This window comes from Saccopteryx bilineata, chromosome 5, assembly GCF_036850765.1.
Source record: "Saccopteryx bilineata isolate mSacBil1 chromosome 5, mSacBil1_pri_phased_curated, whole genome shotgun sequence".
Taxonomy (NCBI): Eukaryota; Metazoa; Chordata; class Mammalia; order Chiroptera; family Emballonuridae; genus Saccopteryx; species Saccopteryx bilineata.
In genome coordinates, this window is record NC_089494.1 from 1153194 (window position 1) to 1290919 (window position 137726).

The following is a 137726-nucleotide window of genomic DNA, read 5'->3' on the forward strand; positions in this document are numbered from 1 at the left end:
GGAGAATGGCGATACCAGTAGTTTGTGCCCTGGGGTTGTTGGGAGGGTGAAGTGGGGTGGAGTGGGGTTCTTGACACACAGTCACTCTCAAGACCCCTGGCCAGTTGGCTCTTCCCTCCCACTACCCTACATCCCCCCTCAGGAGCATGCCAGAGGATCTGGAGGAGAAGGAGGAGGAGGAGGAGGAGGAGGAGGAGGAGGAGGAGGAGTCTGAGGACCCTCTTAGGGAGCAGGACCTGAAGGAGGCGTACGTGCAGCTGGTCCAAGGTGTGCAGGAATGGCAGGATGGCTGTGTCTACCAAGGGCAGTTCGGGCTGGACATGAAGCTGGGGTATGGAGAATTCTCGTGGCCCACCGGCGAGGTAACTGGCTTCTGATGCTTCCTTCCCTCCTTGCCCAGGGCTTGGCCAACTAGGGACTCTCTCTCGCCTTCTGAGCGGGGTGTGATATGAACTCATAGGTCCAGCAATAGTGAGACCTGGAACTTGCCCTGAGCTGGAAAGAGCCTCCAGACCTCATGTGACCAGGGCAGAGGCAGGAGGCAGGGACCTGAGCCGGTGCTGGGCCTCTGTCAGTGACTGTTGGTCACCAGGACATTCATGACTCCAGCACTGACTCCTGTTCAGATTTGTTTCTTAGTTCTCTTCTACCTGACATTGTGGTGTCTCGGTCGCACCGCCCTCTCATGGTCGTGGGTGTGTGTGGATACATCCTGTTTCTTCCTGTCAAGGGAGAGCATGCAGAGGGCCTGGCAGGGATCTGTGGGTCCACCAAACAGATGCTTATGCAGCTGTGGATGCCTGTGAATCAGAGAGGCTGGAAGGCAGAGGGTGTGCCACTCTCCAGCAGTGACCTTGAACATGTTAACTGTTTTGAAGAACAGGACCAAGCACGTCCACTCCTCTTTTGTCTGTGTGGAGGCCGAAGGAGGGGTGGATGGAAGCTTGGGGGCATCACCCAGTGCTGGGCGTGGGCAGATGGCTCTCATGCTGAGGGTTAAGTCATCACCTACAGTTCTACACAGTTTGCAGTGTAGACTTGTCTATTTTAGTTGCATAGACGCTGATACTTTCCACGTCACTGTACACATCGAATGTTGGTGGAAGGTGGCTGTCCCTAGCTTATGGCCTCTCTGCTTGCCAGTGTCCGGCACTGCCAGACTCTCAGGAGAGAGTTCCAGAAGGACCGGAATTAGACCTGGTTGAAATGAAAAGGGCCTTGTTGTAAACCCATCACAGGGCTCCATAGCCCTCTGCATGACTGGGTTTAGGGTTCTAATGACCTACCCTTTCTCTCCTCACCTTCATGGGTGAAGCAGGGCAAAACTGACCTCCTGCCATCTGGCAAACCCATGGGGGTGGCATCACACACTCTTGGAAGAGAGAAAAGGCCCCAGCAGGACCCTAGTCTGACTTGGGGATGGGTCCTGTGACCTAACCCAAATCACATCTGGGGCTAGGGATCAGGAGTCCTCTGGTTGTCCAGGCTTGGTCACATGTGCAGGGGATAGCATGGTCAGTGCACTGAAAAACCGGTGGCGGAGTCATCACAATTGCCAGAAGAAAGAGAAGGGACACTAAGCAGGCAACAGTAGGTGCCCTTCCTGCAGAACAAGGACAGTGGACTGAGTGCTGACCAGCCTGCCTCTGGTGCGGAAGGCAGCCAGGGTCTCAGTGGAGGGGCAGGTTCCAATAAGCCCACCCCTGACCCAGATGGAGGCCCACATCCACAGCCTTAAGAATGAGAAGTTTTGAGTCAAAGCCACATCTATGTTCCTAGGCCGAGTGCACAGGCCATGCGGATGACCCGGAGGCTGGCTCCCTCTCCACTCCCTGGGCTAGCCTGCTGTCCATGAATCTGAGTGGAGGCTGGGCAGGATGAGAGCTGAGCCCAGCCCACAGCTGAATTTACAACCCCAACTGTCCCCATTTATGCTGGCCTGGAGTGGTGGCTCAGCTGGCAGCCTGTCCTGTAGGGTTCTGGGTGGTGAGGGACAGCTTCTCAGACATGCTCATCACAGAGTTCTCTATCCACAGTCCTACCGGGGGCAGTTCTACCGGGACCACCGCCATGGCTTTGGCACCTACACATGGCCAGATGGCTCCTCTTTTACTGGCATGTTTTATCTCAGCTACCGAGAAGGCTACGGCACCTTGTACTTGAAGACAAGCCTCTTCCAGGTGAGGGGTGTGGCCCCCGTTTGGAAGGATGGGGCTTCCACTCACAGCTGTGGTGCTGCGTCTGCCTACGTTTCTCTGAGTTCCAACAATGCCGGTTTTAACTATTAACAAATTTTTTCATTTGTGCTGTCTCATAAAATATAATAGTTTCAGAATAACAAGACAGTCTCATTGCCACCATTATGGTTTCCAGGGACAGTTCAAGACTTCTGGGCCATTCCTTTGTCGACTGGCCTGTCCCAGCAGGGATGTGGGTTTAAATCACACAAAGTGATTCCCCTTTGGGACTAACCCACCCCCCAAACATAGAGCCACCTTCACTTGTGTTAGTTTGCTTTCATGTTTTGGAATTCTGTTGTTAAAATCTTGCTCTCGTTTAGTTTTGGAACTATAGGCAAAAGTGATATTTTCCTGGTCAAATCTAGCAAACAAGTCCGCCCAGAGGAGTCCCCTCTTTTCTTTACCATCTTCAGCCCTCCCTCGTCACTGTTGATGTTGTACAGCTCGATCTATATATCTACCAACTTTGAGCACATATGCACACATATTCCTTCCCCCCTCCCCGGGGCCGCACACTCTCCCTCCTTTCCTGTGGTTCCGCGGGAGGGCTGGCGACAGGCGGATAGCCCGCAGACAGTGCTATAATCACGGCCTGCTCACGGATCCTGCCATGTTTGCCGGTGACCTCTGGGATGCTTTCCTAGGAATGAGGTTGTTTGCTCAAAAGTAAACACTGCAGGCCCTGGCCGGTTGGCTCAGTGGTAGAGCGTCGGCCTGGCGTGCAGAACTCCCGGGTTCGATTCCCGGCCAGGGCACACAGGAGAAGCGCCCATCTGCTTCTCCACCCCTCCCCCTCTCCTTCCTCTCTGTCTCTCTCTTCCCCTCCCGCAGCCGAGGCTCCAGTGGAGCAAAGATGGCCCGGGCGCTGGGGATGGCTCCTTGGCCTCTGCCCCAGGCGCTGGAGTGGCTCCGGTCGCGACAGAGCGACGCCCCAGATGGGCAGAGCGTCGCCCCCTGGTGGGCAGAGCGTCGCCCCCTGGTGGGCGTGCCGGCATGCGGGAGTCTCTGTCTATCCCCGTTTCCAGCTTCGGAAAAATACAAAAAAAAAAATAAAAAAAAATTAAAAAGTAAACACTGCAGACCCTGCGAAAGAAGATGTCTACTAAGAAGGGCTTTTGGTGGCTAACTGGGTTCCAGTTAAAACAAACAAACAAAACCAGGGCCTAGCAGCCATTTCCACACAGGGGCCTCATACAAATTTGCAGGCAGAAGCCTACACTCAACCACCTTCCTCGGCTCTGAACTGGCTGCCCGCACTGTTTCTGCCCCTGAGCCCGCCTTTATAAAGGAGTCCCTGGAATCTTATCTCAACCAATAGGACTGAGGCTCTCCCCATTCAATTGGAGCCCTGCAGCTATAGCCCTCGTCAACATCTTCACTGGCCAATCAGAGCAGCTCCATTTTGACCAATCAGGACAGTGTCTTTTGGACCAATCAAACTACAAGAATTTGCAATCCTCATTTGCATGAGGATGGACCAATCAGGGACAAGGGGCAGGGACTTCTAGTTATATCAGCCAACGCCCCTTGGGGACTGGGAGCATGCTTTCCACCAGAGAATGAGTTTCCATAGGTGAGGTTAAACGCCCATATCTGATGCTATATCTTGCCTTTTGCCCTTTAGAGCAGGGAGGTGCTGTCTAGCCAGAGAGGGACCTGGCCCCAGGGCTGCCCCAGAGTTGTGCTGTATCGCAGTTGAGCTATTTCACATCAAATAAAGTTTTCTTCTTGACTGTACCTTAAATTGGGGACTGGCACCATTTCTGTTCAAGTTGAATTGGTGCCAGTGACCATCTGTTGATAACACAGACTAAAACAGAAAATTAAACACCTGCAGGCGGTTGTCTGTGGACCCACCCTCCCTATTTAACCACTGGGTGAGGATGATTAGCACTGTGTGCTGCTGTGTGACCACATTTGCGATTATAGCTCTGTGAGAGGTTATTTCCTCACTAAAGTGACTAGACCTGGTGCCCCTAGGTCTGGGGTCCAAGCAGCTCGGACCCTGCATAGATCTTCAGCCACTGCCTGTCCCTCGACCCACTTTTCTTGCCCTGCCTCCAGTCTTTCTGCCAAGTACATAAATCGTAGTGGCCTTGCATCTACTCAGCAAGCCAGCGCTATGTGCTACGCCACCCATCTCACCTCTGTCCACACCTCGTCCTCCCTCTCACCTCACCTGGCCACCGTCACAGAGTTTGTCTGGTGGCACTTGTGTCCATTGTAATTCTAGATTCTTCCAGAAATACCCCAATCCCTTCGTGTAATTCATTCCGTCTTCTGCCACCCGTTGTGGACTGGGGTCTTCTTCATTGGCGGCACCTGTGCCCCGAGCCTACCGGCAGAGCTGCTCAGATGTGTGTGTTGAACGGTTGGAGAACGGACATAGGAGCTGGTGATTCTAGTTCACCGATGAGGCTGTGCTCAGGGAGTGACCCGTGGGTCCCGCTGTTTCAGCTGGGGATGGTTTCTCCTGCCTTCCCATGACCTCCAGGCGTCCTTCAACACCCTTGCAGGGAAGATCCCGTGCAGGGAACTCTGGTCTCAAGTTCCCTTGTCCGGGGGGCTGCATTGTTGCCCATTGTTTCTCATCTCTTCCTCCTGGCTCTTCTGTCTCCGTACCTGGTGGAAGCATCCAGAAAGGAGCAGGAATTGCTGCTTTTTTTCTTTTTCATTTTTCAGAAGCTGGAAACGGGGAGGCAGTCAGACTCCCGCATGCGCCCGACCGGGATCCACTGGGCACGCCCACCAGGGGGCGATGCTCTGCCCCTCCGGGGTGTCCCTCTGCTGCATCCAGAGCCATTCTAGTGCCTGAGGCAGAGGCCACGGAGCCATCCCCAGCGCCCGGGCCATCTTTGCTCCAATGGAGCCTCGGCTGCGGGAGGGGAAGAGAGAGACAGAGGGGAAGGAGAGGGGGAGGGGTGGAGAAGCAGATGGGTGCTTCTCCTGTGTGCCCTGGCCGGGAATCGAACCCAGGACTCCTGCACGCCAGGCCGACGCTCTACCGCTGAGCAAACAGGCCAGGGCCGAATTGCTGCATTTTTCCAGGTTCATGGGCAGCAAGGCTGGGCTCCTCCTCCTCCTCCTCCTCCTCCTTCTTGGCCAAACCTGCTGGGGTCTGTCTGACCCAGAGCTCGATGCCTCCGCCCACACACTGCTGGGGCACCTGAGCTGGGTGCCCCGTGTTAGAGCTGAAATGAGCCTATCATGGCATCCCCAACACACCTCCACCCGAGAACCTGGTCCTGTCTGCACCCTCTCAGAAAGGCCACCTCTGACCACGCTGGGTCCGCAGTACATCCTCCCTGGAAGCGTCCGGTTCTGCATGGGCGTCCCTGTGCCTGGGACATCCAAAGCCTCAACGACTCTTTGTTGAGGGGATGAGTACATTTCTTAGGAATAAGTCCTCTTCTTTTAATTTTGAGAAACTGGCCGCAAAGCCTACCACCCTGCTGAGTCCCCCTCCGTCCCACCGGCTCCTGTTTCGCAGGGGCTGTACAAAGCAGACACGCGGTTCGGGCCGGGCATCGAGACCCACCACGACAGCAGCCAGGACGTGGGGCTCTGGTTCCGGGAGCACTTGGTCAAGCTGTGCACGGAGACACCCAGTGGCTTCTCCATCCGCAGTCGCCCCGAGTTCGCGGGCTTCCTGGCCCACTCTCCTGCGAGAAGCCGCCTTTCCGAGGAGGAGGAGGCCATGCGGTGGGACCTGCACGAGGAGCAGGACCCGTTTTTCTATGACTACAAGAGGCTCCTGCTGAACGATGACCTCACTCTGCCTCCGGACGTGTCTGTCTACTCGACCGACAACACCCACATGCCCGTGACCCGCTCCTTCCTCAGGGACCTGGACGCCCGGATCTTCCTGCGTGATGTCCCTCCAAGTGCGGAGGACGACGAGCCCTGGCTCATCAAGAACGAGACCCCTTTGATGGTGAAAATGCAGAAGCAAGCTTACAAGTTCAGGTGATTGGGGCTGCTATTCTTCCCGGCGTTGGACGGTCCCCTCTCCTGGCTGAGTGGCTCTTGGGGTCTTTGTCACGTTGACATCAATAGGCTTTTCTTTTTAACTGACGAATGCAACCAGTGATGAGGGGGCTGGAGAGCTGATGCTGGGGCTTGTAGGCTGAGATACACACACACGCAGGAGGGCTGTGGGCGTCATGGGAACCGCTAGCCTGACGCTGGGGGAGGAGTGGTCAGGAGGCGGCTCGGTGAGGGTGCAGTCCCAGCCTGGAAGGGGGTGTGGAGTGAGGTCAACCCCCGAGACCACGGCGTCGAGATCACATCCTGGGGCTGGGGGCGCGGACCTGGTCCACATTTCCTCCGTGGAGGTCAGAGCCACTGCCCCCGACGTGTGCAGGGTCATGTCTGTGATTACATGGCCCAGTCCCTGCACAAGGTTTACACAAAGAGGAGGAATTGTTACTGCCATAATGTCTTTTTTTTTTTTTTACACGGACAGAGAGAGAGTCAGAGAGAGGGATAGACAGGGACAGACAGACAGAAACAGAGAGAGATGAGAAGCATCAATCATCAGTTTTTCGTTGTGAGACCTTAATTGTTCATCGATTGCTTTCTCATATGTGCCTTGACCGTGGGCCTTCAGCAGACCGAGTAACCCCTTGCTCTAGCCAGCAACCTTGGGTCCAAGCTGGTGAGCTTTTGCTCAAGCCAGATGAGCCCGCACTTAAGCTGGCGACCTTGGGGTCTCGAACCTGGGTCCTCTGCATCCCAGGCCGATGCTCTATCCACTGTGCCACCACCTGGTCAGGCCTGCCATAATGTCTTAATATTGATCTGGCCAGAGACCCAAGCATTGAGGAACAGGGCAGGAGTGGGCTGGGGGCTGGCTGGGCCTCTGGCTTCTCCAAAGATGGCTGGGAAAGATGGCACTGCTCTGCTGGTCTTCAAAGACACCCCCATCTCACAGCCCTCGGAGAGTTAGCAGCACCAAAGAGGAACTGAGTTCTTAAATAAAAATTTCAAGAATATGTTCATCCCTTAAACATTGTCTTCAGATAGCACTAAATTCTTTTAGGTGCATATTTGGTGAGCACAAGTGGTTACTTATGATCCACTCATATACCCACCCACCCATCCACCCACTTATTCATCCATTGAGTCTTCAGTGCATCACTCCATCCGTCATGCAAACACCAGCTGAGCCTTTAGTTGTTGGCAACTACTGGGTACAGAAGCTCCATGAAACCACAGGTTCCTGGCCGTGAGGGAGGCCGTGTGTTCCCGGCCGTGAGGGAGGTTGTGTGTTCCTGGCTGTGAAGGAAATTGTGTGTAACAGGAGGTTTGGTGTGTGTGGTGAATGGGCCGTGGGACTTGCACGTTCTCCACTCAGACAGGAAAGTGAACGAGCAGAGGTGGGTTGTGGTTGCTTGGTGCCGGCTGCCAGACCCGTGTGTGTGTGTGTGGGGGGGTGCGTGTGTGCCTGGCTCCCCCCCACCCACCCGGGACCCCTGCTGTGAGAGCCCTTTCCCAGGCACACACAGAGGGCCTGAATAAATCAGGGATGTGGGTCTGCTCGCAGCCATTGCTGCCCAGGGCAGACAGACGCTGACCCTGAGCACCTTCCCCTGCAGGCAGTGTGTCCCCCACTGCCCCACACCCAGGCTGACTGTGGCTGGCCAGCGAGGCAGCCCCCAGGGCTGAGGGCGAGGGGAGGGACGCGGGCTGGGCAGTGCAAGGGCCGAGGAAGGGGAGAAGGTGTGGGAGGGTGGATGCAGGGTGCCCCCTTTGGTGGCAGATGGCAGGTCCACCGAAGCTCCCCGTGTTGCCAGGAACAAGAGGGCACACTCCCTCTGGAAGATGGACGCCATCCTGGAGGGGGACCGGAGGGGCTTTGCGCGCCGTGGCCCCAAGGAGCAGCTTGCCGAGGAGCTGTTTCTGAAGGTGGAGGAAGGGGACCACGACTGGACATACAGGACCCTGAGGGACAACCTGGCCAGTCCCAACGTGGCCGATGCGCGGGGCTACACTGTGCTCGCGGCGGCTGCAGTGAGTGCCCCTCCCCCCCACGCTGTGTCTGCTGCGGGGTCGTCCTGCAGGGGCCCTGACCCTTGAGGTTCCAGGTAATGGTACCCTTGGGTGGGTAGGGGACGTCCCCTCTCCCCTCGGCGAAGCCGCAGCCCCCCCAGTGTCCACGTGGGATGCGCAGTCTCGTGGAAAGGCTGAGGGCGTGTCCCCTTCCCACGCCTCGGTCACGTGTCCGACGTCCCCGCGCCGAGAGCGTGCGTCGTGGTCTTTGAGCTCAGGCCGGCACGGGGCCTCGCTCGGGGAAGCCGTTTTCCACGTGCGCGTCACCTGCCCGTCTGACCCCTTGCTGAGGGTGTCTGCTGTCCGCGTCAGGCTGGCCTTCTCCCTCCAGGCTCAGGGCCACGCGAACATTGTCAGCCTGCTGCTGGACCACGGGGCCGACGTCAACAAGTGCACGGACGAGGGCCTCACGCCCCTGGGCACGTGCTTCGTCCTGTACTACCTCTCCGGGTCCTTCAAGCCCAACATCGCGGAGAGGACGGTGCCCAAGTGCCAGGTCAGCCCGTGGGCCCCCGCAGTGTGGCTCAGAGCCTGCTGTCCACCTGTCCACTTGCCCCCACCCCCACCGTCCGTCCCTGTGTCTGTCTTCCCAGCCTCCCTTCCTTGCATGGACCAGGTTCACATGGAGCGAACTAAGGCTTGTGGCCGCGAGGCCAGAAGCAGGGCGGAACCTGCACACTCACTGTGGTGTCCTGAGCTCATTGCCAGGACGCCAAGGGACCTATGTCCTTGTGAGCCACGTGCCCAGCAGCTGGTGCCCTGAGACCCTCCCTGTGGCCCTCAGGAAAGGGGACACTCAGGGAGAGAGGAGGGAGGGCCGCCTCCGCCTGAATGTCCCAGGGTGAGCGCTGGTTTGGACCGCTTCTGGTTTTCGTGGGCGACGTTTCGGTCAACAACAATGTGCACACGATGGTGACAGCCCAGGTGTGAGTGCGCTGTCCCACCCTTACTAGACTCATGGAAGTGCCCCTGTGATGTTGGTGTGACGATGAAATCACCTAACGACACATTACTTAGGATGTGTCCCCATTGTTAAGTGGCCCATGACAGATACGCAGAAGTGGAATTGTGGTTCATAGGACAGTCCTATGCTTAATATATCTGTTGGGGAACCTTCAAACTCTTCTCTGCTTGGTGACATTCCTGCCCCCATTTCAGTCCAGACTCAAGGACAAGTCACCGTGCAGGGGCCAGGTCTCTGCAGCGTGGGCAGAGCTGCTGTCCACATCTCCTGAGCGCGGGCAGAGGGGCCACACCTGCAGTGGGGGGGGTGCTCCCACCTCTCAGAAGCAGACCCTGGACCCTGAGTGTCAGCCACGTGAGGTGCAGCTGATGTCCACTAGAAAAGCCTGAATGGACTTACACGGACCCGGATCCGAACCAGGTCGCATGCTCCGTGCGGCTGGTGAAGTTCTGTGCCTCTTTCGGTCATTAAAGTCTACATCCCTCTCTCCCCACATCCTGCCCACTATTTGTTAGAGAAACTGGGCTGTCTTTCCTCTCTGTGGGGATAAGCCTCTCCTCTGACCCCTGCACTGCCGCGCAGTGAGAGCGACTCACAAATGTGAGCTAGTGTGGGGTCCCCTGAAGCAGGGCTGTCCTTGCAGGTGAGACCATGAGAACCTGGCTGCATCAGTCATTATGTACCATGGTGGCTGGTTTGTGTTGCAGGGCTGAAGTCCCCAAAACCTCAACTATTCACAGGAAAAGAAAACCCCCAAAACAATCACAGATGGCTGGACCCCACCCCCAGTATGTCTGCTTCAGTGCGTCTGGGGTGGGGCCCAGGAGTGTGCATTGCTGGCAGTGCTGATGCTGTCTGGGGTCCGTCCCCACTTGGAGAAGGGAGGCTGTGGAGCCCAGACAAGGAGCGGTGTCGCCCAGCAGAAACATGCTGTAAGCTGCAGCGTGGGGTGCCCCGTGTAGGTTTTAAATCTTTCTAGGAGCCACATGGAAAAGTTAAAAAGGTGGACTTAATTTTGTTGATATACCTTTTTTTTATTTTTTATTTTATTTATTTATTCATTATAGAGAGGGGAGAGTGAGAGAGAGAGAGAGAAGGGGGGAGGAGCAGGAAGCATCAACTCCCATATGTGCCTTGACCAGGCGAGCCCAGGGTTTTGAACTGGCAACCTCAGCGTTTCCAGGTTGACGCTTTATCCACTGCGCCACCACAGGTCAGGCTTTATTGATATACTTTACTTAACCTGGGATGTCCACCATCTATCACTCCTATGAATCCTGAAAAAGAAGATTCCTACTAAGAAGGGCTCCTAGTGGCTAACCGGGCTCAGACAAACAAAAACAAGCAAGCAAGCAAACAAACAAAATGGCTTAGCAGCCATTCTGCACAGGGGACTTGCATGCAAACAGCCCTTCAGGGGGAAGCCTGCACTGAACTACCCGCCTGCACTGTGGTTCTGCAACCTGAGCCAGCCCTTATAGAGCAGTTCCCGGAATCCTATTCCAACCAATAGGAATGAGGCTTTTCCCTTTCCAATTGGAGCTGTGCAGCCGTATCATAGACAGCTTCACCAATCACTCAGAGCAGCTCATTTCTGACCAATCAGGACAGTGTCTTTTGGACCAATCAAAACTGCAAGGATTTTGAGTCCTTATTTGCATGAAGACGGACCAATCAGGACCAGGGGTGGGAACTTCTGTCTATATAAGCCAGCTCCTCTCTGGCTTGGCACTTTCCATTTCCATTAGAGAATGACTGTTTTTGTTTGTTTGGTTTTTTTGGCCTCTGCTGACACACAGATGATGTCTTGCCAGGAGTAGAGCAGAGCTGTCTAGCTGAGAGAGGTCTGGCCCAAGGGCTGCCTCCTAACAGCGCTATTTTCGCAGCCTTGCTGTATCACTGTTGAGTTGAAAAACCACTGATACAAAGATTCCTTCACTCCATCCCAAACTGGGGATGCCAGTTGTAGTTGAATTGGTGCCAACGGCCATCAGTTGACACTTCGGTATGTAGCCAGTGGGGAGACACTTCATGGTTTTACTCTGGTGTCTTCACACTTCCATGTGCCCCGTACTGGAGCTGTCAACACACGTGGCTGCCGTCTCTCAGGTCCCTGTGTGGTGCCTCCAAGTCATTCGCTCCCTTTCTGTGGGTTGTTTTTTGTTTTTTATTTTTACAGTGACAGTGAGTCAGAGAGAGGGATAGACAGGGACAGATAGACAGGAATGGAGAGAGATCAGAAGCATCAATCATCAGTTTTTCGTTGCGACACCTTAGTTGTTCATTGATTGCTTTTTCATATGTGTCCTGACCGCGAGCCTTCAGTAGACCGAGTAACCCCTTGCTCAAGCCACCGACCTTGGGACCAAGCTGGTGAGCTTTGCTCAGACCAGATGAGCCTGTGCTCAAGCTGGCAACCTCATGATCTGGAACCTGGGTCCTCCGCATCCCAGTCCAATGCTCTATCCACTGCGCCACCGCCTGGTCAGCCTTCTCTGGGTTTTTGAGAAGGTACACGGGCACTCCTACATCAGCCCTGTTAGGCCAGGTCCTGTGAGGGCCACTCTCGTCATGAGCGCTGGTCCTTGCTGAAGATTGTTGTTGAATGGGGCTGCTGCTCTAATCTAATCATGTTTTCCTGTGCTTTCCAAAGGGAGCTACAAAATTCCCCGTGACTCCAAACCGCTCCCTCGCATTCTGCTCTTCGGGCTCAATCTACGACAAGTCTGACAAGCTGGTGCTCACTCCAAACCACCAGAAGTCTAGTGACGTGGGGGACAGCCCCCGGAAGTGGGCGTCTGCGTCCCCCAGGAGCAGCGCCAGCAACCCGGACAAGGGGCCGGACAGCGTGCCGGGGACCCGGGACAGCGGCACGCCGTGCAGCAACGGGACCAACTTCGAGTCCAACCGCGGCGTGCGGGACTTCTCCATCGAGCCGTCGCAGGACATGCTGGAGAGGAGCGCCAGGGCCCACAGCGTGCTCCAGAGGCCCTCCGGCGAGACCGGCGCCGACCCAGGGACCATGAGGCAGCTGGCGCTGTCCATGGCCAAGTAGGCGGCTGCTGCGTGGGTGGCGGGCCAAGGGTCACGCTGAGGGTGAGCTGCAGGCTCAACATCGCTTCCCTGCTCCCGGGGGAGGTGGTGTTTTTAGTGCCTGCGTCTTATTTCTATGGGGTTTTGGGGTCCTTGTCTGGTGGCTTGGTGCTGGGGGCCTGGCTATGGCTCCTAAGGGACCAGCAGGGGAAAGTCCAGGAGTGGGTCCTAGACTGGCACATGGGCAGTGGGCACCACATGCTTGTCCGTGCACACACACACAGCCACAGTCTAGACCAGCGGTTCTCAAAGTGTGTCCCATGTTCCCTGGTGTGTCTCAGACCCTTTCAGGGAATCTGGGAGGTTGACACAATTCTCATAATGATCCTGAGACTGGTGTGACAGTCATGTGACGGTTGTGACAGTCTTATGACTATTGTGTGACATTTCCCTTTTTTTGGTGACAGAGACAGAGAGAGGGACAGCTAGGGATAGACAGCCAGGAAGGGGAGAGAGATGAAAAAGCATCAGTTCTTCATTGTAGCACCTTAGTGGTTCACTGATTGCCTTGATTGGGGGGGGGTACAGCTGAGCAAGTAACCCCTTGCCCAAGTCAGCGACCTGTGAGCTCAAGCCGGTGACCCCACGCTCAAGCTGGTGAGCCCAAGTTCAAGCCGGATGAACCCGCTCTCAAGCCGGTGACCTCGGGGTCTCGAACCTGGGTCCTCCGCATCCCAGTCCGACGCTCCATCCACTGCGCCACCGCCTGGTCAGGTAGCGTCTCCTCAAACAGTCACACATGCCCAAGACAGCGCCAGCTTCACTTGGAATCGCACATGCTGATGCCATAGGAACCACTAATTTATTACATCCTGACTGCGGAGGACTTGCCCCATGACGTCCTGTGTGACAAGAGGGTGAGGACCCCCGGAGCCCGTCTGTCTGCTGCAAACCACCGCTGGCAGGTTTCGGAGGAAGCACTTCAAGGGCTTGAGCTGCATGTGGAGCTGCCATCCTCTCCTCACTGGCCGCTGACCGCAGGTAGCTTCCACTTTAAGGACTATGGACATGGCGCTTTGACAGTAATGACATCCCAGCGTTCAAGTGACAACGAAGAGTTTTGGAGCATTTGCACGCACCACACATTGTGTAGGACACGTGTCCACCGGGGGCGGGGGGGTGTCTCAGGCAGTCTGTCCATGTGACAAAGTCCTGATGTCACATGGGTAAGAGCGATCTTCCACAAAATCCAGAGGGCGATTTTCCACAAAAATATTTTATGTTGCTGTGCCATGGGGTGGTTCTTGTTCCTTTTAAATGTATTAGTAAGCTTTTAAAAAATTCTGTTTTAATTTATAATACAGCAGAAATGGATGGATAGAACCCTGTCAAAAAAAAAAAAGCTTTTCAAGGTCCTCAAAGAATTTTAAGAGTGGAAGGGCGTCCCGAGAGCAGGGAGTTTGAGAACCGCTGACCTGGGGTCCCTCCACCACCCTCCTGTCTGCCCCTCCTTGGTTCTGTGCTGCTGGTGGGCCAGTGGGATCGGCAGACCCGCTACCTGCCCGCCCCCCCGCTGTCCTCACCACGGGCTCAGCTCCTCAGTGCGGCCACTCTCCTCCCTGACCGTCCCCCTGCCCAGCGGGGCCGCCAGCCCAGCCCACGCGGCCTGGCCTCTTCAGCCCAGGTCTCAGCCCAGCCTCCCTCCAGCCATGTACGTCTATCTCATGTAGAGATGAGCGTGTGGGGGCCTGTGCGTGTTGTGTACATGCCTGCATGCGCGTGTGTGTGTGTGGTGTGGTGTGTACTTGTGTACGTGTGTGTGAGGGTGTGTGTGTGCATTGCTAGTGTGCATGGCACTACCTCACACTGCTCTGTGTCATAACCTTACCGCCACCCCAAGAGGGAGCTGGTCCCCACCCCACACTCCACATAGCAGGGGACCTCAATGAGGCTAAGTGACCGGGGTGCCGTCCAGGCAGCCGCCGGTGCCTCCCCTCCGGCCTGTGACCGTGTCACGCTGCTTCTTCCAGACAGAGAAACAGGTGGCTGACCATCAACCTCCTGCTGCGCAGAGGCGCTGACCCCAACCTGTGCCGCGTGCCCTTGCAGGCCCTGTTCCTCGCCGTGAAGGCGGGGGACGTGGACGGGGTGAAGCTGCTGCTGGGACACGGCGCCAGGACGGACATCCGGTTCCCCCCGCAGGTAGGGCCCCGCGGCAGGGCCGGACCGAGGGGTAGACAGGCAGGGGCAGGGTGGGAGGGGCCCCGCGGCAGGGCCGGACCGAGGGGCAGACAGGCAGGGGCAGGGTGGGAGGGGCCCCGCGGCAGTGCAGGACCGAAGGGGTAGACAGGCAGGGGCAGAGTGGGAGGGGCCCCGCGGCAGGGCAGGACCGAAGGGGCAGACAGGCAGGGGCAGGGTGGGAGGGGCCCCGCGGCAGGGCAGGACCGAGGGGCAGACAGGCAGGGGCAGAGTGGGAGGGGCCCCGCGGCAGGGCCGGACCGAGGGGCAGACAGGCAGGGGCAGGGTGGGAGGGGCCCCGCGGCAGGGCAGGACCGAAGGGGTAGACAGGCAGGGGCAGAGTGGGAGGGGCCCCGCGGCAGGGCAGGACCGAAGGGGCAGACAGGCAGGGGCAGGGTGGGAGGGGCAGGGCAGGACCGAAGGGGCAGACAGGCAGGGGCAGGGTGGGAGGGGCCCCGCGGCAGGGCAGGACCGAAGGGGTAGACAGGCAGGGGCAGGGTGGGAGGGGCCCCGCGGCAGGGCCGGACCGAGGGGTAGACAGGCAGGGGCAGGGTGGGAGGGGCAGGGCAGGACCGAAGGGGCAGACAGGCAGGGGCAGGGTGGGAGGGGCCCCGCGGCAGGGCAGGACCGAAGGGGCAGACAGACAGGGGCAGGGTGGGAGGGGCCCCGCGGCAGGGCAGGACCGAAGGGGCAGACAGGCAGGGGCAGGGTGGGAGGGGCAGGGCAGGACCGAAGGGGCAGACAGGCAGGGGCAGGGTGGGAGGGGCGGGCTGCAGGGGGCCCCCGCGCAGCGTGAGGTCGGAGCATTGGGTTCTGGAGCTCCGGGGTCGGTCTGTTTTCCTGCGCTGGTCCCGGAGCGCTAGGCCCACAGTCACGCAGGCCCCTGCTGTGTCTGGAGGGCGTCCAGGGTACACAGGCTGGTGCTTTTGTTTGGCCTCAGGCGTTACTCTTAGGGGCAGGCGGCTCTCACCGTGCAGGCCCCTTGGCTGGGCCGTTTCTTCCCTTCTGTTCCGAGAATAAGGTCAAGGGGTGCAGGAGAGAAAAGTAAAATTTGTGTAAGACCCAAGATGATTCATGACAGCTTTTTTTAAATTTATTTTTACAGAGACAGTGAGTCAGAGAGAGGGATAGACAGGGACAGACAGACAGGAACGGAGAGATGAGAAGCATCAATCATTAGGTTTTCGTTGCGCGTTGCAACACCTTAGTTGTTCATTGATTGCTTTCTCATATGTGCCTTGGCCGCAGGCCTTCAGCAGACCGAGTAACCCCTTGCTTGAGCCAGGGGTTCAAGCAAGTGGGCTTTTGCTCAAACCAGATGAGCCTGCGCTCAATCTGGCGACCTCGGGGTCTCGAACCTGGGTCCTCTGCATCCCAGTCCGACGCTCTATCCACTGTGCCACCGCCTGGTCAGGCTGATGACACCTTTTTAAGTTGACGGACTGGGCTCCAGCTTTGGGAAACTAAGGTCACGGCCTTTAAACTCGGCACAGACATCCCTCGTCCGCCCGCGCACCCGCCCACCCACTGTCTCCCCATCGAGAATCGATGCAAATGGAAGTTGTGCTTCATTAATGTGTCTGAGTGGGTGGCATTCCAGCAGCAGGAGACCGCCCAGTCCCCTTGTGCACAGGCCGCTGAGGTCAGGGTCTCCGGGGCCCCTCCTGCTCCTGCAGGGTCCTGCTTGGAGGGTCGGTGAGTCCTCCTCCTCCTCCGGCCGGGGGCGCCGTGTGCTCCTGGTCGGGGTCTCTCTCTGAGCTGGCTGTGCCCCCTCCAGGACCAGCCCCCTGGCTGAGCGTCCTAGAGGCAGTCCTCCAGGGGCTCTCAGCCGATGGTCAGAGGGCTGCCGTAGGTGGACGACAGGCCCGGGGTAGGGACAGGCGTCAGGAGCTGCGTGGCTGTCTTTGCTGTGGCGCCTGAACCGGGGCCTCGCAGGAGGGCAGGGACTCTTCCTGCATGGCCGTCCTGGGCCTGGCAGACGGAAGCACCTTGGGGATTGGAAAGGACATGTCCATGGTCCGCTGTGGGTGGTCCTTGTTGTCCTGAATGTCGGGACACGGCTGACGGGACCACAGTGCTATGGGTGGGGTCCCAGGACCGGCACGGGGCTCTCACCCTGGACAGGCCCTCTCCGCCTGTGCACCACGGGGAGACACCGGGCACTGTGCCCTCACCCTGGACAGGCCCTCACCGCCTGTGCACCATGGGGAGACACTCACCGGGCACTGTGCCCTCACCCTGGACAGGCCCTCTCCGCCTGTGCACATGGGGAGATGCTCACCGGGCACTGTGCCCTCACCCTGGACGGGCCCTCTCCGCCTGTGCACCATGGGATGACGCTCACCGGGCACTGTGCCCTCACCCTGGACAGGCCCTCTCCACCTGTGCACCATGGGGAGATGCTCACCGGGCACTGTGCCCTCACCCTGGACAGGCCCTCTCCGCCTGTGCACCACGGGGAGACACTCACCGGGCACTGTGCCCTCACCCTGGACAGGCCCTCTCCACCTGTGCACCACGGGGAGACACTCACCGGGCACTGTGCCCTCACCCTGGACAGGCCCTCACCGCCTGTGCACCATGGGGTGATGCTCACCGGGCACTGTGCCCTCACCCTGGACAGGCCCTCTCCACCTGTGCACCACGGGGAGACACTCACCGGGCACTGTGCCCTCACCCTGGACAGGCCCTCACCGCCTGTGCACCATGGGGTGATGCTCACCGGGCACTGTGCCCTCACCCTGGACAGGCCCTCTCCACCTGTGCACCATGGGGAGACGCTCACCGGGCACTGTGCCCTCACCCTGGACAGGCCCTCTCCGCCTGTGCACCACGGGGAGATGCTCACCGGGCACTGTGCCCTCACCCTGGACAGGCCCTCTCCGCCTGTGCACCATGGGATGATGCTCACCGGGCACTGTGCCCTCACCCTGGACAGGCCCTCACCGCCTGTGCACCATGGGGAGACACACACCGGGCACTGTGCCCTCACCCTGGACAGGCCCTCACCGCCTGTGCACATGGGGAGATGCTCACCGGGCACTGTGCCCTCACCCTGGACAGGCCCTCACCGCCTGTGCACCATGGGGTGACGCTCACCGGGCACTGTGCCCTCAGCCTGGACGGGCCCTCTCCGCCTGTGCACTATGGGGATATGCTCACCGGGCACTGTGCCCTCACCCTGGACAGGCCCTCACCGCCTGTGCACCATGGGGTGACGCTCACCGGGCACTGTGCCCTCACCCTGGACAGGCCCTCTCCGCCTGTGCACCATGGGGAGATGCTCACCGGGCACTGTGCCCTCACCCTGGACAGGCCCTCACCGCCTGTGCACATGGGGAGATGCTCACCGGGCACTGTGCCCTCACCCTGGACGGGCCCTCACCGCCTGTGCACCATGGGGAGATGCTCACTGGGCACTGTGCCCTCACCCTGGACAGGCCCTCTCCGCCTGTGCACCATGGGGAGACGCTCACCGGGCACTGTGCCCTCACCCTGGACAGGCCCTCTCTGCCTGTGCACCATGGGGAGATGCTCACCGGGCACTGTGCCCTCACCCTGGACGGGCCCTCACCGCCTGTGCACCATGGGGAGATGCTCACCGGGCACTGTGCCCTCAGCCTGGATGGGCCCTCACCGCCTGTGCACCATGGGGAGACGCTCACCGGGCACTGTGCCCTCACCCTGGACGGGCCCTCTCCGCCTGTGCACCACAGGGAGATGCTCACCGGGCACTGTGCCCTCACCCTGGACGGGCCCTCTCCGCCTGTGCACCATGGGGAGACACACACCGGGCACTGTGCCCTCACCCTGGACAGGCCCTCACCGCCTGTGCACATGGGGAGATGCTCACCGGGCACTGTGCCCTCACCCTGGACAGGCCCTCACCGCCTGTGCACCATGGGGTGACGCTCACCGGGCACTGTGCCCTCACCCTGGACAGGCCCTCTCTGCCTGTGCACCATGGGGTGACGCTCACTGGGCACTGTGCCTTCACCCTGGACAGGCCCTCTCCACCTGTGCACCATGGGGAGATGCTCACCGGGCACTGTGCCCTCACCCTGGACAGGCCCTCTCCACCTGTGCACCATGGGGAGATGCTCACCGGGCACTGTGCCCTCACCCTGGACGGGCCCTCTCCGCCTGTGCACATGGGGAGACACTCACCGGGCACTGTGCCCTCACCCTGGACAGGCCCTCTCCGCCTGTGCACCATGGGGAGATGCTCACCGGGCACTGTGCCCTCACCCTGGACAGGCCCTCTCCACCTGTGCACCATGGGGAGATGCTCAGCGGGCACTGTGCCCTCACCCTGGACGGGCCCTCTCCGCCTGTGCACCACGGGGAGATGCTCACCGGGCACTGTGCCCTCACCCTGGACAGGCCCTCTCCGCCTGTGCACATGGGGAGATGCTCACCGGGCACTGTGCCCTCGCCCTGGACAGGCCCTCTCCGCCTGTGCACATGGGGAGACACTCACCGGGCACTGTGCCCTCACCCTGGACAGGCCCTCTCCGCCTGTGCACATGGGGAGACACTCACCGGGCACTGTGCCCTCACCCTGGACAGGCCCTCTCCGCCTGTGCACCATGGGGAGATGCTCACCGGGCACTGTGCCCTCACCCTGGACAGGCCCTCTCCACCTGTGCACCATGGGGAGATGCTCACCGGGCACTGTGCCCTCACCCTGGACGGGCCCTCTCCGCCTGTGCACCACGGGGAGATGCTCACCGGGCACTGTGCCCTCACCCTGGACAGGCCCTCTCCGCCTGTGCACCATGGGGAGATGCTCACCGGGCACTGTGCCCTCGCCCTGGACAGGCCCTCTCAGCCTGTGCACCATGGGGAGACGCTCACCGGGCACTGTGCCCTCACCCTGGACGGGCCCTCTCCGCCTGTGCACCACGGGGAGATGCTCACCGGGCACTGTGCCCTCACCCCTCCCGTGTCCCCCCCTGCAGCTGGGGGCCCTGACCCCGCTCCACATTGCCGCTGCCCTGCCCGGGGAGGAGGGCGTCCAGATAACAGAGCTGCTACTCCATGCCATCACGGACGTGGACGCCAGGGCCACCGACCAGGACGACGTGCACAGACAGGGCAAGGTGGGCCGTCGGCCACGCGGAAGCGGGACGCTGGGGGACCCGGGGGTCACTCTGTAGACAGTGTCATCGTTTAGTTCAGAATTTCACTTGTCCTTAAAGAGGCTGAGTGACGCTTTGTGCGCCCGGGACAAGCCCGGCTCAGCAGAGCATGGTGGGGGGGGGGTGGTGCACGCACACTCCACGCTGGAGGGGGTCACGGGAGGCCGCCTCAGACCCACGGTCGGGGAGCACATCTGTGTGTGAGCTTGCACCCGAGGGACCCGTGGCCCCACCCAGTGGGGCAGGTGGCAGGCCTCTGGGCACTTGGGGGAGGGGCTTGGGTCCAGGGCCTGAGCCCTCCATCTGCACACAGCTGGACCTGCTGCCTTCAAGCCTGAAGCTCAGCAACGAGGTGGGCCCACCCCCCGCCTACTACGGCATGCACACGTCTGTCCCCGACGAGGGGGGCAGGACGGCCCTGCACGTGGCCTGCGAGCGGGAGGACAACCACAGGGTGAGCGGGCCTCCCCCGGCGGGCGCTGCGTGTGCTGGGGTGCGTGTGCCCTGGGTGTGCACGCCCGAGTGCATTTACACGAGTGTGCACGTGTGTTTTCCCATGTGTGCACACATAACTATGTATGTGAGCATGTCTGTGTGAGTTGTACTTATAGTTCAGTACACATGTGGATATGTGTGCATGTGTGTGCACGTGCTTGGACGGCTTGTGCGCACCTGTGTGTCTCTGGGTGTGTCGAGGGCAGGGCTGAGAGCCAGCAACCATGTGGGGGCCGGGACAGCTAGGGAGACAGCTAAGGGGACAGCTGGAGGGACAGCTAGGGGGACAGCTAGGGGGACAGCTAAGGGGACAGCTAGGGGGACAGCTAGGGGGACAGCTAAGGGGACAGCTAGGGGGACAGCTAAGGGGACAGCTAGGGGGACAGCTAGGGGGACAGCTAAGGGGACAGCTAGGGGGACAGCTAAGGGGACAGCTAAGGGGACAGCTGGGGGACAGCTAGGGGGACAGCTAGGGGGAGAGTGAGGGGGACAGCTAAGGGGACAGCTAGGGGGACAGCTAAGGGGACAGCTAGGGGGACAGCTAAGGAGACGGGTGTCGGCCGCCGGCCATCCTGCCCGAGTGGGTTCAGAACAGACAGGATGGGTCACACCCACAGTGACATCGAGTCTACTAAGTTAAAACACAGCAGAGAATGTCCAGGGCGTTGCCTGTGACGCATGTGAGGAAGTATGGTTTTGGAACGTGTTTCAGGGAAACCCAACCACACACATGCCTGCGTCCACTTGGGTTGCAGTGTGACGTCACTTTCTCTATGTGGGTCTGCTCAGACACCGCTGAGCGTGGCTGTCCTGTGCTGAGGCTGTCCTGTGCTCCTCACGGCACTTGGGCTCCGTTCTCAGCAGTGTTGGGGTCCTGCAGGGCCCTGGGCAGTGGTCTAGGACTCCGTTCTCAGCAGTGTGCACACCCTGCAGGGCCCGGGCAGTGGTCTAGGGCTCTGTTCTCAGCAGTGAGCACACCCTGCAGGCCCCGGGCAGTGGTCTAGGACTCTGTTCTCAGCAGTGCACACCCTGCAGGCCCCGGGCAGTGGTCTAGGGCTCTGTTCTCAGCAGTGTACACACCCTGCAGGGCCCGGGCAGTGGTCTAGGACTCTGTTCTCAGCAGTGTACACACCCTGCAGGGCCCGGGCAGTGGTCTAGGGCTCTGTTCTCAGCAGTGTACACACCCTGCAGGGCCCGGGCAGTGGTCTAGGGCTCTGTTCTCAGCAGTGTACACACCCTGCAGGGCCCGGGCAGTGGTCCTCGGACTCTGTTCTCAGCAGTGTACACACCCTGCAGGCCCCGGGCAGTGGTCTAGGACTCTGTTCTCAGCAGTGTGCACACCCTGCAGGGCCCGGGCAGTGGTCCTCGAACTCTGTTCTCAGCAGTGCACACACCCTGCAGGGCCCGGGCAGTGGTCTAGGGCTCTGTTCTCAGCAGTGTGCACACCCTGCAGGCCCCGGGCAGTGGTCCTCGGACTCTGTTCTCAGCAGTGTACACACCCTGCAGGGCCCGGGCAGTGGTCTAGGGCTCTGTTCTCAACAGTGTGCACACCCTGCAGGGCCCGGGCAGTGGTCTAGGACTCTGTTCTCAGCAGTGCGCACACCCTGCAGGCCCCGGGCAGTGGTCTAGGACTCTGTTCTCAGCAGTGTGCACACCCTGCAGGGCCCGGGCAGTGGTCCTCGGACTCTGTTCCCAGCAGTGTGCACACCCTGCAGGGCCCAGGCAGTGGTCCTTGGACTCTGTTCTCAGCAGTGTGCACACCCTGCAGGGCCCGGGCAGTGGTCTAGGGCTTCGTTCTCAGCAGTGTGCACACCCTGCAGGGCTTGGGCAGTGGTCTAGGACTCTGTTCTCAGCAGTGCGCACACCCTGCAGGGCCCGGGCAGTGGTCTAGGACTCTGTTCTCAGCAGTGCACACACCCTGCAGGCCCCGGGCAGTGGTCTAGGACTCTGTTCTCAGCAGTGTGCACACCCTGCAGGGCCCGGGCAGTGGTCCTCGGACTCTGTTCCCAGCAGTGTGCACACCCTGCAGGGCCCGGGCAGTGGTCCTTGGACTCTGTTCTCAGCAGTGCACACCCTGCAGGGCCCGGGCAGTGGTCTAGGACTCTGTTCTCAGCAGTGTGCACACCCTGCAGGGCCCGGGCAGTGGTCTAGGACTCTGTTCTCAGCAGTGTGCACACCCTGCAGGGCCCGGGCAGTGGTCTAGGACTCTGTTCTCAGCAGTGTGCACACCCTGCAGGGCCCGGGCAGTGGTCCTTGGACTCTGTTCTCAGCAGTGTGCACACCCTGCAGGGCCCGGGCAGTGGTCTAGGACTCTGTTCTCAGCAGTGTGCACACCCTGCAGGGCCCGGGCAGTGGTCTAGGGCTTCGTTCTCAGCAGTGTGCACACCCTGCAGGGCTTGGGCAGTGGTCTAGGACTCTGTTCTCAGCAGTGTGCACACCCTGCAGGGCCCGGGCAGTGGTCTAGGACTCTGTTCTCAGCAGTGTGCACACCCTGCAGGGCCCGGGCAGTGGTCTAGGGCTTCGTTCTCAGCAGTGTGCACACCCTGCAGGGCTTGGGCAGTGGTCTAGGACTCTGTTCTCAGCAGTGTGCACACCCTGCAGGGCCCGGGCAGTGGTCTAGGGCTTCGTTCTCAGCAGTGTGCACACCCTGCAGGGCCCGGGCAGTGGTCTAGGACTCTGTTCTCAGCAGTGCGCACACCCTGCAGGGCCCGGGCAGTGGTCTAGGACTCTGTTCTCAGCAGTGCACACACCCTGCAGGCCCCGGGCAGCGGTCTAGGACTCTGTTCTCAGCAGTGTGCACACCCTGCAGGCCCCGGGCAGTGGTCTAGGACTCTGTTCTCAGCAGTGTGCACACCCTGCAGGGCCCGGGCAGTGGTCCTTGGACTCTGTTCTCAGCAGTGTGCACACCCTGCAGGGCCCGGGCAGTGGTCTAGGGCTTCGTTCTCAGCAGTGTGCACACCCTGCAGGGCCTGGGCAGTGGTCCTCGGACTCTGTTCCCAGCAGTGTGCACACCCTGCAGGGCCCGGGCAGTGGTCTAGGGCTCTGTTCTCAGCAGTGTACACACCCTGCAGGGCCCGGGCAGTAGTCCTCGGACTCTGTTCCCAGCAGTGTGCACACCCTGCAGGGCCCAGGCAGTGGTCTAGGGCTCTGTTCTCAGCAGTGCACACACCCTGCAGGGCCCCGGCAGTGGTCTAGGGCTCTGTTCTCAGCAGTGTGCACACCCTGCAGGCCCCGGGCAGTGGTCTAGGGCTCTGTTCTCAGCAGTGTGCACACCCTGCAGGGCCCGGGCAGTGGTCTAGGACTTTGTTCTTAGCAGTGTGCACACCCTGCAGGGCCCGGGCAGTGGTCTAGGACTCTGTTCTCAGCAGTGTGCACACCCTGCAGGGCCCGGGCAGTGGTCTAGGACTTTGTTCTCAGCAGTGTGTACACCCTGCAGGCCCCGGGCAGTGGTCTAGGACTCTGTTCTCAGCAGTGTGCACACCCTGCAGGGCCCGGGCAGTGGTCTAGGACTCTGTTCTCAGCAGTGTGCACACCCTGCAGGGCCTGGGCAGTGGTCTAGGACTCTGTTCTCAGCAGTGTGCACACCCTGCAGGGCCCGGGCAGTGGTCCTTGGACCCTGTTCTCAGCAGTGTGCACACCCTGCAGGGCCCGGGCAGTGGTCTAGGACTCTGTTCTCAGCAGTGTGCACACCCTGCAGGGCCCGGGCAGTGGTCTAGGACTTTGTTCTCAGCAGTGTGTACACCCTGCAGGCCCCGGGCAGTGGTCTAGGACTCTGTTCTCAGCAGTGTGCATACCCTGCAGGGCCCGGGCAGTGGTCCTTGGACCCTGTTCTCAGCAGTGTGCACACCCTGCAGGGCCCGGGCAGTGGTCTAGGACTTTGTTCTCAGCAGTGTACACACCCTGCAGGGCCCGGGCAGTGGTCTAGGGCTCCGTTCACAGCAGTGCGCACACTCTGCAGGGCCCGGGCAGTGGTCTAGGGCTCCGTTCTCAGCAGTGATCACACCTGCAGGGCCCGGGCAGTGGTCAAGGGCTCTGCAGAACCATGTCCTTCAGCGTTGGCATTGATTCCCAGCAAGAGGAAGCCGAATGACCACGGTGGGTGTGGGGGTAACTGGCTTTGTGTCAGAATGACCAGTGTAGCCCAGGCCAGAAAGGTGCTAAACCCATGGTAAACTGAGCCTCAGTTCACCGTCCTGTAGAATGACAGTGACCTCCGGCCTCCGCGGCTGTGGCACAGGCGGTCTGCTACTGCTCAGGGTGATGGTCATGCGTGCTGCTTGGACACGAGACTGTGAGGACCTGTGTGAGGCTGGTGCCCAGCGAAGCCGGCCGGGCGGAGGTGGGCGGCACCCCCAGGCCTCCCTGCTTCAGGGCAGCCCTCTTGTGAGGGCCTCCTTGGGCCCGGGGCTCCGCCCTGACCGGATCCTGCTGAGGGTGCCCTGCGGCCTTGTTAGCCGCGGGGACAAGCAGGGCTCCAAGAGGCTGGCCGGCCAGGCCCCCAGCCAGCAAGTACGAGGCCCGGGCTTTGAACACAGCACTTTGCAGCTCACACACCTGTGTCTATTGTACAGATCTCAGATTCGGAAAAGCTGTGGGGCAGCGAAGTTAAGAGAAGCAGCAGCCACATCATCATTAGGTGGAGGAGGGGAGGCTAGTGTGACTCCCAGGGCTGCCGTGGTCCAGCCATCCCGTCTGCATTCCCCTGGGAAGCTTTCCCGGGAGCCCCTCCGCGGACGTCACCTGGCACTGTGTTGGCCTGGCCAGTGAGGCTGGGGCAGGGGAGTGGGCGGGGAGGGCAGCTGCCTGGGCCTGAGAGCTCTCCTGGGAGAAACGGGAGGGGAAATCGCGGTGCCCCAGGGGGGGAGGGCAGGGCGGGCGTGACAGCCCTTCCTGCGCAGACGCCATAGCCCTTCCTGCGCAGAACGCCCCCTCTCAGCCTGGTTGGGCTCCCTCCTCTCGCCGTGTCCTGGGGGACCCTGTGCAGAACGCCCCCTCTCAGCCTGGTTGGGCTCCCTCCTCTCGCCGTGTCCTGGGGGACCCTGTGCAGAACGCCCCCTCTCAGCCTGGCTGGGCCTCCTCCTCTCGCCGTGTCCTGGGGGACCCTGTGCAGAACGCCCCCTCTCAGCCTGGCTGGGCCTCCTCCTCTCGCCGTGTCCTGGGGGACCCTGTGCAGAACGCCCCCTCTCAGCCTGGCTGGGCTCCCTCCTCTCGTCGTGTCCTGGGGGACCCTGAGCAGCACGCCCCCTCTCAGCCTGGCTGGGCTCCCTCCTCTCGTCGTGTCCTGGGGGACCCTGTGCAGAACGCCCCCTCTCAGCCTGGCTGGGCTCCCTCCTCTCGCCGTGTCCTGGGGGACCCTGTGCAGCATGCCCCCTCTCAGCCTGGCTGGGCTCCCTCCTCTCGCCGTGTCCTGGGGGACCCTGTGCAGAACGCCCCCTCTCAGCCTGGCTGGGCTCCCTCCTCTCGTCGTGTCCTGGGGGACCCTGAGCAGCACGCCCCCTCTCAGCCTGGCTGGGCTCCCCCCTCTCGCCGTGTCCTGGGGGACCCTGTCCCTGAGCAGAAAGCCCCCTCTCAGCCTGGCTGGGCTTCCTCCTCTCGCGGTGTCCTGGGGGACCCTGAGCCCCGATGAAGTTCCCGTCTCCCCGGCCGTTCTCCCTCACGCCTGCTGCGACAGTCGTAGGGTCCTGCCTCTCCCTTTCCCTATGACAACAAGTTCTCGATCAACTCACACATCACTTGTCCTTCCTGGCTGTCATCGGAAATGATGAAGGTTTAGAAAACAGCTCTGTTTGAAGATCGAGCTACTCACCCGCCCACCCACCATTCTTCTACCCAGAGCTCGGAGCTCTCTGTGCCCGGCAAGGTGCTGGGTGGGGGGACAGCAGTGGATGTCAGGGCCTCTGAAGTCATGTCCACGCCGGGCGCTCCAGGGACGTGGGCCCCTAACCTGCCGTCCTCCTGCCTTTCCCCATCCAGTGTGCCAGGGACATTGTCCAGCTCCTCCTCTCCCACCAAGCGAACACCAGCCTGCTGTGGAGTGGCCACTCCCCGCTCTCCCTGTCCATCGTGAGTGGGAACGACCTGGTGAGCACGTGCTGAACCCCGGGTGGGGCACCTGTGCTGTTTCTCCCCCAGGGCCCCTCCCGGTCACTGGTCGGGCTCTGCTGTTGTTGGCAGTGGCCCAGAGGCAGCATGTTGTGAAGGGTGTGGATCCCCTCCCATGGGGATGGTGCCCCTTAGGGAGAGAAGTGAGCAGGGAGGTGAGGGTTCAACTGGGTGGATGCTCCCTCACAGGGTACGGATCAGAGCCCTGCCCCTCCCAGGATGCTTTCCTCAGTGCTGCGGGGGAGGGACATCGGCTGGGTCCCACCCCCTGCTGCCGCCAAGGGTGTTTATCCATCATCCATCCATCCACCCATCTACCCACCCATTTACCCACCCACCCAGCTACCCACCTACCCACCTCTTTACCCACCTATTCATCCATCCACCCATTCATCTATCCATCATCCATCCATTCACCTATTCATCCATCCACCCACCATTTATCCATCATCCATCCATCCATCCATCCACCTACCCACTCATCCATCCATCCACCTACCCACTCATACATCCATCATCCATCCACCATCCATCCATCCATCTATCCATCATTCATCCATCTTCCATTCACCATCTATCCATCCATCCATCCATCCACCTACCCACCACACATTTATTCACTCACTCCTGCACCCACTCAAGCACACATCTGACCATCTGTCCACCCATCTATCCATTCATCAACCCACTTATTCACTCATCCATTCTTCATCCATCATCAACCCATCTTCCTTCCTTCCTTCCGTCCGTCCGTCTGTCCGTCCATCCATCGATCCATCCATCATCTGTATTCCATCCACCTGTTCATCCTTGTAGTTAACTGTTACTTTCAGAGCATCTACCCTACGCCAGGCAGGCACTGTCTCAGGCATCCGGTGACGAGTAACACAGCGTCCCTGCTCTCCAGGGCGTTACATTCTAGTCAGGGAAGACAGACCGTAATCCAGTGTGCGAGACATGTTTAGGCCGTGATGAGTGTTAGGAGGAAGATGAAGGTTAATGGCAGGTGGAGAAGGAAGGAGGTGGGCGACCTGAGCAGGGCACCCAGGAGGGCATCTCTGGCGAGGGGGCATTTCAGCAGAGGCCCAACGGAGCAGCAGGCATTGTCGCCACAGGAGGGGCTTCTGCAGAGGCCCGACTCCCCTCCCTCCTGCCCTCAGCAAGCTGTGTGGGCATCTGCTCCTGCCGGGCCGTTACATGGTGAGCGTAGCATAGCAGGAAAGAGCTGGTTCCGAGGACGGAGCCCTTGGGAGAGCCACACACCAGCGTGTCTGGTACCTGGTGCAGCTGCTTTTACTCCTGGTTCCCTGGGCGGCACCTGGGCCAGCAGTTGGGGACACAGCAGGGAATGAAGGACATGTGGCCCACTTCGTGTCTGGTCAGGCAGTCACAGGGCCCCAGGTGCCTCGGGGCAGAGGCAGACTGATTCCAGGGATGAGGGCCGACAGGACGAGCAGCCGGCCCTGTGCTGGCTCAGCGGTGCCCCTGGGATAGACAACAGGACTGGAGAGTGTGCAGACACAGGGCCATCCCGGCGCCCGGGCAGTGTGGCAGCCCTCCCTAAAGAACCATGTGCCCCACCCCCCTGCTCATTCTGTGAGCTGGGCAGCAAGGGAGACGGTGGGTGGGAGCCATGGAGAGTGCCCACCCAGGGGGTGGCCCCCTCGAGCCCCAGCTGTGGTCAACACTGCACTCAGCACTGCAGTGGCCTTGCTACAGGGACTTCCTCCAGCGGACGGGAGGGGACTTGGTGGGCGCTGACCAGACTGTCTGCCTCCAGATTGTGAAGGAGCTTCTGTCCCACGGAGCTGACCCCAACCTGCCCCTGACCAGAGGCTTGGGAAGTGCCCTGTGTGTTGCCTGTGACATCACCTACGAGCCCCAGAGGAGCCTGAGCAGCAAGATGGCCCTGGTGAGGGGGTGGGCATGCAGGGGGCGGGTGGGCATGCAGGGGGCAAGGGGAGGCAGGGGCGCGGCCCTGGTGAAGGGGTGGGCATGCAGGGGGTGGGGGTGGGCAGGGGTGCGGCCCTGGTGAGGGGGTGGGCATGCAGGGGGTGGGGGGGCAGGGGCGTGGCCCTGGTGAGGGGGTGGGCATGCAGGGGGCGGGTGGGCATGCAGGGGGCAAGGGGAGGCAGGGGCGCGGCCCTGGTGAAGGGGTGGGCATGCAGGGGGTGGGGGTGGGCAGGGGTGCGGCCCTGGTGAGGGGGTGGGCATGCAGGGGGCGGGTGGGCATGCAGGGGGCAAGGGGAGGCAGGGGCGCGGCCCTGGTGAAGGGGTGGGCATGCAGGGGGTGGGGGTGGGCAGGGGTGCGGCCCTGGTGAGGGGGTGGGCATGCAGGGGGTGGGGGGGGGCAGGGGCGCAGCCCTGGTGAGGGGGTGGGCATGCAGGGGGTGGGGGGGCAGGGGCGTGGCCCTGGTGAGGGGGTGGGCATGCAGGGGGTGGGGGAAGGGCAGGGGGCGGGTGGGCATGCAGGGGGCAAGGGGGGCAGGGGCGCGGCCCTGGGCCGAGGGGCCTGGGGCTGTCCCCTCCTCTGGCCCTCCTTCCCAGCGGGTGAAGCTTCGTGGGATCTTGCTCTGTGCTCTCCAAACCTTGAGGCTCCAAATACTTGAGAACAGATGAACAATTTCTTGCCCTTTAAAACTTATGGGTCTAAAATATGTGAAGAAGCAAAGCCACTCAATAGGCCGGACAAAAGTCCCCTGGTTTGTGTCAGGAAAGACAGGTTTTGGTCTGGTTGCAGTGTTCTAGATTTTTCTATGTCAGGTGGACACCAGCCAGGGATCCTGATCAAGGGACCTGCTGGGCGAGGGGGGGGCGGGGCGCTGCATCCAGGCAGGGCGGGAGCCGTCCTTGCTGGTGCTGTCCCCACCCTCTGCCCGCCGAGAAGCAAAGGTTGTGATGGTCACTCGGCCACGGGCACCAAAGTGGATGCTCTGAGATTGGAACATGGATCTCACCCTCATTCATCCCCAACTCCAGTACGTGTTTGTTTAAACGTCGTCGCAAGATAATGTATCCAATTCTCCTCCAACACTTGTAACAGTTAAAACACTTTTATTCACAGTATATCATAAACCACCATAAACCGGTTGTAAAACAGTTAACGCTGCAGAATCAGATCAGCTCTTGTTACCTCTAGAGTACGCATATGCATCCCTTCCCTTAGGATCCCCGGCCACCATCAGGGTTCAGGAGTCTGGTCAGCAGTAGACCGGTAGCTGTTGACCACCAACCTCAACTCCTGTCAGCCTAAGAGTTTCCTGTCCTGGGGAGAGACATATATTGTCGGCATAGCATGGCATTTTCCTCTTGTCTTCTGCCCTGTGTGTAATCTGTTTGATCTTGCTTCTGGCCTCAGCAGATTCAGTCTGAGCGGGCGGACCTCGTCTGGTTCTGTGGGGCTTCTGTCCACTCTGGTCACTCGACTTCGTTCCTTTACCGTGGAAGGGATGGTCCTCCAACCTGCAGCTGCCAGGATTGGTATCAGGATCTTTCTGGAAGGTTTTTTGTGTGTATGTTTGTTAAAATGAGGTTTTACTGTGCACATTTCTTTTTTTTTTTGAATTGTGGTAAAAGGCACAGAACTGACCACCTTACCAACGTCAGGCTCAGTGGCATCACGCCCATTCATGCTGCTCTGCCACCACCACCGTCCATCCTCATAGCACTTTTCCTTGTGCAGAACTGACACCCTGCCCCCGTTGAGCACCCACTTCCCTCCCCTGGCCCCAGGCTCCCGTCTCCTCTCTGCCTCTGAATCTCCTCCTTCCCGGACCTCACGTAAGAGAAGTCACACACGGTATTTGTGTGTGGTGACTGCGCCTTTCGCTGAGTGCCAGGTCCTCCGGGTCCCTCCCTGTAGCAACAGGTGTTAGACAGCTTTCCGTTTGGAGGCTGACTCATTCCCCCGTGAATATAGAGGGTCATTCACTGGCCCACTGGTGGACACCTGGGTTGCTTCCACTGCACACTGTTTTGGAGGATGTTGCCGTGAACACAGGGGTGCAAATATCTCCTCTGGATTCTATTTTCAATTTGGTTATCTGCCCGGCAGTGGGATTGCTGGATCATGGGTAGCTCTGTTTTTAATATTTTCAAGAACCTTCGTCCGGCTGTCCCCAGGGGCTGCCCCAGTCTGTGTCCCCACCACCCACAGTGCACGAGGGCTCCCTTGTCTCCTCGTCGGCACCTGTTCTTGTCCGGGCTGACTGGCTGGTGCTGTCCTGGCGGGAGTGAGGGGGCTTGTCGCTTGGCTTTATTTTCATTTTATTGGTGATCTTGAGCGTCTCTTCAGGGGCTTGCTGACCCTTTGTGTGCTTTTGAAGAAATGTCTATCCAAGTCCTCGGCCCAGTTTAAAAACTGGTTTTTGTTGTTGGTTGTTTGTTCAGTTTCGAGAGTTCTCTCTGTAGACACGAACCGCTTATCGGAGATGATGGAACACATATTCTCACGTCTGTGTTGCGTTTTTCCTCTTTGATGGCGCCCTCTGACGTACCGGAGTGTTTCACTTTCACGACACCCATCTGGTCTAGTTTTTCCTTCCGTCGCCTGTGCCTTTGACATCATCGCCGAGCAACCACCGCCAAGTTCAGGGTCGGGCGCGTCGGTCCCACGTTTTCTAAGAGGTTTAGAATTTAAACAGCGCTCTTCGGAGAATCTGGTCCCCCCCCCCCCGTTGTTCGCTCGTGTGATGGGGTTCCCTGGAACATTCCGAGCTCTTCGGAACCCCAGCCGGGCACCAGGCTTGGTTAGGAACGCTAAGTTTTGCACGGAGGAGGCGAGGGGAGGGAAGTGGGGGGTTGGTGAGGCGTCCCGGAAGCCTTGGGTGTCCTGATCGCAGCCTGGGCAGGGGGGCTGTTGGGTGCTTGGACATGCCAGGTCCGGACCCTGCCTCCTGGTGGCTGGGCTGTGCACAGGCCCTCAGTGCAGCTCTGTTCTCCGCAGATCGACCTGCTGATCCGTCACGGGGCCGACATCCTGGCGCCTGTGGTGCTCACGCAGGGGGACAAGGTGGCTGTGGGCACGGCCGTCGACTACGGGTACTTCAGATTCTTCCAGGTGAGAGTCTGGGCTTGCTGCTGGCGATAGGGGTGGGGCCCGGCCTTCAGCCTCCTCTGGGCAAGGCTGGGCCAAAGGTCCCTCGTGCTCTGACCAAGCGTCCCTGGCCTTCCGGAAGGGAAGGTGTGGCTGCCCGTGCCACGCTCCCGGGTGCTCCCCCTGCTTGTGCTCACAGTGAGCACAGAGAGCAGAAGTGCGCCCCCCACCCCGTCCAGTTCCCCTCCCGGGTGACAGGCCGGGGCTGGGAGCGGGGTCGCCCTCCCCCGGGGTGGGGCCCAGGCTCCCCCCCCGTAGTGACCAGCGGTGGCATCGGCAGGACCGCAGGATCGCCCACAGCCCCTTCCACACGCTGATGCCTGCCGAGCGCGAGACGTTCCTGGCCCGGAAGCGGCTCCTGGAGCACATGGGTCTGCAGCTGGGCCGGGCCGTCCTGGCCGCGGAGAGCCAGTGGGACCCGAAAGTGCTGTATATGAGCAAGAGAGGTGAGCGGCGCGGGCAGGCGTGGGCAGGCGTCCTGCCGGTCATGAGGCATGGGGGGGCAGGAAGGGACATGAGAGAGCCCCGTCCTGCAGCTGCCCAGTGTCCTGGCCCCCCGGCCCTGTGTGTCCTGCCTCCGAGGAGGTCACGCAGGAGAGACTGAGGTAAAGTCCCAGGAGGCACCCCAGGCCACACCGTGGGAATCCGTCTGGGAGCATCCTGCTTGCCCAGGAACCATGGGGTGGGGGGCACAGCGCCTAGGAGGGGTGAAGCACCAGCTGAGCCGCTGCAGGCGTGGGCAGCAGGGGGCCCTTGCCCCATGAAAGCCGTGTTCCAGGGTCTCCCCAGCCCTGGGAGTGGGTTCTGGGGACAGGAGAGGGTGACTTCAGTGCACTGCAGGACCGGTGCCCGGGTGGATGGGCTGGCACTGGGGGGAGAGGGGGAGGGAGAGGGACCCACTTGGTGCTTTGCTAGTGAAACCACGTCCCTGGGGCTGACCCTGTGGCCATTGCCCGTGCTGGTGCAGTCTGGTTCCTGGCAGGGGCGGGTCACCGTGACCAGCAGGTGGCACAGCCCGTCCATCTGAGAGAGCAGAGTTTTGGGGCACAGCCTGGCGGGAAAGGCTTCCGGGTCACCGGACACGGCGAGAGGGCCCGTGGGCTGGAGGGAGGATCTGGAACCCACCCCTCAGCCCGCGGGGAGCTTGGCCAGCAGGCGTTTCCTCGCGGGGTTCCTGTGCCTGAGGGGTGGTGAGGGGGCCGGGGTTGGGTGGCCTCTCTGAATGGTGGGGATGGCATGCTGTTGAAGGACAGGACGGTGCAGCAGGACATGGGGCAGCTCCGTGGTTGTCGCAGGGACTCACTGCCCTCTGGTCCCCTGGCCCCCTCTGCACCTCCCTGCAGTGGCCAGAGAGCAGAGAGGAGTCTCCGACCCAGAGGAGCTTGTGGGGGGGGGCAGGGAGACCTGGTGCTGCCTGTGCTTCTCAGTGGTGTGGGGAGGGGGGCGCTGAGGGGGGGAGGGGGACACGGTGTGGGGAGGGGGGCGCTGAGGGGGGGACGCTGAGTGGGGATGCTGAGGGGGAGGGGACACTGAGTTGGTTGGTGGAGCAGCGGCAGGGAGGCCAGGGGGCTGGGCCAGGTGGCCAGCATGCAGGAACAGAGGGATGCCCCCTCCTTGGAGGCCGGGGGTGCCCCAACCCCTCCAGACCAACCCCACTCTGCCCCTGGACCTGTGCTGGGCTCTCGAGGGTTTAGGGTCCCACCTGCCTCCCTGTGGTGCCAGGGCGGGCTCACTGCAGGGGGCGGAGGGGGCAGCCCTGTTTTCCCTCTGCCAGGGGACGTGGTGGCACCCCCAGGCGGGTCAGGAGGCTGACGCGGGTCTCCCTGGGCTCAGCGGAGCTCATGCCCTGCCACAGGCTGAAGAGGAAGGAGTCCGGCCTGCCCACGGGGCTGCACTCGCAGGCGGAGCAGTAAGTGGCTGGCATGGCCCCGCTTGCCGTGGGCGCCCCCGGGGTGGGGAGTGGCGGGGGGGCGCAGGGCACACTCGGGGGGCCACTCCTTGTCGGGGTGGGGAGCAGCCGTGTGGCAGATGTGTGCTGTCCCACGGACCCTGCACCCCGCACCCCGCCCAGCGCCTCCCCCTTGGGGTCACAGCTCTGCCCCCCTCCTGCTGTCCTGGAATAGTCTCTACACACCCGTGTGCCTTGTCATCCCCGAGGGCACCCGGGTGGCTCCTGCCTGGTGAACCCCGAGGATGGGGTGAGGGTGACAGGGGAGCCTGCTGAAGCCAGGCTCGCCCCACGGCCCTGGGTGCCCCACCCCGCGCTGTGGCACGTGGGGGTCCCCACAGTGCACCCTCGCCGGCACCCTGGGCACGGTGCTTGTTTTCTGTGCTGAACAAATGACCCTGTGCTAGGTGGACATCCCCAGACGGGACTGGAGGTCTCTGTCCACGTGCCAAGGACAGGGGGATGGTCCCGCGGCCCGAGGGGGTGGGTGGGCGGCACAGGTGGGGGCTCTGCCTCACGGCCGCGTGCCCCTCCCCCAGGCTTCCCTTCTTCAAGTTCTGCTACCAGTGCGGCCGCTCCGTCGGGGTCCGTCTGCTGCCCTGCAGCCGCTGCTACGGCATCCTGACCTGCAGCAAGAGCTGCAAGACCAAGGCCTGGGCCGAGTCCCACAGCCGGGACTGCAGCTCCCTGCTGGCCCTCCGTGAGTCCCGGGACACCGCTGCCGAGGGTGCGGGCGCTGGCTGGCGGGGCGGCTGGGCACGGTCCCCTCCTTCCCTGGTCCCCCTGCGACCCGGGCCGCTTCCCACAGGTCCCCCGTGGGCCTGCCGTGGGACAGGGAGACCTTTGTCCATCTGTGGTGGACGCCATGCCCCATGTGTCCATGGCTCCCCAGGTGGGCCTGCCTGGGGACTCCACTAAACACCTGGGCTCCCTGGTGGGTACGGGCTCCCCTGGACCACGGTCACTTGACCTCGCAGCTGCTACGGGAAGGTCCCCCCCTGACCCCCTCTCAGGTGCGTCTGGAAGTATGGAGGTTAGCCAATGTCTGCTCTGGTCCCCTCCCGTCCTGCTGGGGTGACCAGAGGGGACCCACGCGGGGCAGTGGGAGCCAGGCTGGGCGTGGCGAGGTGCCTGTCCTTGCACACAGCGGGCTGTAACCCTGCCCTGGGCTGTGCCCCAGAATCCGCGCCTCCCTGGGCTCTGTCCCTCCCTCGCTGTCACCTCCATTTCCTGGTCTGTAAATTGGGGCTGTTAGCAATTAGCCCCACAGCGGGGTGCACGCCGGGCCTGCTCACAGCTCAGGGGCCCAGGCCGGGGGGCCGGGGGCTGGGAGGCCCCCTCTTTGAGGAGCAGTCCAGCCTGCTCAACCTTGTAGCCACCGCGCGTCACACAGAGGGAGGGCTGCCTGTGCTCCTGGTCCCGAGGGCCCTTGCCACCCACTGGGGCTGCGCAGGGAGCCTAGCCGGGCACACAGGGCGCGGGCGCTCTGTTCGGGTGGGTGGCGAGGGCGGGAGGGGCACGCTGGCTCTGGGTCTGGGCTCCTGCGCCCGCCTGCGTCTCCACCTCCTGGAGGTGCCCAGGCCCCTCACGGCCCCCCTCTCTGCCAGTTCCCAGCTCGGGGGCCTGCCTGGAGGAAGAGAGTGTGCGGGCGGAAGGAGCCCAGTGAGGGAGCCCGCTCCACGCCGATGCCGGGAGCCTCACCCGCCGGCACCTGGGTCCGCCTGGGGCTGCGGGAAGCCTGGGCCTGCGGGGCTGTGGCAACGTCCCCCTCCTGACCTCGCAATAAAGTGGCCCCACTGGGCGTGTTTTCCATGTCTGTGCCGCTGTGCCGTATACCAGCAAGCCCAGAGCTCCTGAGGGGCGTCGGTCTCGTCTCCGCGGAGGCCTGGCCTCTTCGGGCAGGTGAGGGTCAGGACTGGAGCGGAGGTTATGCCCGCAGCTGTGTCTGTGCTCTGGGGACGGGTGGGGGCCTCCCAGGAGCCCCCAGCCTCCACTCTCCTGCTCAGAGGGGACGGATGGGGGAGTGTGTCTCACTCAGGGTCCTCCCGTGGCCCCAGGGCGTTGCCTGCGTGTGCCAGGAGGGGGGGATCCGAGGATGTGAAGTCGGGACTGGGGTATTCCTGAGCCAGGATCACCCCATGGGGAGGTGGGCGTGTGCAGTGGCCCGTTTTCCTGGAGGGAGGCTGGAAGTGGGCGGTGGTGAGGGAGGGGCGGCCTGTCCTCAGGCACTCACCTGGGGAGCAGGAAGGAAGCAGGGGGCTTGCCCTGAGACAGGGTGGTGGGGGCAGGTGGGGTGGGGCTGGGGGGCACTGACGGAGCGTGTGGGGGCCGCCAGGCTGGCTCCGTGCTGCACCCACGGTGTCGCCTGGTTTCCTCGGGCTCTTATCAAAGACGGGGCTCCCTGTCTCGGCGACGCCCCTGTGGGGGTGTGGAAGCCTCCAGGCGGAGGGGACAAGCACCCTGTCACGCTCTGGAGCTTGGCGGCTCTGTCCCCTGGCCCCATCCCGTGACCTTGGGGAGTGGACTCCCGGCAGGGAAGGGCCTCCCCGGTGAGGGGCCGGTGGGACGTAAGCCCCGAGGAGAGTGTGGTGGCTCCCGCGGCATCTGCCCACAGGGAGAGCACCGGACGAGCCCTGTGGACTGGACCCACGTTCACGGGCAAAGGCAGGAGCGATGAACAGCGTTTATTCCAACACCCCGGGATCCCCCCTGGCCGGCAGCCCCGCGTGTCCTTCCAGCCCCGTCTGTCCATGCAGACACACACAGTCACACACGTGCACACACATCTTCACAGGCACACATACACTCACACACGTGCACACACATCTTCACAGGCACACACACACTCACACATCTGCACACACACACACGTGCACACACATCTTCACAGGCACACATACACTCACACACGTGCACACACATCTTCACAGGCACACACACTCACACATCTGCACACACATCTTCACAGGCACACACACTCACACATCTGCACACACATCTTCACAGACACACACACTCACACATGTGCACACACATCTTCACAGGCACACACACACACGTGCACACACATCTTCACAGGCACACACACTCACACATCTGCACACACATCTTCACAGGCACACACACACACGTGCACACACATCTTCACAGGCACACACACTCACACATCTGCACACACATCTTCACAGGCACACTCACACATCTGCACACACATCTTCACAGGCACACACACACATCTGCACACACATCTTCACAGGCACACACACACTCACACACGTGCACACACATCTTCACAGGCACACACACACACATCTTCACAGGCACACATACACTCACACACGTGCACACACATCTTCACAGGCACACACACACTCACACATCTGCACACACATCTTCACAGGCACACACACACACGTGCACACACATCTTCACAGGCACACACACACACGTGCACACACATCTTCACAGGCACACACACTCACACATCTGCACACACATCTTCACAGACACACTCACACACATGCACACACATCTTCACAGGCACACACACATGTGCACACACATCTTCACAGGCACACAAACTCACACATGTGCACACACATCTTCACACACACAGTCACACATGTGCACACATCTTCACAGGCACACACACTCACACACCTGCACACACATCTTCACAGGCACACACATGTGCACACACTTCACATGCACTCACATGTGCACACACATCACAGACACAGTAACACACGTGCACACACATCTTCACAGACACACACTCACGTGCACACACATCTTCACAGGCACACACACAGTCACACACGTGCCCACACATCTTCACAGGCACACACACACGTGCCCACACATCTTCACAGATACACACACACACACGTGCACACTTACACACGCGCACTGGAATGTGGAGGCAGGGTCTGTTTTAAACTAAGCCACGGACATCTTTCTTTGTGTTATTTCTCTGTGATGTCATTTCCTGCAGACGACACTCTGTGCTGTGTGCCGGGGTTGCTGCTGTTAGAACAGCCGAGGGGAAGAGTTGACCCCCTGACCGCCTGACCCCCTGATCTCCCGCCCTCAGGTGAGCGTCCCGAGCACGTTCTCCCGGCTCGATCTGCGCACGGAGCACGCGTTTGCCTGTGTGCCTTCTCGTGTCCCCACTGACTTTAATGAAAACAGCGGTCCGTTCTGTGGCCTCGATCCGCCCGCCCCACGTCTCCGGCGCCCTGTCCCCTGGCGGGCGTCTGCCAGTGCCGCCTTGATGGCGTCCACGCTGCTCAGTCCTTCCCGCGTCAACGGGCCGCCCACGCCTGGGCCCACGCGGCCCCCGGCAGAGGTCACAGAGGCTGACTTTTCACACTTAGGAGTCTTCCCCCTTCCTGTGCGCTCCCAGGAGGGGGTGGCGGGGTCTCCCTGGCCTGCACGTGCTCAGGAGGACGGCTTCTCGGGCTCCCGAGGGAGGAACCGTGGACGTTCACTCACGGGTGGCACTTGTTTCCCGGTCCCTGGTGTTTGGGGGTTTGGCTCCGACTTGCACGAGTCCCCTGAGGCCCCGCACCCTGCCCACCGCTGGGGGCGCAGTGGGGGGACCTCCCCATCTGATGGCTGCAGGGGACTCTGTTCTGTGGTCACTGCGTCGCCCCGACCTTTAGGGTCTGGTTTGCTGGGGAACCCCGGGGAGCTGCCCCGGACGCCATCACGCAGGACGCGTCCAGCTTCTACCGATCTTCCTGCATTCTTGTTTCGCCTGTGACTCTGTCAGCAGCCTCGAATTAATTTCCGTGGGAGGTGTGAGGGCCCCGGCCAGCATGTCCCTAGCAGTGGGGGCGGGGCGGTCACTGCAGGTGCGCTCTGGGGGCCCAGGCCGTCTCTCCCGCCTTTCCCTGTCCCCGCGGGACCCACCTCCACGGCTGGGGACCCTCTCGCTGCCATCCACACTCACTCGGATGAGACACGTGCTGCTGGACCTGGTCCGTCTCGTCGGGCTGGAGACCCGGCGGGCACGTCCGAGGGTGGTTTCGGGGCAGCTGTTGGGTTGCTGTGCTCGGGTTTGACAGCTTTGCTCACGTAGGATCGCCGTCCACGGCTCTCGCCTTCTCGCCTCAGTTCCAGTCCCTTCAGGAAGTCCGCTCGGCTTCCAGAACCTCCCGCCGCCTCCACCCCTGCGCTCCGCTCTGTCCTGCGCCCCCCGGGGGCCAGTGCCGCAGAGGCCAGCCCACGCCGCTCCTGCGTCCTCACGCGGGCCGGCCCGCGCCGCTCCTGCGTCCTCACGCGGGCCGGCCCATGCTCCTGCGTCCTCACGCGGGCCGGCCCGCGCCGCTCCTGCGTCCACACGCGGGCCGGCCCATGCTCCTGCGTCCTCACGCGGGCCGGCCCATGCTCCTGCGTCCACACGCGGGCCGGCCCACCGACGTCCTTGCTGCTCGGGCCGGTCCTTCACCACCCGCCACGTGATGCCCCTTGTGCCCGGCTGTGCCCGCACCTGCCTGGAGTGCTCTGTCCTTCTGTGCCCAGATGGATGCTGCCCCGTCCTCTCCCCTCTGGGTTCACCTGTGTGGTGAGCTTGCCCTCTGACCGCCATGCTCTGGGCACCCAGCGTGCCACAGAGGACAGCGTGACGGGAACCCCAGCCTAAGGGGAGACCGGCTGTTTGTGGAAGGACAAGTGCCAGCCCCTGAAGGCAGAGTGGGTCCCCGACACCTCCCACGGGGTCACACTGCGGGTGACCTGGTGACGGCAGCCGCGTCCCTGTCCTGCGTCTGGTGGCCGGCTCCGGGCTTGGCAGACACGGGGTCCCAGCCGTTTCTGCGTCTGTGGCTCTTTCTTTGTCCTTCCCGGGCCCACAGGCTGCCGCTGTGTGGTGCTGGGTGACAGTGGCAGGTGGCAGGCCACCCTGTGACTTCTGGGGAATGCTCGCAGCCACCAACGTCTCAAAGGACAGGCAGTCCATCTTCCAGTTGTCACGGTAACGTCCATCATTCCGGCCCAACTCTTGAGCTTTCTTCCTTGGACTACGTGGTCCCGTTGACCTGTCTGCTCTGCCGACCGGGTGACCCTGTGCGGTCCTGCTCGTGAGCTGACGTGTCCGCGCCTGCTTGGCCCGCGGCCCCTCGCCCTCTCCACCGCCCCTCCCCCGGCCACGCTGCTTCTCAGGAGGGGAAGTTGCCTCTGTGTTCAGAATGTCCCGGAAACGGCATTCTCTCTGCGTCCTTTCTGGTCGCCATGGCGCCTCAGGTCCCTGCTCTGTCCCAAGCTCTGTGCCAGCACCCTGTGGTCCACAGTGGGGGCTCCGTGCAGTCTGTCCCCTCTCACGGTGCCGTCCACGAGACGGGCTGAAGCAGGGCTGCAGCCTGGCCACTGGCCGCCCCCCAGGACCTGGTACCGCGGGAGCCTGGCCTGGCCTCCGCACTCGGGGACAGCTGGGGTCGTAGCTGTCCCTGTGGTCATCTTTCCCCCTCACAGACCCAGTCATTCCTACCCAGAGGGTTTGGAGGCCTGGTACTGCCCACATGCTCGGAGCGAAAGGGGGCCTCCCCAGTCCCTGTCCTCGGGGCTCCTGCTGAGAACTGCTCCCTCTCTAGAAAGTTCTGTGACGCTGCTGAGGCCCTCTGCCTGCTTCTGCTCGCTGAGTGTGCGGCCATGCCCGAGGATGGCTGCCCTGGGGGGCCCCTGACCCAACTCCCTGGTCACAGCACACATTGGCCGCTTGGATGCCTGTGAACATAAGAGCTTTGGCCACATGGTCCCTGTGCAGGGGGAGTCCCACACCAGGCCCCCACCCTTAGTAGCCGGCAGGCCCCTTCTTCTGTGTGGGCTCCACGCACAGAGCCTTTGGGGACCTGGCCTTTTTGCGGCTGTTACTCACCTGCTGGAGGCTGGTGAGCGGTGAATGTGCCTTAGTCTCTGGGGAGAAGCATCCAGCCTGCTGTGCTGGGGCCACCAGGGCCGGGATGGAGGGGGGACCAGGGGAGGCTGTGAGCAGAAGAGGCGGTGGGGGGTGAGGTCGCAGAGAAGGGGTGCAGACCCGGTGACTCGTGAGAACCTGGACGCGCCGGGGGAGAGGCCGCTCTGGGTCTAAGTGGGGGTGGGCGTCAATTTGCTGAGGGAGAGCTGAGACTGACCCCCAGCCTCTCCCCACTCCCTGCCTCGCCGGCCCTTCCTCTGACTCGTCCTCCGGCCCACTCGTCCCCTGTGAGCCTCCTTCCCACCTTTGCTCACCTCCGGGATCCTCTTGACCACCCACCTGGACTCCCAGGGTGCTCTCCTCTTGACCACCCACCTGGACTCCCAGGGTGCTCTGAGGCTGGGAAGGAGGTGTCCTGCCCCCTGGCCCAGCCCCCCGAGGCCCACATGGGAGCAGCGAGCGGGGTGGACAGAGGTGGGACCGTGGAGGTGGGGGTCTTGCAGGAGGACAGCCGGCGACTTCAGAAAGACCGTGAAGGGCGGGACCGCTGTCCAGTGTGGATGGATGGGAGACGGGCGGGTGGGGAGAGAGAGCGAGGCCACCTCTCCCCGAGTCCCACCCCTGAGGGGTGGCCAGTAAGGTCAGGGCAGCTCTGGGGTCAGAGGCCCAGGGAGCCGGGGGTAGGGGACAGGGACGGCGGCGGAGGAGGCCGGGGCACGAGGAGCAGGTGTCGGTGTCAGGCTGGAACGCTGGGGAGGAGACGGACGGTCTGGAGTCGTCCAGCATCAGGGTTCCGCCTGGAAGCCCCGTTCTGTGCCCTCTGGAGGGACGGGTGGCCCCGCTCCGTGCCCTCTGGAGGGACGGGTGGCCCCGCTCCGTGCCCTCTGGAGGGACGGGTGGCGAGGGGGGTCAGTCGGAGCTCACAGGAACCACAGGGCAGGAGCCCGGGTGCCGTCCCACAGAGCAGAGCCCGCCCGCTCGCCCTGGGCGCCTAGAAGCTGGGCAGCAGCCGTCCCTGCCTCCGCTCTCCTCTGCCCACGGCTCTCGACTGACCGGGAGCCCGGGGAGGCCGCCTGTGGTTTGTGTTCCTGTTCACGGAGGGACCGCCCCCAACACGGAGGGACCGCCCCCAACACAGAGGGACCGCCCCCAACACGGAGGGACCGCCCCCAACACGGAGGGACCGCCCCCAACACGGAGGGACCGCCCCCAACATGGAGGGACCGCCCCCAACACGCAGGCCTCACGGCCCTGCCCAATCGGGGCCTGGCCTGGTGCGCTGTCGGAAACTAAAAAACAACAGGGTAACATGGGGACGCCGGCCGCTCACCACCCTGGTGGACCGCTGTCCACACCAGGCTGGGCTGACCCGACGTGGACCGGCACCGGTCCCACCTGTCGTCCTGCGCGTCACGTCTGTGCTCCCGCCTCTTCCCCTGGAAGACGCCGCGTCAGCAGGCAAGCGTTTTTCACGTGTGTGTTGGCCGCGGACGGCACGCAGTATGTGTCGTGTAGGCCGTGTGCAGACTCCATCCGTGCATCTCCCTCGGGGGACTTTGCCCGTTTTCTTCTACGGAACGGCTTCTTTTTGTAGCGAGTGGGAGCTTCTGGCGCGCCGTGCGTCCTGCAGGTCACGGCCTCTGTGGTCCTCCTCGGGCCTGACTGCCCAGGCTCTGTGGGGCCCCCTGGTGTCCTCTGTGGTCTGTGGTCCTGTGTCCTGGGGAAGCTGCGCCGTCCGCCTGTCATCTGTGCCGTCCCCACATTATTTTTAAAACTTTTTTTTTTAGATTTTATTTATTCATTTTTAGAGAGAAATAGAAGGGGGGGGAGGAGCAGGAAGCATCAACTCCTGTATGTGCCTTGATCTGGCAAGCCCAGGGTTTTGAACCGGCGACCTCAGCGTTCCAGGTCGATTCTTCATCCACTGCGCCACCACAGGCCAGGCCGTCCCCACATTTTGAGGCATCACTGTCCAGGTTCTCGGTCCTTCATTCGTCCGGAGTGTGTGTTTGGTTAAGAGCACGCGGTGGGGGCCATATTCTCCTTTCCCATGGGGCTTGCCCCGCGGCCTGACACCTTGTGTGTGTGCACTCTCTTCTCTCCAGTTCGCTGCTCTGTCCCTGGGGCTGCCACTGCCGGGTTCTCCTCTCCACGAGCCCCCCCCCCAGGGTCTTACAGCTCCTGTACTGTAGCCCCCCAGGGTCTTACAGCTCCTGTTCTGCAGCCCCCCCCAGGGTCTTACAGCTCCTGTTCTGCAGCCCCCCAGGGTCTTACAGCTCCTGTTCTGCAGCCCCCCCCAGGGTCTTACAGCTCCTGTTCTGCAGCCCCCCAGGGTCTTACAGCTCCTGTTCTGCGCCCCCCAGGGTCTTACAGCTCCTGTTCTGCGGCCCCCCCCCAGGGTCTTACAGCTCCTGTTCTGCAGCCCCCCAGGGTCTTACAGCTCCTGTTCTGCAGCCCCCCCCAGGGTCTTACAGCTCCTGTTCTGCAGCCCCCCAGGGTCTTACAGCTCCTGTTCTGCGCCCCCCAGGGTCTTACAGCTCCTGTTCTGCGGCCCCCCCCAGGGTCTTACAGCTCCTGTTCTGCGGCCCCCCCCCAGGGTCTTACAGCTCCTGTTCTGCAGCCCCCTCCCGTTCTTACAGCTCCTGTACTGCGGCCCCCCCAGGGTCTTACAGCTCCTGTTCTGCAGCCCCCCCCAGGGTCTTACAGCTCCTGTTCTGCAGGCCCCCCCAGGGTCTTACAGCTCCTGTACTGCAGGCCCCCCCTGGGTCTTACAGCTCCTGTTCTGCGGCCCCCCCAGGGTCTTACAGCTCCTGTTCTGCGGCCCCCCCAGGGTCTTACAGCTCCTGTTCTGCGGCCCCCCCCCCAGGGTCTTACAGCTCCTGTTCTGCGGCCCCCCCAGGGTCTTACAGCTCCTGTTCTGCAGGCCCCCCCAGGGTCTTACAGCTCCTCTACTGCAGGCCCCCCCAGGGTCTTACAGCTCCTGTACTGCAGGCCCCCCCCTGGGTCTTACAGCTCCTGTTCTGCGGCCCCCCCAGGGTCTTACAGCTCCTGTTCTGCGGCCCCCCCCAGGGTCTTACAGCTCCTGTTCTGCGGCCCCCCCAGGGTCTTACAGCTCCTGTTCTGCGGCCCCCCCAGGGTCTTACAGCTCCTGTTCTGCGGCCCCCCCCCAGGGTCTTACAGCTCCTGTTCTGCGGCCCCCTCCCGTTCTTACAGCTCCTGTTCTGCGGCCCCCCCCCAGGGTCTTACAGCTCCTGTACTGCAGCCCCCCCCCAGGGTCTTACAGCTCCTGTTCTGCGGCCCCCCCCAGGGTCTTACAGCTCCTGTTCTGCGGCCCCCCCCAGGGTCTTACAGCTCCTGTACTGCGGCCCCCCCCAGGGTCTTACAGCTCCTGTACTGCGGCCCCCCCAGGGTCTTACAGCTCCTGTACTGCGGCCCCCCCCAGGGTCTTACAGCTCCTGTTCTGCGGCCCCCTCCCGTTCTTACAGCTCCTGTACTGCGGCCCCCCCAGGGTCTTACAGCTCCTGTACTGCGGCCCCCCCAGGGTCTTACAGCTCCTGTTCTGCGGCCCCCCCCAGGGTCTTACAGCTCCTGTACTGCGGCCCCCCCAGGGTCTTACAGCTCCTGTACTGCGCCCCCCCCCAGGGTCTTACAGCTCCTGTTCTGCGGCCCCCTCCCGTTCTTACAGCTCCTGTACTGCGGCCCCCCCAGGGTCTTACAGCTCCTGTACTGCAGGCCCCCCCAGGGTCTTACAGCTCCTATTCTGCAGCCCCCCCCAGGATCTTACAGCTCCTGTTCTGCAGGCCCCCCCTGGGTCTTACAGCTCCTGTACTGCGGCCCCCCCAGGGTCTTACAGCTCCTGTTCTGCGCCCCCCCCAGGGTCTTACAGCTCCTGTTCTGCGGCCCCCCCCAGGGTCTTACAGCTCCTGTTCTGCGGCCCCCCCCAGGGTCTTACAGCTCCTGTTCTGTGCCCCCCCAGGGTCTTACAGCTCCTGTTCTGCGGCCCCCCCAGGGTCTTACAGCTCCTGTACTGCAGGCCCCCCCCAGGGTCTTACAGCTCCTGTACTGCAGCCCCCCCAGGGTCCTACAGCTCCTGTTCTGCGCCCCCCTGTTCTTACAGCTCCTGCAACCCCCCCCCAGGGTCTTACAGCTCCTGTTCTGCATGCCCCCCCAGGGTCTTACAGCTCCTGTTCTGCATGCCCCCCCCAGGGTCTTACAGCTCCTGTACTGCAGCCCCCCCAGGGTCTTACAGCTCCTGTTCTGCAGGGCCCCCCCCAGGGTCTTACAGCTCCTGTACTGCAGGGACCCCCCCAGGGTCTTACAGCTCCTGTACTGCAGCCCCCCCAGGGTCCTACAGCTCCTGTTCTGCGCCCCCCTGTTCTTACAGCTCCTGCAACCCCCCCCAGGGTCTTACATTTCCTGTTCTGCATGCCCCCCCAGGGTCTTACAGCTCCTGTACTGCAGCCCCCCCCAGGGTCTTACAGCTCCTGTACTGCAGCACCCCCAGGGTCTTACAGCTCCTGTTCTGCGGCCCCCCCAGGGTCTTACAGCTCCTGTACTGCAGCCCCCCCCAGGGTCTTACAGCTCCTGTTCTGCAGCCCCCCCCAGGGTCTTACAGCTCCTGTTCTGAAGCCCCCTCCCGTTCTTACAGCTCCTGTTCTGCAGCCCCCCCAGGGTCTTACAGCTCCTGTACTGCAGCCCCCCCCCAGGGTCTTACAGCTCCTGTTCTGCAGCCCCCTCCCGTTCTTACAGCTCCTGTTCTGCGCCCCCCTGTTCTTACAGCTCCTGCAACCCCCCCCAGGGTCTTACATTTCCTGTTCTGCATGCCCCCCCAGGGTCTTACAGCTCCTGTACTGCAGCCCCCCCAGGGTCTTACAGCTCCTGTACTGCAGCCCCCCCAGGGTCTTACAGCTCCTGTTCTGCAGGGCCCCCCCAGGGTCTTACAGCTCCTGTTCTGCAGGGCCCCCCAGGGTCTTACAACTCCTGTTCTGCGCCCCCCCCCCAGGGTCTTACAGCTCCTGTTCTGCGCCCCCCCCCAGGGTCTTACAGCTCCTGTTCTGCAGCTCCCCCCAGGGTCTTACAGTTCCTGTACTGCAGGCCCCCCAGGGTCTTACAGCTCCTGTTCTGCGCCCCCCCAGGGTCTTACAGCTCCAGTACTGCAGCCCCCCCCAGGGTCTTACAGCTCCTGTTCTGTAGCCCCCCCCCAGGGTCTTACAGCTCCTGTACTGCAGCCCCCCCCCAGGGTCTTACAGCTCCTGTTCTGCGCCCCCCCAGGGTCTTACAGCTCCAGTACTGCAGCCCCCCCCCCCAGGGTCTTACAGCTCCTGTTCTGTAGCCCCCCCCAGGGTCTTACAGCTCCAGTACTGCAGCCCCCCCCAGGGTCTTACAGCTCCTGTTCTGTAGCCCCCCCCAGGGTCTTACAGCTCCAGTACTGCAGCCCCCCCCAGGGTCTTACAGCTCTTGTTCTGTAGCCCCCCCCAGGGTCTTACAGCTCCAGTACTGCAGCCCCCCCCAGGGTCTTACAGCTCTTGTTCTGTAGCCCCCCCAGGGTCTTACAGCTCCAGTACTGCAGCCCCCCCCAGGGTCTTACAGCTCTTGTTCTGTAGCCCCCCCCCAGGGTCTTACAGCTCCAGTACTGCAGCCTCACCCCCCGTTCTTACAGCTCCTGTTCTGCGCCCCCCCAGGGTCTTACAGCTCCTGTACTGCAGCCCCCCCCCGTTCTTACAGCTCCTGTTCTGCGCCCCCCCAGGGTCTTACAGCTCCTGTACTGCAGCCCCCCCCAGGGTCTTACAGCTCCTGTTCTGCAGCCCCCCCCCCGTTCTTACAGCTCCTGTTCTGCGCCCCCCAGGGTCTTACAGCTCCTGTTCTGCAGCCCCCCCCCCGTTCTTACAGCTCCTGTTCTTCAGCTCCCCCCAGGGTCTTACAGCTCCTGTACTGCAGCCCCCCCAGGGTCTTACAGCTCCTGTTCTGCAGCCCCCCCCCGTTCTTACAGCTCCTGTTCTGCGCCCCCCAGGGTCTTACAGCTCCTGTTCTGCAGCCCCCCCCCGTTCTTACAGCTCCTGTTCTTCAGCTCCCCCCAGGGTCTTACAGCTCCTGTACTGTAGGCCCCCCCAGGGTCTTACAGCTCCAGTACTGCAGCCCCCCCCCCGTTCTTACAGCTCCTGTTCTGCGTCCCCCAGGGTCTTACAGCTCCTGTTCTGCGCCCCCCCAGGGTCTTACAGCTCCTGTTCTGCAGGCCCCCCCCAGGGTCTTACAGCTCCTGTACTGCAGGCCCCCCCCTGGGTCTTACAGCTCCTGTTCTGCGGCCCCCCCAGGGTCTTACAGCTCCTGTTCTGCGGCCCCCCCCCAGGGTCTTACAGCTCCTGTTCTGCGGCCCCCCCCCCAGGGTCTTACAGCTCCTGTTCTGCGGCCCCCCCAGGGTCTTACAGCTCCTGTTCTGCGGCCCCCCCAGGGTCTTACAGCTCCTGTTCTGCGGCCCCCCCCAGGGTCTTACAGCTCCTGTTCTGCGGCCCCCTCCCGTTCTTACAGCTCCTGTTCTGTGGCCCCCCCCAGGGTCTTACAGCTCCTGTACTGCGCCCCCCCCCCCCAGGGTCTTACAGCTCCTGTACTGCAGCCCCCCCAGGGTCTTACAGCTCCTGTTCTGCGGCCCCCCCCAGGGTCTTACAGCTCCTGTACTGCGGCCCCCCCAGGGTCTTACAGCTCCTGTACTGCGGCCCCCCCCAGGGTCTTACAGCTCCTGTTCTGCGGCCCCCTCCCGTTCTTACAGCTCCTGTTCTGCGGCCCCCTCCCGTTCTTACAGCTCCTGTACTGCAGGCCCCCCCAGGGTCTTACAGCTCCTGTACTGCAGGCCCCCCCAGGATCTTACAGCTCCTGTTCTGCAGCCCCCCCCAGGATCTTACAGCTCCTGTACTGCGGCCCCCCCAGGGTCTTACAGCTCCTGTTCTGCGCCCCCCCAGGGTCTTACAGCTCCTGTTCTGCGGCCCCCCCCAGGGTCTTACAGCTCCTGTTCTGCGGCCCCCCCCAGGGTCTTACAGCTCCTGTTCTGTGCCCCCCCAGGGTCTTACAGCTCCTGTTCTGCGCCCCCCCCAGGGTCTTACAGCTCCTGTACTGCAGGCCCCCCCCAGGGTCTTACAGCTCCTGTACTGCAGCCCCCCCAGGGTCCTACAGCTCCTGTTCTGCGCCCCCCTGTTCTTACAGCTCCTGCAACCCCCCCCAGGGTCTTACAGCTCCTGTTCTGCATGCCCCCCCAGGGTCTTACAGCTCCTGTTCTGCATGCCCCCCCCAGGGTCTTACAGCTCCTGTACTGCAGCCCCCCCAGGGTCTTACAGCTCCTGTTCTGCAGGGCCCCCCCAGGGTCTTACAGCTCCTGTACTGCAGGGATCCCCCCAGGGTCTTACAGCTCCTGTACTGCAGCCCCCCCAGGGTCCTACAGCTCCTGTTCTGCGCCCCCCTGTTCTTACAGCTCCTGCAACCCCCCCCCAGGGTCTTACATTTCCTGTTCTGCATGCCCCCCCAGGGTCTTACAGCTCCTGTACTGCAGCCCCCCCAGGGTCTTACAGCTCCTGTACTGCAGCACCCCCAGGGTCTTACAGCTCCTGTTCTGCGGCCCCCCCAGGGTCTTACAGCTCCTGTTCTGCAGCCCCCCCCAGGGTCTTACAGCTCCTGTTCTGCAGCCCCCCCCAGGGTCTTACAGCTCCTGTTCTGAAGCCCCCTCCCGTTCTTACAGCTCCTGTTCTGCAGCCCCCCCAGGGTCTTACAGCTCCTGTACTGCAGCCCCCCCCCAGGGTCTTACAGCTCCTGTTCTGCAGCCCCCTCCCGTTCTTACAGCTCCTGTTCTGCGCCCCCCTGTTCTTACAGCTCCTGCAACCCCCCCCAGGGTCTTACATTTCCTGTTCTGCATGCCCCCCCAGGGTCTTACAGCTCCTGTACTGCAGCCCCCCCAGGGTCTTACAGCTCCTGTACTGCAGCCCCCCCAGGGTCTTACAGCTCCTGTTCTGCAGGGCCCCCCCAGGGTCTTACAGCTCCTGTTCTGCAGGGCCCCCCCAGGGTCTTACAGCTCCTGTTCTGCGCCCCCCCCCAGGGTCTTACAGCTCCTGTTCTGCGCCCCCCCCCGGGTCTTACAGCTCCTGTTCTGCAGCTCCCCCCAGGGTCTTACAGTTCCTGTACTGCAGGCCCCCCAGGGTCTTACAGCTCCTGTTCTGCGCCCCCCCCAGGGTCTTACAGCTCCAGTACTGCAGCCCCCCCCAGGGTCTTACAGCTCCTGTTCTGTAGCCCCCCCCCCCAGGGTCTTACAGCTCCTGTACTGTAGCCCCCCCTCGTTCTTACAGCTCCTGTTCTGCGCCCCCCCAGGGTCTTACAGCTCCTGTACTGCAGCCCCCCCAGGGTCTTACAGCTCCTGTTCTGCAGCCCCCCCCCCCGTTCTTACAGCTCCTGTTCTGCGCCCCCCAGGGTCTTACAGCTCCTGTTCTGCAGCCCCCCCCCCGTTCTTACAGCTCCTGTTCTTCAGCTCCCCCCAGGGTCTTACAGCTCCTGTACTGCAGCCCCCCCAGGGTCTTACAGCTCCTGTTCTGCGCCCCCAGGGTCTTACAGCTCCTGTTCTGCAGCCCCCCCCGTTCTTACAGCTCCTGTTCTTCAGCTCCCCCCAGGGTCTTACAGCTCCTGTACTGTAGGCCCCCCCAGGGTCTTACAGCTCCAGTACTGCAGCCCCCCCCCGTTCTTACAGCTCCTGTTCTGCGCCCCCCAGGGTCTTACAGCTCCTGTTCTGCGCCCCCCCAGGGTCTTACAGCTCCTGTTCTGCGCCCCCCCAGGGTCTTACAGCTCCTGTTCTGCAGCTCCCCCCAGGGTCTTACAGCTCCTGTTCTGCGCCCCCCCAGGGTCTTACAGCTCCTGTTCTGTGCCCCCCAGGGTCTTACAGCTCCAGTACTGCAGCCCCCCCCAGGGTCTTATAGCTCCAGTACTGCAGCCCCCCCCCAGGGTCTTACAGCTCCAGTACTGCAGCCCCCCCCCAGGGTCTTACAGCTCCTGTTCTGTAGCCCCCCCAGGGTCTTACAGCTCCAGTACTGCAGCCCCCCCCAGGGTCTTACAGCTCCAGTACTGCAGCCCCCCCCAGGGTCTTACAGCTCCTGTTCTGTAGCCCCCCCAGGGTCTTACAGCTCCAGTACTGCAGCCCCCCCCAGGGTCTTACAGCTCCTGTTCTGCAGCTCCCCCCAGGGTCTTACAGTTCCTGTACTGCAGGCCCCCCCGGGTCTTACAGCTCCTGTTCTGCGCCCCCCCCAGGGTCTTACAGCTCCAGTACTGCAGCCCCCCCCAGGGTCTTACAGCTCCTGTTCTGTAGCCCCCCCCCCAGGGTCTTACAGCTCCTGTACTGCAGCCCCCCCTCGTTCTTACAGCTCCTGTTCTGCGCCCCCCCAGGGTCTTACAGCTCCTGTACTGCAGCCCCCCCAGGGTCTTACAGCTCCTGTTCTGCAGTCCCCCCCCCCGTTCTTACAGCTCCTGTTCTGCGCCCCCCAGGGTCTTACAGCTCCTGTTCTGCAGCCCCCCCCCCCGTTCTTACAGCTCCTGTTCTTCAGCTCCCCCCAGGGTCTTACAGCTCCTGTACTGCAGCCCCCCCAGGGTCTTACAGCTCCTGTTCTGCGCCCCCCAGGGTCTTACAGCTCCTGTTCTGCAGCCCCCCCCGTTCTTACAGCTCCTGTTCTTCAGCTCCCCCCAGGGTCTTACAGCTCCTGTACTGTAGGCCCCCCCAGGGTCTTACAGCTCCAGTACTGCAGCCCCCCCCCCGTTCTTACAGCTCCTGTTCTGCGCCCCCCAGGGTCTTACAGCTCCTGTTCTGCGCCCCCCCAGGGTCTTACAGCTCCTGTTCTGCGCCCCCCCCAGGGTCTTACAGCTCCTGTTCTGCAGCTCCCCCCAGGGTCTTACAGCTCCTGTTCTGCGCCCCCCCAGGGTCTTACAGCTCCTGTTCTGTGCCCCCCAGGGTCTTACAGCTCCAGTACTGCAGCCCCCCCCAGGGTCTTACAGCTCCAGTACTGCAGCCCCCCCCAGGGTCTTACAGCTCCAGTACTGCAGCCCCCCCCAGGGTCTTACAGCTCCTGTTCTGTAGCCCCCCCAGGGTCTTACAGCTCCAGTACTGCAGCCCCCCCCAGGGTCTTACAGCTCCAGTACTGCAGCCCCCCCCAGGGTCTTACAGTTCCTGTTCTGTAGCCCCCCCAGGGTCTTACAGCTCCAGTACTGCAGCCCCCCCCCAGGGTCTTACAGCTCCTGTTCTGTAGCCCCCCCCCCCAGGGTCTTACAGCTCCTGTACTGCAGCCCCCCCGGGTCTTACAGCTCCTGTTCTGTAGCCCCCCCCCAGGGTCTTACAGCTCCAGTACTGCAGCCCCCACCCAGGGTCTTACAGTTCCTGTTCTGCAGCCCCCCCCGTTCTTACAGCTCCTGTTCTGCTCCCCCCCAGGATCTTACAGCTCCTGTTCTGCAGCCCCCCCCCCCGTTCTTACAGCTCCTGTTCTGTGGGGTGGGGGGGTCTGCACCTTAGCTCCACTCGGTGCTGCAGCTAAGCTTCTTTTTCTGTAAAACCAGACTAAGTCTCGCCCTGTGGTTTCGATCTCAGGTGTTCCCACAGCTGCCCTCCCTCTCAGGCCCGGGGTCAGATCCCAGTGGGCTCTCTCCCCCCCTGACTGGAACTGTGATTTGTGGTCCTGTCACGGGTGTGTTAGCCGGCCCCCGAGGGGCTCAATGCCGCCACCGTGTGCTCGGTGAGCCCAGGGCTCCATCTGGCACCTGCTTCTGCCCTTGTCAGCTGAGGACCAGCGGAGGCGGTTCTTCTGTGCAGTCCCAGCAGCAGGAGGACCAGTGTCCCTCCACAGTGCCCAGGCCACACGGACATCAGCTCTGTGCCTGCTCCACCCTTTCCGCTCACCTGCAGCGCCTGAGGGGGTATTTCTGCATCTGACATCCCCCCCCCATTCACTGAGGCCCCCCAGGCCCCCGTGGGATTTACTCCCTGGACCTCAGGCAGCGGCTGAGTTTGTAAGATGCTTTGGTTTTGACCAGCACCTCGACGTGCGTGCAGGGAAGGGGTCCCTTCCGCCGAGTGCCCCGCCCTCTTCTACTCGAGGCTCCCTAGCGCCCCTCCCTGTCTACGTGTGGACAGCGCTCTGGCTCCTGGTCCTCGCTATGGGTTTCAGGTTTCTCTGCTTCCCCAGGTCGGGAACGGGAGTGGGTTTATGCTGGAAGCTGGGAGGTCCCTGTTCCACAGCTGCAGGCCACTCAAAGGTGGTGGAAACCTTTAGCTCACCCGAGGTTCCACTTTGGGCTTGAGGGGTCCCTCGAGGAGAGGTCTGTCGGTGCAGGGCGGGAGGAGGGCCAGCAGGGGCTGCCGGGATCCCATCCTCCGGTGCCCTCACCTCTCCTAGACCGTCCCGATCTTTGGTGGCCCTGACATGCAACTTGCCATCCATCCTGGTTTCCAGCAGGGAGACAGACCCCTGGTCCTCCCCTTCCCTCGGCTCACTGGGGACAAGGGATTGGGGGGAACCAGCTCTCCCTCCTGGACTCAAGCTAATGCTTGGATTGCAAACGTCATCCCCGGACAGAGGTTACCCAGGTGGAGGCGTGTTGCCACCTGGAGGGGAGCAGAGAGCCTTCCTGTGGGTTTGCACCTGTGCGCACAGGCGTGTCTGAGTGTGTGCACACCCACACGTGAGCCCGCCTGCGGTAGGACGTCTGTGGCCTCCTGGACTCCGGCAAGGAGTATCGGGGACCAAGGGCGGGCAGGGCTCGGGAGCTCGGGGACAGTCTGAGGCCTGGGAGCTTCCTGTGCCGGGTGCCCGCCCCACCTGTGCCCTCCCTTCTCCAACAGGGAGAACGTATTTGCCTCTGTTCACGGCGGTCCAGGGGCCCCTGAAGCATCTGAACAGGTGCCAGCAGCCTGTGATCGTGGCGTCACCGTGCCGGCAGAAGCCGAAGTACTCCAGCTACAACCAGGAGTGAGCAGTGGCCATCCGGCCGCCCCGAGGCTGAGCGGGCCCAGACTGCTCCGTGCCCAGGGAGGGGGAGGTGCTGGGCCGCCAGCACTGAACACCCAGGGCTCTCTGAGGGAGGCGGGCACACAGCCGCTGCTCTGCAGGTGTCCCGGAGGCCTCAGGAGCCTCAGTGGCTCCCCCGTGAAGCCCCCTTCCTCCCCCTGGGGTGGGGGGGCATGCTGCCCGCTCCACACTCGGGGCCCCCAGGCTCCTGGTTGCCTGGCCTCAGCACTCCAAATCCCAGAGGCGAGAGGCTTTGCTGAGTATCTGCAGGGCTGTGATGCCCAAATAAAACGACCCTTCAGTGGCTCGTGGGTCTGTGTTGGCAGCCGACCTCTGGTTGAGAACCCGGGCCCTGCATAGAGTGGCACCCTGGGGACATGGGGACAGGGCTGGTGGTTTCACCGAGGACCATGCAGGACTCTCCTTGGGGAGGCAGGGTGGCTGGGCCAGGGGCCCCACTCTGGGGAGGGATGCCAGGCACAGTGGGGTTCCAGCCCAGACTGGACCACTAGGCCTGGACTCAGGACACTGGTCCCTCTGCTCTGAGGTGAGGGCACCGAGGCTATCTGGCAGGGTCTGGAACCTTCCTGGGCACGTGTCCAGAGCAGGGGTTGGGTGGACAGTAGGGAGGCCCCAGCCTTTTCCTTCCCCGGGGCTCCACGTCCTCCTGGGGCAGGATGGGGACACGCAGAGCCTCCCCTCGCAGCTGTGGGGCCAGTGCTGAGCGCAGCCACGTCGCCAGGGCCATGCCCACTGCTGAGCTGCGCAGGGAGGGACCAGAGCAGCAGCACGAGCTCTCCAGCCGTTTATTCATACGAGGACGCAAGGAACACACGTCACCTGCTGACGCCACGAGCAGGACACAGCCGCCCGGCCAGCCCCGCCCAGAGACACGAGGAGGGCGGGCGGGCCGGAGCACGGGCCCCATCCCCACGCAGCCAGGGTGCCGCCCTGGTGCACAGCAGTCTCTGCCGAGTCCCCGAGGGTCTGGGTGGCCCTCGCCCGCAGGGAGGAGGCCCTAGGCCCAGCCCCCATCCCAACACCTCAGCATTAGCAAGGGGTGGGCGTGCCTGTGGGCGGGGGTGGAGCACAGGCTGGGAGCCGGGACACAGCACACCGAGGGCCGTGTGGGGGGTCCAGCATGCTTCCCGACCCCGAGGGAAAGCAATGCGTTGCTAAGCAGCCTGCCCAGGGCCTGGTGCTGGCTGGGACCGTGGTCCCTGGCTGGGACCGTGGTCCCCGCCTGGGCCGGCTCAGCATCCCTGGACCCTCCAGGGTGGCCTTCTCTTTGCCTGGGCCCCTCCCAAGGCCGGTGGCAGCTGGGGCCCGGGAAGAAGGGGCCCCCAGGCCTGGCTGAGCAGGGACACGCCCTGATTCCCGGCCGACCGAAGGTTGTCCTTCAAAAAGCTATGGGGAGAAGCTGAGAGGACAGCCCCAGAGGGCCAGGACGGGAAGCAGTTTGTATCTGGAAAAGCCCTTAACTGTCAAAGCGCCCCAGGCTCCCTGCAGCTGGCGGGGTCAAGGAAGGGACCCAGGCCTCCCTCCGACCTGCGGTGCCAGGGACTCTCTGGCACCTGAGCTGGACCTGAGCTGAAGTTTCACCTGCCACTCAGCATCCCTGTGGCCAGGTGGCGGCCACAGGGTCACCCCCAGCCCTGGTCTGTCACCTGAGCTGGTGTCTGGCCCTTTGTCTGCATCTGGGTGGGGACAGAAAGGGGAACTGTGGCCAGGCCGCCCCTCCTGGCAGCCCTTGCACAGGCCGCAGACGCCGCCCCGAGTGTGAAAGGGATGCCCGCCTCTCTGGAGGGCCCGGGTCTGCTCCCCTGGCATGGCGAGGGGCCGCAAGTCCACCCCCCAGACACCCGGGAGCAGAGCCCAGGATGCGTGGCCATGCCGGCTGCCACTCACGGCGCACGTGAGCCCCCCCCCCCCCAGCTGGTCTTTGGCAAGGACGAGGTCCACGGAGACCAGCAGTGGCGCCCCCTCGGGGCCGACCTCACTGGACAGGCTCTCCCCTGACTCAGGGGCTGGGGGGGGGGGGGCTGTGGCATCACAGGGCAGGGGCTGGTTGCATATGAAAGGTTCGTGCACAATCTCAAAGGCCCCTCGAGATCCCGGATGGCGGAAACCCTGACGCCCTCTCGGAGGGGTCTCGGGGCGCTGAGGGGTGGGCCTCACTCTCTGACACCTGGAGCCCCTAGCTGTCCTGGGAGGAGGCAGGAGAGGAAGGCACAGGCTCAGGGCCCCTCCCCGCAGCCCTGGCACTGTCAGGAGAGTGCAGGGAGCTGGGGGGCGAGGTGCCCGGGGAGGCAGGAGGTGGGGCCAGGAGGGAGGCCCCCAGGCCTGCACCAGCAGGGGCACACTCAGATCCTGGGCCCCCGGAAGGTCCCTGAAATACATGGCTTTTGGGGACATTGTTCCCGGCTGACCTGAGGGCCTCACACAAAATTAAGAGCCAGGGTGACCGGAGGCAGGCCTGGGGGGGGGGGCAGTGCCCCTCGCCCTGCCCCCAGAGCAGCAGGCCCCCGCTGTCCCTCTCCGTCCTGCCCCGGGCCTCCAGGCCCAGGAAAATTAAATATCGTCTGTTCGCGTTTTGGCAAAGTCCGTCCTTGGCCTCAGGCACTGGGGCCGGGGGCAGTTACCGCCACGGGGGCCTGGCCACCGAGAGGGCCAGGGCGAGGAGGAGGGCCACGAGGGCCGTGCAGGGCTGGGGGCAGCCTGCGGCCCCCGTCTTCTCCCCGTCCCGCTCCGACTGGCCAGGGAGGGCGTGGTTCAGGGTTGTCCGCGAGCTGGAGGTCTTCTTGTTGACCCTCCGGCCGCAGGCGTCGTCCAGGCAGCCGTCTCCGCTGCCCGAGCTGCTGCCGTCATCGCCTGGGGGAACGGGGGGGGGGGGGAGAGGAACTCAGGAGGCTGGGGCAGGCCCACCCAACCCTGGGGACCCCGAATGCAGCGTCCCTGCGGGGGGGCCTCCCATGCCAGGTGGCACCCTGATTCTGGGCAGCTGGCATGGCCCGGGTTTGCCAAGGCTGGCCGGACTTTCCAGCCGGGTCTCAATTGAGCTTGGCAGTGCCCGCCGCCCCCGCACTGTTCCCCCGCACCGTGGGGCGGGGCCCTGTGGCAGCTCTGGCCGCCCAGGGCTCCCAGGCGCTGTTAGCGTCCCCCGCCCCCGCACTCTTCCCCCGCACAGTGGGGCGGGGCCCTGTGGCAGCTCTGGCCGCCCAGGGCTCCCAGCCGCTGTTAGCGTCCACCGCCCCCGCACTCTTCCCCCGCACAGTGGGGCGGGGCCCTGTGGCAGCTCTGGCCGCCCAGGGCTCCCAGGCGCTGTTAGCGTCCCCGCCCCCGCACTCTTCCCCCGCACAGTGGGGCGGGGCTCTCTGGCCGCCCATGGCTCTCAGCCGCTGGTTAGCGTCCCCCGCCCCCACGCCCCAGCCCAGCAGCCCGGCCCTCACTGGCGTCCTGGAAGTCCGCGTCCTCGCCGTTGTAGGCGCTGCGCAGCCGGTTGGTCATGATCTTCAACTGCATGATCTGCTGGCGAATGGTCATGTCGGGCTTGGTGATGTCCACCTCCACCTCGGGGTTGTTGATCTGGTTGGCCAAGCCGTCGCCCATCACCTCGGGCAGGTACCTGGGGCCAGGAGAGCAGGCCTTTGGTAACGACCCGGGTCCCTGCAGATTGGCGCCGCCCAAGCACGTCCCTCCTTCTGTGGGGGGGCAGCATGTCTGAGACCCCCCCCCCGGGAGTTTGCAGGGACCAACGGGAGCACAAGCTGGCCCTGCCGCGTGGGCTGTGGCTGCACCAGCACCGTGTGTGCGCAGGAGAGCTGGTTCAGGCGAGGGTGTGGCCCTCGTCCCTTTCTGTGTCCTGCTGTGTGACCCGTGTCGTGCAGCACGCAGCACCGGTGCCTCAGGCCCGACAAGGGCGCGGCGACCTCAAGGGAGGGTGGCCCAGCTCAGCCAGGCGGTACCTACCGGCCCTTGGCCATGCCGTTCCAGCAGCGGTCATCGCTGGCCGCACTCATGGCCATCCTCTCGCTGCACAGCGTCCCGGGGAGGCTGATCCAGAAGTCCTGGGCGTCACGGAGCTGGGCTTTGGCCTCAGAGACCTGTGGGGCAGCTGTCAGGCCCCTGGGCTCCCCAGCCCAGCCTCCCCCTCCTCCCCCGTCCCCGGGGCCCGGCCAGCTGAGGGGCCGCTCACCAGCTTCTCCAACGTGCCTGTGGACAGCTTATCCGGAAGTGCCAGCTTGCCCCGCGGCTGCTTCTCCTCGGACCCGGCGCTGTGAGGGTTCACCTTGGGGTTCCCACAGCCCTGGATGACCTGAGGGGAGACCACAGGCGTCCTGGAGTGGCACGAGGCCGCGTCTGGGACAGCCCTCCCACGCCCACCGCACCCTCCTGCCCGCACCTTGGCCGTGAGCGTGTCCCTGTTGTCCTGAAGCGTGTTGATGGCCTCCGCCAGCCACAAGTGCACGTTGCCGATGACGCTCTCCGCGCCGGACGGGCCCCAGAACTTGTCAGTTATGAGCACCATGGAGTCTGGCACAAGCGTGAACACACAGGGCAGTTTACACCTCTGCGTGCCGGCCCACCTCATGCCAACATATTCAAGCTCCCACGTGTTAACATGTACACACCAGCAATGTCTGTTAGCTCATACGTGTGGTGGCCTGCTGTGTCACATACATGTTGGCACATGTGCATGTTGGTCCATCATGTGTGACATACCTCTGGGCATGTGTGTGCCAAGTTGTACCCGTGTTAGCTCATGGCCCACCGTGTGTCACTCACGTGTTGGCATGTAAGCATGTTGGGGCGCTCACCCCGTGGGGAAGGGCAGGAAGGATGGACTCCCCAGGACTTCCTCCCTCCCAGGAACTTGCCCCTGTCACAGCCCACTCAGGACGTGTAGAAGGAACCCTCCCTCCCTGACCCCAGGGGGCCGCCCGCCGCCCAGGGCCTGGCGCGGCGAGGCTCACCCAGGAGGTTCCTCCACTCGGCGTCCAGGTCCGCCTGGTTGGCCAGGCAGCCCTTGAGCACGTTGCGGCAGTAGTCCGGGCAGGGCCGGGCGCCGGGCACCCCCAGGCAGTGTGCGCAGTACAGCAGCTTCATGATGGCCCGGGAGCACTCGGGGCCCAGCGGCACCTGGGGGGCCAAGGCAGCCTGAGCACCTCACAGCTGGGGGCCCAGCCCCCCCAGGAGCCCCGGAGAGAGGGTTTGGGGGGGTCATGCTGATAATCACCCCTTGGCTGCCGTCACTGACCCCCCTGGGGAAGCCCTTCTCTGACTACAGCTGCCATGCGGATGAGGGGACCCAGGCCCAGGGCTGAGGGATGGCTTTCTCAGGACCCCAGCTGGAGGAGAAGGTGGCTCACACCCAGGGCGGTGTGGGTCTGAGGCTACTGCTCTCCCACACCTGTGACCAGGTGAGTCTGACGTGAGCTGCCCAATGGGGCAAGGCCTCCCTCTGGCCTGTGTGACCTGGCCCCAGCCAGCTCGGCCTCCAAGCACAGGCCGTTCTCATCTCCTGTCCACCAGACCCTGTAGCTGCTCAGTGTCCAGCCCCAGGCCCTTTTCTCTTCCTTTCCTGCCCGGGATCCAGCCTGACCAAGGACCAGATGGACAGCAGTGGGTGGGAGAGCTCTATGGTAGAGCTCGGTCCTCAGACGTGCTACTGTCCAAAGCCCCCGGGCAGACACTCAGGGTCAGGAGGGGGCCCGGGGGGCTGGGATCTAAGGCAGCTGGGGGGGAGGCATGGGTCCCCGAGGGGCTCCCGAGAGCCCCGGGCAGCTGGGGGGGGAGGCGTGGGTCCCCGAGGGGCTCCTGAGAGCCCCGGGCAGCTGGGGGGGAGGCGTGGGTCCCCGAGGGGCTCCTGAGAGCCCCGGGCAGCTGGGGGGGAGGCGTGGGTCCCCGAGGGGCTCCTGAGAGCCCCGGGCAGCTGGGGGAGAGGCGTGGGTCCCCGAGGGGCTCCCGAGAGCCCCGGGCAGCTGGGGGAGAGGGGTGGGTCCCCGAGGGGCTCCCGAGAGCCCCGGGCAGCTGGGAGGGCGTGGGTCCCCGAGGGGCTCCCGAGAGCCCCGGGCAGCTGGGGAGGGTGTGGGTCCCCGAGGGGCTCCCGAGAGCCCCGGGCAGCTGGGGAGGGCGTGGGTCCCCGAGGGGCTCCCGAGAGCCCCGGGCAGCTGGGGAGGGCGTGGGTCCCCGAGGGGCTCCCGAGAGCCCCGGGCAGCTGGGAGGGTGAGGGTCCCCGAGGGGCTCCCGAGAGCCCCGGGCAGCTGGGGGGGAGGCGTGGGTCCCCGAGGGGCTCCCGAGAGCCCCGGGCAGCTGGGGGGGAGGCGTGGGTCCCCGAGGGGCTCCCGAGAGCCCCGGGCAGCTGGGAGGGAGGCGTGGGTCCCCGAGGGGCTCCCGAGAGCCCCGGGCAGCTGGGGAGGGTGAGGGTCCCCGAGGGGCTCCCGAGAGCCCCGGGCAGCTGGGGAGGGTGAGGGTCCCCGAGGGGCTCCCGAGAGCCCCGGGCAGCTGGGGGGGAGGCGTGGGTCCCCGAGGGGCTCCCGAGAGCCCCGGGCAGCTGGGAGGGCGTGGGTCCCCGAGGGGCTCCCGAGAGCCCCGGGCAGCTGGGCACACCTGGGCCACCTTCCGGACCACGTCGCCGGCCACTCCCAGGCCCTGCACGAAGGCGCGCGCGGCCACGAAGGCGCGGGTGGCCCGCAGACGCAGCTCCCGCGGGGTGTCCCCGAAGGGCCGCAGCGGCTCGGCCCGCTTGCCCAGGCAGTCCAGGTAGTCGTCGGGCAGCAGCAGCTGCGGGTGCAGCTGCCGGAAGAGGCGCTCCAGCAGGCGGGCCCAGAACTCGGCCAGCGTCTCCTCCAGCTGCAGGCCGGCCCCGCGGTAGTAGAGGCGCAGCTCCGCGTACAGGTCCCGGAAGGCCTTGGCGCTCTGCGCGTACAGCTCCCCGAAGGCGCCGGGGAAGGTGTCCTGCAGCGCCCGCTCCGAGTCGTTCAGCAGGTGCTGGAAGTGATCTGGGCACAGGGACGCGGCTCTGAGGCCAGCGGGGACCCCTGCCCACCCGTCCCGTCCCCGCCCCCCACCAGCTGTGAGGCCAGCGGGGACCCCTGCCCACCCGTCCCGCCCCCCCCGCCAGCTGTGGCAGCCTGACCAGACTTCGGGGGACTGCCCAGGACACCCACAGAGGATCCCCACACTCAGGGCGGACCCAGGAGGGCAGGGGGTGGCCGTCCACATCCCGCCCGTTCTTCCGAGAGGGGCGGGGAAGCTTGCTCTGAGGCTCGTCAGGGGCAAGCATAGTGCGGCCAACCAGATGGGGACAGGTGGGCCCCAACGAGTGGAGGTCAGTTAAAACTGGCCAGGCCTAGCAGCCATGTGGAAATGGCCTCAGGGGTCACGGCTCCCTGGGCACCTGTGAGGCCGGCTGCTGTGGACAGGAGTCCAAAAGCCAAGACCCACGGCCCTGGGACGAAGGCCACACAGGGTCCCCGTTGGTCTCCCTGCCCCATCTGCTGCCTTCTTCTCCCACGGAGACTTGGTTCGGGGTCACTTCCTGGGGTCCCCCTGCAACTACTCCCCACATTGTCCAGGGTCTTCTACTCTCTACCCAGGGACGGCATAACCGCCGTGCGGAGCTGGGAGCAACGGCTCGACCGTGGCAGCTGCCCTGGAGGAGTCCCCAGCTCTTCCTGCCCCCACCCCAGGGCGGGCCCGGCACTCTGCAGCCCAGCCGAGTCTCAGCCCTCACACCAAGCTCCCTGGCTCCAGGCCTCCCGGTGGCCAGCCCAAAGCGGGTCCCTGGCAGCTGCCCAGGGGAGCCCCACCCGGGCAAGGAGCCACCTTGGGCGCAGAACGGGTCCCCTGTGAGGGCCTGACGGAGCGGATGGTTCCGCATACCCCTCAGCATGCACCTGCACCCGTACTGGGCTGCGTTCACCACAGGGCTCAGACTCCGGGGCTCCACTGCTCGAACCACTGCAAGTGGGCAGCCTTCTGCTCCTGGGACCTCAAATCCCAGCCCCCAACCTTAAAGCGCCACCCCATGCCCCCGACTCCACCCACCGGGGGAGGCCCCGCGGGCCCAGGTCCTCACTGTGTCAGTCTCCTGTGGTCCCCGAAGCCCCACTCACCATCGAAGCCGCGCAGCTGGGCCGCCAATGTGGCCTGCAGGGCACGGCTGCTGTCCAGCAGGGCGGCCTCCAGCTCGGCCCGGCTGCGGTTGGCCAGGTTCTCCTCCATGTCGCTGGTGCAGCAGGTGTAGCCCTGGGGGCAGATCCGCAGGTGCTCACCTGGGGGGGAGGGGGAGACGGCGTGAGGCTGGGGGGCCTCCACCCCACCCACTGCCCGGGGACCAGAACCCGCCTCAGGCTGGCCGGCCCCAGGGGGGGCACACACAGCTCAGGGGGGCTGCCTGGGGGAAGGCAGACGGGGCTGGGGAGGGGCAGGCCGCCCCCACCCCTTCCGTTCCAGACCCTCGGCTCCAGGCCCGCCCTGGGCAAGCCCGGTGGGGCTGGGCACAGAGCAGGGGTGCAGAGGGCCGAGCCCCAGGGCGGAATGTTGGGGTCACCCCCCCAGAGCGTCACCATGCGCTGAGGAGGGAGGGCCATCCCCAGGGCCAGGAGCAGCTCAGGCAACATCTCACCCCAGTGCAGAGCACCTTGGGGTCCGGGGTGGGGTGTGGGGGCGGGCTCACTGGAGGCGGCTTCCAGGCCTGCCTGGTGCCCTTTGCGGGCCCAGCCCGATGGCGGAGGGCAGCCTCCGCCTCCTCCCCCAGCACCACCTAAGGCTCAAGGTTCCACTAACAGCAAGCCCTGCCCAGGTACTGTGGGTGTGGGCGGTGACAGCTCTGAGCTGGCCACAGGCACTGGCCCCCGAGGGCAACGGCTCCCCCAAGTCGGGAAAACGGCTGGAGGAACAAGCCGGCTGGGGGCGGAGGGGTCTGACGCGAGCCGCCTTTCTCCGCCCACCCTGCAGGCAGGTGAGCTGTTCACAGCCCCGCCCTGTCCCGGTCTCCACGGGGGCAAGGGGGCAGGCTTGGGGAGTCAGCCCCGCCCAGCGGAGAGGGGCGCCCACCCGGAGGGGCCGCCTTGCACCTCTGACGAGGTGCTGGTCCCGGTTTTATAACGGGGGTTTGAAGGGGGCGCTGGGATCCCATTTCACAGACCAGGAAACCGAGGCCAGCAGAGATTAGGTTTGGGAGCTGGGCCGCTCAGGTCCCACCCCCTCCTCACAGCCCCTGCCCAGCCCACTCCCCACAGGACCCGGTGCCACCCTGAGCCAGGCTGCAGTGGGATGCGGGCAGGGTCTGGCCAGGGCAGAGGTTGAGCGGCACCCCTGTGCACAGGGGTGGGGTGGGGTGGGGCAGACTGGGCAGAGCTCCTCAGGTCCGAGGTGGGGTACCTGCAGTTGACACCCTGGCCCAGGGCATGAGCTCGGGGGCCTGGGGGCAGGGAATGGGGGGCGGGTGTAAGTCTAGTGAGCCCATTATCCTGAGGCCGAGTTCGTCCTAAAGAGCCTCCTGGGTGGTGGGCCTCCGCGAGGTTGTGTCTTCATCTCCCCACCCCACATGCACAGCCTGGGGGCGGCCGAGATGAGCGGTGGGCCTGGAAGAGCCACCCTGCGAGCTCGGGCAGGACACAGGGGGAGGGGAGGGCTGGGCAGGAAGGACAGCCCCCTCCCGTCCGGTCCCAGGACCCCCGGTGACCTCTGCTCTCACACCTTCCTCTTCTGCCAGGACTGCCCCCACCCACGGGGCCCAGGGTGTGTCAGGACCACCACTCCTGCCTGCAGGCCCTCGAAGCCACCCCGCCTCGGGTCAGGGCGGTCAGACAGACGGAACAGCAAGAGCCCCTGTGTGCTCACAAGACCTGAGGGGTCCCGACCCCCGAGGGTGAGTGAGGCCTCTCGGATCACCTAAGAGCCAGAGGGGCGGGGGAGGGGGGAAGATAGGGAGCCTGGCAGAGAGGAGATGCCTCCGTCCCTGTCCCCCATCTGTGTGGGGGGACAGGCACCTCCAGGCAGGGAGGGCTGGGCATGCCAGCTGCCACCCTCCCCCTCAGCTGCTGTTGCTGACTCTGATGTGCGGTTCTGGACCCTGGCCGGCATGGACAGGCATAGAGCAGGACCAGGACCCTCTCTCCGGGGGTCCCCATGGGCAGAGCAGGGCAGATACCGAGCTGTCTGTCTCCCAGGGGGTAGAATGTGGCGGTGGCATAGGGCTGTGTGCCCCCAACCAGGAGGAACCTGAGCCCCCGCCTCATGCTGACTGGGTCTCCCCACCCTACCAGCCTCGCCCTCCAACAACAGGGGCCAGGAGAGGGCCCGGGTCGGGAGGCTTGCCTGCTGCTTGGAGCCACCACGCTCCTGCTGGGGTTGTGTGTGTGTGTGTGGGGGGGGTGAGAGGTGAGCTGTGGGGGAGGGGGCATGTCCCAGGGGAGCAGAGAGGAAGGTGCCCGCCTGGGACTTCCAGGTGACACCCTAGGCTCAGCTGGGACGGTGCTCGGGCCAGGCTGGCTGGGTCCTGGGGCAGCGGGTGGGCACAGCTCTTCAGAAGGGCCGACTGCAGGGGCGTGTGCACCCACAGGCCAGAGGGGCAGCAGCATCTTCGGCGCCCCCCCCCCCCCCCCGGTCCAGAACCGGCTTGGTGCCCTGCTGCCTGCCACCACCGCCCCCCAAGTTCCCACTCTGAAACTGGCTCTCCATGCGGACAGCACAGAGAGGGGCTGAGCCCACAGACGTGAGGACAAAACACCAGACACGAGGGGGCACCCGGGAGGCTCTGCGGGCCCCCTGGCACCTTCAGCGCCAGCCCACCCACCGCTCACCGCTTTCAGCCGGCCCCACCCCGGCAGCCTCCCTGCTGCCTCCACCCCAGCCCTGCCTGGCCACCTGGCCCAGCCGCCCGGCGGCCTGTGCTGATCCGGCAGCCCCAGCACAGCCCCCGGCCCTCCCTCCCTCCTCGGTCACACACGGGAGTGAAGACACGGAGCCAGAGCCCGGGCGCCGGCCTGAGGCCCCGGACAGACTGGGCCGAGGCAGCCCCCCCCCGAGCCCCCTGCAGGGCAGACACCCGGTCAGGGCTCGAGGCTCTGCATGTCCATCCCCTCTGCCCAGCCCCGGCCCAGGTCAGCCTGGGCTGTAGGTCATCTGCTGGTCTTGGGACATCAGGGTGAGCAGAGCCCGGCTCTCCAGGGCACCCCCGGGCAACGCAGAAGAAGCCTGCCCCTCCTGGTCAAGCCAAGTAGTGCTGGGGTGAGGAGTGTCCTGCCAGGAGAGGAGATGAGCTCCCCGACCCTGGAGGTGTGCAAGTCAGACTGAGGGACTTCTCCATCTGCCATTTCAAACCTGTCCACCCCCAAACTCCTACTTCTTCTCTCAACTCAATACCTGGAGGAAGGTGAGGACCAGGTCAGGAGTCCAGTCCTGCTCCACTGCCTCACAATCCATTTTAAACCCGCCAAGCCCACCCGGTCTGCCCACCCCACTCCCTGCCACTTGCCCCCCCCCACTGACCCTTCCCGTGACACTGAGGAGGCTCCCCCACTGGCCAGAAGCCTCCCCTCCTGTCTGCTGTCCCCCTGTGCTGGGTTCTGGACAGCTGGCTCCATCCTTCCAGAACTCTCCCTGCCCTGAGGCTTCCGGACATTTCCTTCTCAGCTGATCCCGGGTGTCTTGAGGGGCAGAGGAGGGGGCTATGGATGCATCACAGGTGTGTTCCCAAGTCCCAGACCACCCCATCCTGCTCCTCAGTTAAAGTACCTGCCCTCCCTCCCCTAACGCGGTCAGCAGCACGCTGGGGTTCAGCCCTCCTGGGGCCACGCCGGACTCCGGCTTCTCACTCACCCCAGCAGTCGGAAAAGCTCACACCCTCCTGTCACCTGCTGACATGGCTCCCAGCTCTCCTACCTTAGGGCACGGGCAGATTCCAAACGGCTTCCCCATCCTGCGGCCACTCCACCAGCACAGTCACCCCAACGCTCTAGCCTGAGGCCCCCATCCCAACAGTGGTCCCCATCTCCCATGCTGGGCATGGATCCCATTGGTCCTGGCCGGCGGGGCAGCTCTGTGACTGGCGGCTGTAGAGCCCTCCCAAGGAGACTGCGGGAGGAAGATGGCGCCGTGCCAAGCCCATCTCTCCAGAAGCTTCCACGGCTCACGCGGGTGTGCAGACTGCCTGCTCAGCCACCGTTAAAGCCACATCCCTGGTGCTCTGCACCCGCTGACCCGGCCACCCAAGCACCCTCTCTAGCTCAGTGGCCTCTCTGGACGGTGCTGAAGCAGGTGACAGAGGGCAGGTCTGGAAAAGCCGCAGGCAGGGCTCCTGCCCACCCCTCCTCTCTGCTCCGTTCTGGACCCTACAGCAGGCCCAGGGTGCAGAATGCTTCCCCAAGCAAGAGACCCTGCTCTGGACAACTGCCCCATGCCCACTCCTGCTTCTGTACCCCACCCAGCTCTAGGGGCCGAAGGATCCTCCGGCGTGTCCACCAGCCCACGGGGCTGGGGCACCGGACAATTGGCGGGAGGACCACTGGGCACCGCCCACTGCCCAGCTCTGTACCTTCCTTTCCCGAAATCTCTGCCCCTCTCCCAGGGTGGCCTCAGACCCACCCGTGAGAGGGCATTTCAACATCGCCCTGCCCCCCTTACTAACGACAGCGGCAGTACCCCCACCCAGCTCCCTCCCTGCCCCTCACCACCACCTCACCCACCACCCAAAGCCCCCTCCACCATTCCAGCCAAATGACAGCGTCACCAAGGAGCCCCTCTGCCGCCCGACGCCGAGCCTCCGTCACACCCTGGGACCCGAAACCGAGGGGCTCCGGCTGCGGCCGCCTCTGCGCTGTGTGCGAGGGGTCCGCCCCCCTGGCCCGCGGGTGACGGGCGCGAGGCTGCCCGGGGCTGGATCGTAGGCGGCGGAACAAAGGCCGGGTGGCCCAGGGCTGCTCCGTCGCTGCCGCCGCGGTGGGGGTTCCGGACGCCCCAGGTGCCTGTCCCTAGTCGCCGCGGGCCGGCTGGGGACGGAGGGCCGCACGCCGCGGAGCCAGAGACGGCGCGAGGGGGTCTGCAGCTGCGGCAGCGCTCCTGGCGCAGCGGGCGCGGCGGCGCGGGGCGGAGGGTGCGGGGGCTGCGGCAGGCAGGGAGGCGGCGGGGGTGCGCCTGGGGGGCTGCGGCGGGGAGGGGGAGGGGAGGGGCGGCGGGCCACGCGATTGGCGGGGAAGGGTCTGCCGCAGAGGGTGCGGCAAGCACGGGGAGGGCTGGTGGGAGAGGGGCTTGCAGGGGCTGCGGCGCGAGGGGGCGGGGAGGGTTTGCGGGAGAGGAAGGGGGGCTTGATGCAGTAAGGGGGCTGCGGCAGGCGACCCGGGAGCAGAGGAAGGGGTGGAGGGGTGGCGCGGACGCTGCGGGCATACTGGCGCAGAGGGCCGTGGGGACGGGGCAAAGGTGGGGAACCGGTGGGGAGCAGGGCTGGAGATGGGGTACAGTGAGGATGGAGAGGTCCAAGGGGTGGCCGTGGAGATGGGCGAAGGCGCTCGTGATGGGAACCAGGGCAGAGGACGGATGGGGACGCAGAGGAAGGAAGGCGAGGGCCATGGCAGGGTGAGGGTGGGGCCGAGGAGGTGGTGATGGGGCCACCGTGGCGGAGATGAGGGGTGAGGAGGGCGTGAAGGTGGCGGCGGCAGCGCGCCTGGGGATGGGGATGCGCAGCGAGCGGAGATGGAGATGGCTCTGCGGCGGAGGGTGGGCTGGGGTCCGAGCGAGATCCCCCAGCGTGGACCCCAGCTCGGCGGACGCCACCCCAGCCTTGGCTCGAAATCCCTTCCCTGCGGCGGTAGCGGCAGCTCCAGCGGTGGCGACGTTCCGAGAAATGCGCGCGACTCCGGGTGTGGATGCGGGGGGTCTGGAAGTCCAGCCCGGGAAAGGCGGAGGAGCGCTGGGCGCAGCGGAGCCGGAGCAGGTCGGGGCGCTAGGATGCCGGACCAGGACTCGGCTACCGCGACCGGGGGGCGGCACCGAAGCCGCACTGGCGCGCACGGCGAGGGCGGCTCCCCGCGGGGGCGCGCCTCCTCCCGCAGCCCCGCCCGCCGCGCTCGCGCCGCCCCCGGACCCTGCGCCCCTCCCACCATCTGCAGGGCATCGGCCCAAAGCTCCTCTCTTCCCTTAGCCCGGTGCCCACCCGGTGCCCGTGGCGGCCGAGCCCCTTCCGGATGCTGCTCTCCATCTCCGCAGGCGGGAGGACAGGTCCTCCCCCTTGTCCACCCTGTCCACCCACTGGCACAGGCTTGGGCTTCCGGCGGCGCTCAAAAGACTAGGGCCCACGCAGGGATGGTGACTAGGGTAGGGGTGGATGATGTCAAGTTTCCTTCCTGATACAGAGTGGCAGCTGACCACCTGGGAGTCCCCTCTCCCACCGACAACGACCAGCTCCCCACTGTTGTCTGGGCACTCAAAGGTCACCATCGGTCACCTAGCATCCTCCATCTGCCCCTCCGGTCCACTGGTCTCTCACCTCCATGACCCGGGTCCCCAACCCAAGGTCCTGAGCTGCTGCCCCTAGAAAACACCAAACCTCACCTGGCCACGGCATTGCTTCCTTCGGCCCTCACCCTCCCTGGACACGGTGATGGCTACCACAAACACTCTCCACCCCCCCCTTCACTGTGCCTGCCAGGCCCACTGGAGAAAACCTTCTGCTCACCCACCGAGGCCACCATCCCCTCCGTGTCGTGGTCCTGTGTGTCCCCCGTCCCCAGGCCAGCCTGCACGTGTGGACATGGAGACACTTGCTGTCAACCCAGCTGGACACACACCTAGGACTGCAGAAGAAGGGGTTTCATGCCTGCGCCCTGGCTGCCTGGTTCCTGCTCAGGGATTCCCTGGGCAGGCCACCCTGCTAGTGGGCACCAGGATTGGAGGCACTCTGGTGAGGTGGTGGCCCCAGTAAACGTGGGCCTGGTCACAGTCCTGACAGAGTGGTGGGCTCCCCGCCCTCCACTGGCCTCTCCGGGGCTGCTTCAGGGTTCAGTCATGCTGTGGTCACAGGACAAATGAAGGAGAGAGAGGGCCAGGTGTGTACCTGCTGCACCCCGGACCCCGGGTCTTGGCTGCAGGGCAGGGAGCTCTTCTCCCGGAGCCTGGTCGGGCCACACTCAGCCCTGCCCAAGCCGTGTTGTGGCGGACACCTGCCTGGGCCACCTCTACACACCCGTCTTACACAGCTCTCCCATCCAGCTTGCTCCCGGCCCCCACAGCGAGGGCCTGGGCACAGCCCAGGAGACCCCCAGGGATGAACTGGGGCTGCCTCTCTGCCGTGTCCACAGGGGGCATCCTGCACTAGCGCGGGGGGGGGGGGAGCTCCTCGAGTCTTCACAGCCACGTTCTCCACAAAGACCCAGGGCAGGCCCCCCGCGATGCCGGACAGGCGAGGCCAGCACAGACTTCTCAGCTGGACCAGAACACAGAGAAGACCCCCGATGCCGCCACGGGAGCCCACTCGGGCGGGCCATACGCAGCCCACGCCCAGTCCGGCTGCCATACGTACTGAGGGCCGAACAGACGGCTCACCTCCGACCCAGCCGCTGACCGCAAAGCCCGACAGCCCACCTCAAGGTCACGGACTCCTCCGGCCTGGCCTGCCCGCCCTGCTGTCACCCCCACCCAGCTGGTGACTGGCTGCTTCTGCTGACAACTCCGTCTCCTCCCCACCCCCAGCTCTGCTCTCTCTTCAGGCCCACTCACTCTCTCCTCCAGGAAGCCTCTGCAGGACCCTCCAGCCCAAAGGAAGACCTCCTGCCCCCCCCCCTGGGGTCTTCCCTGCTGTGGGAGCCTCCCCTTCCCTTCTCTGGACTCTGCCCAGCACCTGGGCCTGACCAGGGGTCAAAACCCCGACGTTGCCGGCCTGAGTGCGGGCTCATCCAGCTTGAGAGTGGGGTCATAGACATGACCCCATCATGGTCGCTGGCTTGAGCAAGGGGTCACTGGCTCTGCTGGAGCCCCCCACCCACCCTCAAGGCACATATGAGAAAGCAATGAATGAACAACTAAGGTGCCACAACTATGAGTTGATGTTTCTCGTCTCTCTCCCTTCCTGTCTGTCTGTCCCTGCCTGTCTCTCTCTCAAAACAAAACAAAGAAGAAATTGCAAAACGTTTGCCCAATGCCGGCATTTAAGGACACAAGCAGTGACACCAACATGGCCCCAGAGCCACAGTCCAGACCTCTTGCCTGAAGCCAGCTCAGCCCTGACCTGTGACCCCACCCCAGAGGCAGCATGACAGCCAGCAGCGTCCTGGTGTGAGGAGGGCCTTACAGGGGGGAGTTCCTGCCCCACAAGGGGGTCTCATTATCACAGACACCTGGCCAGCCCCGTGTCCGGACGGACAGAGGGCTCCCTATGTGAGGGTCTCAGCCACCTCTGGGTTTCAGAACCAAATTCTTCACAGCAGCTCCTTCTTCCCTATTCCTGACATGACAGAGGCAACCCGGGCAGCTCCCGTGGCGTGCCAGCGGTCCCTCAGCTTGGAGGGGGCAGGGGACACAGGCTGGGGTCCCTCAGCTTGGAGGGGGCAGGGGACACAGGCTGGGCAGGGGACACAGGCTGCGGTCCCTCAGCTTGGAGGGGGCAGGGGACACAGGCTGGGCAGGGGACACAGGCTGCGGTCCCTCAGCTTGGAGGGGGCAGGGGACACAGGCTGGGCAGGGGACACAGGCTGGGGTCCCTCAGCTTGGAGGGGGCAGGGGACACAGGCTGGGCAGGGGACACAGGCTGCGGTCCTTCAGCTTGGAGGGGCAGGGGACACAGGCTGGGCAGGGGACACAGGCTGCGGTCCCTCAGCTTGGAGGGGCAGGGGACACAGGCTGCGGTCCCTCAGCTTGGAGGGGCAGGGGACACAGGCTGCGGTCCCTCAGCTTGGAGGGGCAGGGGACACAGGCTGAGGTCCCTCAGCTTGGAGGGGGTAGGGACACAGGCTGGGCAGGGGACACAGGCTGAGGTCCCTCAGCTTGGAGGGGGCAGGGGACACAGGCTGGGCAGGGGACACAGGCTGCGGTCCCTCAGCTTGGAGGGGGCAGGGGACACAGGCTGGGCAGGGGACACAGGCTGAGGTCCCTCAGCTTGGAGGGGCAGGGGACACAGGCTGGGCAGGGGACACAGGCTGAGGTCCCTCAGCTTGGAGGGGGCAGGGGACACAGGCTGAGGTCCCTCAGCTTGGGGGGGCAGGGGACACAGGCTGGGCACAGCTGAAGCGCCCTGGCCTCTCCCACGGGTCCCAGTCCCGGGGAATTCCTGGGCCAGCGGGCAGACACCTCCCAGCTCCTCCGAGCATGTTGCAGACTGCCCGCCCCCGCCACTGACTCAGCGTGGCCGCCCCAGGCGGGGGCCATCTCCAGCTGGCACTCAGCTCACAGGTGTGCGGCCCTGCAGGGAGCCCAGCCCTGCAGGCACAAGGAGGGGGGGCAGGGCGGGCACTGCAGGGGCAGGACAGGGCAGGACAGGGCAGGACACGGCTGGATGCGATTTTCAGAAGAAAAACAAACAAAACAGAAACGAGGCATGACTTTGTAGTGTAAAAGGAATTGGTCCCAAGGAACTGGAAGCGGGGAGCTGGACAGAACCTTGCACACCCCCGCTCCCCAGTCACCGGAGCCACAGGGTGGACACTTGCGTCCACTGAGGGCCGAAATGGGTCAACAAAATGCGGCCTAGACACACAACGGAAACCGTTTAGCAACAGGAGCTGAGCCCCCCCCCCCCACTACGACGTAGCCTGATAAATCTCTGAAACGTTGAGCCCACGGAAGGGACGCCAAACACCGTGAACGCCCCTTCACTGAGGTCCTGCCTGTGGTCAGACCCATAGGACAGGCAGAGACAGGGTGGGTGCCAGGGGTAGGGGAGGGAGCGGGAAGGGGGTGATCAACAGGGACAGAGTGTCCTTTTGAGTCGGTGACGGAGAACTGGGGACGGTGGTGGTGGTGGCGATGGCGGCCCAACCGCGGGAGCGTCCCCAGCGCTGCTGAACTGTGCTCCTCGCAGTGGTTAAGGTGGTGGATTTTATTACGCGTACTTCACCACCAGAGAAGCAAACAGCCTCTCCCCAGCTGTCTGGGATACGACCGACCCACACGAAGAACTGCGGGGTGGGGGCGCGCTTGTGCCAGAAACTCCTTTGTCGTCCGTTTGAAATCAAACCCACGACGCATGCTATGGAATGACTGTCTGGCCAGGATTCCGGCTTCGCCGTGTGTCCTGTGGTTCTTCTGCCTGCTGAACGTGGCAGCCTTCTCTGGAGATGGGGGGAGGAGAAGCTGGATGGAAGTCACACAAGTTCCCCGTCGTCACGTGTGGGCGCTCACACGCATCCGGGTCCGTCTGGAGCTGCCCGTGGCATCTGCCTGCTTGCCCACCTCCCCAGAGGCGGGGCCCATCCTGCCGCGGGGTCCTGGGGCCAGTGGTGGGAAAGTGGAGACCGTCTTACGCCCAGACTTGTTCAGGTCATCTCCTCGGGACGGTCACGCTGGAGGGCCAGCAGAGAGGGCCCGGTGGCTAAGGGTGCGGGGAATCCGCTCTCCCAGGACCATGTCTTGCCCCACCCCCTGCCCAGCCACTCCCAGCAGGCAGAGTGGCACCAGGACCTCATGCCCACAGCCCTGGGCAGTCAGACCTACAGCAGACAGCTGAGGGGATGGAGCCAGCCCTGTTCCCAGAGAGAAGCCAGGACAATGACCAGGCCCCACATGACCCTTGCCTCAGGCGCCTTCTCTGAAGCAGGCTGCCAGCACCAGGCTCAGTCACAGGCTGCCCCACCGTGGGGCCCCCACTGGCACTGTCTGCGTGCCCCTCCCACCTCTCGACCTTGCCTGCAGTGTCTTCTGGGGCCTTGGTCACGGCTCCCTTCTGAAAACCAGCTGCCACTCTCCAAGGCCACCGAGAACCCTCCTGAGTGGTGGCAAGGCCCTGTGGTGGGGGCTGGGCGCCCTCATGGTGGGCCACCCCTCCAGGAGGGACCTGTGGCCAGCTCCTCCTGAAATTCCTAACTTCCGAGTCACAGTGCCGGGTGACTGAGGGCAGCCTCTCCCCTCCAGACCGGACCCCCGAGTCCTGGCGTCCACAGTGTGGCTCCTCAGCCCAGCCAGGGGCAGGCGGACCCCTCCCCACCAGCCGCCTCTGGCAGACAGACCAGACTGGGGCGAGAACACCTGCCTCTCCAGCGGCTGCTCCCAAGACCGCCGATGCCCGCCCGGGGCAGCGTGAGCTCTGGCCCGGCACCCAGAGGAGCGGCCCCCCTGGGAACTGGTTCTCACGGCCACTCCACGAGGCAGGCACTGCTCACACCCCTTCTTTACGGAAAAAAACACCAAGGCGCACAGAGCAGTTCAGGATCGGCCAAGGTCACACAGCCAGAGTGCAATGCTGGGGCCTGAGCCTCCGCAGGCTGCCCGTGTCAGCATGGCCGGCCGTGTCCAGCATGGCCAACCGTGTCCAGCATGGCCCGCCGTGTCCAGCAAGGCCGGCCGTGTCCAGCAAGGCCGGCCGTGTCCAGCATGGCCAACCGTGTCCAGCATGGCCGGCCGTGTCCAGCAAGGTCGGCCATGTCCAGCATGGCCAGCCGTGTCCAGCATGGCCGGCCGTTCTGGCTTCCTCCAGGGATCCGCCCCTTTTCTGAGATGACGGTCACTAAGAATGGCCAGTAGATTCAAGGGACATTGGTCCTCGACCAGGGTGGGGCCTCCCTCAGAGCCCTGCCCTCCTTCCTTTGGCTCTGCAGCCCCTCCTCCAGGCAGCCTTCCTGGCTTTTCTGTGTATGTCCAGTGCTCAGCGAGGACGAGGACAGGGCCAGAGGCCACGGCTCACAGCAGGAGCAGGTAAGCCGTGCTTGGGCTCAGCCCTTTTCCCAGGTGAGGGTAGGGGGAGCGTGACCGCAACCCCCCCCCCCCCCGTGCTTGTCTTAACTCACACACGTGGTCACTGCTGTGGCCAGCCGGCAAAGCCACAGCTCATGAGACCTCTGATTCTTGTCCTGTCCCTGTTGACGGCATTGTTTGTGGCTGCGTTTCAGCACCAAGAACAGGGTCCGGCACCCAGGAGGAGCTCAGGGGACACCTGCTTGAGTGGCTCCGAGAGACGAGGGCTCTTTCCTCGTCCCCGTGATGCCACCCGCGGGACGCTGGCCGGGCTCCCACCCGATGGCTCCCTGGGTGCTGACCCTGGGGCTCCACCAGCTACTCTCTCTCACTCACGCCTGCAGACCCCCTTCTCGGAATAAGGAAGCGAAACATTGAGCAGAGGGTCCCGAAGGAAACCAGGAGCAGCATGTGACAGTTGTCAGAGCGTCGTCCGAAAGGTGACGAGAGCCCGCAGAGCGTCCCTGCAGCGGGTCACGCGGACCAACCTCAGAGCCGTGATGAGGGTAAGCGGTATTCGCGCTGTCCGTTCATCACAAAGGTGAAGGGACGGACGGGGAAGTCTCAGTGGTGACCAACTCCCAGACCCTGAAATGCCATTGAGCCTTGTTCACAGTAACAGGAAATGTAACTCTCCATTAAGAGCTTAGAGAAAATGGAAACATAGTATCTCCCTTAGCCAAGTTTACGAATCCTGAATTCTATCGCTGAACTTCTCCTGTGCACCCCAGCGAGAACCCACTCCGCCCTCCAAGGGTCTGCCCACCCAGTCTGCCCTCCCTTGCAGCTGCCTCCCGGCCGGAAGCCGCAGGCTGGCCCTTCCCTGGGCTCCCTCTGCCCTGGTCCCATCCTGTCTCCGGCTTAGGTTCAAGTGTCTCTTGTGGGGGCTCTACTGGCATTTCTGGAAGGTGTGGGATCCCCTGTTTCCCTGACTTCACCATTAAATCACTGTGACAACCCAAGTGCCCCCAGGGCCATGGCCATATCCCAGGGAGGGGCATTTAGCTGTGTGTCTGACCTGTGCCCCCACCATGGCCCCCAGCCTCCCACCCCAAACACACAGTGACATGGAGGTGGCAGTCGTTAGTTGGGTGTTAGGTGACTCCAAGGGAGGCTGTCCAGATGTCCAGACTGTCCTGTGGGCAGTCCCCACAGGCTGGGAACAGGGAGCAGGGACGTGGGGTTGAATTATTTAAGAGCTTTGTTCTGCCTGACCAGGTGGTGACGCAGTGGACAGAGCGTCGGACTGGGATGCAGAAGACCCAGGTTTGAGACCCCGAGGTTGCCAGCTTGAGCGCGGGCTATCTGGTTTGAGCAAAGCTCACCAGCTTGGACCCAAGGTCGCTGGTTTGAGCAAGGGGTCACTCCAGGGGTCGGGAACCTTTTTGGCTGAGAGAGCCATGAATGCCACATATTTTATTTTTTTTTTTTGTATTTTCCTTAAGGTGGAAACGGGGAGGCAGTCAGACAGACTCCCGCATGCACCCAACCAGGATCCACCTGGCATGCCCACCAGGGGGCGATGCTCTGCCCATCTGGGGCGTCGCTCTGCCGCAATCAGAGCCATTCTAGTGCCTGAGGCAGAGGCCACAGAGCCATCCTCAGCACCCGGACCAACTTTGCTCCAATGGACCCTTGGCTGCGGGAGGGGAAGAGAGAGACAGAGAAGAAGGAGAGGGGGAGAGGTGGAGAAGCAGATGGGCGCTTCTCCTGTGTGCCCTGGCTGGGAATCAAACCTGGGACTCCTGCACGCCAGGCTGACGCTCTACCACTGAGCCACCGGCCAAGGCAACGCCACATATTTTAAAATGTAATTCCGTGAGAGCCATACAACGACCCATGTACGTTAGGCATTATCCAATAAAAATTTGCTGTTGTCCCAGAGGACGGCTGTGATTGGCTCCAGCCACCCGCAACCATGAACATGAGCGGTAGGAAATGAATGGATTGGAATACGTGAGAATGTTTTATATTTTTGACATTATTTTTTTATTAAAGATTTGTCTGCGAGCCAGATGCAGCCATCAAAAGAGCCACATTGAGCCATAGGCTCCCGACCCCTGAACTAAGCTGTCGCAACGAAGAACTGATGATTGATGCGTCTCATGTCTCTCCGTTCCTGTCTGTCTATCCCTATCTGTCCCTCTCTCTGTCTCTAAAAAAAAAGAGCCTTGTCCCTTTGAAATATGTACTTCTGTTTGGCCCCGTGTGTCCCTCCCACTCCATGACAACTGGAAGTGCCAGTGAGCGCCTGAGCCAACCCTGGCAGGAGATGGCATCATCTTCCTCCCCCGAGCCTGGATGTGGTCACAGGAGGTGGGGTGTGCTCCCACAGCCCCCAGAGCCGGGGACGGGCACTTGGGGCCCCAGACGCGTGAGGATGCACTCAGACATCACACCAGGCTCAGCAGAGGGGCCGCAGGGGGCTCTGGGCACTGAGGATGTGTCCAGACACAGGGGTGAGCCCGGACAGCCACCCACAGGTTCCGACAGAGGTCCCTCCGTGTTGAGGACGTCATCTGCCGTGACGCACGGGCCACACACCTGCGTGGGTTTAGGCGCTGACTGATGGTGAGCCCAGGATACATGTCCCCCCAGGTAGACTTGGGGGCCGCAGTCTCTTCCAGGTGTACCTGGCAGGGCCTTGCTGCCCACACGGGAGGGACACATGCTGGCCTGCAGTCAAATCCACCATCCGAGGGTCGGCCAGGGGTGGAGGAGGCTTAGGACACAGACAGTGCCTGCTGGGCCTGGGGCGGCTGGGTTCGGGAGGGCCTGGCAGCCCCAACTGCGTTTCTCACTAGACCAGGGGTCCCCAAACTACGGCCCGCGGGCCGCATGCGGCCCCCTGAGCCCATTTATCCGGCCCCCGCCGCACTTCTGGAAGAAGCACGACTTTCATTGGTGGTCATTGAGAGGAGCACATTGACCATCTCATTAGCCAAAAGCAAACCCATAGTTCCCATTGAAATACTGGTCAGTTTGTTGATTTAAATTTATTTGTTCTTTATTTTAAATATTGTATTTGTTCCCGTTTTGTTTTTTTACTTTAAAATAAGATATGTGCAGTGTGCATAGGGATTTGTTCATAGTTTTTTTTATAGTCCGGCCCTTCAACGGTCTGAGGGACAGTGAACTGGCCCCCTGTGTAAAAAGTTTGGGGACCCCTGCACTAGACTGTGCTCCTCTGTGGAGCAGGGACCGTGGCTTTTCATCTCTGTGTCCCAGAGATGAGCAGAGGGCCAGCACACAGTGGATGGATGGGTGGATGGACTGACCAGGGTCCTGTGCCTCCCAGCCTGGCCAGCCCTCCCTCCCACCCTTGGGACCACACACTCAATGCCTGCGGAACAGGGCCACTCTGCTCTGGGACACCCCTCTCACCATCACCTGGTGCCAACACCGGACAGCTGGGGCCAACCTGGGCCAGGGCGAGGTGACACCCTCAGTCCAGCAGGGCTTGGCTGGGGGGGGGGTGATGCGCTAAAGAGAAGCCACTTAATAAACGGTGCTCCGAGGCCCGGGAACCCCATTGTGGGACTCAGTTTCCCCACCTGCACCCTGAGTGATCAGAGCAGAGGGTACTCAGCCAGCCCAGCCAGCCCGGGTCCTGCCCAGTGCCCAGTCCTCTGGGAGGAACCTGCAGACAACGGGCCATCAGAGGTCAGGGTGTGGCTAAAGGAGGCAGGGCCTGCGACTGAGGCCTGGGCCAGCCTCGGGGGTGGGGGGGCCTCTGGCAGGTACCAAGGAGGGGTGAGGAGGGTGGTGCCCAGAGCTGGGGGCTCCTGCAGGGCCTCCCCTACCCGTCAGCTCTGGCCCAGGTCCCGTCCTCAGTCCCAGGCCCGGCTGTGGCCGCCCTGTCCACTGACAGAGGCCTGCCCAGGGTGCTGAGGGCTGGTGTTCCCACCCCACCCTGCAGCCCTGAGCACTGGTCTCTGCCTGCCCCGCCCTCTGCCCGGGGCGTGGGGCTGGTCTGTGAACAACCTGGTCCCCTTCTGTCAAAGCCCCAGCCCACGCCCTGTGGAGATGTGCCTGGGCCAGCAGGGTGGTGGGCAGGGCTCCGGGCCTCTGAGGATCTGGGGTCAGGGAGGTGGCGAGGGCATAGGCCTGATGAAGGCCCTGGGGCTGCCCTGTCACCCAGCCAAGCCTCCAGAACCCAGGGAGCACTGAGCACAAATGAGCAGCGAGCCTCCCGGGCTGCCCCTCCCCCCGCGCTGGCTGCCTCCCTCCCTCTCCCTCTCCACACCCTGCCCTGCCCTGCCCCCCCCCACACACACACTGTGTTCCCTGCTTAGAGGCCTGCCCACTCACCCATGGGGACCCTGAACCTGTGCAAGGCACACTAGTGCCATGGTCACAACTCCCAGCCAGGGGCCATCTGACCCCTAAGGCCAACCCCTCACTGCCCAACCCGGTTCCCGCACACACTACCAGACGTGTGCGCCAGCAGTTACCAGGCTCTGAACATCAGACTGGGTGGCCCTGGCCCGTCCACCTTGACAGGAATGGAGAGGTCGGTCCACAGGGCAGGGGGCTGGCCCAGGACCAAGCAGCAACACAAAGCTCGACGCTGAGGCCGCCCAGACCAGGGCTGTGTCCGGAAGCCCCTGAGCGGTCAGGGGATGTTCTGACAACCGTGTTCTTGTCACCGGGGGCCTCACACAGCCCCCTCTGGGCCTGTGCAGACGCGGGGAGGCATGGCTCTGTCTTGAGGAGACCGGCGTGAAACGCTCAAGAGGCCACACTTTCCACCCACCACCCACAGGAAGGGCCCCTCGCTCATCGACCAGGGCTGTGGCCCGCAGGACCTCAGAAGGTGACCTCACTTCATAGGGGGTCCCTGCAGATGTAACTGGTTATGGTGACACACGGGAGGGAGGCAGGTGGCCCGTAATTGGACAGGATTGGCGTCCTTATTTTCATCAAGAGAGAACGGGAGGCAGACAGACGCAAGGTGAACGCCGTGGGAAAGGGAAGCCGGGGACCCACGACCGGGGCAGGGACGCCGTGATGGCGTGAGCGGCCACTGGAGGCCGGGGAGGCCGGGGACGGTCCATCCCACCGGCAGACACCTGGACCTCGGACCTCCAGCCTCTGGGCCGTGAGAAGAGGCTCCTGGTCCGTGGTGTCTGTGCCGGCCGCCTGGGGGAGCCACCACTGTCCTCGGGACCCGTGGCACCGGGCCCAGGAGGCCTGAGGCCCAGGAGTGAGGAGCAGGCAGAGCCCGCAGGGTGCACGCGCTGGGGGTGCCCAGGGAAGCCGGGCGGCGACACCGATCCCAAGGGAGGAGATGCTGGGCTTGTGCCTGGGTGGGCGTGGGAGACCCACTTGGCAGGAGGGACTGACTGCACATTCCAGGCAGGTGAGCCCGACAGGAGCAGCCGCAGACGATGCCAAGGGCACCGGCAGACGAGGGGATGGCTAAGGCTGGCCTGGCACCCCCAGGAGCTCCTAGACACACTGAGGATTCCAGAATTCCTGCCCGGGGAGAGCAGGTGTGCGCCCCTGCTCCCGTGGCCTGACGGGGCTGGAGGCCCGGGCTCTGCCTCCCAGGACAGCGGCCAACACGTGGAAGGACAGGCCAGCCTGCCCCTCACCTGGGCCTGCCACGTGCTCCCACGTGGGCGGTCCTGGGGCAGGAGGGAAGGGGTGAGAGGGCACCGCCCCCACCGCCGGGAGACGTCAGGAGCTCAGGGCACCTGCCCAGGCCTGTTCCAGACGGACTCGGGCAGGAACGGCTGCCAGCTGGCTCGTTGGCGAAGAGCTAGGATCCAGGGTGGGTGGCCCTGGGCGGTAGCCCTCCCCCTCCCCAGCCTGTGGGCAGCGATCGGACCCCACGGACCCCGCAGGGCTGCGCTGGCAGTCAGACACGATCGGAGCTGGCACCTGGTGCTGGGCTCACAGGCGTGACACAGGCAGGGGCTGGGGGGGGGCGGGGGGCAGACAGCGAGTGCGACACCCTCCCGGCCCCGACACGAGCCTCAGGTCTGGTCAGAAATTCCCCTCCACGAGGTCAGGCCTGGGGAGGAGGGTCTGCCTTCCGGGAGAGGTATCCAGCCTGTCACTGCCTGGGCACGTCCAGGCCTGGGCAGGGCAGACACTGGCTCCGTGTGGCCTCGGCAAGCCTTTCTCCCAGCCAGCGTGTCCCCAGCCTCTCCCCGGGAGTCCCGCTGAGCCCTCAGGCCTGCCAACCACAGGCTGGCACCGTTCCTAACAAGCACAGCCAGGGAACCAACGAGACGACCACCGTCTCTTCGTCTCTCCCGTCCCCGCACAGGACGTCTGTCCACGGTGCCTTGGGGACGTGGGTCAACCCAGTGCTGGGGACACTTGGGGGGCTCCTGCACAGGACGTCTGTCCACGGTGCCTCGGGGACGTGGGTCAACCCAGTGCTGGGGACACTCGGGGGGCTCCTGCACAGGACGTCTGTCCACGGTGCCTCGGGGACGTGGGTCAACCCAGTGCTGGGGACACTCGGGGGGCTCCTGCACAGGACGTCTGTCCACGGTGCCTCAGGGGACCTGGGTCAACTCAGTGCTGGGGACACTCGGGGGGCTCCTGCACAGGACGTCTGTCCACGGTTGCTCGGGGACGTGGGTCAACCCAGTGCTGGGGACACTCGGGGGGCTCCTGCACAGGACGTCTGTCCACGGTGCCTCGGGGACGTGGGTCAACCCAGTGCTGGGGACACTCGGGGGGCTCCTGCACAGGACGTCTGTCCACGGTGCCTTGGGGACGTGGGTCAACCCAGTGCTGGGGACACACAGGGGGCTTCTCCTCAGGGTAGCCGACAGTGCCCAGCCCAGCCATCCTCTGTGGACACACCCGCTGACCTGAGCCACATCTCCGGGGCGGGGAACAGCCCTCCGCAGCAGGCCCCAAGCCCACCAGAGAGCTGGGCTCCGCCAGAAGGGGCAGTGCAGGCAGGCAGAGGGCACGCAAGCCCAGCCGTGTGTCAGGCTGGACAAGGCCAGGCCTGGGACAGGGAGGCCGGGGCTGGGGCTGGGGGGAGTCCCAGGGACGTCTAGACTGCTCTCACATGATCTAAGAAGCAGGGAGCCAACAGGAGAGGGCCCGGCTGCAAACCCCCATTCCAGGCGGAGATGCACGAGGCTTCCCGAAAGCACAGCCTGGGACGGGGCAGCCACTGGTGCCACAGGCTTTGAGGTCACCTCAGAGCTCCATGTGAGCCAGGAAGACAGTTATGCGGCTCTTCTGGGCTTTAGTTTACTCAACTGTGAGTGACAGGCGAAGACCCTTCCTCACCTAGACGCTGATCCCCTTGCGTCTGGCTCACAGTGAGGATTTGTCTCTAGGGTGAGCCCCCCGAGGGGCTCTGGGGCCAGGGGCTCTGGTCTGGGGTGCCTGGGCAGCATGCTCCGCCTCCCGGCAGTTTCTAGGGGTAATTGAGACTATGGCTCTTGCCACAGGTACAGAAATAGGCAGAGGCCAAGGGGCAAGGGAGGCTGATGGGGCAGGGCCCTGCCTCTGAGCCCAGGCCCAGGGGGACGCCCTGCCTCTCGCAGGAGCACGGCGATGTGTCCAGCACAGAGGCTCCATCCAGCAAGGGGCCCAGGCCATTGCATCACACAGGTAGCCCTGTCAGGTCCCGGTTCCCCTGGGTCCCCCCCACGTGCCCCCTCCAAGCCCTGCCCCCACGCCGGGGGTGATGAAACCTCAGCTCCCTGAATGGCGGAGAGACTGAGCGAGGCAGAGCCAGAGGCAAGGACCACCTTGGGGACCGGTGCCAGGCATACGGTGGGCTTCTGCCTTCTAACCAGGACGGAGGACACAGACCCTTCCGGTCTGGGGACAGGCTGTGTGCCAGGGGACGTGCAAGAGCCCTGCTTACCATGGCTGAGGGACAGACCCCGGGTGGGTTCTGGGGAGCGTGGGGTGGGGGCGCCCAGGGCTTCTGATTCTTCCTCAGAAGCTGCGCCACCACCCATGGGGTCAGAGTGGGCATGAGAAGCGAAGGTGCCCACCTTTGCTGGCAGGCAGTCCCAACCTGGGGGCAGAGCAGTGGCCAGACCTCGTGGGGCACTGATGGTCGCCCTCCTCTGCCCGGGTGCTGCGCTCTGCGGAGCCCAGCCAGCGTCCAGCGGGACGCCCCGGGCGAGTCCCCACTGAGTACTGACCCAGAACCTCCCGGGCATCGGAATCCACGCCAGGCCCTGCCGTTACAACAGGGAAGTGTGCAGGCAGGCGCTCCCTCCCTCACCCCGGACCTCAGAGAGGGGTCGGAGAGACACAGGACAGACGAGCCGGGAGGCCAGGCAGGTGCTCGGGAAACAGCCGGTGACCGGGGGAAAACCCGGCAATGTGCGTGCGTGATTCAGCACCGCCGAGGGGCCCAGCCTGGCCCCCCTCGTGCCCGAGGCTTCTGTGCAGCTCTGGCCTGAGGGGGGGCAGCCCCGGCACGGCTGCCCCCCCCAGGCCTGTCTGCTCACTTGTGTAGTGGGATGACAGCCGCTGTCACCACCGCCGGGACCAGCAGTCCCCAAACCCACACAAACTCCTCGTAGAACTCCCCACTGTTCCTGCGTCCTCGGGCAGAGGCCGAGAGGCCACCCCAGCCGCAGGGCCGCCCGCCCGCCCTCCCACCACCAGGAGGGGGAGTCTCCGCCCAGGCCGACCGGGCCAGCGGAGCCAGGACCCCGGGCTGGAGAGAAGCGAGCGTGGCTGTCCCCCTGTGCTCAGCAGAGCAGCATGCCACTGCAGGGCCACCAGAGGGCACCCGGTCCACGGAGGGAGGCCCGGCTGAGTCACAGGGCGCAGCAGGAGGGGACGGACTGGTGGCCGCTGCCCCGGGAGGTCACCCTGTTTCTTTTCACCCACGTGGCGCTGGCACACTCCCCTCTGTGCCCGAGACCCACAGGGCACTCTGGAGGGCACCCTAGGATTCCCGAGGGCACGGGGGGGGGGCAGCTCCCCTCATGGAGGAGCCGTGGGACACTGGCAGAGAGGGCGCAGACCCTGGCATTCCAGGCCCCGAGGAGGGTGGTGCCTGAAATCCTGGCCGGGACGATGCTTGGACAGCTGCTGGGTGTCCACTCTCCCCCAGCTGGGCGGAGAGCACCCAGCCTCCCTCCCTCACACTCACCACAGGGCGGTCTGCTCATCCTCAGACCCTCACCCGCTGCACCCTCAGCCCAAGGGGACGGGACCAGCCCCCCAGCCTCGCCCCGGCCGCCCCGGCCCCTGCGCTCTCTCCTAGCCCTTGGCAGCCTCCAACGCTGCCACTCCGTCTCAGCCTCACTGGGATGGAGGCCTGCAGACACGAGCCAGTTTCAGATGGCCCCCAAGGACACGGGAGTGGACATGAGGAGGACAGCAGGGAAGGCTTCTATCCAAGCTCTGGGGCGACCCCAGTGTCCGGGGGAGGGGTTGCCAGGAAAACCAGGGACAGTCAGGCAAAAGTTCCTGTGTGTGTGTGTGTGTGTGTGTGTGTGTGTGTGTGTGTGAGGTGGGGGTGGGGGTGGAGCATGAACCAACTGTGCAGAGAGCCTGTGCCGGCACCCACCAGGGAGGGAGGCGTCCCCGACAATGACAGGCCCCGCCAGCAGTCAGCAGAGGAAGGCACAGGAAGGACTGGGAGGTGAGGGGCGGGGGGGCGGGGGTGAGGGCTTGGCTCTCCCAAGGAAACCTTCTGGGTGCCTGCCCCTCTGAGGAGCCTGCTGTCCCGTCCCCCCGCCCTCACCCCCCATGCAAGCAAGGCCAGGGCCATGGACCCACCCCTCATGCCGATGTACTCTTCTCACTCAACATTCCTGTGGCTTTGGCCTTTCAACGTCCCATCACAGCTTGAGCCTGGCCCTTACCTGCCTCCCCAACCTAGTCCGGGAGGCGCCCCCAGGGCAGGAACCCACTCTGCTCTGCTCTGCTCTGGTCCACGCTGCCCCAGGCGCCCTACACGGACCCAGTGTGGCTGCGGACACGGCAGCTGGAGGATGAAGTCTGGAGGTCTGGGAGATGGGAGGACACTGCCCCAACTCCCACCCCCACAGGCAATGCTGTCCCCAAAGCTCCTCAGAGGCCAGCAGGGAGGGGATGGGCAGGGCTGCCCAGCAGCTGCAGGGCTGAGGCCACTGGGAGGGTCGATAACTCTTACAAAGAATGACATGGCCCCTGGCCAGGATCCAAAATGCCCACCACCTGCAGCTGGACTCCTTGGGAAGTGGCTCAGAGTGCCAGGCAGGCGGGTGCGCCAGGCGGGCACAAGTTCCCAGGCAAGAATTTCTGCCAAGCAGCATTCCTGCTCACAGTGGCAGAGGCGTCCTCCCCCCTCCCACACACACCCTAGCGCCCCCTTAGGCTGCCTTTGCTGGGGACCCCGCGGGAATCCCCAGCCCATTCCGGGCGCCTCCCAGAGAGGCCCGTACAGCGCAGTGGGAGCTCCTAGCCCGCAGGCACTGTCTAGAGGCGAGGGCGGCTGGCGCGCCCTCCGGGTCTCGGACTCCAGCCCCACCGCCGCGCTGGGCCGAGCCTGTGGCCGAAGCTGGAGCCCGGAGGGGCGCAGGGAACAGGGGACGGCCCGGTCACAGCCCAGAGAGGACAGCTCCACGGAAAGGGGCCGGTGAGCCTGTTGGGGACTGGTGACGACGGAGCGGAGCGGAGGAGACGCGGCGGAGGGAAGGCACCGTGGGCTCAGAAGCGAGGGCCCCAGGGAATGCAGGCGAGCGGAGGCGCAGGGGCTATTCAGAGCCCGGGTGGCCGGGCGCAAGAGGCGCGATTGGGGCGTCCGGGGCAAGTGGCCGCGCAGGGCCCACCAGGAGACGCAGGAGAAACCCGGGCGCGCCGGGGTCCGGGGCCCGCAGCCCGCACTCACCCGAGATCTCCGCCTGGGGCACGTCGCTCAGGCTGAAGCCCTTGGCGCCGTAGATCTGGCGGACTTCGCTGCAGCTCCGGCTCTTGCTGGCAGGGTCTCCGCGGACGCAGGAGGCCAGCGCGGCGGCGGCGCACAGCAGCCACCAACCTCCGGCCCGGAGCTCCATGGCGGGGCTGTGGCGCCCCCGGCCGCCCGCCGCGCCTCTCTCGGATCTCGGATCTGTTTTCCCGGCCCGCGAAGGGCAGAACCAAGGTCCCGGCACGCGGTTCGCGGTCCGCAGGCGGCAGCGGCCGAGGAGGCGGAGACAACAAAAGCCGGCGGCGGCGACGGGCGCGCGGGGCTTGAAAGCCGGCTGCTCGGTCGGGCCGCCCAGAGCGCAGCGGGCGAGCGCGCAGTCCCGGCTCGGCGCCTCCCCCGGCCCGGCCCGGCCCGGCCCCTCGCGGCTCGGTAGAGAGGCGGGGTGGAGAGTATAGGGGAAGGGCGCGCAGGGCGGGAGGGGGAGCCCTGGGGCGGGGCGCGACCAGGGCCCACGGGGCGCTCCTCCCCTCCCCGCGGACTTGGGGGCCCGGTGGCTCCCGTGAATCTACCCACTGTGCGAGGGAGGCGGGAGTGGCTGGAAAGCGCGCGGGCCGCGTCTGGGGTCCCCGAGGGGGCCCCCCACGCCCAGCGCCCGGGGCGGCAGCGCCACCTGTGGGGGCGGGGCGGGGCGGGGGCGCTGAGGCAGGGCTTCCCCCGCCGGACATGACATCACGCCTCCCGCGCGCCTATCAGGGGCCTCCCCGCCCCCAGCCGAATTCAGCATCCCTCCCATCCTCTCCCTCCCCGGCTCCGGCCCTGCTGTCCTGCACCCTGGCAGCGCGCCCCGCGGTCCGCTCGGGCAGCCCCCCGTCTCCTCTGCCCGGCCCCCACACCTCCGTCCGCTGCCTCCTTCCTCTCCTGCACCTCTGTACGCGCCTCGCCCCTACTCCCTGCCCAGCGCCTCTCCCACAGCTCCGGTCACACCTGGTGTTTTCCTGGGGGATAGTGAGGGGCTGTATGCGGGGAAACTGACCGAGAGACTCCGCCCCACTCTCTCCGTGCTTTATGGAGAGGCACGAACCACTTAGTTGTTGGAGGTCTTGGGCCCTTCTTGGTCCCCTCCACGTGATTCTCTGGATGCTGAAGAAACAAAAGTGATGACTGTCTATTGGCCAGGGCTGCTGGGCGGTGGCAGGTGACCTCTTGGAGAAGGGACGAAGTTGGGACGAAGTTGGGCCGACAACAGGTCAGATTGCTGGGTAATGAGGAAGCCCGGAGTTACAGAGACAGTTGCCAGCCTGCCCACCCGCCGCCAGGGCAGCTCCGGAGTGAGGCTGGCCCCCAGCTCTGCCCGGGTGCGGGGTGGGGTTTGTGGGAAGAGGTGACAAGCAGAGGCACTGGTGTCTGAAGACTTCTCCGTTTCTGTCTTCCCAGACTGCAGCCCCTTCTCCCAGGCCTCCTCTTCTCTCCTCTGCCTTGTAGGCAAAGGCTCAGAGACCACAGGCTCGGCCCAGGCCACAGACCCAGGCGCCCGATTGGCAGAAAGGGGGAGGCAAACAAATTACTCAGCACCCTCGCCCTCGCCCTCGCCACCATGTGGCAGTAAGGGTGGCAGGAAGGGTTCGGGAGCCCCAGGGGCTGTGATTTCATCTCCCAGCAGGGACAGACCAGCCTGCAGGGTGCTGCCCCTCGGCCCTGGGCCTGCCAGCTCTGTGGACCAGGGGGAAGGAAGGAGGGGCTGCAGCTCTGCCTCCCCCCACCCCGCCCGCCCAGAGACGGGGACTCCCTTCACCCAGAGACTGAGTCATTGCCTGAGAGGACAGCGTGGGAACCCAGCCCGAGTGCCCAGACCTTCTGCCCCTCCACATGCACCTGCTGCCCCATCCCTCGGTGACTCAGACTCCCCTGCAGCGCACAGGAGGGCCTGCGCCTTCTTGCCTGGGCCCGGACACCTCCCCACTGCCTGCCTGGCTCAGGCCACCTGGGAGGTTAGGGACACCTGGCTCACTTCCAGTCCTATGCTTCCAGATCAGGCAGGAGCCAGACTGGGGTTTAAACACTCCTCTTCCACCCCTACCCACTGCCTGAGGCTAGAAAGTCACCCACTCTTTCTGTCCTCGTTCTTGTGAACATCGCTGTCACGACTTCTTAGTGGAGCCAGACTGGGAGGTTCCTGAGGGTGGGGTCAGTGTCCAGTGCATTTCTGGCCCCCAGACAGCAGAACGACTGTACTGTCCGAGCAGGTTTCCAGGACGCGGTGGGCACGGGCACACCTCCTCGGGCACCTCTCAGGTGTATGATGGCGCCATCCTTTAAAAGCAGGGGTCCCCAAACTTTTTACACAGGGGGCCAGTTCACTGTTCCTCAGACCGTTGGAGGGCTGGACTGTAAAAAAAACTATGAACAAATCCCCATGCACCCTGCACATATCTTATTTTAAAGTGAAAAACAAAACGGGAACAAATACAATATTTAAAATAAAGAACAAGTAAATTTAAATCAACAAACTGACCAGTATTTCAATGGGAACTATGCTCCTCTCACTGACCACCAATGAAAGAGGTACCCTTCCAGAAGTGCTGCGAGGGCCGGATAAATGGCCTCAGGGGGCCGCATGTGGCCCGCGGGCCGTAGTTTGGGGACCCCTGCCTCAAAAGCATCCTCGCCACTGCCCGCAAGGACACTCGCAGCCGCCCTCCCGCTCTGGGGCCTGGGGCTCTGGCCGTTTGCTCCTCCTGGCCTCCTCCACATCAGGCGGCTTTGAGGGTGCCCAGGCGGGGGACCTGCAGGGCTTCCCAGAACACCTGTGCCTCCCCACCAGGGTTCAGCATTCTTCCGGTGGAAAGTGACAGAGAGCCACCCTGAGCGTTGGAGGAGAGCAAATGCGTGGGGTCTGTGGCTCAGGCGGCTCACTGGTCCTGTCCCGGGCGGAGCACGCTGAGACCCAGAGTCACGTGCAGGGCTGGACCCTGTCACCTGCCAGCCTGGCGGCTCACTTGTCCTGTCCCGGGTGGAGCACACTGAGACCCAGGGTCACGTGCAGGGCTGGACCCTGTCACCTGCCAGCCTGGCGGCTCACTGGTCCTGTCCCGGGCAGAGCACGCTGAGACCCAAGGTCACGTGCAGGGCTGGACCCTGTCACCTGCCAGCCTGGCGGCTCACTGGTCCTGTCCCGGGCGGAGCACGCTGAGACCCAGGGTTACGTGCAGTGCTGGGCCCCGTCACCTGCCAGCCTGGCGGCTCACTGGTCCTGTCCTGGGCAGAGCACGCTGAGACCCAGGGTCACGTGCAGTGCTGGGCCCCGTCACCTGCCAGCCTGGCGGCTCACTGGTCCTGTCCCGGGTGGAGCACACTGAGACCCAGGGTCACGTGCAGGGCTGGGCCCCGTCACCTGCCGGCCTGGTGATCTGGGATGCACAGTTGGCTGAAGTTTCCGTATCACACCTGGGAGGATCCAGGGGAGGATCTGAGAGGGGTGCCCAGTGCACGAGGGCCCCAGCGAGGTCCCAGGGTGGAGCCGGCCCTGGGTGCTGCCCTCAGGGGCCGGGGAGGAGAACCGCAGCAAGGGGCCACGCCGGCGTCGGCCTGTGGCCTCCGTGGATGGCGGGCAGGGTGGTTCTTCCAGCTCTAGAAGGGGCAGCACTGGCCAGAGACCCTTCATGAGGAGGAGCAGGGAGGCCAGGTGCAGGGACAGCTGACTGCTGGGTGGACACAGCTCGAGGTGGCTTTACTGCAGCCGTCAGAGGCCCACAGAGCCTCCTTCCTAGTCCCCACCCCCGGGGAGCACGTCTGAACTACAGGCTGTCAGGACCTCGCCGTTCCTTTGCCGGCTGGCCCCGCTGACCAGTGGCCCTGGCCGTGTAGCTCAGGACAAGGGATGCCGTCGGCCAGGCCGGCGCAGTGTGGCGTCAGGAGACGGGGCCGCGTGAGTGAATCTTCCAGGCGGGAGTTTGGCCTGCTGTCCCGGCCATGTGGCACAGGCAAGTGACAGGCGTAAGGAACGAGGGAGTGAGCCTCTGGCTCGCACTGCGCTGGGGCGTGTGACAGACTGTTTGGTGCTGCCCTTCGGCCGACTCGGGGGTGGGGGCGGAGAAGAAAGGAGCCCTTCTGAGTCGTCTCAGGAGGGGCGTGGGCGCGCCCATGTTTTCCGTCTCCTGGAGGAGTGACCCCAAGTCTCAGAGGGCAGCGCCCGCCCCCCCCACTTCCTGCCTGAGACCCGGGAGGGGTGGGGGATGAGGCTGGGTCCTGACCACTCAGAGGACACAGGGGGCAGCCGCCTCTTCTTCCTCAGAAATTATTTTGCTTCCTCCCTCTTGGGATTCCTGAGGGTCAGAGCTTTTATCCCCAGGGTTCGGGAACGATGGGGTTTTTTTTCCTGCTGGCTGTCTTTGGTCACCCTCCAGTTTCCAAGCGGGCCGGGCGGTGAAAGCCGCTTCCATGCCTGTATGCCCGCTCGGGACGCCTCTGCCAACGTCATCCCCCATGTAAGCGTGCTTCCTGCTGGCAGCGGGTGCACCCGGTCAGAGTGCACTGGGCAGGCTGGGAGCAGGACAGGCACAAGGTGTGCAGGAGGGACAGCACATGGACACCACTCTCCGGCAATGGTGGTCCAGCCTGTACCCACCTCCACTTCCCTGCACGCCCTGTGTGGGGGGCAACACTTTAGGGCGGGCTTCGTGGCAGCCTGCTCTGGCTTTGGTCGGCCCGGGCAGGCCTCTCACCACGCCCCGCAGAGGGGAAGCTGGTTCAGAGCGCCCCCACCTGGGCAGTGGGGCAGCCCCTCCGAGAGCTGCTGCCCGTTTCTCCAGCCCTTGTGCCTGGCTGGATGACCAGGGCTCCCGGTGCTCGGCTGTGGCCCAGCCAGGCCCAAGTATCCCTGTGCGGTCTTCCTGCTCCTCCTGGCTCCTTGGCTCATCCGGGAGGAAGGCAGAAGCCCAGACGCGGGCACCCAGGCACGGGTGACGTTGGGACAAAGCCCTTCCTCCGCCCGGGCACAGAAGCACGTGTGCAGTGTGCAGTGTGTGTGTGTGCAGTGTGTGTGTGTAGTGTGCAGTGTGTGTGTGTGCAGTGTGTGTGCAGTGTGCAGTGTGCAGTGTGCGTGTGCAGTGTGTGTGTGTAGTGTGCAGTGTGTGTGCAGTGTGTGCATGCGTGCAGTGTGCAGTGTGTGTGCAGTGTGTGTGTGTAGTGTGCAGTGTGTGTGTGTGTGGGGGGGTGCTCAGAGCCCAGACACCAGCAGCTCCTCTGAGCGGCTCTCCCTGCTCCTCCCCACACCTCTGCCCCCCTGGACTGTCGCTGACCTCCCTCCGATCTGCTCGGCCAGGCTGATTGTTCCAAAGCCAGTGTCAATCAAAAGCCCAGAATAAAGCAAGGAGCACGTGGCCACTGCTGCTGTGCGTCTGGGCTTTGTCCACGCCTGGCCAGTCCATGGAAACAAACCGAACTCTCAGCCCATCCCCAGATGTCCATGGTGACCCGGAATCTGGAATCTCCCCTCACCTCGGGGCGGGCCTGAGGACTGCACCCGGCTCCACGGGCTTGCTGCACAGAGGCCATGTGTCGGTGCAGACACCGCCCCCGAGACCACGAGGGGCATCGGCGTCCTGCTCTCTGAGGCCTTCCACTGGCCTTGCCCAGAGGTTGTGGACAGGCGTGGCCTCAGGGCCTGCTTGGTCCCCGAAACAAAGACCAGTGTCCAGGGTATTGCCTCGTGCAGGGCATCCGTCGAGTCCCTAGGGGCGGGGACCCAGGCACTGGGCCCTGTCCTGCCCACGCCACCACCACCACCTCCAGGGGTCCACCACGTGGCCGGAGGACAACCTGCTCTCCAGCCGTCAGCTTTAAGAAGAGAGAAGCCAACATCTAAAACGAGCCACCACGCTGCTCTTTGGAAGCTGTGCTGTTGCCGAAAATAGCAGGTTGGTTCCAGCCAGACGCCTCCTGGGGACCAGGTGTGCACAGGCCTCTGCGGCGGCCACCCTCCCTGCCCACTGCCGCCTCAGGGCCACTGTGTCCTGGCCTCAGCCGGGGATCCTCTTAGTGGCTCTGGGGGGCTGTGGACGGACGGCTGCTGGGTCTGGGACTTCTCTGGGGGGAATGAAGATGTTTCAGCTAGAGATGGCGGTTGCACACCACTGTGAATTTACCCAACGCCACGGAGTTGTACTCTTCGTACGGGCGAGTTTTACGTTAGGTGACTTTTACCTCAATTAAAATAAATGAATAAATAAATAAAGCAGCGTCGCCCTGCCATGTAGACGCCCTGCCATGTAGACGCCCTGCCGTGTAGACGCCCTGCCGTGTAGGCGCCCTGCCGTGTAGACGCCCTGCCGTGTAGACGTGGTTGACTCACGGGAGCGCGCCCCCCACCCCGCCCCCCCGGGACGGCGGACACTCTCGTCGCTGTCGTGAGGAGGATCTCCCAGAGCAGGCAGGGGGCGGGCATCGTGTGCCAGAGGGGAAGCCCCCCCCCCCGGGTGTCCTCGCTGGGACGTCAGCCTTGGGTTTGTCACCGTGAAGGTGAGGCCCCGATGGCACTGTGTGGCCGACAGAGGCCGTGCGCGGTGCGGTCATTGCGACGCCAGGTGTCCGTAGAGGCGTCTGGACGCTCGCTCTGAGTTCGGCGAGTCCCCACTGTGTGGGTCGTGGCCATCTCCGCCACCTCCCCCGACCCCAGCACCCGAGGAGAGTGGACCAGGTGCTGACGGACGTGTTCATCCGTCCTTTAAGCCGGCAGCCCAGCCCCGGTGGGCAGTGCCTCAGCCACAGGGGAGGGAGGCTGCATCTGTCCCCCGCCCCTCCCCCCTCTGGCTCCTTAGTTCATGAACTCCTCGTGGGGGGAGGGCAGTGGGGACGGACACCTCTGCTCTCGCCCCTGACTCAGCCCTCCCTCTGCACAGGCTGACCCTCACCTGAGTGTCCATACCCTGGACGTTTCCCACATGCCATGGTCCAGGTCGATACACCGGACCCCTGGGATGCCGGCACCGTCTCGAAGGCCTCTCCTGTGGGGACAAGACACACCTCTCTCTCAGGGCTGTGCTCACAGTGATGCTTGGATGGGACATATAGACTCATCCGTCTTCTCACAGAGCAGGGGGTCACCAGCCGGCCTGTGTGCCGAACCCTCTCATGGCCTCGGAAGGACCCCACCTCCTCTTCGTCCAGGTTCCTTCCTGGCCTGTCCGCAGATTTTCTGGAAGGAGCTATTCTGGCCAAGTGATTGTTTCTACGTCTGGCCCGTCGAGCTGTCCACACTGGGCATTTTGAGTTAGGTCCACTTCAGAAACACACGTGGACACCTCACACACTGGGCAGCCTCCTACCCTCCCCCCAGTGGTTAGAAACATGCAGAGCCACACGCAGTAGCTGGACGGAGTGGATGGTTCCTCTCTGTGGCGTGATGTGCCGGTCAGCAGGACCCCCGGGGACCCCAGGGTCTCCACATCCTACAGCTGGTGTGACCATGTGACGGTACTGCCCACTCAGGAGGGTCAGCCCTCACCCTTGGGAGCCGGGGACCAGCCAGGCCGGAGGGCTGAGAGGCTGAAGACCCTGCTCTCAGGCAAGATTTGTTCGATGGGACGAACAGCCGGAAGTTAAAGCTTTCTAAAAACTTGAAAATAATAATAATAATGAACAAATGAATCCCTTGAGTAATGCACGTATATGTGATTGTTAACATTTCAAATTCAGGAGCTTGTGAACAAAAAATAAAGTTCCTGTTCACAGCCAAGCCACCTCACCCCCGCCCCCCAGAATGATGAAGGCTAGCACTGCAAGTACATCTGGAACTTTCCCTGGGTCCTCCTGGGGGCGTGAGGTCTGTCAGGCGTGTGGTGGGGCTGAGTCCACGCTCGTACCTACACACCTCCCTGTCCTTTCCACCCGAGGTCTGTGTCCTGGGAAATGTCTGTCTGTGTTTTCTCTCTCACCGGGCCTCCGTAGGGGGCTTTGTTGTTTCGAACACAGCAGCGTCAAAATGGTGCACCGAGGAGGCCCTGGCCGGTTGGCTCAGTGGTAGAGCATCGGCCTGGCGTGCGGGAGTCCCGGGTTCGATTCCCGGCCAGGGCACACAGGAGAAGCGCTCATCTGCTTCTCCACCTCTCCCCCTCTCCTTCCTCTCTGTCTCTCTCTTCCCCTCCCGCAGCCAAGGCTCCACTGGAGCAAAGTTGGCCCGGGCGCTGAGGATGGCTCTGTGGCCTCTGCCCCAGGCACTAGAGTGGCTCTGGTTGCAGCAGAGCGACGCCCCGGAGGGGCAGAGCGTCGCCCCCTGGTGGGCGTGCCGGGTGGATCCCGGATCCTGGTTGGGCGCATGCGGAAGTCTGTCTATCTGCCTCCCCGTTTCCAACTTCAGAAAAATACAACAACAAAAAACAAACAAACAAAAAAAAAAAACGAGGGGCACCGAGGCTTCCTGTGAGCACACAGTGACTTGGCGGGACACCCCCCTGAGTTCTGGGGCGCGCGCTGCTGAGAATGGTGAGCAGATACGGCCAAGCCGGTCCTCCAGTGGTCCGGTCGCGTGCAGCACCTGGTCACATAGGCGCTCGGCCTCTGCCCACCTGGGGAACGGCAGGTGATCTCTCCTGAGCGGCCCCAGCGGTCCCCCGTGAGCCTGGGACGCGGACGCATTCCGGCACCTCGCTGGGCCGGCGCCTCAAGGACCCGCCACCATGGTCACCGTCACCTCTTGGCTGTTTCTGTATTGATTTTTGAGGAGCACTTTTATGGGTTGAAGATCTTTGCCTGGAGTCTGGGCTGCGGTCCCTCCCCACCCCCACCCTGTCCACCACGCGGAGAAGCGGCGGAAGGGCTCTGTCCGTCCGCACCCCCAGGGCTGTTCCCGCCCTGCCCCCCATTGGTCGCTGTGTCTGTACTTCCGTCTGGGCCGAGACCCCCTGCCTGGAAGGCTGTCGTTTTTACAGGACACCCACTTCTTACTTTCGGAAGTTCTTGGCTGTCCTTTCAAAGCTTCGCCATAAGAGCTTTGGATTCAGCCTATCGAGTCTCATGAATAATGGATGGGAATTGTCCTGGATTTAGAGATGGCTTCTGGGAAAACGAATTTTTTGTTTGTTTATTTGTTTCTTCTCAAAATTGAGAACTTTTTGTATTTCAAATGCCTCCCCTCTTTACTCAGTCTTTTTTTTTAATTGCTTGTCAATCAAGATTTATCGTCTTCTAAGCCATTTATATTTTTGGATTTATTTGTAGATATTCTTGGCTGTGCTGAGCAGTGTTGACAATATATATTCACTGGTCATGACTGGACAGGAAAGCTATTGACCACTGGACGCTGATTTGTTTGTTTGTTTGTTTAACCTCACAATTCCACTAAACAGTCTTTTTTGTGTGTGCTGTGACAGAGACAGAGAGAGACAGAGAGGGACAGACAGACCAGAAGGGAGAGAGATGAGAAGCATCAGTTCTTCATTGCGGCACCTTAGTTTCTCATTGATTGCTTTCTCACATATGCCTTGACCAGAGAGCTACAGCAGAGTGAGTGACCCCCTGCTCAAGCCAGCGACCTTGGGCTCAAGCTGGCGAGCTCGGGTTTCGAACCTGGGTCCTCCGCGTCCCAGTCCAACGCTGTATCCATTGGGCCACCGCCTGGTCGGCCTCTACTGAACAGTCTTCACTGGTTCTAAGGGGCTTCCGGGGGACCACCTTCTGAGTTCCTGGTAGCACCTGCAATTAGTCATCACTTGATCTTTTAATTCCCAAATATTTACGCCGGTCATTTCTTTTCAAACTGTGTTACTGCCTTGCTTAGGGTCTCTAGTAGAATACTGGTGAGTGAGAAACTATCATAAAAATACGGGGTGACCCCCAAGACCCCGTCTTTTCCCGGACCGTCGGGGGAGAGGAGAGGGTGTGTTTGAAGTGTTCCCGCAACCACGATGTTGGCTGACGGTTTCTAGGAGAAAACTTTGTCCAGGAAGTCTCCTCCTTTCTTTGTTAAAAGGTTTCTTTTTCAGGCTTTAGGAGAGGATATGGGACTCTTCTGCGTTTGTTTCTAGGATACTATCCCTTCTGTCACTTCCTAAGGCGGTGAATTATGTTTCTAGACGGGCGGACGCCCCACTGTCCTCATGCCCAGGACCGAGAACCCTACCTGCCGCGGATCCGGCTAGCTACCGTCAGCCCCCCGCCCTTCCCTTCTGAAGGCCTGGCTGGCCCCTCCTGCCCCAGCCGTCCGTCCCCTGCAGGCGCCGGGCGGCGTCCACGTCCCTGTGACCGTGGGCGGGAAGGTCCCAGCGGGTCTCAGCGGCACCGCCTCCCGCCTTGTTCCGCCTGCTGTGACTGACGGCTCCTGATCCCGCCTTGTTCCGCCTGCTGTGACTGACAGCCCCCGGTCCCGCCTTAGCTGTCCCACGGCGAGTCCCCCTCTCGCCCGTCCTCTGGGCCTCCCGTGGACGGCTGGCTCAGTGTCCTCAGTCAGCACCGCCCATGTCACGATGGCCTCTCCGGCCCTGGGGAGCCTGGTGGCATGGCCTTTCCCGGGGGGTCCCTGGAAATGGGTGGGGTCCCTGGAAATGGGTGGGGTCCCCAAGGGGAAAGGCATGTCTCCCGCCTGCTCAGGAGGAGGGTCCTGCACCAACGAGTCGGGGGAGCCTCGAGCCTCCCGGGTCTGGTGTGCCCTCCTCCGCCCCCACCAGCAGCGGAGACCAGGGACCGGCAGGGGGTCCTCTCACGATGTCTTCCTACAGCTTGGTCAGTTGCAGGGTTGCACTTGGAGGCTCAGGGCCGAGGGCCGCCCAGGGCTGGAGGGCAGAGACGCCACCCCCTTGTAAGGTCCAGGTGTGGGTCTGGGTGAGGGTCAGTGTGCCCAGCAGACCTCGGTGCCCCGGGCAGATCTGAGAACGAGGCACGCACAGAAACGAGGACTCGTTTCATCCCAGCAGAAACCGCTGCTCAGGGTTGTGGACTCTCGGCTCCCGGCCCTGTGAGCGGGCTTGGTGGCTTGTCGTGACGCGTGGGTGTGTGTGGCTCTGTGTCTGCTGGGTGTGGTGCCCATCTGCAGACAGCGTCGGGGCCTGCGAGGGCCCACCGTCCACCAGGGGCCACAGAAAGCCCACGAACGCAGGGCGATGGCCAGGGGAGGGACAGTCAGCACATCCCGTGGACCGAACGGCAGGAGGCGTCTTTGGGTCTGGGGCAGCCTGTCCTGACAGCCCAGCCAGGGTCCCGGTCGGCCCAGGGTCCCCCTGCCTGGGGCCTGCTCACCCAGGGGGCTGTCCCTCTGCACTTTGTCCTCCAGCTCCCTGCCCCGGGTTCCCAGGGAACCCCATAAGGCGAGATGAAGGCCAAACATCCGCTGTGACTCGTGACTTCGTGACCCTTCCAGCCCCGTCCCCCGGAACCCACCAGCCCTTTGGGCCAACGTGGGTGCTGTCGGCCCGACTGTCGTCTGTGTCTGGTCCAGCACGTGAGGGGCTCAGGAGAGCGTCCACTGCACCGCTGACCTCTGACGTGGATCAGCAGGGCGGACGGCGGCCTTAGAGCCCAGGAGACCCTCCCCCCACAGTGGGGTCTGGGTCCGGCTGCCCCAGGGAGAAGCAGGTCCCCCCTGGCCGCCCGCACCTGGCTGGTGCCTGATGCCCCCAGAGACACCTCGCTGGCAGATTAAAGGTAAAGTGTCAGAACGTCGCAAAGCCCGGAGAAGGCTCGGGAGGCCCTCTGGACGCCGCGCGGATTCTGCAGCCGAGACTCCGATGGCGAGGCGGAGCCGGCAGCACGCTGGCCGCGCTTCCTGCAGACGCAGACGCACGGTGGTTTTGCTTTTTGGTTTTTTGCTTCTTCTTTAAATTACAGGGGGAAGGAGCTCTTGGTGAAGTGCCGTTTGGGACTTGCCAAGCCCAAACTGTGTGCAAAAAGAAAAAAAATCACAAGATTTTCTTTTTCTTTCTTTCTTTTTTTTTTTTTGCCCAAACTCTAAAAAAAAAACCACCCTTTGATTTTACTTGAATTTTGAGGTCTGCACAGATGGCTCTGAGGGAAGCCTGGCCGCTGGGCGGAGGTGGAGCTGGGGCGGGGCTCCCCAGAGTGACCGCAGTGTGGCTCTGGGAGGTGGCCAAGGCAGGGCTGCACCCCCGCGCCCGCCCCCACCACGTCCCTCTCCATCTGAGGACACTGAGGCCTGGGGTGGGGGCTGGGGGCTCATGGAGATGTTGGCAGATGCCCACCTTCTTCAGCCCCCACCCCCACCCTAAGAGCAAGTGAGTCATCTCCAGCCCCCGAGGTTCAAGACGAACTGGACAGCTGGACTCGACTCCCCTCAGCAGCTCTAGGAAGTGGGGGTGCAGGGCGGGGCCTTGCACAAGTTGGAGGGATCCGTCCACACAAGACCACACTCACTCTGACACCAGTGTGCGCCCCGAGACCATTGCTGGGGTCCTGACGTTCCCTGGGGAGGCTCGGGGCTCACCGTGGGGTCCTGAGGTTCTCTGGGAAGACTCGGGGCTCACCGTGGGGTCCTGACGTTCCCTGGGGAGACTCGGGGCTCACCGTGGGGTCCTGACGTTCCCTGGGGAGACTCGGGGCTCACCGTGGGGTCCTGACGTTCCCTGGGGAGACTCGGGGCTCACCGTGGGGTCCTGACGTTCCCTGGGGAGGCTCGGGGCTCACCGTGGGGTCCTGACGTTCCCTGGGGAGGCTCGGGGCTCACCGTGGGGTCCTGACGTTCCCTGGGGAGGCTCGGGGCTCACCGTGGGGTCCTGACGTTCCCTGGGGAGGCTCGGGGCTCACCGTGGGGTCCTGACGTTCCCTGGGGAGACTCGGGGCTCACCGTGGGGTCCTGACGTTCCCTGGGGAGGCTCGGGGCTCACTGTGGGGTCCTGACGTTCCCTGGGGAGGCTCGGGGCTCACTGAAGCCCCTACGCTCCAGCTTCTAGTCTCTCCCGGGTCAGGAGGCAGGGTCGGGCCAGAGCACAGGCTGAACCCGTCAACGGCCACAGGAAGCTCCAGGGTTCTCTCCGTGCGGTACGGAGATCAGGACCCTCCTGGCAGTGACATGTGACCACACGCAGGGAGCACTGCCAACCAGGGGCACGCGGAGCCGTGTGTCCAGAGCTTACGCGGAGCCTGCACCACGTAGGCACCACTGATTGATGGATGGATGGATCAAGTAATTGCTCAGATATCTCCCCTCAGTCTGCAGCCCTCCTGAGGTCAACTGACTCACAGGACCCAGAGACCCCACGCTAAAGCACATGGTCACTATCTGGTGTGGCCCAGGACCCCTCTATCGGACGGACCCGCCAAGGGCTCCGAGCTCACCTCCCAGAAGCCCGGGGCAGAGGTTGGGTGACGTTCCTCATTAGAACAGGTGGGGGCCTGGCCGGGAGCAGCGGGCTTCTCCAGTGCCCCGATCACGGTTCTTAGGGCCCACCTGCATTTATTTCCTGGTTCTGAGCCTGGCCCTCCTCTGGATCCCCAGGCAGGGGTGCAGGAAGCAGAGACTCCCGCGGGGCCTGCGCGCTAGGGACCCGAGGATGGGAGGGCCTTGGCCTGGGGTGGACTCGGCCTCTCGCCGAGAGCTGCCTGTGGATTCCGCATCCCCGAGGCAGGCAGGCAGGAGCAGCACCCGAGCCCCAGGACCGACACAGCCAGCCCTCGGCCCAGGCCCCAGAGCGACGAGGACAGCAGAAGTGGGCGCTCAGTCCCAGGACATCGAGCCAGAGCCCTTCCTTAGGCCACAGCAGGGAGCAGGAAGACAGGGCCACCAGCTCCCTGATGCCAACACCCCTTCTTGAGAATGAAGCAGAAGCCGGCCTTTCTGGAGTCTTCTCTGCCACCCCGGGTGACTGATGACCCAGCAGGGGCTGCCTGCCAGGGACTGGTCCAGGGGGCACGGCCAGCCCCCTCCTGCCCTGCCTGCAGAGCGGCTGCTCCATCTGCACGGGGTGGACCACAGACAGGGAGAGTCTGGGCTGGGCTCCCCTGCCCCTCCTGCCTCTTCCACCTCTGGGCATGGATGAGGTTGGGTTCTGTCCATGGTGCGAAAATTTTGTTTTTAGCAGAAAATGTTTAATTAAAAGAATGACTGGCCCTGGCCAGTTGGCTCGGTGGTCAAGTGTCAGCCCAGCATGTGAATGTCCAGGGTTTGATTCCCAGTAAGGGTACACAGGAGAAGTGCCCATCTGCTTCTCCTCTCCCCCATCTCTCTTTCTCTTTTCCTCCCATAGGCGTGGCTCCATTGGTTCGAGCGAGTTGGTCCTAGGAGCTAAGAACGGCTCCCTAGCCTCTGCCTTAGGCACTAAAAGTGGCTTGTTTGCTGAGTAACGGAACAAAGCCCCAGATGGGCAGCATGGCCCAGTAGGGGACTTGCCGGGTGGATCCAAGTTGGGTCACATATGGGAGTTTGTTTCTCTGCCTCCCCTCCCCTCACTTAATTAAGACTAACTTACGGACCCCTATCTCAGTCTATAAAATGGACAAGCCCAAAGCTCTTAGGTTGTGTCAAGAAGGGGGACCCCATGCCCTGCCCTTCTGGCTCACTATATCAGTTAAAGTTTGACCGAGAGATGGGACCAGTTGAGACTTTATACCTGGATAGGAGGTTTGGGGGGCTGGCCAGGCAAGTCCAAAATCCACAGACCCATAGAGCAGGCCAGCGGGCTGACAAGTCTGGGCGTGAGCTATGCGGCTATCCATGGCAGACTGTCTCTTTCTCCAGGAAACCTCGGTTTTGCTCTTAAGGCCTTCACCTGATTGGAGGAGGCCCACCCCCATCACGAAAGGTCACCCTCTCCACTGAGTCAGCTGACTGTAAGATGCTGACCCTGCCCATAAAACACCTTCTCGGCAATGCCCAGACTACTGCTTTATTGAATCACCAAGAACTATATTTTTTTAGTTGGCTGGACACATAAGACTGACCATTGCCCCCAGGCTGCCCAGGAGTGGACTCGGACCCTCAACTCTGCTCCCCTCACAGAACCTCGGTTTTCGCATGGGGAGCAGACACCCCAGCGGCGAAGGCGGAGAGGGGAAGGGAATCCCCGGTGTCCCACACCACGTCTGGAGAGCCTGTCCCAGGAAGGGGCCAGGAGCACTGGAGCTGTCCGGGGCTCACCCTGCGCTGGACCCGAAGGCCCGTGCCTTCCAGAGGGCTTCGAGCCTGGACGCTGCCCCTGGCAGGCATCCCGGAGGCGGAGGCCCAGACCCACCATCCACACGAGACCACTGCCCGGCCACACGGCCGGTCAGGAGAGGACAAAGCCAGAGCCTGGTGTCCTGACTTGACCCCAAACCTCCCGGCCGTCATCCTGCCATGGCTCGCGGGCGCCCAGCTCCACGGGCTCCTCCCTCTCCCAGGACCACAGGGCGGCTCTGGGCCTGGTGGGCCACGCTGACCCCAGCCGAGGCTGGTCTGGCTCCTGTGATGCTTCTGTCCCCTCTTGCCAAGGTGGACAGCCACGGTCAGCTGTTCTAGGTCCAAGAGGAGCCTGTCCAGTTCGGCTTTCCTTCCCACCCTCCGAGCAGCTGGCCGGGCCCTCTTCCTGCAGGAGCCTCCCAGTCAAAACCCCAGGCCCGGGAGACGGAGCCAGCGTGGGGCCTTCGCGGCCTGGGCAGCCGTCTTTGCTCTCAAACCTCAGCCCTGCGCTGGGTGGATTCCTGCTCAGGGACGGGGGGCCCTTCCCTGTGGCCCGTGTCCCCCCCACTGTCTCCCCTCCCTCCCACGCCCACCCTCAGAGCAGCCTGAGGCCTGAGGGCTGGAGCAGCAGCCCCCCACCACCAGGGAGTGAGGGGTTACAGGACAGTGGCCTGGCCTCGCAGGGACGGGGGGCCCTTCCCTGTGGCCCGTGTCCCCCCCTCTGTCTCCCCTCCCTCCCACACCCACCCTCAGAGCAGCCTGAGGCCTGAGGGCTGGAGCAGCCCCCCACCACCAGGGAGTGAGGGGTTACAGGACAGTGGCCTGGCCTTGCAGGGATGGGGCCTGTGGCCGGCCCAGGAGGAGCCCAGGAGGAGCAGGCGACTCCCCCCAATCAGGATTCAGAGGATGAGGCTCAGCAAGGGTGAGGAGGGCAGGGGTGCCCCCTGGGGTGCTGAGAGGATGCGGTGAGGACACGCGGCCTCCGTGGAGGGTCTGGGATGCCATACCCCTGGGTGTCAGTGCCCAGCTGCCCAGCTGGCCGTCCTGGGACCCGAGGGCAGGACTGGGCTGGCTCTGAACAGCCCACACGCTCCCAGGGCAGGACCCGTGGGTCCCTGGTCCACACGCATGTCCCCTGGCAGACCACTTCTCTGTCCTAGGCAGGGATGACGGCTGGTCTGGGTGGGCAGAGCCGAGCACAGCCTGCACAGTGGTCCCGGGGTGGGGACGGGGGGTCTGTGAGGGGTCCTCAGAATGGAGGCAGGCCCTGCGTCTGAGGCGCGGCTCCAGGTTGGAGGTGGTGTGGCAGAGGGGTCAGAGGCCTGGGGGTGGGCTACAGAACTCCCCTCCCTGCTGCCCCCAGAGCGGACATGTGACACAACTGCAGTGTGCTTGTCCAGGCTGACGACGATCTTTCTTCAGTCCTATCACTAACTAAGTACACGTCTACTTACACACCGGAGTGTGTTGAGCCTCCAGGGGTCTCCATTCTTGCCCACCCCCATGGTGGCCAGTGCAGGGTTTACATACCCCCCAGCACCACCAAAGGCCACCACCAGCCTCATCCGCATTCTGAGTACAGGTGGACGCCCACCCCCGTGCCACAGAGGACACCTGGCCCGGCGTGCGTCAGAATCAGGACACAGGCAGGTTTCTCCCGGCCTCCCTGCTCCCTCCACCCTGGCTGGCTGGGTTCCGCACACCTCAGAGCGGCTCTCCCAAGCCCCCTGTATAGCTCCCGGACGGACCTCGGTGGGTCTGAGTCAAGCGTGGTCCCCGAGGGCGTGTTTCCTCCTGTCTGGACTCCAGGGCTCCCAAACTGCCCCACCAGCCCCGTGGGGTCCTTACCTATTTGTTCAAATATCAGCCGTTTCCTCTTATCTGCTTTGCTCTGCCAAAGTGGAAAGTGGACGTCTCGTCCGTCCCCGAGGGACTGTTCCCGCTGGGTTTCGGCTCACCGGCTAGCTGCCTCCCCATCGGTGCTTCCCCCTGGATCCAGAATTACGATTCCAACGGCACGTTCTTGTCCTGGTCGGAGCGACGCTCTCTGGTGACTTCTCCCGTGACATCTTCCTAAACAGAAGCGAAGTCCCCGAGGTGATCGATGTGCACCAATACCGCAGGGCGCCTGGGTCTCGTCGTGCGTGTCCCTCTAAGACGTGACAGGGCTGGGCTGTCCCACGGCTCCCGTGAGCACGCTCACAGTTTCGTTGTCTGCCCATTCCCATCTGTGACTTTTTGGTGTCACATGTGAGATCCCCCAGCTCACTCTGTGGTTGTCCCAGCAGCAGTGCCTGACACCCCCCCGGTGGCCTGCCTGTCACCTGTTCTGCCCTGCACTGCCGTTCAGCTGTGCGCACTGCCCCATGGTACCTTGTGGTTTTTATGACGATGATTCATGTTTTCATTTAAACTTTTGCTTTTCTGCTTCACATGTTTTGGCAGGTTTTTTTTGTTTGTTTGTTTTACTGGAATTGCATTAATATTTTAGATATCTCTACGGGCAGCTGACATCTTTACGACGTGAACCCATCTACACAAAGACATAGTTGGCCTTTGGGTTTGTTCAATATTAGCTGAGATTTGGGTGGTGGGCACACAAGGCAATCATGCAGGTGACGCGTCACAGAATCGCACACTTGCAACCTGTGTTCTTTTATTAATCGATGTCACCCCAGTACATTTAATTAAAAATGTATAGATGTGTAGCCGTGTCTCACGAATGTCTTTTCGCATTTTCTTCATGTAGAGCTTTTAGGTGTCTTGTTACGCTGTGCCTTAGGGTTATATCCGTCTTCGTTGCTATTCTAACGAGAACTTCTCTTCCACGGGACCTGCAGTCTCTTATGACTTGGATTTACGAAAACTACAGGTTTTTGTATCTTAGTACTGAACTTAGTCACCTGTGCAAAACTCTCCTGTGGCTTGTGACAATGTCCACTCGGTTCTTAGTACTGAACTTAGTCACCTGTGCAAAACTCTCCTGTGGCTTGTGACAATGTCCACTCGGTTCTTAGTACTGAACTGAGTCACCTGTGCAAAACTCTCCTGTGGCTTGTGACAATGTCCACTCGGTTCTTAGTACTGAACTTAGTCACCTGTGCAAAACTCTCCTGTGGCTTGTGACAATGTCCACTCGGTTCTTAGTACTGAACTTAGTCACCTGTGCAAAACTCTCCTGTGGCCTGTGACAATGTCCACTCGGTTCTTAGTACTGAACTTAGTCACCTGTGCAAAGCTCTCCTGTGGCCTGTGACGATGTCCACTCGGTTTCCCTAGGATGGTCTGCCAGGTGAACAGTCCCGTTGTCTGAGAACAACATCACCTGTGCCGACCTCTCGTCCACTCTGACCCTCTGGTTTCTTTTCTTTTCTCGCTGTTCCGGCCAGCATCTCTGCAGCAGGGAGAGAGAGTGCCGACGGTCCTGGGGACAAAGGTGTGTGTGTCCCCATCGAGCGCGATGCCGCCCTGGGGCTGAGGTGGGCCTCTGTGTCTTGTAAGGGAGGTTTCCATCTATTTCTGCTCTGTTGCTCTTTTAAACGTCCACCGAGAACGAACGTGGAATTTCCTGCACGCCCGTGAGTTGTGCCAGAGCCAGGCCTGGGCGGAGCCCCACTGCTGGTGAGTGTGAGCGGCTGGGTCCTGCGGGGCCCTGGCCTTTCCCACCTTGGAGGGACCGGCAGTCTTGGCGCGTGGCCTCTTGACTTTGTGCCTGCGTCCCCCCTCCAGTCTCCTGCTCTGGCCCTCTGGCCTCCCTCTGGCGAGGACCCAAGCAATGACACGGACGTCTTGGGGGCGTCACTCTGCTTGCCTCAGGGGCTGTGACCAGGAGGGGCCACGGAGGACATGGCCGGCTGCCTGTGGGGGACACGTGAGCTGCCATCGGTGGGGGCCACCCCAGGGTGGGAGTGCTGGGAGGAAGCCACGCTCAGCCTCACCCGGGACCCCACCCGGGCCCTGGCTGGGGCGCGCGGGGCTGCCTCGCGCCGGTGGGGACGCCTTCCTCTCGGGCCGGTGGGGACGCCTTCCTCTCAGGGGGCCGGGGGCCGGCTCTCCACCTGCGGCAGGTGGGCCTTCGTGCCCCAGCCTGTTGCCTCTGCCGCAGCCGGGCTCCTTTGATGCCCGTCCCGTCCCCGTGCTGGCTGGGCCGGCTCTGTCTGGGCAGGCTCAGCAGCCACACATTCCAGGGGCTGGGCCGCCGGGGACAGGGTGTGGGTGCAGCAGCTGCGGGGACCAGGGCCGGGCCACCTGCCTGTCCCCCCGCCTCGGGCTTACAGTCTCCCCATTCAGACACTTCTGTCCTTAAACCTCAGCCCCCTCCCCCCCCAGCGCCCCCAATCCTCCCACGGAGAAACTGAGGCCAGAGAAGGGACGTCATCGGGAAAGCAGACAGGGGCTCTCTGGCTCCTGGTCCGGCCCCCTCCTGGCCTCACCTCAGGGGACAGAACTGCTGGTCCTACCCTGGGATCCATCTCTTATTTCCTGGTCCAGTAGGCCAGCTCTCCCAGGAAGACAGTAGAGCCCGGCCGGCCGGCCGGCTGGAGCCGCTCAGCGGCATGGCCACCTCAGCCGGGTGCCGGGCTCTGGAGACAGAAGGCCAGGGTGTCTGTGCCTCGGCCAGGACCCCGGGTCTGAGTCCAGCTGGAAGAGAGGCTGACCCCTGACCTGGCAGCCAGCGGGCACCAGTGTCACTGTCCACGCTGGTCAGACACCGCTCATCCTCCAGATGGGGTTTCTGGGGACTGAAGCTGTGCACAGAAAGGGCCACAGCCCGGGGGCCCACGCAGCTGGCGTGCTGGGCAGAGCCCCCGTCCCACGCAGGGCAGGGGCCCCGTGCAAGCTGCCGCCACTCTGTCGGAGCAGAGGAGCGGGAAGCTCAGAGGGTGCGAGTGAGGGGCCAGCTCTGTCTGTCCCGGGGGCTCTACTGCTTGTCAGGCCAGCACACAGCCTGCCTCCCAGTCCTGGTCCTTCAGGGCCCGTTGTCCGGGAGGGGGTGGATAACTCCGACCCCCCAGAAGTTAGAGGGCGGGTGTGCACCTCCTGTGTCTGCCTGTGTGTGTTAGCAATCAGTGGTGAGATGCACTTGAACTTCCTGAAGGGCTTCTAAAATACTTTATTTTTATAATAAAGTATTTTGGGGTGTGTCAGGCACTGCTGCTGGGACAACCACAGAGTGAGCTGGGGGATCTCACATGTGACACCAAAAAGTCACAGATGGGAATGGGCAGCCAACGAAACTGTGAGTGTGCTCACGGGAGCCGTGGGACAGCCCAGCCCTGTCACGTCTTGGAGGGACACGCATGACGAAACCCAGGCGGCGTGTGGTACATGGTACACATCGATCAATGAGGGAAGAAATCGGGGTGGGGGTGGCGGGGGGGGTGGGAACATGACAAAGACGTCAGCTTCAAAAACCTACAGATTTTATACAAATGCGCACATTTCAGAAAACACCCCAGCAGAACGAGGAGACTGCAGCCAGGAGGGTCGAGACCCTTACAAACCCCAGATGAAGACGGCAGTTTGGCGTTCTAACCCCACGAGGACCCTCAGAAGCCCGGAAGAAAATGCGTCCCACGGGACCGGAGCAGCAGGACCCGGACGGACAGTCCACGCGGGGAGGGGCGCGGCCGTCGGCGTGGAAAGCGGTGCAGCCTCGTGTTGAGTGAGGAACCCGACAGATGCTCCAAATGGTACCGATGGTGGTTCCTGGAGGCGTCCTCTCTTTTCCTCTGTGAATATGCTTTTTGGCAGTTCTACATGTCCTGTATTTTCTCGAAAATGAGGGAAAGTAGGTGTGAGCCACACCTAACAAGGTAAGTCGGCCTGTGAGCCCTCAGCCCACCTGGGCCTGGCAGCGTGCAGCGGCCACCTCCTGTGTAGCAGGCGCGTTCACACGTGCTGGTTGGCGGTTTGAGAGTTGGGGCCTCTCCGGGGGACACTGTCCAGCTGAGGCCACACGGGCCCAGGCCCAGAGTCCCACCCAGACCCACGAAGGCCGAACTCTGTCCTGCACCATCCCCCCACCCCCTAGGCTCACATGGCCACACGCTCCCAGAAGAGGCTCAGCCTTGTCCTGCGGACCTGACCGGTGGCGTGGGGGGGGGGGCTCCAAGTGCCGGGACCCGGACCCTGGCTGCATCCAGATGCCCGGCGGGCACTTGGCCGAGACCGGGACCTGCAGTCCACAGCCCACGGCCCTGGGCTGGACCCTGGCGGCTCCTCCTCCCCGGCTGCGGCTCTTGGGCAAGTTGCCAACCTCTGTGAACTTCGCTTTCCTTGTCGGACGGAGAGGTTGGCCGGATCCACTTTCTAGGGTGCTGGTGGCAAACGGACGGCATGCACAGAGGAGGAGAGGGCGTGGTGCCCGGTGCTGCGTCACGGAGCATGAGGACCTCTCAGCCAGCAAACCCATTAGCAGACGCGCGTGCCTGCTCGTAAGGCTGACGGCAGCGGCTCGTCACGTCCGAGGCTGACCCTCTCGAGCGGAGAGTCTGGGGCCGTGTGGTCGCTCCATGGTCTCCTCAGGGCCCGGGTTCCCCCCGCCCCGCCCCGGTCCGGCTGCTCTGTGGTCCTCAGCACAGAGCTTCCGCGCTCACGGCTGCCTCGTGTCCCAGAAATGATCGCTGAGGCTCCCGCCTTCACATCTGCATTCCAGGTGGGAGGAAGGGGGCAGGCCCAGGGCGGTGGGGACCCTCTGAGCCCTGTGGCGTTGTCACTTTCCTCTTGTCGGTTTTCTTGAGCTGCAGGGAGGCTGGCAGACGTCTCTGCCCCAGAAAATCCGAGCTCTGTCCTGGGGGCGGAGGGAGAGTGGACGTGGGGAGCAGTGAGCAGTGTCTGCCACTGATGTGATTGTCACCGCAAAGAGCCCCCCACAGCGCTGGACGCAGAGGGTCGTCAGCACGCTCAGGGAGGCCGTGGGTGCGCCTGGGAAGGTGGCTTCCCGGGGTTGCGGGTGGGAGGTCCAGGCACCGGCTGGGGGAGCAAGACTCTGCACACACCGGCTCCCTCAGGCCCCACGGGATCCTGGAAGCTGGCAGGCATCGCCGAGTCCACCCCTCAGACGAGGTTCAGAGAGGTCAAGCCGCTGGTCTGAGTGACTCAGCTGGGAAGTAATGGGCTGACCTCACCCCAGCTGGCTCGACATCAAATCCAGTCCCTGCCCGACCCCTTTGGCCACAGCTGACCACGGCTTTGGGGAAGGCCTCCAGCCCCCCACTGCCAGCCGCCTTCTCCTGCTGAGCAGCCTTGAGGTCAGGGTTCTCTGCTTCTGCCGGTGGGAAGAGTGAGTCAAACACTCTGGACAAGAGGACAGGCGGCCGGACGGGGGGGTGGGCACTTCAGGAGGCCCCTCCGGTCCCTCACCGGAGGCGGTCTTTCGCTCTGCCCCTCGGGCTGCAGCTCCCGGGCCGCCTTCCTGAGCGCCAGCCAGAAAGAGCCGGTCAGACCCTATTTTTAGACGGCCCTCGGAGCTGGGGCTTCAGGGAGTGACTGTGGGCGGCGGGGCTGGACTCCGTCAAGTGGTTCAAGATGTCAGGGGGTGAGGGCGGGACGCGGGCCAGGCGGGCATTTCCTGTGCTCACTCTGAAGAGGCGGCAGCAGAGGCCGGGCCGTGGGCAGAGGGACTGCCAAGCGCGTCTGGCGGTGGTGGCGGGCGGGCTGGGCGGGCCGGCCTGGGGACCCGCTGTGGGGACGGCCGCTCTGGGGACCCGCTGTGGGGACGGCCTGGGGACCCGCTGTGGGGACGGCCGCTCTGGGGACCCGCTGTGGGGACGGCCGCTCTGGGGACCCGCACGTCTGGGGAGGCCCCGACAGGACCATGCTCCCTCCCGGCTGCTGGAGGGGGACTGTGGCTCCCTGGGGTGCCCCCAGGCCCGTGGGCCTCGCTGGATCCCGCTCCTATGGGGTGGGGCGTCCCTCCCCCAGGAACCCAGAAAAGAGGACCCCCCCCACACACCTGCCAGCTGCATGGGGCCAGGGGTGGGGAGGGGTGAGGGTCCTCAGCCCTGGGGACAGAGAGGGAAGGTCTGAGGACCCCAGGCCCTGGCTGGTCATTTCGGGACTGATGCCCAGGGCAGGAGGGTGTGTGGGCTGTCTCTGACCATGTTTTTGTAATCCAGGGGTCCCCAAACTTTTTACTCAGGGGGCCAGTTCACTGTCCCTCAGACTGTTGGAGGGCCGGACTATAAAAAAAACTAAGAACAAATCCCTATGCACACTGCACATATCCTATTTTAAAATAAAAAAACAAAACAGGAACAAATACAATATTTAAAAATAAAGAACAAGTAAATTTAAATCAACAAACTGACCAGTATTTCAATGGGAACTATGGGCCTGCTTTTGTCTAATGGGATGGTCAATGTGCTCCTCTCACTGACCACCAATGAAAGAGGTGCCCCCTCCGGAGGTGTGGCGGGGGCCGGATAAATGGCCTCAGGGGGCTGCATGCGGCCCGCGGGCCGTAGTTTGGGGACCGCTGCTGTAACCCAACCTTGATCTCCTTGGACTCACTCAGGAACCCACCACCCCACGGCCTCTGCTGCTCCAAAGCCCCTCAGTTTTGTAAACTCGCCTCAAACTCTCCCAGTGGAGCCAGCTGGGGCCCTCCGGCCAGGCTCTGTCCTGCACACACCTGGGTCTGCCTGTCCATCTCCCCGTCCATCCGTGCGGGACTACCCCCTGAGGGTGCTTACTGTGAGGACAGAAACTCAGCCCAAGGGGCCAGCAGGCTGAGAGTTTATTGTCACAATGATGCCGAGCTCCCTGCCTCGCGAGCTCCGAGGCCCAGGGGGAGGGGGACCCCCAGCAAACGCAGTGCGTGCTCTCCTGGGGCGGCGCGGGGTGTGGGGAGGGGGGACCAGCAGCGAGAGGACCCATCCCCAGCACCGGGTGCAGAGGCCGGCCGACGACCACGCCTTCCCCCGGAATCCTGGTTCCACCCCAGCTCAGAGCTCGAGGTCCTCAGGCTGGAATCTGAGGTCAGCATCAGGGTATGGGATCAGCGCTGTGAGGCCCTCGGCCAGGACAGGTGGCTGTGGGCAGGGCCCGACCCGGTGAGGGGCTCGGCCTGACCCTGAGGCCCTGTGGGAGCGGGTGTGGTCAGGGTTGCAGCTGGGAGGCTCCTGGGGAATGGTGTGGAGGCCGATGAAAGGGGCCGTCCCGGCCTCTGGGCAAGGCAGAGGCCGGGGTCGGTGCGTCCTCCGCCCCCTCTACGGCCAGCCAGCCGCCTGGGTCCAGCTCGAGGTGCCTGGGTCCAGGGACCTTCTGTCCGGTTCCTGCCACCTGCAGGGCTTGTGCCCACTCCATCACTGCTCCTCCACGGCCCTGGGCTCCAGGCTCTTGTGCCCAGAGCCGTTAGAGAAACCCACTCACCCACATCAGACGGAGTGAGGACCGTGTGGGGACCTGGACCCTGACCTCGGGGCTCAGGCTCCACAGACCTGGGCGGTTCAGGGGTGGCCCCAACCCCTCCTCCATCTGTGACATGAGAGGTCTGGTCCCCATCTCCCTCCCTTCACGTGCAGGGATGAAGGGGTCGGGTCTCTGCTCCTTGAGGCCTGCAGGATGCTGCTTCCGAAACATCCCGTCCGGCCACACCAAGGCCTCCGTGGGATCTACTGGTGGCCAGCAAGTGGTCGGACTTGGCCCTCAAGACACACTCCATCTCTTGGAAACCCCCTCTTGGGCTGGCCCACCCCTCCTCAATGGCTTAGGGGCAGCCCGATGCCAAGGACCCCCACACTGTCCCTCCCGCCTACACATCCCCTCTGCCCCTCGGCCTCTGAAGCCAGCAGGGGAACCTCCTGTCCAGCCCCAGTGCCCACCTCATGAAGGCCTGGTCATTCCTGCCTGCTCACTGCTCAGCCTGGCCCCTGCCCCAGGCCCTCTGCTTGCTGCAGCCCGATGGGTCTTCTCGAAACGTCAGTGTGGTGAGTCCTGCACCTAAGCCACCCCCGGGATAGAGTCCAGTGTCCACCCTTCATAACTCAGGCCAGCCCCGCCTGACTTCCCGATGCCCCCAGCCTGAGGACATGCGGACCTCCAGGGGTCCTGCCTTCTCCTGCCCACACCTGGAGAACACCCACATTCCTCAGGGGCTCGGCAGCTGGATCACCCACACCTCCGGACACGGCTCAGGGCTGAGCTGGCCCGCAGAGAACTTGCTTCCTGGTCTGGGGAGTCTAGGTGGGTCCCTGCTGGACTCCGGTTACGTCGAGGAGGCCAGACCCTCATTCTGCCCCGTGCAGACAGAGGTGGCCGAGCTGGGAACGGTCTGTGTTGGGGGGGGCATGACTGGCTGCCCGTGGTTCCAGCGTCCTTCATGGGGACGCCCCACCTGGTCCAGCTGAGTGCGTGGGAAGGGAGACCAGCCAGCAGTGGCCAGAAGCCGCACCTGGGAGAAACAGACCCTTGTCCCCCAGACAGGACAGTGGCCTCCCCATCCTTCCCTGAGCCTGAGAAAGGTCCCACTTGTGTGTTTAAAATGGGCACCGTACCCAGGGCCCCGACAGCTGCAGAGGAGCCCAGGTGACTTGCATGGGGAGTGTCCCTCGGGGCTCCCCCTCCAGGTGGGTCCACCCTCTCCCGTGGCCCCTGCCCCTGCCCCTAACGGGCCACCGGCCACAGGCAGTGGCCTCTGGCCCAGCTTTCTCCCTGGGGGAAGGCTTCCGGGACGGGGGATGCTGTAACTCAGAGATGACTCAGGGATCCTCAGACTGATGACCGGCCATGCGAGATGGCATGACTCGGCGACTTTTGGGTCCTGTGCAGCATCGGCCTCAGAACACAGGAGCTGGAACATTCAGGTACCTGGTCCACAACCTCCAGACACGACCGACAGGTGCCTGTTCTGGCGGAGAGGCTAAGCAGGCAACGTGCACCTGTGGTTTTCAAAGCACGTGACCGTCCTAAGGGTAGCAGGCGTCTTGGCATCTTGCTCACTTGGGGAAGCAACACCCCCGTGTTCAAACGACCGTGTGTGTAGGAACTCAATGATTAGGGACCCAGACGACCGTTCGCGTTGAAGACAAGAGAGGCAAGCAGAGCAGTTTCTGAAGAAGGGGGTCCCCCTCGCCCCTCGGCTTGGGCTGTGACCGTCAGGAAGAACTGTTTCGGTGCTCGTCTAAAGCACGTGCATTTCCTGGACAGCCCCCCCCCCCCAGAAAAGGCCGGCGTCTGACCGCTGGCGGGGGTGACAGGAGCTCACGGGGTTCGGGACAGCAGCCCCGAGAAGGGACCCGCGGGACACAGCTGGGCCCAGGCTGGGGACGGGCGCGTCTGGAAATCCTGGTGGTGGTTTTACTCTGGCCGTCACCGAGATAAACTTCTCATCCTGGGCCGTTCACTCGCGTGTACTCGCTGAGCCGTTTCACCTTCCCCGCCGAGCCCAGAGCGGCCCTGCCCAGGAGAGCGGCGGGCTCCCGGCTGTCCCCCCCAGCCTGCCTCCGCCCTGCCCAGGAGAGCAGCGGGCTCCCGGCTGTCCCCCCCAGCCTGCCTCTGCCCTGTCCAGGAGAGCGGCGGGCTCCCGGCTGTCCACCCCAGCCTGCCTCTGCCCTGCCCAGGAGAGCGGCGGGCTCCCGGCTGTCCCCCCCAGCCTGCCTCTGCCCTGCCCAGGAGAGCGGCGGGCTCCCGGCTGTCCCCCCCAGCCTGCCTCCGCCCTGCCCAGGAGAGCGGCGGGCTCCCGGCTGTCCCCCCCAGCCTGCCTCCGCCCTGTCCAGGAGAGCGGCGGGCTCCCGGCTGTCCCCCCCCAGCCTGCCTCTGCCCTGCCCAGGTGAGCGGCGGGCTCCCGGCTGTCCCCCCCAGCCTGCCTCCGCCCTGCCCAGGTGAGCGGCGGGCTCCCGGCTGTCCCCCCCAGCCTGCCTCTGCCCTGCCCAGGTGAGCGGCGGGCTCCCGGCTGTCCACCCCAGCCTGCCTCCGCCCAGTCCAGGAGAGCGGCGGGCTCCCGGCTGTCCCCCCCAGCCTGCCTCTGCCCTGCCCAGGAGAGCGGCGGGCTCCCGGCTGTCCACCCCAGCCTGCCTCTGCCCTGCCCAGGAGAGTGGTGGGCTCCCGGCTGTCCCCCCCAGCCTGCCTCCGCCCTGCCCAGGAGAGCGGTGGGCTCCCGGCTGTCCACCCCAGCCTGCCTCTGCCCTGCCCGTGGGCCCACTCTGCAGGGCCACCCTCGGCCGTGCCACAGAGGCCTCTGAGTTTGGCTACCAGGGCGAGCGGGCAGCCACACAGCCGACAGCGATCGGAGGAGCTCTGTGGCTGCCCCTCCCTCCAGGGGAGGCGTCTACCTCCTGCCCCTTCAACTGTGCAGCCCCCTTCCCCTAGGCCCCACTGCCGGCAGACCCCACAGGCGGGCAGTGGGTGCACTCCAGACCCCACAGGCGGGCAGTGGGTGCACTCCGAGGCCCTGCAGGGCCCCGCGGGTCGCTGCCCTGTGGTCCCAAGGAGCCCTCAGAGCTGGAGGAAAGGGGAGGAGCCCAGAGGGGTCTCCTCCAGGCCGCCTGCTCCTTTGGACTTTTCTAGCCGGTAGGCCCAGGCAGAGTGAACCGGCAGGTCCCAGCCCAGCCCAGGTCAGGTCAGGTGCCGGATTTCTCTGGAGCAGGATGGGCCCTGTGAGCTGGAGCCGATGGTGTCTGTGCAGCTCACGCGAGGGCCAGGGCAGAGCCCAGAGGAAGGGCAGGCACTGCAGCTGAGGATCTGAGGAGGGAGCAGCTGCAGGGGCCCCAGGGGGGAGCGCGTGACTCCGGTGTCTCCGCTGCCACCTGTCGTGCAGATGACACCAGCGGCTCCCCGCGCTGGGGCCAGGTGCTGGACTAAGGCCAGGGCCCCGGAGCTCACACACCACCCACATCGGCACGTGGCCTGCGCGGTGCCTGCTGGGGGGCCGGCTCGGGCTGGAGGGCGTCGACCGGGCATCTGCTCCCACCGCCCTGGTCAGCGACCTGACGACACCATGGCAATGGACACACACTGCCCGCCAGCCCGCGCCCTTCTGAGATGGACACACACTGCCCGCCAGCCCGCGCCCTTCTGAGATGGACACACAATGCCCGCCAGCCCGCGCCCTTCTGAGATGGACACACACTGCCCGCCAGCCCGCGCCCTTCTGAGATGGACACACACTGCCCGCCAGCCCGCGCCCTTCTGAGATGGACACACACTGCCCGCCAGCCCGCGCCCTTCTGAGATGGACACACACTGCCCGCCAGCCCGCGTCCTTCTGAGATGGACACACACTGCCCGTCAGCCCGTGTCCTTCAGAGATGGACACACACTGCCCGTCAGCCCGCGCCCTTCTGAGATGGACACACACTGCCCGTCAGCCTGCGTCCTTCTGAGATGGACACACACTGCCCGCCAGCCCGCGTCCTTCTGAGATGGACACACACTGCCCGTCAGCCCGTGTCCTTCAGAGATGGACACACACTGCCCGTCAGCCCGCGTCCTTCTGAGATGGACACACACTGCCCGTCAGCCCGCGTCCTTCTGAGATGGACACACACTGCCCGTCAGCCCGCGTCCTTCTGAGATGGACACACACTGCCCGTCAGCCTGCGCCCTTCTGAGATGGACACACACTGCCCGTCAGCCTGCGCCCTTCTGAGAGTCGACTATTGGCTATGTCCCAGCACCCACTGATGTGACCCACTTACTGAAACATTAGGGTGGAGTCCACGTCCTCTCAGACGATGCCCGCCCAACTCCTTGCAACCCATGGGTAGTGAGTAGGGGGGATGCATGGCCATGCCTGGGGGCAGAGGGCACATGGCTTTCTGGAAGCGACTGGGGCAGTTCCCAAGTCTGAGCCGGGGGCAGGAGGACCACAGGGCTGCCCAGGGGCCCTCTGTGCTGACGTCAGGTGGGAACTGGCCACAGTGTCCCGAGACACAGCTGGGAGGGTCAGAGGCTGGCCGGCCCAGGCCCGAAGCTGCAGCCAGCAGTCCCATGCCCACCTCCCTCACCTCCCCACCTCCCTCGCCTCCCCCTCTCCCTCGCCTCCCCCTCTCCCTCACCTCCCTCTCTCCCTCCCCCCTCTCCCTCCCCCCTCTCCCTCCCCCCTCTCCCTCGCCTCCCCACCTCCCTCACCTCCCCACCTCCCTCGCCTCCCCCTCTCCCTCACCTCCCCTTCTCCCTCACCCCCCTCTCCCTCACCTCCTTCTCTCCCTCACCCTCCTCTCCCTCACCTCCCCACCTCCCTCACCTCCCCCTCTCCCTCACCTCCTTCTCTCCCTCACCTCCCCCTCTCCCTCACCCCCCCTCTCCCTCGCCTCCCCCTCTCCCTCACCTCCCTCTCTCCCTCCCCCCTCTCCCTCCCCCCTCTCCCTCCCCCCTCTCCCTCGCCTCCCCACCTCCCTCACCTCCCCACCTCCCTCGCCTCCCCCCTCTCCCTCACCTCCCCCTCTCCCTCACCCCCCCTCTCCCTCACCTCCTTCTCTCCCTCACCCTCCTCTCCCTCACCTCCCCACCTCCCTCACCTCCCCCTCTCCCTCACCTCCTTCTTTCCCTCACCTCCCCCTCTCCCTCACCCCCCTCTCCCTCACCTCCTTCTCTCCCTCACCTCCTTCTCTCCCTCACCTCCCCCTCTCCCTCACCTCCCCCTCTCCCTCCGCCTCCCCTCCTCCCTCGCCTCCCCACCTCCCTCGCCTCCCCACCTCCCTCACCTCCCCCTCTCCCTCACCTCCCCCTCTCCCTCACCTCCTTCTCTCCCTCACCTCCCCCTCTCCCTCACCTCCCCCTCTCCCTCACCTCCCCCTCTCCTCACCTCCTTCTCTCCCTCACCTCCCCACCTCCCTCACCTCCCCCTCTCCCTCACCTCCCCCTCTCCCTCACCTCCCCCTCTCCCTCACCTCCTTCTCTCCCTCACCTCCCCACCTCCCTCACCTCCCCCTCTCCCTCACCTCCTTCTCTCCCTCACCTCCCCACCTCCCTCACCTCCCCCTCTCCCTCACCTCCTTCTCTCCCTCACCCCCCTCTCCCTCACCTCCCCCTCTCCCTCACCTCCCCCTCTCCCTCACCTCCCCCTCTCCCTCACCTCCTTCCTCCCTCACCTCCTTCTCTCCCTCACCTCCTTCTCTCCCTCACCTCCCCACCTCCCTCACCTCCCCCTCTCCCTCACCCTCCTTCTCTCCCTCACCTCCTTCTCTCCCTCACCTCCCCCTCTCCCTCACCTCCCCCTCTCCCTCACCTCTTCTCTCTCCCTCACCTCTCTTCTCTCCTCACCTCCTTCTCTCCCTCACCTCTCTTCTCTCCCTAACCTCCCCCACCTCCCTACACACTCCACCTCTCCCTCACCTCCCCCTCTCCCTCACCCTCCTACTCTTCCCTCACCTCCTTCTCTCCCTCACCTCCCCACCTCCCTCACCTCCCCCCTCCCCTCACCTCATCTCTCCCTCACCTCCTTCTCTCCCTCACCTCCCCCCTCTCCCTCACCTCCCCCTCTCCCTCACCTCCTTCTCTCCCTCACCTCCTTCTCTCCCTCCACCTCCTTCTCTCCCTCACCTCCTCTCTCCCTCACCCCCCACCTCCCTCACCTCCCCCCTCTCCCTCACCTCCCCCCTCTCCCTCACCTCCTTCTCTCCCTCACCTCCTTCTCTCCCTCACCTCCCCACCTCCCTCACCTCCCCCTCTCCCTCACCTCCTTCTCTCCCTCACCTCCTTCTCTCCCTCACCTCCTTCTCTCCCTCACCTCCCCTCTCCCTCACCTCCCCCTCTCCCTCACCTCCTTCTCTCCCTCACCTCCTTCTCTCCCTCACCTCCTTCTCTCCCTCACCTCCCCACCTCCCTCACCTCCCCCTCTCCCTCACCTCCCCCTCTCCCTCACCTCCCCACCTCCCTCACCTCCTTCTCTCCCTCACCTCCCCACCTCCCTCACCTCCCCCCTCTCCCTCACCTCCTTCTCTCCCTCACCTCCCCACCTCCCTCACCTCCCCCTCTCCCTCACCTCCTTCTCTCCTCACCCCCCTCTCCCTCACCTCCCCCTCTCCCTCACCCCCCTCTCCCTCACCTCCTTCTCTCCCTCACCTCCTTCTCTCCCTCACCTCCCCCTCTCCCTCACCTCCCCCCTCTCCCTCACCTCCTTCTCTCCCTCACCTCCTTCTCTCCCTCACCTCCTTCTCTCCCTCACCTTCCCCACCTCCCTCACCTCCCCCTCTCCCTCACCTCCCCTCTCCCTCACCTCCTTCTCTCCCTCACCTCCCCACCTCCCTCACCTCCCCCTCTCCCTCACCTCCTCTGCTTCCCGACCCCTCTCACCTGCCCGCTCTGCCTCTGTGGACACTCCCAGCGCGTCTTGGACTCGGATTTGGACTTGGAGCTTTCCGGCGTGGTCACGGTGTGTGTCTCAGAGACCTGGCTGCGGGTCGTGCATAGGACACATTGATCTCGAGTGGAAATTCATCTTCATGCTGGTCTTGGCTTTTAAAACTCACATTTGTGTCCCCCATGAAGTTCGGTATGAAACACAAACTCTGCCTCCACGATGGATCCCTCTTTGGCTGCCCTGCGCGGAAGAAGCTGACCACGCATCCCGCTCACGGTCAGCTGAGCACAGGCAGCTGCTCAGGGACTCTTTGCTCTTTAAAGGGGGTCAAGGACGGGTAAAGGCCCCCGCAGAACAGTGAATAAACGTGTGAACGAAGGGCTCAACGTCATTCGCTATCGTGGAGACGCACATTTCAAACCACCAGTGGTGACCAGAACGGCCCCACGTGTGAGGACAGACCGACTCCCGGGCTCTGTCCCCTGCTCAGCGAGGGCCCTCGCGGGCTTTCTGTGAGCGTGTCCAGACTCAGGAGAGCTGTCCGGCAGCACCTCCCAAAGTTGGAAAAACGTACACAAGTCTGATGACCCACCGACCTCACTCCGAGAGACGCTCACCTACATTCACCCCAACAGACAGGCACGGAGGCGGGGCCGTGCGACTCCTCAGAGCCCTCGGCTACAAGCACCGCGGCGCATCAACAACGCCGTGAGTACCTCCCAACAAGCCCAGAGTCACACCGGTGAAGACAGCCACGGAGAAGGAAGTGAGCTTCCTCTGCCCACGATGACCCGGATGAGTCTCAGAAATGTAACTCGAACCACAGGAGCCAGACACAAGAGTCCCACGGTGAGATTCCATTCTCCTGCGGTTCCAGTCCAGACAGAACTCCCAGACGGTTCCAGTCCAGACAGAACTCCCAGACGGCGCTGGAGTCAGCATAGCGGTTCCCTTTGCGGGTCAGTGGGGGGTAAGGGGCTCCACTAACGCCCCGTGTCCTGGTCTGGACAGCAGTTTCCTGAATGTGTTCAGTTTTTTTAAATGCCTCAAGCTGTATGTTTATGACCTGTGAACTTTTCTTCCTTCCCTTCCCTTCCCTTCCCCTCCCCTCCCCTCCTTCCTTCCTTCTCTTTCTTTCTTTCTTTCTTTCTCCCTTTCTTTTTCCCTCTCCTCTCCTCTCCTCTCCTCTTCCTTCCTTCCTTCCTTCCTTCTTTTTTTCCTTTTCCCTCCCTTCCTTCCTTCCTTCCTTCCTTCCTTCCTTCCTTCCTTCCTTCCTTCCTCTTTTTTCTTTCTCTCTCTCTTTCTCTCTTTTCTTTCTCTTTCTTTCTTTTCTCTCTCTTCTTCTCTCTCTCTCTCTCTCTTTCTCTTTCTTTCTTTCATTTTATTTATTGATTTCAGTGAGAGAGGAAAGGGGATGGGGAGAGAGAGAGAGAGAGAGAGAGAGAAAGAGAAAGAGAGACAGGAACATCAGTCTGTTCCTGGATGTGCCCTGACCGGGGATCAAACCAGCAACTTCTCTGTGTTTCTGGACGGTGCTCTAACCCACCAAGCTACCCGGCCAGGGCAAACTTTCCTGCATGCAAATTACTCTTCAGCGGGAAGGTCACGAAGACAACACCGTGTCCACGAACACGTGTGCACAGTCTTCCAAGTTCAAAGCTGACCAGGCCACAGCTGTCCCCCGCCCCCCCTCAGCAACGACAGCAACACTGGGACCCGGGAATTCTTGGCTGCTGATGGGGTGGCAGCCCCCACCCCCACCCCAAGGAAACCACTAGCCCAGGGGCGTGTCCAGATCCAAACCCCGTGTGTCTGGACATGTTCTCGGAGACAGGAGGGAGAAAGGCTCTGACCCCTCCACGGGAGTGGGCTTCCGTCTGCAGCCCGGCACGAGGGCCCCCCTCTCTGCAGCCCATGCGGCCCCCCTGCCTCTCAGCGCCGGGGCCCCCAGAACTGTGTGGGCTCCCGGAACCAGGGGGCCCAGTTCAGGTAGAATTGCTCAATATTTTTTTATTTCCAACTTACTGATTTGCATCTGCTCATTCTGGCCTTTTTGATCTTCTGGGGAAAGTAGTATACTTTAAAATTGGCCCATTAATTTATTTTTGTTACTTTCTCCTTTAAAAAAAATACAAAAGGTTTCCCACATAACTGTGGACGTGAAGTCACTGGGGAAGTGTGCTGTGGCGTCTCTCACGGTGTCACCGGGGAGCCCACGGCCCCTCCCCTGGAGGGAGGGGTGCCCAGGGCTCTGGTTCCCATCTGTGCAGACTGAATTCCTGGGCCAGGCCTGGGCAGGAGAGGGTCAAGCTGCTTGGCTTCCCCGGGTCAGAACGTGTCAGCTGAGGCCGGGCTCCTGCCCACCAGCCGGCACCCCAGACAGAGCCCCACTCCTGCCAACGCCCCCCCCCCAGGCTCGGCGACCCCCGGTCCTCTCAGCCCCTCTGGTGTCGACCCCCCATACAGAAGCCGGAACCTGGCTGGCTAGCAGGGGTGGAGGCACAGCCAGGGCCCGGTGCCGTGTGGGGCGGGGGGGGGGGCGCGTCTGCTCGAGGGCCTGCCTGGGGGTTTCGGTTCCCCCCTCTGCCTCGGAGAGGGCCGCTGGTGCCGGACCCCGGCTTGGTCGTCTGTCCGGCTTCTCTGTGCAGACATGGAGACGCTGTGCTCTTGTCCTCGAGGAATGGGGAGCAGAGGCGGGAGAGGCTGCTGGGCAGGGGCCTTGCGACCTGAGGCCCCCGTGCCAGGCGTGCGAAGACCCTGAGGTCTCCAGCCGTGACCCACCTTGTGCTCCTGCTGGAAAGAGTCACCCGCATGCGTGAGCCCGGAGCCCCCCGCCCAGGTCTGGGTGTTGGGGGGTTTCTTTCCCCTTCCTGGGAGGGGTCCCCCAGGACCGCCGAGGCTCAGCGCCCCTGGCCCCTCCCTCACTCTCCTCACCTTTCCTGGAGGCCTCGCTATTGCCAGTTGGCTTCAAGCCAGTGAACACCACGGGCAGGAGCTGCTGAGGACTTGTGCCCGGTCTGAGCTTGCCAAGCGGACCCCGCGCTCAGAGCCCTCCCCGAGTCCACGCGGCCTGTGGGATGAAGGAAGAGACAGAGGTGGCAGCTGGGAGCCCGGGTCGGGTTCAGGAGACCTGGGGCAGCCACGTTTCAGCTCAACAGCCCGCCGCCCGCTGTGTATCGGTTTGTGCGTGATTGTCGGCACTGTGTGTAGTTATAATAAACACGGTTTAAGTCGACCCTGGCCGGCAGGAGCTGTGTCTTCTCTTTGAGGGGACCCACGGGGCCGTCCTACCTTCTGGGGCAGGCTAGGCTCCCAGGTGGGAGGTCCCACCTGCAAAGCCAGGGCTCTCAGGGATCCTGGGGACTGTCGTTCCTTGGACGGGAGGTCCAGCCACCAGTGCTGAGGGGGAGGGGCGTGCTGTGGCCTCCCAGCCGGGCCTGGGGCTGCACACCCCCGACAGTGAGAGCCACCACTGGACCCTTCTTTGTGGCCTCCCAGCCGGGCCTGGGGCTGGACACCCCCGACAGTGAGGGCCACCACTGGACCCTCCTTTGTGCCCAGTGTCCACAGGCCTGGGGCTGGACACCCCGACAGCGAGGGCCACCACTGGACCCTCCTTTGTGCCCAGTGTCCACGGGCCTGGGCTGCACACCCCGACAGTGAGAGCCACCACTGGACCCTCCTTTGTGCCCAGTGTCCATGGGCCTGGGGCTGGACACCCCAACAGTGAGAGCCACCACTGGACCCTCCTTTGTGCCCAGTGTCCACAGGCCTGGGCTGCACACCCCGACAGTGAGAGCCACCGCTGGACCCTCCTTTGTGCCCAGTGTCCACGGGCCTGACGCTTCCTCTCCTGGGACCCTGGCCCCTCCCGGGGGGCCGGGCAGCTGCGGCCGGGTCTGCTGCGTCTGTGTCCTCTCCGTGTGGGCTCCCCAGGGACAGCCTGTGATGACCAGGCCGCTGCCTCACTCCGCAGGAATGTGACTCCCTGTGCTGCCTGGCCCTCAGAGGACCCTCAGGGCAGTGTCTCCTCCCCCTCATCCTGCTGCTCCCAGGGAAGGCAAAAGGCCAAGCACGAGGTCCCTGGGCTGTAAGGACTGGTTTCCATGTGGCATCTCTCAGGGCCTGGCTATCCCTGGACACCAGCTGGACAGTGCAGGGCATGGCCTCGCAGTCACCTCCACGCTCAGCCAGAAGCCCAGGGCCCAGAGTCACACCATGACGAGGAGGAGGGCCAGGGCAGGGTCTGGTGGCCAGAGCGGTCAGGCTCGCCGGACACCGAGTCCCTCCAGGGTCTCCAAGGGCCACCGTGTCTGCAGCCCGGAGGCTTGGCTTGCCCCCCCCCATAGGAACCCCACAGAGATGAAAACCAGGGAATGGGGCTGGAGTGGGGGCCCTGGCCTGGGGCCAGGCCAAGAGGTGGGGGCCAAGGAGGCTCTCACAGGTCAAAGGTCAGCACTCCAGAACGCCACCCCGTTCTGAGAGCCCAGATTGTGCACGAGCGTGTGTGTGCACACGCATGTGTGCCTATGTGTGCGTGTGCACACACATGTGTGCCTATGTGTGCATGTGTGCACCTGTACATAGCAAATGGGGGGGTGAGTATACGGTGTCTGCCTCCACCCCCTTCTCGGGAAGGCCTGGGAGGTGAATAAAAATACAAATGTAACTTTTTTTCCTTCCAGAAACCCACCCATTGCCTCCTATGGCTAAATTTCCTGTTTCAAAGATAGAGTTTGCATTGCATTCTCGAGAGGATTGTTGTGTTAAAATGTACACAGAGTTACACGAATTCTTTTGTACAGACGATACATGTAACACTCAAGTTATAAACATAACCACGGTGACTTCACCATGGGAGGAGGTGGGACTTTTCCTGTGGAAGGCATGCATGTTCCCAGGCCCTGGGCAGGCACACGTGGCCCCACGCCTTTCAGAGTGCATGTCGGGGGGGCAACCTTCTCTCCCGGGCTGGACGGGGACAACCTGGGCTGGTGGGAGCCCCCCAGCCCCCGGTCCTCTCTGCTCTCCCTTCTCGGAGCCTCGGTCCCTTGTGCCCCCCCCCCTGCCTGAGGCAGCTTCAGCAGAGACCCCCTTGCTGATTTTGGCTCCCAGATCACCCCCTTACTCCAGGGGGCCCAGCCCAGGCCCTGGGTGTGAATATCTGGGGAGACAGAACCATTTAGTCTCTAAAGAAAGGGAGGTTCCTGATGGAGTGGCCAGCAGTGCAGGCCCCACTTGGTGGTCAGGGCCTAGAAGATCAGGGTCTTGGGGGGGGTGTCCATCCGAGAGCAGGCCTCAGTGGCCCCTGGGGGGTGAGAAGTTGGGGCAGCTCTGTGGGTCTTTCCAGCCTTCCTCCTGTCCACTCCACTTCCCGCTTCTCTCGTGTCCTGCCCCCACCACGCCTCCCCGGGGGCAGGAACACTTTGTGGGAGATGCCACCAGGTGTCGGTCCCACCCCAGGCCCCCCGGGGGGGCAAGCCCAGGACTTTGAAGGGCCAGGAAGCCCCCGACCTGCTCCCTGGCGGCCAGCACAGAGTGCCTGTTCCCTGCACACAGCAGCCCTCAGGGGACCCTTGGAGTCGCCAGTCCTGGGCCCCAGCACCACTGCCTGGACAAGTCGCTGGTTCCACCTGGGTCCTGTGAGCCCAGCTTGCCCAGGACACCCTCAGGCTGTGCTCACACGGCGACAGGCAGAGAAAGGGCCTTCTTACGCCTGGATGGTGGCTGCTGTACCCAGTTCCGGAAGCTTCTGCAGAGACCACCCACTGAAGACCCGGGGGGTGGGGCAGCCTCAGCTCGGAACCCAGCCCAGATGAGCGGGGAGCTCCGTCTCAGGTCAGCGGCCCAGGCGGGCGGGGCCCAGGCGGGCGGGGCCCAGGCGGGCGGGGCCCTCACAGCCCCCGGGAAGCACATCATCATCAGAACCCCGTGCTGCGTCCTGTGCCTCCGGGAGTCTCCATCCTGGGGCAGCAGGTCAGTCGTCCAGACTCAGCCTGGCCAGGGGACTCGCCCTCCCTGCGCCCTCCAGGCCTTAGCAGGTCCGCTTGTTTTGGCCTCGTACAGTGTGAGGTCCAGGTGCGGCTGTTCCTGGCAGGTCCCTCGGCAGGTTTGCCGTCAGCACAAGGGGCAAAGCCCCCTCAGGCCCTTCATGTCCCCCGGCCCCCACCCTCACTCTCAGCTGTGACAATGCTGCTCCCTCGCAGCCCTGGAACTCCCCAGCACACTGGGGCCCCAGGGCCTTTGCACGTGCTGCCCATCTGTCAGGACCGCCTTCCCTGGCACGCGCTCACCCCGTTCTCTCCTTCTGGTCTCTGCTCGAGTGTCACTTCTGCAGCGAGCCCCTCCCTGATCTGAACAGTGTCCCTTCAGTCCCCACACCCGCAGTAAGATGAGTCACAGGGCTTTCTTGTCTGTCTCCCAACTGGCAGAGGCCCCGAGAGCAGTTCTGTGTCTTCTGCCCTGTTCAGGGTGCCGGTCCCTGCAGCTGATCCTAACCTTGCTCAGCCCACCTGCTCCAGGGCCTGGCTAGGGGCTGCAGGTAGGGGATGCCCCGAGTTCTGTGGACTGCTGATGGCCCTGAGGGCACCCCCAGCGTGGGCATTGCTGAAGGACACCCCAAGGGAAGCATCAAGGTCCAGAGAGCTAAGGGCACAGGACACCTGCTCCCCTTACTCCTCTGCCCAGAGCCCTCTTTCGTGGGCCCAGCCCTGGGCCTCAGTCGGGGGTGCAGGTGTCCTGCCTGGAGACGGAGCACTCGAGGCCAGAGGTGTGCTTCAGCATCAGGAGCACCGTGGAGAAAACATGGTTCACAGCTAGGAATGAAATAAAAACTCATCACTCACTTGGTGGGGTTAGGGTTAGTGACTCTCTCCTGAGCCCACAGAGACCCCACTGCCGGGGCGGGGAGGGGGCAAGGCAGTCTTCCACCTGGGCGGGGCCACATGCTCCCATCTGGCAGGCCTCCCCGTCTGCACCCCGGCACCCGCCCACTGCTCCTCAGCTTGTTTGCAGATCCAGCGCAGGTGAAGGGCAGGGCTGGCCCAAGGTCAGTGAAGGGCAGGCAGGGTGGGGAGCCAGGAGCCCCTTCCTGGGACTCAGGCTCCGAGCAGTGGGTGGCCCAGCGGTGCCCTCGCCCCTCTGCCGAGGCCGTAGACTGGCCCTGAGCCCAGCAGGTGTGGTGGCCAGGCAGCTGGGGCTTCCCAGGGTGCTTGTGGCCTGAAGTCAGCCACCCTTCCCTGCTGACGGCCACACCCTGGGCTATTTTGGGAGCCTGAGCTCAGCGCCCAGCCCTGCTGTTCTGTCCCTGAGCTCCGGGAGTCGGGTCAGGAGTGCCGATGGTCCCTCTCTCGTCACGCACTTGTCCTGTCCCCAGAGTCCCACCAGGGCACAGCCGTCCCCGCTGGGGTGGGGTGGGGTGGGCTGTTCTAGCTGAGCCCCTGGCCAGCTGCGGCTCCCAGCCTTGGATCTATTCTCACCCCTTCTGCTCTGCAGCAAGGCCTGCGGCCCTCTGGCTGGGAGGGTCTGGGAGCTTCCTCCATGGCCCAAGCCTGTCCCCAGCAGAGGCGGTCAGGGCCAGCAAGAGCAGGCCGCTCTGAGAAGCCAGTCTTGTGTCCCTCCCCTGTTGGCTGCACACAGATGGGGTCCCTGTACAGAACTGAGGACAGCCTGTTGCTCACTCCTTCCTTACACAGAGATGACACCCTGCGCTCAGCTCCTGACCTGCACAGCCGGGAGGGCCCTGCAGCGTGGCCCTGGCCTTGGAGCCTGGATAAAATGTTGAAACCAGGAGTGGACCCTGCCCACACCGTGGCCCAGCCCTGGGTGACAAGGAGCCTCTGCCGTCAGGGACCAAGGAGGAGCCAGTGGCCTAGGCCCAGGTGGGCCCCCTGGGGGGTGTGACCCTGGGAGGACATGGGGACAGGGGCCCGTCCACCCGAGCGCACCTGCCGTGTGCTGTCCTCCAGTCCCCACCCGGAGAGCCCCCCCCAGGTCCCACTCGGGGAGGGGTCTGGGAGCTGACCGCGGTGGTCCTAGAGGCCCGACGCCCCCGAGGCCCCGGCAGGACGCGGGGCGGCCCCAGGGTGGCTCAGGGTGGAGCAGCATCGACCTTCGACATTTCTGGGGAGGCTCTGGGCGTGGCTGCTCCCCGTCCTGGCCCGCGTGGGTGGTGACCGTCCCTTCAGGACCCTGTGCTGAGTGTGGGGACAGGTGCTGCTGGTCTGGGTGCTGGGACGCAGTGGCAGTCCCCTTGGGGGTCCTCTGTTGGGATGAACACCCCAATGGCCTCAGGAGGGTCCCAACCATGAAAGGGAGGAGCTCAGGGGTTGCAGTGGGCAGGGCCCCCCCTAGGGCTCCCCGAGACACCCCGTGGGGAGACGGTGCCACAACTCAGTGACGGGGAGATGACTCGGGGACAGCCTGCGTCCGCGGCTGTGGCTCACAGTGGCTGCTCACGCGCTGTGGAACCCTCAAGCCCAGTGGGTGACGGGTTTCCCGAGGAGCTGACTCAGGGCTGGTGACAGAAGCGCTCACTCTGTCCCTTTTCCCTGGAGCTGTTGGAGGCCCTGCCCGGCCTGTGCCACAGCCTGGGGGGAGGCCAGAGATTCTGGGGTTTTTGGTGATTTAACATCCAAGTGACTTTACCTCTTGATTTTCTTTCTTTCTTATTTTTTAATTCAGCGTTCCCCTGGGAGGCATAGACAGACTCCTGCATGCGCCCCAACCAGGATCCACATGGTAAGCCCACTAGGAGGCGATGCTCTGCCCATCTGCGGCCCTTGATCCATTACTCAGCAACTGAGCTCTTCTTAGTACCTGAGGTGGAGGCCATGGAGCCACCTCAGCTCCTGGGACTGAATTGCTCCAATCAAGCCATGGCTGTGGGAGGGGAAAAAGAGAGAGAGAGAGAGAGAGAAGTGAGAGGGGAAGGATGGAGAAGCAGATGGGTGCTTCTGCTGTGTGACCTGACTGGGAATCGAACTTGGGACATCCACATGCCAGATTAACGGTCTAACTGCTGAGCCAACCAGTTAAGGCCACCTCTTTATTTTCAATTCTATATATTTCGTATCCTTCCCTTTTCTCCAGCACTGTGTGAGCCCCCCCTGCTGCTTGGACCATGGTGTGTGTTTGTGGGGGGGGGGGGTCGGGCCCTGAGATGCCCCTCCCCTCCTCAGCGCATGGACCTGTGAGTCTGGGACGTGAGCATTCTCCCCAGCCTCCTCTGCCAATGAGGACGCCTCGGTGGGTGCAGGGTCCTCTGCGGGGTGTCCACGGCTGCAACCCTGCCTTCCCAGGTGGAGTGTCAGCTCACCAGCGTGTCAGCCACCCCACTGCCCTGCCCGGCCCAGGGTGCTGCCCTCCTGTGGGCCCAGGCAATTCCCAGGACCTCCTACAGCCCCTGGGACTCCAGGCACCCTTTGTCGCAGCCCCCAGCCCGGAAGGAGAGGTTGGACTCCCACAACATCCACTCTGCACACACGGGCAGGGGGCTGGCGGGCCAGTGGGTGGAGCCTTCTCATAGGCCCTCTAGGGTCTCAATTAATGAGCCCTCAGCACCCTGCAGCCTTGGAGAGGTGGGGGAGGACCCTCCCTTGTGACGAAGACAATCTCCCACCACAGTTGCACGTCCCCACAAGGCCGAGGCTGAAGGACGCGCCCTCCCCCCCCCGTCTGGGCTTGGTTCCACCCAGAACGCCTGGGGGGTGGGTCCTGGCTCTCTGTCGCCCGGGATCTCTGGGGCCTCTTGTCTCCTGCTGGGGGAACCCCAAGTTCAGACAGAAGGGCTCGGTGCCTCTTCCCGGGACCAGAGCTGCTAAGGACCGTGTTTGCCTGCCCGGTGTGCTGGGGACAGCCTCCCCACCTCTGGCCACTGTCTGGACCGCTTTGGGGCCTTTTGTGAAGGGCCCAGCGTCCAGCAGGGTGGCCAGCTCAAGATGAGGAGGGTTCTGGGGTCCAGGTGGGAGTGGGCCGATGAGCTGAGATAGGTTAGGGGCAGCTCTCGGCCCCCCAGGTACGGGGGGGGGTCCCCAGAACCTGCGGGAGGGTCCTCAGGCATCTTGTATGACAGGGTCCTCATCTGGGCTGAAACAGGCCCGGAGTGAAGTGAAGCCACCTTCTCAGAGCCCCAAAAGTCCAGGGCTGGCTCCCAAACCCTGGCTGCAGGAGAATGAGGACCCAACAGGGACGACTCTTCTCTGGGGAGGGCTGGGGGGGGGCTGCCCTGGATTCAGGCGTGCGGCCCCAGCCGTCCAAGCCGCAGGGCGGAGCGGATGCAGCAGCCGGAGCCTGAGCTCAGCCAGAAGAGCCTCCCTCCTCTGTGTGGCCGCCAAGCCCAGCCACAGACTCGAGACCGCCCTGCGAAGTTGTGGGCTGCCCCGCAGAGCGGCAGGCGTGCGCGGCCCGGAGACACCACTGCTCCAGGCGCCTCCCGCCTCCGCTACTGGGGGTCTCCCTCCTGCTACTGGGGGTCTCCCTCCCGCTACGGGGGGTCTCCCTCCCGCTACTGGGGGTCTCCCTCCCGCTACAGGGGTCTCCCCTCCTGCTACTGGGGGTCTCCCTCCCGCTACGGGGGGTCTCCCTCCCGCTACTGGGGGTCTCCCGAGAGTCCTCGCGCTGCCCAGACCTGGGAGTGCTGTTCCAGATTTGAGGAGGGGCCACCCCCTCCCGGGATTCCAGGTCCTGGCAGCCACAGGGAGGGGGACACTGGCCGAGTAGGGGGACCCGTGCTGAAGGCCGTCCCTGCTGAGCTAGAGCCTCAGGGTGTGGCCACCTGGGGAGCCCAGCGCCTCTGTCCTTGTTTTTCCTAATAGACCGTGTCCATCTTCCAGGAGAAGGGAGGCGTGGGCCCAGCGAGGCAGCTGGCCCTGGTGGCTCTTGGTGGCAGGGGTGCAAAGGGGCTGGCGGGTGTTCCTGCGGATATCTGCTGAGTGACAGTGTGGTGTGGCCCACTGCCCTCGCCCCCCCCCCCCCCCGGCTCTGTGGGAACAGGGACTTGCGCTCATCACGGGGAGCGACGTCCTATCCAGTTACAGGCTGAAGAGCCTTCTGTTCCCACCACAGGCCGCTTGCTGGGCTCCCGGCTTCGCTCTGCCAGCCAAGTGGGAGGGCCCGAGGGGCGGGGGGCCGGCACAAGCCGGCTCCAGGAGTGATGTCCGCCCTGTCCTCCGGATCCGTTAGCAGTGTCCCTGGCGTTGTGGCCGCACACCCTGCCAGGCCCCCCTCAGCACAGAGCGCGGGAGAGGAGACATGTGCTCTTGGGGTGCCGGGTGGCCCCGGGGGGGTTCTGAGGCTGAGCTGGCGTGGCCCGGGATGGCGGTGGCCGGAGACTCGAGTCCAGTCCAGGTCACCAGTAAGGCCTCAGGGAGCAGGCGGAGCCGGGCGGGAAGCTGCTGCCCCGCCTACCAGTTGTGCACACTCGGGGCAGCCGCTCAGCCCCTCTGAGCCCACTTCTTGTTTGCACACGGGGGGTGTTCCCACCTTGGGGGTGCTGGGAGGTTTCCACGCCCCGGTGGGGGGGAGCTCAGCCCAGGGAGCTCAGCTCAGAGGCACCCCCAGGTGTGTGGGGGCCAGGCCAGGGGATGATGAGAGGCGTCCAGGCAGAAGGAACCGGCCGCCCAGCACCTCTGGGGCGTGGTGGGTGCTGCACTGGTTCGGGTCGGTGGGGGGGGGCCCAGCAGGAAGACATGTTGCCACCACACGCCGGGCGAGGACCTGACCCCCGCTGGCCGGCTCTGGTCTGTTTTCTGAAAGCACCGGCGTCTAGCCGGGCAGATTCCCCAAGGTGATCGCTTACAGGGGACAGGGGACCGTGAAGACACACTGTCCAGCGCTGGGCTGGGCTGGGGCCCCGGGTTGGGGGAGGTCAGAAGGTGGGCTGGCTGAGAAGGCCCAGCTAGATCCTGAAACTGGACCTTGAAATGTAAGGGACCACCAAGTAAAAGAAAAATCAATTCCTAATTACTCTGAGGCCCCAAGGTTACCCAGAGAGATAAGCACGGAGCAGCATCTCAGGGGGCTGACGGGACATCCTCCCGTGTTGTCCCTGTGAGCCGCGTGACCTTGGTCAAGGCCATTGTTTCCTCTTCGCTGGGCCGGGCGGGGCCTGTGGCCCGAGGCCTGCTGCTTGGAGCCAAGCCTGTGGGTCCAGCCCCCACGCCCAGCCCGGCCCAGCGCTCAGCCGGCCTGTGTCCCTTCCTGAAAAGTGGGGTGAGGGGTGGAGCAGTCTCTGCACCCCCCACCCACCCCAGCTGCACAGGAGAGGTCCTCATTCTCTGGAGAAAGCACACAGAGAAGCACCTGGGTCTGCCTGACCTGGTGCGGCCTCCGGGGTGGGGGCTTCCCCGTGGCCATCGCAGCGTGGGAGGGGGAGGGGGAGGGGCGGGAGGGAAGCCCTGGGGGGAGGGGTCCGGTTGGAACCCTGGTGGAGGGCTCCCTCTCTTTGTTCTGGCCCTGCCCTTCCTGCACCGACTTCCCTCCATAGGGCTTGGGGTGCGGCGGCAGCGTCACCAGTTTGGAGTTGATTTTTAGATGCGAATCTGCACTTACCCAGCAGCCGGGCACCCCCAAACCCACCTGGGCTCCCCGCGATGTGCCTTCGCTGTCCCGTGGTTCAGACACAGGGCGCTGCACCCGCGTGCACCCACAGGAGGGTCGCCTCTGGGGGGGGGCGTCCTGTCCCGCCTTGCTCGGTCCCCTGTGGCTTTAGCGTCTCTCTGGGCACCGTTCTCAGAGTGGACGCGCTGGGTCAGCGGAGGCCTGGTGGTTGGGGAGCCGCTCCCTCTCACCCTCGGGTGCACAGTCCCCCGGCCCTGCGGGAACACCCCTCCTTCCCTTTCGCTTTCCAGGGTTTTGTTGGGCGGCCCGAGGGTCTGACAGCTGTGGTCTCCGAGCGAGCGCCTTTGTCTAAGCACATCTTGACTTTTACTGTCTCTTTGATCTTAAACATCTTTTCAGCATGCGGGTTCTCGACGGCCCTTTCGATCTGAGGTCCCCGAGCCGCCTGTCAGGCGAGGATGTCCGCTCTCTCTCCCCGGAACCCACGCTCACGCCTGCGTGTCTCCACCCTGAGCTTCCGTCCCACCAATGGTGATCCTCTCTGTGTCCGTCCTCTCTCTCTTAGCCTTCGCTTGTATTTCCCGCCTTGAATCTCTGCCTCTCCTTGACACCCTTGGGGGGGCACTTGACCTGCTCTGCCATGTCCCAAGAGTGTCCACTGTGTTATTAACCCACTACCGAGCCCCCCACCCCCACCCCGTGTCTCGCTGACCCGGTGTTCCCAAGCGAGTCTAGTTCCTCATCCACACTTCCAACCCTCCTCTCCCGGATGGTGAATATTAAACCGCCTTTCAACCACCCCCCCCCACGCCTGACCCATCAGCCCTGGGGGGTGTGGGGAGTGACGCATTGTGGTCCCTTTCCAGGCGCACTATCTGTGCGGTGCACGACCGTGCCCACAGGGATGGGGTGGCCGTCAGCCACCGTGGCTGCAGCCGGGCTGCAGTTGGGCCCCCGGGTGCCGACGGAGATGTGCCAGGGGCTGGCAGCTGGCTGCGCGGCAGGACCTCCCACCCCCCACTTCGTCCGGGCTGCTCTGTGCCCAGACCCCTACCCCTGTACTGCACCTCAGCCCTCTGGTTGCGGGAGCTCCGCTCCAGCCCGCCGTCCCCTTCCGCATACGGACCGGTCACTTCTGCACCTCGGCTTCTCAGGCTCATCGTGGCTCTGCCGAGGGTCCTGGGGCTCCTCGTGGGAGTGGCAGTGGCTGCAGTGCATTTCAGGGCCAAGCCGGGGCGGGGGCTGGTGGTGCGTCTGGTTCAGCCCCTCCTGCAGAGCAGCACCGCGTGACGCTGGGTGACGCTGCCTCTCCTGGAGCGTTTGACGGCACAGAAGGGAAGCTCTGGACATCTGACATCTTTTAGACGCCATCCGTAATTCCCAGGGCAGGTGGGCAGAGGCCCGGAGGGCCGGGCTGGGGGAGGAGGGTGCCCAAGACAACCGTGTTGCATGTATCATTCAGTGACTCCAACCAGGCAGCTCTATGCTGGGTGGGCCCGTGCCTAGGCTCGCTGGGGATGGCCACGGAAGGACCAGGTTCCTGCCCCCTTGGCCTCGGGCCTGTGGTCAAACCTGCCCAGAGGGAGGGGCAGGTGGGAGTCCTGTTCGCCTGCCCTGGGGGGGAGAGGGAAGGAGGGAGGGGAGGTTTTGGCTTCATGATTGACAGCTCAGCACTGCCTGTACGCGGGGACCTTCAGGTCCCTGGAGAGTGGGTGGGTCTGCGGCACTGATTGACACTCGGGGAAGACAAGCTAGAAACCCCCCAGGGGCCCCCAGGCCTCAGCTAGCAGGTCCCTGGGCGGGGCTGCCCGAGGTCGAAGCTGCTCAGAGCCTTCGGGGTTCCTGCGTCCAGCTTGGAGTGTGGAGGACACGCACACTCATCAAGTTTGCAGGGGCCGGGTGTGCCCTGCTCAGGTGCCAGGCACCCCCCGAAGGTGCCCCACCAGGACACCTGGACACTGTCCTGTCCGGGCAGCACTGATGCCTTTGTTCAGGTCTCTTGGTCTCTCCTCCCTCCCGCCGACTGGGTGTGTGTGTGTGTGTGTGTGCGTGTGTGTGCGCGCGCGCGCGTGCCCAGGATGCTGGACTCCACGGCGCCCTGTGCGTGTGCGATGATGCATGTTCCCTGTAACATGTTGACCGTGGGCCCCGTCCACTCACAGAGACCCACGTGGTCACAGAGGTGATGATTGAAGACCCCATGCTAGTCCTAGAATCAGTTTAAAAAAAAAAATCCTTCCCAGTTTGGGAACAGGGAAAATGGTCACAAATCTTTCAAGCTGTCATACAGCGAGGTCACAAATTCAGCGTAAAAGACAAACATTTCACCAGTCTCGGTGTTCTTTCTGAGCCTCTCAGCAGCAAGGCGAGATTCTGGACTGAAGGGCCCCTGAATTAGGATGCAAGGGCGCATGGTGACCTGGTTACAGAGCTGTGCCCTCCATTCGCAACGTCAGGCAGGATGCCGGCTCCCACAGACTGTGATGGTCAGTCCGGGCCCCTGGCGCCCGAGCGGGCAGTCTGCAGCGAAAGCCAGAACCCGGCCATGCCCATCACCCCGGGCACGTGGTCACCCACGGGCCCCAGGTGCAGGATCCTCGTGGATGGCCAGCCTTTGCTTGCACACCTCCCTGGTCAGCAGACTCACTACTTCACAGAGACCAAGCCTGTCCTGGGTGATGCTGCTGGTATTGACCATAAGGAGCCCAGACAGTGACCCCTGGGTGCTGCGGTCTGGCCCGACAGACTCATCTGGACACCAGTTTCCAGCAGAGTGTGCACGGCCTCCTTCAAGGCTCACAGAGGAGGGGAAGCCCCCAGGAAATAAAAACAAGACAAAACAAAACAAAACCCACCACTTTGGAGAGCTGGGAGTGCCCAGCGCTAATCCCCACACCAGGCCTTTCAGCCGCCACGGGGTCTTCCGAATGTAGCCGTCACAAAGCCACACGGTGACCAAGGACAGCGGAGTGGCAGCTCTTTAGACACCCTTTGACATAAATCCTCTTCCCTGCGGCTCATCTAGACGCTTCACAGGAACAGGCGCCCTCCCCCCCTTCGAGCTCCTGTTCACCAGCCGAGACCCGGGCAGGGGAGACTCGGGCTCCCCACGGGGGCGGGGGCCGCGGCGGGCTCAGCGGCAAAGGCGGCAATGGCGTGTGTGGTGCTCGGCTCACAGAGGAGCAGCCGCAAAGGTTTCAGCGAAGAGACGGCGGCTGGCACGAGCCATCGCCACCGGCCAGTCTTCATCAGGGACTGGCAGAAGGAGCTCTGAGCCGGGGGTGGGTTCTGACAAGACTCAGACCGTCCGTCTGTCTGCGCACAGCCTGTCCGTCTAGGACAGGCGCTCAAGGGAACATCCTGCAAATGGTGGCCCGTGATGACAAGGCCTGTTTGCACGTGGCCGGCAGAGCGAGCCGCCAACCTTCCCCTCTGCAGTTCGCTGTTTCCAGAGCGGCGTGCGTCGACTAAAACAATCTCCATGGTAAGCTGCTAAGAACGTGTCACAGGCACCCTCACACGCACACACACGCATGCGCCCTTCCTCCCTCCCTCCCTCCCTCCTTCCTTTCTTCCTCCCTCTTTCTTTTCTTTCTTTAATGAATTTCTCAGCCCCGGGAGCGATGAGCATGTTGGCACATTCTGAGCCGTTGGGCTCGCCTGCGTCACCGCCATGCACCCAGCGAGCGAGGCCCCGGCTCCCGCAGAGTCACGCTGAGCCTCCGGGGCCTGAGCACCGCAGCCTTCAGGCGCCCTGCACGGCTGCGCCCGCGTGGGTGAGGTTCCTACCTTCCTACCGCGGCCACCACAGGTTCCTGCCCACAGCTCAGGCGTCTCAGTGTCCCGGGAGTCGGGAGTCCTGAGGTCGGGGGGCGGCGGTGGGGGCTCAGCTCCCGTGGAGGCTCCTGGACAGCACAGGAGTGTTAGTGTCCCGGGAGTCGGGGGTCCTGAGGTCGGGGGTCGGCGGTGGGGGCTGAGCCCCCGTGGAGGCTCCTGGACAGCATGGGGTTCCTGTCTCGTCCAGCTTCCCCCCCAGGGCCCCGTTTCTTAGCTCATGGCCCCTCCTCCACCTCCACAGCCAGCGTCACTGTCACCACACCTCTGCTTCCCGGTCACACCTCTGCCTGACTGACCCTCCTGTTCCCTCCTTCCCTTTCTCATTCCTTCCTTCTCCCTCTCCTCTCCCCCACCCCTTTTTAAAGAAAGAAAACTGAGCAGCGTGAGACCACAGTCTCCTCCTGGTCCTGGGGTGAGCGTGAGACCACCGTCTCCTCCTGGTCCTGGGGTGAGCGTGAGACCACCGTCTCCGCCTGGTCCTGGGGTGAGCGTGAGACCACCGTCTCCTCCTGGTCCTGGGGTGAGCGTGAGACCACCGTCTCCGCCTGGTCCTGGGGTGAGCGTGAGACCACCGTCTCCGCCTGGTCCTGGGGTGAGCGTGAGACCACCGTCTCCGCCTGGTCCTGGGGTGAGCCAGGCTCAGCTCTCCCTGTGGCGGGTCAGCTCACCCGTGCCTGGACGGTGAGGGCCCCAAAGGCTCAGCGGCCTGTCGTCCACGCTGGCTGCAGGGCTGGAGCCTCGTCTTGGTTGGATGGCTGGGCTCAGCCGAGTCTCCTGACCAAGCCCGACATGTAGCGTCCAGCATGGCGGTCTGGGAGGGAGGGGCGGGGTTGGGCTCCAGGAATGAGGGTTCCTGGCGTCTTTGGTGGGAGTGTTGGCCAAGCAGGTCACTGAGGCCAGCTCAGATTTCCACGCAGGGCACTCAGACCCTAGCTCAGTGGGAAGAGCATGAAGAAACAGGGTGCTGTCAACTCCACCGTCCCTCCCTGTCCAGGCCAGAGCCCTCCCCAGCCCTATGCAGGGCAGCGCGTGGGGGTGGGGAGGTGGGGGTGGGGGGGTGATCGGTTGAGGTTAGAACCCTCAGCCTTTCTCTTCCTTCAGCCCAGAGCTGCCCGACAGAAACAATGTAACCACCTGTGTAATTTCACATTTCCCAGGAGTCGCACTGACTCAAGTAAAAAGAAACATGTAAAATTAGTTTTCATCATCGAACCCAATATGTCCCAAACGTTATCAGGCAATCGATTAAAAAAATGACCGCCGAGGCGTTCCACCCTTTCTCCCGTTTTCAGAAGGACGTATGTATCTCACACTTACGACCCTTCTCGCCCCGACAAGCCACGTTTCACGGGCTCAGCAGCCACGCGAGGCCGCGGTGACCCTGTCGCTCCGCGCAGCTTTCGACGACAGTGCGGGTAGACAGACAGGCTGAGCTCCCACCCCAGGAAGCCCACCCAGAGGTGCCCGGCTGCCCCCACGTGAGGAACAGAGCAGAGCGGACCTCAGAGAGCCCACGCTTCCTGGCCAGGAGATTGCCTTCCTGCGGGAGCAGTGCACTTCCTAAGAGCGTGGGTCCGTCAGTCCGAGGGGCTGTTTTCTGGTCCTTGCACACCCAGTGTCCGGGCTGCCAGCCTCACTTCTGTCTGGGGACCTGGGAGTGTCTCAAGGGGGTCGGTGTTTAGGGCAGGGGGTCCATCTGGCTGTGGAGAGGCTTCAAGCTACATTTGGGGGCGGATCCCTCTCTCAGAAAAAAAAACAAAACAAAATCACAAATGCAATCAGGGAAGGGGTGTGTGTAGGGCTTGGTGCTAACAGGCCCCGAAGCTTGAGGTGCAGTGGCCACCCAACAAATGTGCTTTGGGCCCTGGATCTCTGGACGGAGGTGGACACAGGTGGGTAGAGGTGGGCGGAGATGGACGGAGATGGACGTAGGTGGACAGAGGCAGACAGGGGTGGACAAGGGTGGACAGAAGCAGACATGGGTAGACAGGGGTGGGTGGAGGTGGACAGAGGTGGACAGAAGCAGACATGGTGGACAGGGGTGGATGGAGGTGGACAGAGGTGGACAGAAGCAGACATGGGTGGACAGGGTGGATGGAGGTGGACAGAGGTGGACAGAAGCAGACATGGGTGGACAGGGTGGATGGAGGTGGACAGAGGTGGACAGAAGCAGACATGGGTGGACAGGGGTGGGTGGAGGTGGACAGAGGTGGATGTAGGTGGACAGGAGTGGACAAGGGTGGACAGAGGTGAACAGAAGCAGACATGGGTGGACGGGGTGGATGGAGGTGGACAGAGGTGGACAGAAGAAGACATGGGTGGACAGGGGTGGATGGAGGTGGACAGAGGTGGACAGAAGCAGACATGGTGGACAGGGTGGATAGAGGTGGACAGAGGTGGACAGAAGCAGACATGGGTGGACAGGGGTGGGTGGAGGTGGACAGAGGTGGACAGAAGCAGACATGGTGGACAGGGGTGGGTGGAGGTGGACAGAGGTGGACAGAAGCAGACATGGTGGACAGGGGTGGATGGAGGTGGACAGAGGTGGACAGAAGCAGACATGGGTGGACAGGGTGGATGGAGGTGGACAGAGGTGGACAGAAGCAGACATGGGTGGACAGGGGTGGATGGAGGTGGACAGAGGTGGACAGAAGCAGACATGGTGGACAGGGTGGATAGAGGTGGACAGAGGTGGACAGAAGCAGACATGGTGGACAGGGTGGATGGAGGTGGACAGAGGTGGACAGAAGCAGACATGGTGGACAGGGTGGATAGAGGTGGACAGAAGCAGACATGGTGGACAGGGTGGATGGAGGTGGACAGAGGTGGACAGAAGCAGACATGGGTGGACAGGGTGGATGGAGGTGGACAGAGGTGGACAGAAGCAGACATGGGTGGACAGGGGTGGATGGAGGTGGACAGAGGTGGACAGAAGCAGACATGGTGGACAGGGTGGATAGAGGTGGACAGAGGTGGACAGAAGCAGACATGGTGGACAGGGTGGATAGAGGTGGACAGAAGCAGACATGGGTGGACAGGGGTGGATAGAGGTGGACAGAAGCAGACATGGTGGACAGGGGTGGATGGAGGTGGACAGAGGTGGACAGAAGCAGACATGGGTGGACAGGGGTGGATGGAGGTGGACAGAGGTGGACAGAAGCAGACATGGTGGACAGCGGTGGGTGGAGGTGGACAGAGGTGGACAGAAGCAGACATGGGTGGACAGGGTGGATGGAGGTGGACAGAGGTGGACAGAAGCAGACATGGGTGGACAGGGGTGGGTGGAGGTGGACAGAGGTGGATGTAGGTGGACAGGAGTGGACAAGGGTGGACAGAGGTGAACAGAAGCAGACATGGGTGGACGGGGTGGATAGAGGTGGATAGAGGTGGACAGAAGCAGACATGGGTGGACAGGGGTGGGTGGAGGTGGACAGAGGTGGACAGAAGCAGACATGGGTGGACAGGGGTGGATGGAGGTGGACAGAGGTGGACAGAAGCAGACATGGTGGACAGGGGTGGATGGAGGTGGACAGAGGTGGACAGAAGCAGACATGGTGGACAGGGGTGGGTGGAGGTGGACAGAGGTGGACAGAAGCAGACATGGTGGACAGGGTGGATGGAGGTGGACAGAGGTGGACAGAAGCAGACATGGGTGGACAGGGGTGGATGGAGGTGGACAGAGGTGGACAGAAGCAGACATGGTGGACAGGGTGGATAGAGGTGGACAGAGGTGGACAGAAGCAGACATGGGTGGACAGGGTGGATGGAGGTGGACAGAGGTGGACAGAAGCAGACATGGGTGGACAGGGTGGATGGAGGTGGACAGAGGTGGACAGAAGCAGACATGGTGGACAGGGTGGATGGAGGTGGACAGAGGTGGACAGAAGCAGACATGGTGGACAGGGTGGATGGAGGTGGACAGAGGTGGACAGAAGCAGACATGGTGGACAGGGTGGATAGAGGTGGACAGAGGTGGACAGAAGCAGACATGGGTGGACAGGGGTGGGTGGAGGTGGACAGAGGTGGACAGAAGCAGACATGGGTGGACAGGGGTGGGTGGAGGTGGACAGAGGTGGACAGAAGCAGACATGGGTGGACAGGGGTGGATGGAGGTGGACAGAGGTGGACAGAAGCAGACATGGTGGACAGGGGTGGATGGAGGTGGACAGAGGTGGACAGAAGCAGACATGGGTGGACAGGGTGGATGGAGGTGGACAGAAGCAGACATGGGTGGACAGGGGTGGATGGAGGTGGACAGAGGTGGACAGAAGCAGACATGGTGGACAGGGGTGGGTGGAGGTGGACAGAGGTGGACAGAAGCAGACATGGGTGGACAGGGGTGGATGGAGGTGGACAGAGGTGGACAGAAGCAGACATGGTGGACAGGGGTGGGTGGAGGTGGACAGAGGTGGACAGAAGCAGACATGGGTGGACAGGGGTGGATGGAGGTGGACAGAGGTGGACAGAAGCAGACATGGTGGACAGGGGTGGATGGAGGTGGACAGAGGTGGACAGAAGCAGACATGGGTGGACAGGGGTGGATGGAGGTGGACAGAGGTGGACAGAAGCAGACATGGTGGACAGGGGTGGATGGAGGAGGACAGAGGTGGACAGAAGCAGACATGGTGGACAGGGTGGATAGAGGTGGACAGAGGTGAACAGAAGCAGACATGGGTGGACAGGGTGGATGGAGGTGGACAGAGGTGGACAGAAGCAGACATGGTGGACAGGGGTGGATGGAGGTGGACAGAGGTGGACAGAAGCAGACATGGGTGGACAGGGTGGATGGAGGTGGACAGAAGCAGACATGGGTGGACAGGGGTGGATGGAGGTGGACAGAGGTGGACAGAAGCAGACATGGTGGACAGCGTGGATAGAGGTGGACAGAAGCAGACATGGTGGACAGGGTGGATGGAGGTGGACAGAGGTGGACAGAAGCAGACATGGTGGACAGGGGTGGGTGGAGGTGGACAGAGGTGGACAGAAGCAGACATGGGTGGACAGGGGTGGATGGAGGTGGACAGAAGCAGACATGGTGGACAGGGTGGATGGAGGTGGACAGAGGTGGACAGAAGCAGACATGGGTGGACAGGGGTGGATGGAGTTGGACAGAGGTGGACAGAAGCAGACATGGTGGACAGGGGTGGATGGAGGTGGACAGAGGTGGACGAAGGTTAAGTGGATCAGACCAAGACCCAGGGCGACGGGGGTGTACCTGGGGCTTGGGGGTAGGAGTCAGTCCAGAAGAAGAGGACTCGTCCACCCCTGACTGGAGGCCTCCTGCCCTGCTGGGCCCAGTGCTCTGTGCTCGTGGGACACTGGGCGGTGGCCTGGCGTGGTGACCCACCCCACGATATCGGACCTCCCTTCCAAGGTTGCCTTGCAAAGAGGTGCTCACGCCATCCGTGAGGGCGGACCCGGCAGTGGATACGGGGGGCTTTCACCTGGGCCTCCAGTCCCAGGCCTGCGTTCCAGGCCCCGACGGCCCAAAGCAGAAACACTGACCCACTGTCGTCCTGGCACTGGCCTCACCTGGGGTCAGGAAGCTTTGAAAGGTCAGGCTTACCTCTGAGCACAGAAAGGGGGGAGGAGGCCGTCCCTGGGTCCACGCCTCGCACACGCAGAGACCCACTCGTCCTTCCCTGGGTCCACGCCTCGCACACGCAGAGACCCACTCGTCCTTCCCTGGGTCCACGCCTCGCACACGCAGAGACCCACTCGTCCTTCCCTGGGTCCACGCCTCGCACACGCAGAGACCCACTCGTCCTTCCCTGGGTCCACGCCTCGCACACGCAGAGACCCACTCGTCCTTCCCTGGGTCCACGCCTCGCACACGCAGAGACCCACTCGTCCTTCCCTGGGTCCACGCCTCGCACACGCAGAGACCCACTCGTCCTTCCCTGGGTCCACGCCTCGTACACGCAGAGACCCACTCGTCCTTCCCTGGGTCCACGCCTCGCACACGCAGAGACCCACTCGTCCTTCCCTGGGTCCACGCCTCGCACACTCAGAGACCCACTCGTCCTTCCCTGGGTCCACGCCTCGCACACGCAGAGACCCACTCGTCCTTCCCTGGGTCCACGCCTGCACACACAGAGACCCACTCATCCTTCCCTGGGTCCACGCCTGCACACACAGAGACCTACTCATCCTTCCCTGGGTCCACGCCTCGCACACGCAGAGACCCACTCATCCTTCCCTGGGTCCACGCCTCGCACACGCAGAGACCCACTCGTCCTTCCCTGGGTCCACGCCTCGCACACACAGAGACCCTGTCGTCCTTCCCTGGGTCCACGCCTCACACACGCCTCGCACACGCAGACCCACTCGTCCTTCCCTGGGTCCACGCCTCACACACGCAGAGACCCACTCGTCCTTCCCTGGGTCCACGCCTCGCACACGCAGAGACCCACTCGTCCTTCCCTGGGTTCACGCCTCACACACGCAGAGACCCTGTTGTCCTTCCCTGGGTCCACGCCTCGCACACGCAGAGACCCACTCGTCCTTCCCTGGGTCCACGCCTCACACACGCCTCGCACACGCAGAGACCCACTCGTCCTTCCCTGGGTCCACGCCTCGCCACACAGGGACCCACTCATCCTTCCCTGGGTCCACGCCTCGCACACGCAGAGACCCACTCGTCCTTCCCTGGGTCCACGCCTCGCCACACAGGGACCCACTCATCCTTCCCTGGGTCCACGCCTCGCACACGCAGAGACCCACTCGTCCTTCCCTGGGTCCACGCCTCGCACACTCAGAGACCCACTCATCCTTCCCTGGGTCCACGCCTCGCACACTCAGAGACCCACTCGTCCTTCCCTGGGTCCACGCCTCGTACACGCAGAGACCCACTCGTCCTTCCCTGGGTCCACGCCTCGCACACGCAGAGACCCACTCGTCCTTCCCTGGGTCCACGCCTCGCCACACAGGGACCCACTCATCCTTCCCTGGGTCCACGCCTGCACACGCAGAGACCCACTCGTCCGTCCCTGGGTCCACGCCTCGCACACTCAGAGACCCA

At 63.5% G+C, this 137726-nt stretch overlaps 2 protein-coding genes and 2 long non-coding RNA genes across 5 annotated transcripts; 3 read left to right on the plus strand and 1 right to left on the minus strand.

The window, feature by feature from the left end:
• Positions 1–286: 286 nt before the first annotated feature.
• Positions 287–52221, plus strand: ANKMY1 (ankyrin repeat and MYND domain containing 1). Of its 2 annotated transcripts, none has more exons than XM_066280928.1 (16): positions 287–362; positions 2037–2180; positions 5731–6206; positions 8036–8252; positions 8623–8787; positions 11909–12306; positions 14319–14490; positions 19488–19628; positions 19981–20121; positions 26136–26243; positions 28045–28176; positions 31210–31323; positions 31640–31805; positions 33193–33268; positions 33847–34007; positions 52072–52221. In XM_066280928.1, the coding sequence occupies exons 1-16, from the start codon at positions 321–323 to the stop codon at positions 52200–52202; spliced, it is 2784 nt and encodes a 927-aa protein (XP_066137025.1). In that variant the 5' UTR covers positions 287–320; the 3' UTR covers positions 52203–52221. The 2 variants fall into 2 exon arrangements, with proteins under 2 accessions (XP_066137025.1, XP_066137026.1); XM_066280929.1 differs by lacking the exon at positions 52072–52221 and adding an exon at positions 34915–34986.
• Positions 52222–53025: 804 nt separating this feature from the next.
• GPC1 (glypican 1) lies at positions 53026–83762 on the minus strand. Its single transcript, XM_066280099.1, has 9 exons — positions 82950–83762; positions 60355–60513; positions 58847–59238; positions 57211–57376; positions 56640–56770; positions 56433–56552; positions 56207–56340; positions 55687–55862; positions 53026–55108 (listed from the first exon to the last, which is right to left on the minus strand). The coding sequence occupies exons 1-9, from the start codon at positions 83113–83115 to the stop codon at positions 54876–54878; spliced, it is 1677 nt and encodes a 558-aa protein (XP_066136196.1). The 5' UTR covers positions 83116–83762; the 3' UTR covers positions 53026–54875.
• A 38102-nt stretch (positions 83763–121864) lies between these two features.
• On the plus strand, positions 121865–127656 carry LOC136338566 (uncharacterized). Its single transcript, XR_010731975.1, has 3 exons — positions 121865–122190; positions 122993–123049; positions 127268–127656. It is a non-coding gene; the product is annotated as an uncharacterized lncRNA (long non-coding RNA).
• A 1664-nt stretch (positions 127657–129320) lies between these two features.
• Positions 129321–131177, plus strand: LOC136306266 (uncharacterized). The gene is made up of 3 exons (XR_010725624.1): positions 129321–130352; positions 130481–130644; positions 131071–131177. It is a non-coding gene; the product is annotated as an uncharacterized lncRNA (long non-coding RNA).
• Positions 131178–137726: the final 6549 nt, after the last annotated feature.

Coding starts and splice junctions, on each gene's coding strand:
- GPC1 (XM_066280099.1), bottom strand. CDS start 83,115: ATGGAGCTCCGGGCCGGAGGTTGGTGGCTGCTGTGCGCCGCCGCCGCG. Junction 56,341..56,432: donor CAGGCACGTTGGAGAAGCTG/GTGAGCGGCCCC, acceptor GCTGCCCCACAG/GTCTCTGAGGCCAAAGCCCA. Junction 55,109..55,686: donor CGCGGACTTCCAGGACGCCA/GTGAGGGCCGGG, acceptor CCGTTCCCCCAG/GCGATGACGGCAGCAGCTCG.
- ANKMY1 (XM_066280928.1), top strand. CDS start 321: ATGAAGCTGGGGTATGGAGAATTCTCGTGGCCCACCGGCGAG. Junction 31,806..33,192: donor GCTGTATATGAGCAAGAGAG/GTGAGCGGCGCG, acceptor CCCTGGGCTCAG/CGGAGCTCATGCCCTGCCAC. Junction 34,008..52,071: donor CAGCTCCCTGCTGGCCCTCC/GTGAGTCCCGGG, acceptor CTTCTCCAACAG/GGAGAACGTATTTGCCTCTG.